This window comes from Trachurus trachurus (genome assembly GCF_905171665.1).
Source record: "Trachurus trachurus genome assembly, chromosome: 8".
NCBI classification, from domain to species: Eukaryota; Metazoa; Chordata; class Actinopteri; order Carangiformes; family Carangidae; genus Trachurus; species Trachurus trachurus.
Window position 1 is genome coordinate 4190009 of NC_139905.1, and position 137492 is coordinate 4327500.

At 41.4% G+C, this 137492-nt stretch overlaps 5 protein-coding genes across 6 annotated transcripts in view; all 5 read left to right on the forward strand.

The window, feature by feature from the left end:
- Positions 1–5036: 5036 nt before the first annotated feature.
- On the forward strand, positions 5037–50258 carry plcd3a (phospholipase C, delta 3a). 2 transcript variants are annotated; one of them, XM_083976497.1, is made up of 15 exons: positions 5037–5484; positions 19804–19971; positions 26666–26894; positions 30511–30640; positions 31723–31948; positions 34169–34370; positions 35502–35646; positions 37522–37674; positions 38649–38801; positions 38903–39053; positions 41999–42115; positions 43738–43916; positions 46452–46587; positions 48189–48338; positions 49923–50258. In XM_083976497.1, the coding sequence occupies exons 1-15, from the start codon at positions 5370–5372 to the stop codon at positions 50063–50065; spliced, it is 2397 nt and encodes a 798-aa protein (XP_083832623.1). In that variant the 5' UTR covers positions 5037–5369; the 3' UTR covers positions 50066–50258. The 2 variants fall into 2 exon arrangements, with proteins under 2 accessions (XP_083832623.1, XP_083832624.1); XM_083976498.1 differs by lacking the exon at positions 5037–5484 and adding an exon at positions 10099–10444 and having other exon boundaries at positions 49923–50257.
- Positions 50259–54805: 4547 nt separating this feature from the next.
- Positions 54806–74541, forward strand: nmt1a (N-myristoyltransferase 1a). The gene is made up of 12 exons (XM_083976517.1): positions 54806–54955; positions 58811–58916; positions 59791–59935; positions 60693–60811; positions 62364–62455; positions 64438–64554; positions 65232–65402; positions 66187–66295; positions 66683–66853; positions 67548–67712; positions 68942–69079; positions 72705–74541. The coding sequence occupies exons 1-12, from the start codon at positions 54852–54854 to the stop codon at positions 72723–72725; spliced, it is 1458 nt and encodes a 485-aa protein (XP_083832643.1). The 5' UTR covers positions 54806–54851; the 3' UTR covers positions 72726–74541.
- A 1294-nt stretch (positions 74542–75835) lies between these two features.
- On the forward strand, positions 75836–94194 carry retsat.2 (retinol saturase, tandem duplicate 2). The gene is made up of 11 exons (XM_083976505.1): positions 75836–76070; positions 76862–77044; positions 78276–78517; positions 85585–85786; positions 87117–87314; positions 88171–88290; positions 88815–88953; positions 90379–90488; positions 90588–90757; positions 92469–92628; positions 93541–94194. The coding sequence occupies exons 1-11, from the start codon at positions 75911–75913 to the stop codon at positions 93687–93689; spliced, it is 1833 nt and encodes a 610-aa protein (XP_083832631.1). The 5' UTR covers positions 75836–75910; the 3' UTR covers positions 93690–94194.
- Positions 94195–96269: 2075 nt separating this feature from the next.
- Positions 96270–103543, forward strand: cdk21 (cyclin-dependent kinase 21; the record flags this gene model as incomplete). The annotated part of the gene is made up of 7 exons (XM_083976955.1): positions 96270–96529; positions 97325–97457; positions 98324–98491; positions 98587–98696; positions 98792–98842; positions 99823–99955; positions 103135–103543. The coding sequence occupies 7 exons, from the start codon at positions 96270–96272 to the stop codon at positions 103210–103212; spliced, it is 933 nt and encodes a 310-aa protein (XP_083833081.1). The 3' UTR covers positions 103213–103543.
- A 7529-nt stretch (positions 103544–111072) lies between these two features.
- The window catches only part of svilc (supervillin c), a gene marked incomplete at its 5' end in the record, with an annotated part of 39761 nt that continues 13341 nt past the window's right edge, over positions 111073–137492 (forward strand). The window contains 21 exons of the mRNA XM_083976956.1: positions 111073–111359; positions 113012–113149; positions 113954–114145; positions 115508–115542; positions 116908–116969; positions 119965–120110; positions 121545–121773; positions 122570–123114; positions 123204–123300; positions 126166–126198; positions 126362–126424; positions 127264–127338; positions 127466–127529; positions 128473–128532; positions 128665–128914; positions 129881–130028; positions 131338–131434; positions 132261–132397; positions 133266–133413; positions 134563–134708; positions 136617–136792. Of these exons, the coding sequence (XP_083833082.1) occupies positions 111073–111359; positions 113012–113149; positions 113954–114145; positions 115508–115542; positions 116908–116969; positions 119965–120110; positions 121545–121773; positions 122570–123114; positions 123204–123300; positions 126166–126198; positions 126362–126424; positions 127264–127338; positions 127466–127529; positions 128473–128532; positions 128665–128914; positions 129881–130028; positions 131338–131434; positions 132261–132397; positions 133266–133413; positions 134563–134708; positions 136617–136792 (3128 nt within the window). The remainder of the gene's footprint in view (positions 111360–113011; positions 113150–113953; positions 114146–115507; positions 115543–116907; positions 116970–119964; positions 120111–121544; positions 121774–122569; positions 123115–123203; positions 123301–126165; positions 126199–126361; positions 126425–127263; positions 127339–127465; positions 127530–128472; positions 128533–128664; positions 128915–129880; positions 130029–131337; positions 131435–132260; positions 132398–133265; positions 133414–134562; positions 134709–136616; positions 136793–137492) is intronic.

The following is a 137492-nucleotide window of genomic DNA, read 5'->3' on the forward strand; positions in this document are numbered from 1 at the left end:
CGTATGAATATTCTGTGTGTTGCGCGGAGTGATACTTCATGTCGTCGGGGGGGTGTGTGAGGGGGGTGAGGAGAACTCTGGTGGAATCAGCGTAAACAACAAACTGTTAGTTTATTGTGAAGCTGCCGCCGCTGCCTCGCAGCACAGACACACTCAGCTCCGAGCCCCTTTGTTGTAAAAGGAGGGTGGGTCAGGCGAAGATCTCACATTTGAGCTTAAATCCTGATTCTGCAGTGGACGGAGTGTTGTAGTTCAAGTTTTTATTAAGTTTTTTTTTCTCGATATGCAGTGTTAACGTTTTTAAATACACTGTCGTATCGCGTGTGTGTGTGTGGAGAGGAAGCTAAGGATACGCTTACGTTGTTAGCCCAAAGTGTGAACGTTGGCTAGCAAGCAACATGAGCACGACGATGTTGATAACTGAACAATTTGTCATAAAAAAAAACACCCCAAAAGTGCGGATTACGCACAAATAATAATATTCAAAATAAACGTGAGCATGGTAATATGTATTTCAATGCAAATAGATGGAAAAAAAGACGAACGCCATTTAGCAAGACCAAGCTAAGCTATGCTAAGCTAGTTGCTAACTAGCCTACGCCACGGTGTTGTGTGGGGGAAAAAAGTTAATAAACATTTAACGATTACTCCAATATAATATAGTTTAAAACAAAAATGTTCCTTCATCTATTTCTCAATATAGTTACAATTGAAGCGAACTATAAACGTTGTGAAAAGAAAGCAACTGAAATTGCTATCGTTAGCCTCTAGCTAACTAGGCCAACTGTGGGGGCGGCGTAATTGCTGGAGAGAAGTAAACGTTTCCCTGGAGAGTTTTTGTATTATTATTATTACATAATTGCGATTAATTTCATCATTTGTATTACGGATTTTATTAATTTCAGGACAACAGCGACAACACAGTGTAACAAACATAATAATGAGATTGGTAAAAATGCGATTTCTGTTTCCAGGAAGTAGACGGTCCCTCATCTTGCAAGGCAGCACTGAGGCTCAGCACTTTAGTTTACTGCTAGTTAAACTAACTATCCACTCAAACACTTATCTACTGGCATTTTCACCATAACTGCTCTCGATTTGTGTAAAATAATAACATTTATTATGATTATCATAACAATAAACGACTGGATTCAATTATTGTTTGAAATATGACAACCTTGTTATGGATTATAAATATTGCTTTTGTATTGCTCTGTTCAATTGCACTTTTTTTGTAACATACCCTACATACATGCACAGTGAATGTGTCTTTGCAGTCAGTGTGTACTGTGCTCACTATTAAGGAGTTAATCAATACACTGACTTCATCTTCAACTTTATATTCTGTAGCCTCTCATGTAAACACCACACACTTCCCTCACTGCTGTGTTTTCACTGAGCTCTGTGGATCAGTTAATGGAGGAAATGTGTTATTCATGTGTGTGTGTGTGTGTGTATGTGTGTGACCTAGTGTCTCTTCCTAACGCAGCTTGTAAAGACTGAATCCAGAGGCTTCAAACAACACAGGCCTACTGTTTCTACTAATAGAAGCAGACAGAGTTTCTGTGCTCTGGCAAATAAGAAAGCTGAGCCGGGATGGGAAGTCCTTTGAGGAAGAGAGAGGTGCTACGTTCCAGTTAATATGAAACCTAATGACCGTGGAGGTTGAGAAATCATAGCGAGGGGTTCCCATATTCTCTCACATGAAGGAAGGAAACGGTGCTGCAGCTACAGAACCAGAGCTGCTCCTGCATAGATCACAGCTTGTGAGGATTAGCAGGCATGACTTAATCTCTCACCCTGTCTAACATGGTTGTTGCTGCAACTGAGAGGAGGAGGAGATGAAAGATATAGTAATTGTTTACAGGCCTAAAACACCAGCATGGGCCTTAAAGTGTAAATTCATTCAAACACCGGCTGATTTCAATTTAAATGTTTAAAAAAATGAGCTGAGCTGTTCACATTTTTCATGAAGACATCATCATCATCATCATTAATCATCATGGTCCGGACCAGAGAGAAAGAGACGCTGCATTCAATGACTGAGTGAAAGAAACATATGACTTTAAGCACACTCCACCCACCCCACCAAACCTGTTTATTTAACTGTGTGAATGTGTGTGTGTGTGTGTGTGGATCAGTCATGATCACATTTTTATTCTCTCCCTGACAGGAGCAGAGCCCAGCTGAGCTCTGTCCCTCTCTCTGCTCTCTGTTATAACTCCATTACAAAGACTTAATTGAGTTTCCAGCCGGAGCTGTGGAGCTGCTCTACATCCACTCAATAGGCTGCATAATATTAAACTAATAATAATGATAATAATAATAATAATAAAACACACACAGAGATCTGAGTTCAGCTTCTGTCATCATCCTCCAGGTGCATGTGGACATGATGGTGCAGCAGAGCAGACAGCAGCAGCACACAGCCAGATGCATTTGACGTTAGGACAGAATTGATTGTTGTTGTTGAGGTTCCTGCAGTAGCTTCAAGCAGCCGACAGGCGGCGCTGCTCCACAACTCATACAACAACACAAACACAACACTAACACATGTTGATTTATTAGTTCTTCTTCTGCCTTTAGTCTGTGACCAGTTTTTTTTTTTTTTTTTAATCTTAATCTTTTGGTTTGTCCCTCAGGTGTCCATGTGTCACCTGGATGAGAGGACTCCAGGTGTTAGACCCCCCCCCCCCCCCCCCCTCCACCATGAAGCTCTGGGAAACTGTGACCCCCCAGCTGTGGACACAGATACACAGAGGACCATCCACACACCTGTAAGGTTCTATCTATCTATCTATCTATCTATCGTTCTATCTATCGTTCTATCTATCGTTCTATCTATCTATCTATCTATCTATCTATCTATCTATCTATCTATCTATCTATCTATCTATCTATCTATCTATCGTTCTATCTATCGTTCTATCTATCGTTCTATCGTTCTATCTATCTATCTATCTATCTATCTATCTATCTATCTATCTATCTATCTATCTATCTATCTATCGTTCTATCTATCTATCGTTCTATCTATCGTTCTATCTATCGTTCTATCTATCTATCTATCTATCTATCGTTCTATCTATCTATCGTTCTATCTATCTATCTATCGTTCTATCTATCTATCTATCTATCTATCTATCTATCTATCGTTCTATCTATCTATCTATCTATCTATCTATCAAAGCCCTGGACCCGATAAAATCAGTGGTATTTTACTGAAGTCATGTGCAAAACAATTGAGTCCTATTGTTCATCACATTTTCAATGTGTCATTGAGTCAGCAAAAGGTGCCCAGGTTATGGAAACAAGCAGAGATTATTCCTGTCCCTAAAGTCAGCAGACCTAAAACTCTGAATGATTTTAGACCGATCGCCCTCACCTCTCTTTTAATGAAAGTATTCGAAAAACTTGTCAAATCAGAACTGCTAGGGAGAACAGCATATGCACTTGACCCTATGCAGTTTGCTTACAGGGCCCATAGAGGTGTTGATGACGCCATACTTACCCTGCTGAATCTTTTATTTAAACATCTGGAGGGAAACAAAACCCATGTTAAACTGACTTTTATTGATTTTTCGTCAGCTTTTAACACCATCCAACCTCACATTTTAGCCACAAGGCTTATCGAGCACTTTCAGCTGAGCCAGAATTTGGTGGGTTGGATTTTAGATTTCTTAACAGATAGAACACAAAGAGTCAAAGTGAATGGTATCTTATCTGAGTCACTATGTTCCTCTACTGGCTCACCTCAGGGATGTGTTCTCTCCCCTTTACTTTTTATTCTCTACACAAACATGTGCAGGAGTGTCTATGAAAACAGGCACATTTTAAAATTTGCAGACGACACAGTCATTGTGAGTTTGTTGCATAACAATGAATCCAGCCATGGCCCAGTCTTGCAGGATTTTATTAGTTGGTGTGATCTTTCTTTTTTGGTGCTCAACACATCCAAGACAAAGGACATGACTATTGATTTTAGGGCACAGACTCCAAATTGTGATCCCACAGTCATTAAGGGCCAATCTGTGGAATGTGTGGAAAGCTATAAATATCTGGGGACTGTAATCGATTCTAAACTGTCTTTCAACAAGAATTGTGAAGCAGTGTGTAAGAGGGGACACCAGCGTCTGTTTTATCTTCGGAAATTGTCCAGTTTTTACATTGACAAAACTTTGCTCAGGCTATTTTATCGAGCTTTTATCGAGTCTGTGTTATCTTTTGCCCTGGTGTCCTGGTTTGGTAATCTGTCATTGCAGGACAAAAATTCCCTGAACCAGATTATCAAATGGGCTGGTAGGATAATTGGTGAGCCTCAACCTACCATGGCAGCCCTCTATGACACACAGCTGCAGCGTAAAGCCAGCGCTATTCGTAATGACTGCTCACATCCCTTGCATGGCGAGTTCCAGCTCCTTCGCTCTGGCTGTCGTTTTGTGGCCCCTAAGGGCAGGACAAAACGGTACAGAAGTAGCTTCATACCCACAGCAATTGTAATGCTGAATAGTAAAGCCACAAGGTGATCTTGTTCATATTGAACTTAGTTGACCCTAGGGACATGTAGAAGCACTTTTCTATGTAGAAGCACTTTTCTATTTCTACTCCTATGACTTTGACCATGTATTTTGATTATGTTGTCTTTATATTTGTGATTTGTGTGTGTGCGGCTGTTTTTTGTACTGGGACTGCTGAGTGCCTGTCTGCACAACAAATTTACCAGCTGGTATTAATAAAGAAACCTTGACCTTGACCTTGAACCTATCTATCTATCTATCGTTCTATCTATCTATCGTTCTATCTATCTATCGTTCTATCTATCGTTCTATCTATCTATCTATCTATCTATCTATCTATCTATCTATCTATCTATCTATCTATCTATCTATCTATCTATCTATCTATCTATCCATCTATCTATCGTTCTATCTATCGTTCTATCTATCGTTCTATCTATCGTTTTACCTCGTCGCTGATTACTGATCAATATTCGATCTACGTGTTATAATCCAGCACGGTCGTGTTGCAGTGGGAGGTGGGCTGGGCCGTTCCGTGCCGTGCCGGGCTGGGCCGTGCGTAAAGTGTGCGCCTCGTTCTGGAGTCAGATTACGCGCGAGCATGGAGCGCATGCAGCAGCGGCGGGGAGGAGGGACTTCACATGTGGAAAAGAAATAAGTGTCGGGGTCTCTCGGTCTCTCGGTCTCTGGGGAGGGGGAAAGGGAAAGCGCAAAATCCGAGTGTGCGTGAAGACACCTGCTGCTGCGGCTCCGTCTCTCAGCGCTACTAGACCTCCTCCTCTACTCCCAGACCCCAGACCTCCTCCTCCTCCTCCTCCACTCTCCGCTGGAGCTTCCACCGAGTTGGAGACGATGTTGGGCAGCGGGAAGTCACCGGCGGCGGCCACCGGGCCCCGCGAGCACCGGGAGCACCGGGAGCACCGGGGCAAGGCGGCCGACAGGACCACGGACCCCGTCAGGAAGCTCGGTGAGGAGACCCGTGAACGTCTCATGAGAAAAAAAGAAAGAAAAGTTAACCAACCTGCACCGGCGTCATTCATATCAACACGGAGAAAGTTGGTGTGTGTGTGTGTGTGTGTGTGTGTGTGTGTGTGTGTGTGTGTGTGTGTGTGTGTGTGTGTGGTCTTTACCGCCGTGTTTAGAGTTTCTAATCTGATTTAATGAGCTTTTACATTCCTAAAGTGTTTTTAGTTGCATTTAAACTTGTATTGAGCTGCAGACTGTTAAGTTTTTTCTCTCTCTCGCGCGCGCCTGTGTGTGTGTGTGTGTGTAGCTCCAGTTTCTGTGTGGCTCCACTTCGTCTCATAATAGTTGAAAAGCTGGAAACACATTTGTCTGATTTGTTAGGGTTAGGCTTCCTCTGTGTGTGTGTGTGTGTGTGTGTGTGTGTGTGTGTGTGTGTGTGTGTGTGTGTGTGTGTGTGTGTGTGTGTGTGTGTGTGTGTGTGTGTGTGTGTGTGTGTGTGTGTGTGTGTGTGTGTGTGTGCTTGTGACCAAGTTGCCTCATTTGCCCCCCCCCCCCCCCCACCTCCACCAACTTCAAAGATGAAGTCATGGGATGTATTTCTAGAGGAGTCAAACACTTTGCTGAACTCAATATGAGAAAAATGACAGTTCACACACTCACACACTAATCACAGCTCAGTGTGTGTGTGTGTGTGTGTGTGTGTGTGTGTGTGTGTGTGTGTATGAAGTGGTCATGTGATGTGTGTGTGTGTGTAGCTGCTCTCTGCTCCACCGCTGTGATTCAGGCTCGTCCCCGTCCCTGTCCCGTCCAGCCTCTACAGCCTCTCAGTTAGACGCTGGCCGACTCCCTCCCCCCCCTAACTCCCCCCTGACCCCCCCCCCCCCCTCCTCTCCTCCCCCCCTCCTCTCCCCCCCCGTGAAGCAGTGGTCACACCTCACCCTAAAATAGCCACCTGCTGAGCAGAGCCACAGCAGCACCTGTCAGACTGAGGAGAAGACGCCTGGACCTGGTGTGTTGATGATGATCCTGGTTCTGACCCACATGTTTAAAAAAAACACATTCAGTCGTTTCATTTAGTGTGAAATTCACTGATGCGCACAGTTGAAAAGCTTCTTAAAGGACAATTCCACGTAAATTCAACCTGTGGCTCGAGTTTATAATATTTCAGCTCCAACAGAACGAATGTCTAGATTTTCTTTTTACTGTCTCCAGCAATGTTCCCTCTGATTTTCAAAACTCCTGAGCAGAAATTCAACTCCTCTGATGAGCTGCTTGAGCGACTGTGAGCATACACGTCCACATGCTGGTGCTATGGCCTCTCCTCTCCAACTCCAAATATCAATACAATTGGCTATTACTATAATGATTAATAACAGATTATTTTGACAACATTACCTAGGCTGCTCCAGTTACAGTTAATGATAACAAAATACAATATTGTTTTGGCAAAATAGATTTAGCATTTATTGCCATATGAACAATATGAAAAAAAAAAAACTAACATAAAGTTGGTGTCATCAACTCTTGGCACAGAAGCGTTCTTGATATGAACAGTAATAATAATTCTCAAGCAAAAACTTAAATCGTAGTTGCACAACAGACCACGGTTAAGGTCATAAATTTCACGATTCAAAGCCACATTAGGGAGAAATAAACAGTAAACTAGTCGGGGATATTTGAGTGTGCAACAGTGGTCTCCAGTAGTTCTGCCTGTCCCTGCATCGCCACGGCAGCGTAGCATGGAAGCAGACGGATCTAAGGCTGTTCAGGCTGTTTACATCCCATAAAACATCCCATAAAACCATGATTTATCCAAGAAAGACGACATGTTTGTAAACTGAGCTGTGACACAAAGTCAACGACCCGGCGTTACGTCTTTATCGTCTGAATGAACAACAACCAGATTTAAGGCCTTTTTCACACTGAGTCCGTTTTGTCGACCTCACGTTGTGTTGATCATCGACTCCGAAACTTTCGTCCGTCATTTAAGTTTTCAGAACAGGTTTGATTTTCCGTGAAAATGTTTTTGGACCAATCACATCAGTGTTTCTGGATTGGACGGACACAATATTTTCTTTTTTTCTCTTTTTATTTCTCGATAAGTGAGAGAATCACAAAATCATCCAATGCGTGGCGACTTTTGTTTCCCTGTCTTTTTTTGGAGTTTGGAACAGAAAATAAAAACACGGGAATAAAACGCATTGGACTCAGTGTGCAGAGACCTTTACTCTCACTGCTACTAAGACGTTGTGGCTCTGAGTTGATATTCCTTTGTTGATAAAACAAACAGGAGCTTCAGACTTGTGAACACACTGAGCCGTCAACTTGACTCTTGCGTGAGACTTGAAGAAAATCTTCAGATTTGTTCTTTTGGAACTAAAATATTAGGAAACTACAGCCCCAGGTTGAATTTGCCTGGAATTGTCCCTTCAAAGGGATAGTTCAGCAAGTTTTGGCAAATTGGCCCATTGCCATAATCCCTATAGTCATAGCAGTAGGTTCGTTACCTTTAATTGTCGTTGCAAGCTATTTTTAGAACGGTGGAGCAGAGCCGTGAGCTGCTCAGAGCTACGCTACGGAGGCTCATGGGATTTCTTGGTTTCCCTCATCAAACTCATCAAACACACAATCCAACAACTCCACAACGCTCTGGTGGACAAGTTGTGACCTGCACATTCACCACGCTATGAGATAATAACACAACGTTACCACACAGAGTTGTTTTAGAGGGAAATTCAGAGACTGTTGATGAAAAACTGTCCCTGAAGGCAACGCGTATCAGCTGTTTTGCATGAATTTACCTCTAAAACAGGCTTTAAGAAGACTTTTTATTCTATAAAGTGCAGTGTTTTCACCACAAAGGGTTAAAATTAGTCCAGTAAATCATGACTTGACTGAATCAGACAGATGAAGACGTCTGTTGTCGCCTGTGGAGCAGATTCCCAGCTCTTAGTCTGGTATCGAGGTGACACCAGAAATCCTGCTGCACAACCAGAGCTGGACCCCCCCTCTAATGCTTTTACAGCAGTGTGTGTGTGTGTGTGTGTGTGTGTGTGTGTGTCTGACACTCTGACACCATGCAGACACTAGTTGAGGCTCTTACTGTTGCTGTGGTTATGAAACCGTATCTCTCTGCCTGAAAATGTAATGTGCAACTGTCAACGCTATATCTGAACATCCTGCTAATGCTGAATAATGAAGCCAGTGAGGTCACCGACCCCCGCGACGCCCCCGTAACCTCCCACCCCCACCCCCCCCTCACCCCACCCCGCTGCCCAGCCCACACCCCCCCCGACCCGCTGCTGCCATGTGTCGTTATAAATCAGCGGCGCGGCCTTCAGCCCGGCCTTGTGTCGTCGTAGCAGCTTTTTATAAACAGCCACTTTTCCACAGTTGTGCTGTAATGAGACTGAGAGGTTCAGGTCATGTGATGTCACAGTATACCGGCCCCTCTCTGCTGGTCCGCAGAGTTAAAACTCACTTTAAAGGGATAGTTCAACAGTTTGGCGAATTGGCCCATTGCCATAATCCCTATAGTCATAGCAGTAGGTTCGTTACCTTTAATTGTCGGTGCAAGCTGTTTATAGAACGGCGGAGCAGAGCCGTGAGCTGCTCAGAGCTACGCTACGGAGGCTCATGGGATTTCTTGGTTTCCCTCTGTTCCTCTTTGGCACCGTGAAACTAAAAACACATGAAAAGATTTAATTACATGATTGCCAATATTAAAAACATAATACACAATAAATTTAATACACACTCCCACTCCTCATCCTTATTCATACGGTTTAACAACACTTCATTCATAAAAACAATTCATTGTAGCCGTCAACCCATATAAACAAAATAAACAAACAAACCTTTACCTCATTTCGCCTACCAAGGGCGTAAACTCTTTGCTTCAAAACGTATCCGCTCCACACACATCTCTTCTGGCAGTGGCTAAACAAACACCACAGTCAAAGTTGTATCTACGCACACAATCGCATGAAAACAATGTCGCATCAACATACTATATTTAAATTCCATACCATGTCCTTTATTTCTTTGATTTCCCCAACCCCGGCGGCTACTCGGGTAAAGCTTGGCGTGCGTGTGTAACACAGAAAGTGGCGTGTGACGACACTCATAACCCCTATACCGTTTCCGGAGCACCAAGACAACAGCATAGAATCCCACCAGCAGCGAGAACCCCCCTGGTGGTCGCTTACACCCTCATCAAACTCATCAAATTCACAATCCAACAACTCCACAACGCTCTGGTGGACAAGTTGTGACCTGCACATTCACCACGCTATGAGATAATAACACAACGTTACCAGACAGAGTTGTTTTAGAGGGAAATTCATGCAAAACCGCTGATGCACGTTCCTGTTGGGAGCAGTCTTTCAGCAAGCTCCGTTGAGTAACATGGTGAATGTGCAGGTCACAACTTGTCCACCAGAGCGTTTTGGAGTTGTTGGATTGTGTCACGGCTCTGCTCCGCCGTTCTAAAAACAGCTTGCACCAACAATTAAAGGTAACGAACCTACTGCTATGACTATAGGGATTATGGCAATGGGCCAATTTGCCAAAATGTTGAACTATCCCTTTAAGCCTGTTTTTTCTTGTACATATAAATGTGGCGTGAGAGACTGAGATGTGTTCGTTTGCAGATAATCCATGTTGGAGTCAGACAAGTGCAACACTGATAATTATATTCGTCGCCACAGAACTCCCCAGGGAGGAGGAGGAGGAGGGTTGGAGTGGATTTGATTTCAGGGAGAGTCTGAAGAGTGTGTGTGTGTGTTGTGTGTTGTGTGTTGTGTGTGAGCGCTGCAGCTCTGTCACAGCGGTCGGTTGTGAATACACACTTGAGCAAACACGACTTGTTGCTGTGCGGTTTTGCGCGTGGTCACAGATCTGACCTGCAGGTTGGAGTGTCGACATCAGCTGCTGCTGTTGTGTTTCAAATGTACCAGAGGGTGAGATAATACCTGTGGTCTGTGTGTGTGTGTGTGTGTGTGTGTGCGCAACGACTCCACATCCTGCATGTGCACATTCAGGAACACAAAGAGCACAACACAACCAACACATTAACATTGTCTCATTAACATATAATGGGTCCTAAACGCTCCGAGCCTGTGGTCGGGAGCAGATCCCTTCATGCAGCTCTAACCCCCTTAAATCCCAAATGAATGCAACTAAGTGACTTGTTGGAGTTGTGTTACCATGTGTTCATCAGCTCTCTGGAGCCTCATTTAGACTTTGTAACATCACTACATAGTGTGCATTTTATTCCTCTGGTGAATATTTCACTTTTATTTGACTTTTAATCATAAATAATGATGTTTCTTCCTGCGTTTGCCCCCCAGTTTGTTTCCCAGCACTTCTGCGTTTGTTAGGAAAAACTATTAAAAAGGAAAATTAGATTTGTCATTCCAGTTCTGCAGAAAGCTGCTCGTGCCCTACTTTTTCTCTCCACTTTCTACTATACAGCGATGCTGAAAAGTGTAAAAAAAAAAATCAAACAGCCATTCAAGTTCTTGCACATCTGTACAGCAGAATATTTAAATCTCTGTTTGCACTTTCTACCAAACCAAACAACAGCTCATGCAGTCTGGCTTCCCTCGCTGAATATTTGTGAACCTGGCAACCAGAGGAGCTGCAGGAGGAATCTGAGCAGCAGCAGCAGCAGCAGCTCAGTGTTCAGCCTTCAAAACAAGATAAATCAGCCACAACTTAAAGTGATAGTTCACCCAAAATTCAAATTTCACTCATTATCTACTCACCCTCATGTCGACTAAGAGCTGTGAGAAGTTCCAGAGTCCTCCGTTCCTTATCTGAGTTACAGCAGGGGGTCCGCGCAGCAGTATTTGTCCATATAATGGTTGTCAATGGACACCAACTTTCTTCGTCCAAAAAGACACACCAAAAAACATCCAAATACCTCCAGAAATTGTTCTGAAAAAAATGTAATAAGTCTATATTTTAAGCTTGTTTGTAGAGGAAGCTCCCAGTGTCTCGGTTCACTGCTCTTCGACCGGCGGAACAATTTCTCATGTTGGGGCTTCAATACAAGAGGGACATTACAGACGAGCAGCATGGAGGTATTTGGATGTTTTTTGGTGTGTCTTTTTGGACGAAGAAAGTTGGTATCCATTGACAACCATTATATGGACAAATACTGCTGCGCGGACCCCCTGCTGTAACTCAGAGAAGGAACGGAGGACTCTGGAACTTCTCCCAGCCCTTAGTCGACATGAGGGGGAGTAGATAATGAGTGAAATTTGAATTTTGGGTGAACTATCCCTTTAAAATTCATGGTCTATTTGTTTAATCTGTGATTTATTAAGAAGTTAAATGTTTAAATGTCTGAACTATTGCGTTTATTACAGCGATTAATACCACAAACAAGATGATAAAGTGGTAATTAATGATGCGTCGTCGTCGTTTGTTATGAAGGAGGAGGAGAAGGAGTGTGACTGGCTGCAGGGCCTTCATGTTCTGGCTGTAATTCTGCATTTCAAATAAGAGCCTGCTGCTAAATCTGGAGGAGAATCTGCTCTGAGGTCAGCTGATGTCGCCACATCAGAGTCACAACTTTTTTTTATATTTATATATATATTTTTAAAAGCTTTCCTCAAATCACCTTTGAACAACAACACAGGGCATTGTTCTGTGTGAGGAGATGCACTGCACTGGAGGACCGGGTGGACCGTCCTACTTCGGGGACAGGACAGCTGTGGGACAGAATTTAACAAAACTTTAATTGGCTCGTCTCCCGTTTCAAATCAGCGACACCCTCGCTCCTCGCCTCGCTCGTCTATCTTTATGCAAGTGTAGCTATAATCTGGCTCTCGTGACAGTTGTTATGTTGATAGAAACGTGAACCGTGGCCCCGGGAGGAGCTGGTATGTGTGAGGCTGAGTGAAGTGGACTCATGCAGAGACACAATCTGTTAACTGACCAGCTGATTATTATGGTTTGGTTTCATCTCGGAGGCTCCTAGCTGCTGCACCGCTGCTCACATGTGTTGATAATAGGCTACCCGGCCGCTGCAGAGAAATCTGCCGTATGGAGTTCATTTCACTGTTTATTGGTTTCTCAGCACCGATCCAGCACCGGCCCCCTTTTTTTCTTTTTCTTTTATCTTTTTTAGTCGGTTGTTCACACACATGGAGCCGTTTGGTGCTCAACAGTTTACAGTTCCTCAGCAGTGATCCAAGCATCGTTGCTTTGGGAACAAGCGAACGACAGTATTATCAGCATGTTGGTCAGACCACAACTACTAGGCTATAGTCCAGACTACTAAACTTTTTGTTCTCACGGGCCACAATGAGTTTTAAAATTTGATGGCCAGGCCGGGCCAGTATCAGCTGGATGGAGACAGTATTTGTGTGAACTAATATAAAAAGGCCAAATAAAAGGAAACATAGGCATCAAATTACATTCAGTTTCGGTGGGAGCACAGTTGTTGGTCACCCTTTCTTGCCAGTGCATCAAAGTTTGCAGTCTTTGCTTTAATTTGGACAATTTTGTACCAATATTTTATGGGCCAGATTAAAAACATTCCTAGTCCAGACTGATATATATAGCCTATCACTAGTAATATGGTCCCTATAAATCCTACTTTTGTATAGCGCCATCACCAGGTTTTAAAACGTTTCATTCAATCTGTGAAACATCATTTTAGCTGCAGAACATTCCCATAAACATCAAAGCCACTTGGCAGCAGCACTGTAGCATGTTAGCATTTAGCTAAAACACAGCTGTGCTCTGTGATTTACTTTTCATTTAGCAGCAACATTAGATCACATTTTGAATTTACTGACTGTGTTGGTTTGTGTTCAAAAAATCCATGGAAATAAATAACATTTCTGTTTGTCCGAGCTTTGCTAACTTAACTTAGTAAGTTAGCATGCTAAAAATAATGGTAGGCTACATTTGTTTCACCTGCCAAACATCAACATGTGAGCATTGTTTGATTAGAAATGTTAGCAGGTTAACTTTCTAAGCTTAAATAGTAAACATACTAATAACATTTTTTTTTTAAATGCTAAACAACATTGGTATTTGAGCATTGTTAGTGTCAGCATGTTAACATTAGCATTTAGCTAGCCTTCATCATTAGATTATGTTTGATTTGTTGATTGGAGTTTTTTAACCAAACATTTTGAAAACTAACTGTTCTTGGTGTTTAGTTCCACTCATGTATTTGCTAAGCTTAGATCAAAGTACGGTTAACATTACAAACAATTTATCTTTAATTCTTGTGAGCATTGTTAGCATGTTAGCATGCTGACTATAGCATTTTATTCAAAACACATTTAGTTTTTTTGACCAGATATCATGAAAACTAATTGTTAGCTAAGCTTAGATGGTAAAAACTGCAATAATATGAACATTTTAGCTGCTAAACAATAACATGTGATGTAAGCTAGTTATAGTTAACAAACAAAAGGTGTTTTGAACTAACTGCTAACATCAAATATAGCCTATTTGATGTTAGCATTTAGTTAAAAACACCTTTTTGACCAGATATCATGAAAACTGCTCACTAAGATTAGATGAATAACCCTAAATGTAAATGGTATAAACACTTTAGCTGCAAAACGTCAACATCATGTGAGCATTTTCTGCCTTAGCATGTTGACGTTAGCATCTACAAGCACTTTTACAGACTCCTCATCAAACTTTCTCATCTCACGCTGCTACCTCTGCTGCTTTCTTTTCTTCCCCTGTCTCTCTGCTCTAGACTGTGACTCTGTTTTTGCATTAGCATGAATACAGCGTCCCGGTTGCTAGCTGGTTGGCATGCAGGCCTGAGCGACCACGTGACCAAGTGGATGTCAACCAGATTTTCTGCCAAGACAATGAAAAGAAAACAGGGTGCAGCTCTGGAGCTTGAAGAATCATGCCCAATGCCCATCCTTTATATTTACAGCCTCTTGAGGAGGAGAGGCTCTTTCTCACACACTCACAGGCTGAATGTGCCTCGATCTGTTTACATGAACTCTGGTAAACTGGATCTGTCCATGCATGCAGGCCTGCTCTGCTCCTGGGTAGATTACACTCTGTACGTTTACATGCAGCACAGTTAAGTGGAGCTCTGCTCAGCTCGATCTGAGCGTCTTGTCAGACTTCTGTCCTTGTCTCAGTTACATGCAACAGGGAAAATCAAATACCGTAACTGATGGTGTCCTCCTCCTCAACATGAAATATGTTTTTTCAGCAGGTTATTAATACAGACCCCTGTCCAGTTGACTTTTCTGTCACAGACTAAAAAAGCGGAAATAACTTGGAGTTCTCAACTTCAGATCCCTACCAGACATGCCGTGATTGGGCCGCTGGTTCAGGTTGAAAATAGGCTAAATAAATGACCCAACTGCTCTGTGTGAAATACTGTAGGCTACACTATCGGTGCTGACCCCCCTTTTTTTTACATTTCTTTGCCGGGTTCGGGCCGGGTTCTATGCTACACTTTGTGTCATCTCTACTGTTGTGAAGCATGTGCACAGCACATGCATTGTCCAGTTTCAGTCAGACTAAGAAGAAAATTGAATTTCAATGGGTGTCTAAGTCGGATTTGTAGAAGTCCGGTATCGGACTAACACGTTACATGCACTTCAGTTGTCCAGTTATAGTCGGATTAAGGCCATGATTCGTTTTTTTTCAACTGTCATGTAGGCTACCCAGGTAGGTAGGCAAGGGGGGCAGGAATGTGTTTAAAGGGAAAGTTCAACATTTAGTCAGATCCTCCTCTCACCATAACCCCTATAGTCATAGCAGTAGGTTCATCACCTTTAAAAGTGTACAGAAATGGCCGTTTGTCCTGTTTGTTGCGCCGAGTTGTCACGAGCTGCAACACGAGTTTACCCGAGTAAGGAAAACGAATTTGATTGGTCGTTATCGAGCGGGCGGGATATTCAAAGCTTGGGGCGAGACCGAGCTCCGTGTGTGTGTGCGTGTCTCAGACGTTTGAATGATGGATGACGGATCCAATATCAGTGGCTGATGAATCGTGTACAAGCTGACGTATAATCCGTGCGCCTGCGTTATCCAATGCGAAAAAAAAATACACACTTTCATCCCGGATTTACTCAAAAATAGAATTTTGCACAAAGTTTGGGCTACATCGTCTGATAGATGAGTTATTACACTAATTTTAGTGGGCTCAAATTCAATTTTCTTTTCTGTACACCTTTAATTATCGGTGCATGTTGTTTTGAGATCGGCGGGGCAGAGACGTGAGCTGCTCAGTGAACACAATGGAGGTGAACGGTACAGGTCCCCTGTCCCTCATCAAACTCATCAAATACACAATCCAACAACTCCACAACACAACGCTCTGGTGGACAAGTTGTGACCTGCACATTCACCACGCTATGAGATAATCATGTATAATTATGTAACATTATGACACATGAAGCAAATAGTCAGAACTACTTTCTCTTCTGAAATCCCTCCGCCCAGCAGCCGTGTCTGGAATGTAGTTCCGGCTGCATTTGCCTCTAAAACAACTCTGTCTCGTAATGAGTTGTTGGATTGTGTATTTGATGAGTTTGATGCGGGACAGTGGAGCGTCAGAGAGAGTCAACAACAAAGTGCAGCAGTGGGGGGAGTCGGGGCAGTTGAGGCGGTTATCATGGCCGCTGACCTGCAGTTAATCAGGTCCTTGTGCTCTGCATGTGGGAATGCCTCGTATGTGGTAACAGCTCGGGAAAACATGGTTGTTATGGATGGAGGGCTGGGAGGGGGATTTCTTTGTGTGTGTGTATGTATGTGTGACCCCAATGGGGATGGGAACAGCGAGGTGGGGGTGTTACTGTAGCTATGGGGCCCCCCTTAAGGAACTGTCACCCACTTGGCTCTGATCATTTGAGCTGTTGTCATCATTTCTTCAGCTGCTGCGTGTTTGATTCCTGCAGAGGAAACCGTCTCTTTCCTGTTTCCAGCTCCATCAGCTGATTTCACAAACACCTGTTACTGCACAGAACCTATATATAATTACATTATTTTAGATTTAGATTTACAGAACGTTACCACACAGAGTTGTTTTAGAGGTAAATACAGAGACTGCTTGCTGAAAAACTGTCCCTGAAGGCAACGTGCATCAGTGGTTTTGCATGAATTTCCCTCTAAAACAACTCTGTGTGGTAACGTTGTGTTATTATCTCATAGCGTGGTGAATGTGCAGCTCACAACTTGTCCACCAGAGCGTTGTGGAGTTGTTGGATTGTGTATTTGATGATGAGTTTGATGAGGGAAACCAAGAAATCCCATAATGAGCCTCCGTAGCGTAGCTCTGAGCAGCTCACGGCTCTGCTCCGCCGTTCTAAAAATAGCTTGCACCGACAATTAAAGGTAACGAACCTACTGCTATGACTATAGGGATTATGGCAATGGGCCAATTTGCCAAAATGTTGAACTATCCCTTTAAACTGTCACAGCAGTTGTTGCTTCAGTAGAAATGGTTCTTAGTTTAAAACCAGTAATTGTAAATGTAGTTTAGCATCGTGCAGAATGAGGATGGAAAGATTCAAAGCAGCTTTGAGTCTGAATGTTTTGGATGTTTTTTTTTTTGCAATAGTGTGTCTTCACCTGCAGGAACACACACACACACACACACACACACACACACACTGACTCCACAGTATTGGATTGTACCACTGTGTTTGTGTAGTTCACCGCTCGCTGTCCGTTCAGTATCTGTCGATGACTTTCACCCCATAATGGATGAACTCTGGTCAATAAGAAGAGTAGTGTTGATATAAACGGACCTTTAGACTCTCTCAGTCAACGCTCTGATCAGCTTCATGTGTTCGTGGCTTCGTGTTGTGAAACCAGAAGAATTTCTTGTGCAAACGTGGCAGCGTGATAAATCATTAAACCTTTTATTTATTTATTTATTTATTTCACAGAATATAATTCATCATGCACCGAACACTTTTCATCTGCACAACTCAACTCGTGTCCACTCGTCCTTCACCTCTCCTTCCCTCCATCCTTTCATCCCTCTGTCCTCTCACCACGGTAACACTCATCAGGCCTCCACTTCGCTCTGCTGCGTTTTTTTTTTCTCCCTGAGAAACTTGTGGTTGTGTCAAAGCCGTTCTTCTGGACTCGGTTTCCACAGATGAGAGCAGCCTGGGAGAACTGGTATGAGCGATGGAGCCAGAAAAGAAACCAAAAAAAACAAAACAAAAAACCCAACTGTTTCCATCCGCCGCCTGCAGCTCCGTCCCGTTGGCCCGCCGCCGCCCCGGGAGGTGCGTAAATCCACAAATGATCATTACTGAGTTACGTTTCAGCCGTGATAAACACACGTCGGTCCAGACTGGACGGACATGAAGGAATGAAAGACGGACATTTTTGACTTTGAGCCCCCGGCTGAGGCGTTCAGGACGCTCGGTTGTTTATCAAACTCTGCAGCAGAAAAGTTTCCTCATGATCGGATTCGATTATCAGGATTGTTGCGGCTTTTTCATGTGCTCATAGCTGAGCTCTTTTTTAGGACTTTAAACTTTATCTATTTTCTTTTATTCTACTTTTTTATTCTTCTTTGCTCCTGCTTTTAACTCTATGTTTACATTTTTTTTAATGCTGTTTTATGCTGTTCTTTTTTAAAATGTTTTGTCTTTATGTAAAGCACATTGAGTTGCCTTGGTATGAAATGTCTTGCCATGCCTGTCTTTGAAAAAACATGAGTCCAAAGATACAAAGCGTCCATGATCGGTTTAAAGTGTTTATTGTAACAAAAATCCAAAAAGAGCCAACAAGCAGTTATAACAAAAGAGAAAAATAATACTCTGTGACTTTTAACAGATAATAATGACGATGATAACAGTGAGATGATGATGGTCAACAAAATATATTAGAGCTTCTACTTCTCTTTGTGTTCAAACCTCCTGCCACAACACACAACAAGTAAAAGAAAATAACCACACCCCCTCAATGTATCAACACAATGACATAAAACCTATGTAAAGAAAGAGGCAGAATATATTTTGGCTGCTACAACGATATAAACGATGCATCTTCTCTGTCTGGTTTAAAGGAAGAAGAAAAAGAAGGAAAACTGTTAAAATCAATCTAACCAACCTGTTTTAGCTGATTAGATTCAGCTCAGGTTATTGTTTTTTAATGATATTATCTTGTCAAAGTTGAATGATAATAGTCATAAAAAAAGACCGTTATGTTCTCTAGTTAACGTTAAAGTTACATTTCACAGTTTAACTGATGTTAACTGACCTGGTCGTGCTCCTCTGTTTCGCTGACTCAGGAGGTGAAGCTTCTCCTTCTCTTCCAGGAAAAGATACACGATGATGATGACAAGGAAAATCATTATTGTTTCTCTCTCCATCGTCTCTCTTGTTGTCATTTAGTTATTGTGAATTTATTAATCTTTTGAATCGTCACGTGTTGCATCATCAGTGATCAATGTCAGGCATGTTACTTTTAAAAAGTAATTAGTGACAGTTATGAGTTACTTTTCCCAAAGGTAACTGAGTTGGTAGCTTTATTACTGCATTATAAAAGTAACAAATTACCAGGACAAGTAACTATTGCGTTAAATATGTCAAATTACTTGGACTCACCCCCCTAATCCCCCGTTTATCTGTGCAGAGGGATACTGAGTGAGTTTGTTAGTTCCAGAAAACAACTTTTTCCCAACTAGTTGATGGACTGAAAAAAGTGTATGACAGTTTTTTTTATTTTTAACTCATTTTGTATTTAATTTTAAGGAAAAATAACACCAAAAAAACCACCAGTGTCAGTGGGATACATGTCTTTTGTTGTGGTAATACAATGCATTTAACTTCATTCAGAGTCTCTGCAGTAAGATTTGTACATTGTCCATATAACGTAACTTTAACAGGTGTATTATTATATTATTTTGTGACGGGACTTCTTCAGTCAAGTTACAACATTAGTAACAGTGTTATTTAGTTATACAGTTATTTTACATAAGGCCGTTGTTCTTCCCGTCACTGGAGCTGGTTTCACAGAATGAGAGTTAGTCACCGTTGAAGCTCTCGCCCACGGAGCTGAACAATCAGCATCAGGTTTAGTGAAGTGTTGAAATGAAGCAGCAAGGGGCCGAGGTCAGAGGAGGGAGTTTGAACCTGCGATCAACCTCGTTACACGCTGACTCACAACAACTTCTCCTTTTTGTTAATGTGTGTTTTGTTTGTTTTTATTCTGTTTTATGCTTCTTTTTTTAATGTTTTGTCTTTATGTAAAGCACATTGAGTTGCCTTGGTATGAAATGCGCTACATGAATAAAGATGCCTTGCCTAATGTCAGTGTGTGTGTGTGTGTGTGTGTGCGTGCCGAGCAGGGCTGCAGGACAACGAGGACATCCGTGTGATGATGCAGGGCTGCAGCATGGTGAAGGTTCGATCCCCGCGCTGGCAGAAGAGCAGGAGCCTGCGGCTGCTGGAGGACGGACTCACCGTGTGGTGCGAGTCCACCAAGAGCTCCCGCAAGGCCAAGGCCCAGCAGACCTGTGAGTGTGTGTGTGTGTGTGTGTGTGTGTGTGTGTGTGTGTGTGTGTGTGTGTGTGTGTGTGTGTGTGTGTGTGTGTGTGTGTGTGTAAGTGTGTGTGTGTGGGCTGGGTTCAGTTGACTCAGGAGGGAGGATTTAAAAAACACAGCAGCAGGAGGAGAAAGGAGGAGCTGCTTCTGTAAATATGATGAAAAGAGGGAAAGTTAAAGGACAATTCCCGGTCAAATTCAACTCAGGGCTGTATTTTCCTAAAAGGATAGTTCACCCAAAATTTTAATTGCACTCATTATCTCCTCCCCCTCATGTGGACTAAGGGCTGGGAGAAGTTTCAGAGTCCTCCGTGGCTTCTCTGAGTTACAGGGGGTCTCGGCGTAGCAGTGCATGTCCATATGACGGTTGCAAATGGATACCAACTGTCTTTGTAACAAAAAGACACACCAAAAAACATCCAAATACCTCCATGCTGCTCGTATGTAATGTCCGTCTTGTATTGAAGCCCCGAAATGCAAAATTGTTCCGAAAAAAATTAAATAAGTCTATAAGGCACGGAGGACTCTGAAACTTCTCCCAGCCCTTAGTCGACATGAGGGTGAGTAGATAATGAGTGAAATTTAAATTTTGAGTGAACTATCCCTTTTCCTAACATTTTAGGTCTAAAAGAAGGAATCTGAAGGTTTTCAGTTTAATGTCTCCTGTTTTGCGGTAGTTGTGTCTGTCCCCGCATCGCCACGGCAACGATGAATGGGAGCGGATTGAAGTTCTGCTGTTTAGACTGTTTCCATCCCTCAAAGCCACAGACAGCGTCAGATGGAGACTCAAACACGCACCAAGAAGGGTCCCCAATTTTTTCTTGAAATTTTACAATTTTTCTAGAATTGTTAAACTTTTTTTTGTGGGGGGGGTTCTTTTTTTTTTTTTAATTTGACCACTTTTTCTAGATTTTGTTTTTTTATTTTTTATTTTTTCGAGAAGATTTTACCACTTTTTTTTTTTAGAAAATGTTTTACTTTTTTTTTTTTGTAACTTTTTTTTTTGAGAATTTTACCACTTCTTTCTAGAAATGTTTTTGGAGAAATTGTACCACTTTTTTTACTTCAAGCAAGCCGACATGTTTGTAAAACTAGATCTAATTCAAAGTCTGGCGGAGTCGAGACCCAAGTTGAAGCTCGGTGTGTTCAGGTGCAGTGGGAAGCTCCCGTTTGTGTCATAAACACAGGAATATCAACTCTTGACTTGCTTCAAGTAAATAAACTTCTGGCTGCATGTTTGAGTCTCCATCTGACGCTGTCTGTGGCTTTGAGGGATGGAAAGAGACATTAAACTGAAAATCTTCAGATTCCTTCTTTTAGACCTAAAATGTTAGAAAAATACAGCCCAGAGTTGAATTTGGACGGAATTGTCCTTTAAAACGTCAGACACTTTTCTACAGAGCAGCAGGACTCAGGCTCCGGTCCGGTCCGGTCTGGTAGATCTGAGTCAGGCCTTATTGTTCAGAGCTGTTGATCTGCTCCATCTTGGCTCCAACTCACACACACACACACACACACACACACACACACACACACACACACACACACACACACACACACACACACACACACACACACACACACACACACACACACACTTTCATCTCCTTTACTTTGTTTGTTTCTGTGCTGAGCGCTGCAGCCTGAACACTCACTGTGATGCATTCAAATCCCAGTTCACAACAAAGTGATGGTAATAAAACAATATTCTGGCTCAGGTGACGTTCAGGTGCAGTACGACACCACGACACCCGTGACCAGGAAGTGAACGATTGGTCTCTAAAGCAAGACCCTTGTTATATGTAGATATAAAAGAATACCGTACTTTCCAGACTATAAGCCACTACTTTTTTCCTGCCCCGGTCTCCCAGCTCTCATCTCTGCACCGCGACACAAACGCGCTCCGTAACCTGTAATCTTTTGTTTATGACAATTAAGACTACACAAACACACACATGCTGTAACATCGTATATGTTATGTAACATTTTCCACAGCTCCATTTATTGATTTTTCACCGGCTTCGTTGTAAACAAATGCACATGGAGGAGAGGAGCGTAACTAAAACAGACTGTCATAGTTCCCTACTGTCTTTCTGTGTAAATATCTCATGTTACAACATGAAAACCTGCGGCTTATATTCAAATATGGCCTATATATGTGTTTTCTTTCAAATTTTGGCTCGTGCGGCTGATACTTAGGTGTGCTCTAGTCCAGAAAGTAGGGTAATTATAAGGCTACGAAAACCAAACAAATTTTATTTTATAGCGATTATACACTTATACTAATATATTCATGGGGAGTATATTATTCAGATAAACCATGTTAATTATTACACACTGGACCTTTAAACCATAAATGCACATTTTGTTCCAGTGGTGACGGAGGAGCTTGATTCACATTTCACTTAGTTTCAGGTCTGATTCATCTTCAGCTGCTGCAGACGACGGTAACGTGGTAACGTTTTTATATGCAAACATTGAATGTAGCACTCTAGTTTATTTATGTATTGTTGGTTTTATTCTATTGGTTTAGTTTTTCTCTGTATCGAACCACTGCGCACACAGCACTTTACAGTTTTTTTCAATTGCTAACAAGCAGTGGTCGAAACTGAAGTCACATTTTCAAAACTCTTAACACAGTTTGCAAAACACAAGTCCATGTGGACCAAACTGAGAATCACTTTTCATTGCTTTCACACTAAATGCATTCAGTGACCACTGTCACCAAAATTCATGGACTCTTTTCTCAGTTACTAGTTCACCACCTGCAAAACACTAGACTTTTACAGCACATGTTTCAAATGCTAACACACTTTGTTCAAAACAGTTAAAAACACAATCAAAACAGAATGATGGGAGGGAGGGAGGGAGGGAGGGAGGGAGGGGATGGGGGGCGTGGGGAATTTCTGTTGCAGGAACATTGAAATATATAAAATGTCAAATCAAAAATATTTTATTGAATAACATAAATAAAAATATTATGCAACTCCAAACACAGGTGAGGTTGGTTTCCAGCTCAAAACTGATCCAGGTGATCTGTGTCTGGCCTCATTAGAAACCATATAAAAAGTGTGTGTGAGGGGGGGGGCTTCTGGTTGTTTTTTCTTTGGAAATATGGATCACATGGTTTACAGTAAACTTTTTATTTTTTGTAAGGTCCCTTAGTACCTATGCAAGGGCACAGAGAAAATACATTTTCTTGATGTAAATTGCTGCATTCCTGATTCATTCTTGTTGCAATATATTATCTAGAACACTCAAAGTGCAAAGATATTGCAGTATTTATTTTTATAATAAAACTGATTTACTGATTTTGAAAAAAAAATCATTCAAACTTCAAAGATCAAATTTATTTTATAAGTAATGTTCTTTGTTGTTAGTGTTTTGTAGTTCAGTGTGCTATGAGTGACAGTGTTTGTTTCCACAGTGATACTATGTGCTAGTGTTGTGGTTGAATGAGCTTATTTTGAGACATGTATGAAGTGTTTTGTTGGTGAGGCACTGTTTTGGGGAAGAGATGAACTGTTTAGCTGAGATGCCTGATGGAAACGCTGGCTGTGTTAAGAGTTTTGAACATGTGACTTCAGTTTCGACCACTGCTTGTTAGCAATCGAAAAAAACTGTAACTTAAGAGCAGCTGGTTTGATCAGTTCTACAGATTTATGATTTATGATTTTATTGATCTATTTGTATAGAGTGGAAGCACCCTTCACTCTTTTGAATGTGTGTGCAAAAGTACTCTGTATGAATGTCTCGTATGTATTGTTTTGTGTATGCAGTGGCTCAGAGCCCAAAACAAATTTCCCTTTGGGACAATAAAGTACAATCCAATCCAAAAGGCCGAGGAAACAAACGAAGGTTCTCTCTCCCTCTGAAGTTTCTAGAGATTTACTGAAGGAGGTTAAAGGTTAAAGACGAGTCAGCTGCTCCACCTCTGCTCTGTTTGCTCTCTACGACTGTGACCTGCTGCTGGTCTGTGGGTCAGAGGAGGAGGAGGAGGAGGAGGAGGAGGAGGAGGAGGAGGAGGAGGAGGAGGAGGAGGAAGAGGAAGAGGAGGAGGACGAAGAGGAGGAGGAAGAGAAGGTCGTCATGATGACTCCAGAAATAGAGCGAGTGTTCGAGTTGCAGCGCGTCACTACGTTACAACGACGACGAGGAGCAGAGACTGATAACGCCACATGGCCTGAGCGTGTGTGTGTGTGTGTGTGTGTGTGTGTGTGTGTGTGTGTGTGCATGTGATTCCCCCTGATGGAGTCTTGGCTGCTTCCTCCTGTTTCCAGCGCTCCTCTCCAGGTCCGGTGTGATCTGACACCTGCACGTCAGCGCCTCACACACACACACACACACACACACACACACACACACACACACACACACACACACACACACACACACACACACACACACACACACACACACAATCACACACACTTCTCCTTCTCTGAGTCGACCCGTGCACTCGCATACCTGTTAGTTCTGCAGTGGTGGACAGTAACGGAGTAAATTTACTTGAGTACTGTACTTAAGTAGCTACATATCCAGAGGATTGGTACTTTACTTGAGTATTAGATTTCTTTGGTACTTATTACTCTTACTTGAATACATTTCCAAGACAAATATTTTTACTTTTACTGGAGTTAATGTCTAGGAAAAGGCTGAAAAGTACTCGTTACTTTCAGGTCTGCTCTTTTTTTTCTTTCTTTTTTCTAAAATCCTATTGGACACAAGCTGTGTTTGTCAGAGAAGGAAACCCTGACCCCTAAAAGCAGCACATCAGTGCAGCTGCTTTCAAAGAGTTCATTCTCACTAACAAGAGTTAAAAGCTCCTTACATTCATTTAGAAAAAATGATTAGAGACAAAACGAGACAAGAAGCAGGAATGTGGAGTGAGTGTGAGGAGGCGTTTGGTTTTACGACGCGCTGCCACAGAAAGACGCTGCTTGTTGCCCCACGGAGCGACGGCCACAACAACAAGGCCGTTGTGTCACAGCCAGGGTTGCAAAGGGGCGGAAAATTTCCAGTAAATTTCCGGTAAATTTCCAGAAACTTTCCATGGGAAGTTAAGATGGGGAATATTGAAATATTCCAAAGCCCAGCATATGAGTGCAATGAAATTTCGTTGTATCAACCATACAATGACAATAAATCTATCTTAAATCTTAAATTGGAAACTTTCCATGGGAATTATGGGAATTTATAGGAATTATTGGGAATTCACTGGAAATTGTGGGTAATTTAAACAAACTGTATCATATCCAAACATAAATGTAAATTTTGTTTTGTCATAAGCATTGTGACATCCATGCAAAAATAATACAATTAAAAAACACGACATTTCAACAGATTTATTTGTGAGTAGAACTTTATCAAGTTTTAATTCTTGTATGAACAATCAATTCTTTTACTGAACAACAAAAACATGAATGTTGAGTAAAATATTACTAATTACTTATTCAGGGCCACCCTTCAATTTTGTAAATTTTGGATTTATTCCCGTTTATTCCCCTTAATTCCCATTGAAAATTTCCAACTTTGAAAATTCCTGGAGTTTTGCAACCCTAGTCATAGCCAGTTAGGAGCCTGTGTGTGTGTGTGTGTGTGTGTGTGTGTGTGTGTGTGTGTGTGTGTGTGTGTGTGTGTTGCCCAGACTCACAGCTCTGCAAATATGAGATAAACAGACCTCACACACTCTCAGACTGAATCAAACCTCTGGTGTTTGCAGAGCGAGGTCACGACCGTCCGTGCTCTGATTAGCAGCGTTGGCCGACGGACGGACGAAGGTTGAAAACTGTTCAAAGTGTAAAACTTCATCTGGTTAATAATGTTATGAAAACTTTATTTTAATTATTTTATTAAAAAATTAGATAAGAGAAGAAAGTGAAATCTTTAAAGGAGACATATTTTTGGGAAATTGGCCCATTGCCATAATCCCTATAGTCATAGCAGTAGGTTTGTTACCTTTAATTGTCGGTGCAAGCTATTTTTAGAACGGCGGAGCAGAGCCGTGAGCTGCTCAGAGCTACGCTACGGAGGCTCATGGGATTTCTTGGTTTCCCTCATCAAACTCATCAAATACACAATCCAACAACTCCACAACGCTCTGGTGGACAAGTTGTGACCTGCACATTCACCACACTATGAGATAATAACACAACGTTACCACACAGAGTTGTTTTAGAGGGAAATTCATGCAAAACCACTGATGCGCGTTGCCTTCAGGGGCAGTTTTTCATCATCAGTCTCTGCATTTCCCTCTAAAACAACTCTGTCTGGTAACGTTGTGTTATTATCTCATAGCGTGGTGAATGTGCAGCTCACAACTTGTCCACCAGAGCGTTGTGGAGTTGTTGGATTGTTTTATAGCGAACAATGGAACTGTGTATTTTTTTTTCAGGTAAAACCTCTTTTAGGCCGTGAAAATAGGCCGTTTCTTTGGGTCTGTTCACAACTATGTATGTTGTAAATCTCTGGGCAGGGCTATTATGGGCTGGCGTTGCTAACGGGAGGAGTGCAGAGAGTCTTCTACTGCAATTAAAGTACTTAGGGGCTATTTGTAGATCATACAACCCCACTTTAAAAAAATGCTACTATCCCTTTAAAAGGCCGAGGCAGCTCTACTGTTCTAACACTAAAGTCTTCACTCTTTCTCCTCCTTCTTCCCTCCAGTCGCGGTGACCGAGGTGGAGTGCGTGCGTGAGGGCTGCCAGTCCGAGGCGCTGCGGCGGCTCTCCGGCTCGGTGCCCGACAGCCGCTGCTTCACGGTGGTGTTCAGAGGAGCCAGGAAGAGTCTGGACCTGCTGTGTCCCTGCGAGGTGGAGGCCCAGCGCTGGGTCCGAGGCCTCCGCATGCTGAAGGAGCGCGTGGCCAACATGACCCAGAAGGAGAAACTCGACCAATATCCTTTTAACCTTCTGGTGTTTTCATCCAGAAGTTCTTTGTCTGTGTCACAAATCAGGTCAGAGATTGATTTAAAGCAGAAGTAAGCAGAATGTTTGTGTTAATATAAGTCTTAAATAGTTGTATCTTCCGACAGCAATCACTTCTATAGAGTGTTTGGTCTGAAACACGGGTCTGTCAGTCACTCTGCTCTGCTCTGAGCCGAGGAGAAAACTTTCCTTGTATCCTACAACCTTTATCCAATGAGGAGAGAGAACGGCATAAAGGGGCAGTCCTCTCTGTGTGTGCAGCCAAGGGATGCGCGTGAATGTGGTGACGTAGGGACGAGGGCGGGGACTGCTAACTCCATCGGCTGACAGGAAGTTAGACAAAACCACCGGATCGCTTACTTCTGCTTTAAATAATGATAATACAAGTTTCTTTCTTCACAAAGTTTCAAAATAAAAAGTGAATTACTGACAACAAAACCTAAGAAAAAGTGAAACTCTTTTAAAAACAGTGAGTTTCAGCCTGAAGACGACCGACACAGACCAATATAAAAAAAGTAAAATATCTGGTTTTCTTTAGGTTTTTCCATCCAGAAGTTCTTTGTCTGTGTCACAAATCAGGTCAAAAATTGATTTAAAGGGGCGGTGCGTGGCGCAGTGGTTAGAGCGGCCGCCCCATGTAGAGGCTACAGTCCTCAACGCAGGCGTCCGCGGTTCGAGTGCCGCATCGGGCAGACCTTTCCTGCATGTCATTCGCCCTCTCTGCCTCTCCCTTTCCTGTCTATCTCACTGTGCTGTCAAATAAAGGCAAAAAGGCCAAAAAATATACTTAAAAAAAAAATAATTTTGATTTAAATAACGATAATACAAGTTTCTCTCTTCACAAAGTTTCAAAATGAAAAGTAAAATAACAACAAAACCGAAGAAAAAGTGAAACTCTTTTAAAAAACGGTGAGTTTCAGCCTGAAGACGACCGACACAGACCAATATAAAAATCAATCAATCAATTAATCAATGAGGTTTTATTTGTACAGCACTTTTCATGCCCACAGCAGCTCAAAGTGCTTCACGTGATAAAAACAATTAAGGAACATAGGGGACACATATTGGGAGACACATACATTCACATACACATACACATTCACACAATAATTTTAGATTTAGAACATTGGATGTTAGAGACATCGAGGTAACGCTGTCTTACACTCAATCATTTGCAATGAGGAAAACACTAGATAAAATGAAGTAAAATAGATAGGTGTAGGATAAAATGGATGAATTAAAATAGAATAAAAAGCAAATCAGATAGGTAACTAGGACCGAGACCATTAAGAGCTTTAAAAACCATTAAACGGATCTTAAAATCAATCTTAAAATCAATCCTGAAGCAGACAGGTAGCCAGTGCAGAGACCTTAAAATTGTTGTAATGTGTGCTCTCTCTCTCTGGTCCTCGTTTAGACTTGTGCAGCTGAGTTCTGCAGTAGCTGGAGTGGAGCCATGTAAAAAAAAAAAGAGTAAAATATCTGGTTTTCTTTAGGGTTTTTCACCCAAATGTTTTTTGTCTGTGTTCATCTCACAAATCCGGTCAAAGATTGATTTAAATAACGATAATATAAGTTTATTTATAAAGTTTCTTTCTTCACAAAGTTTCAAAACAAAAACTAAATTACAACTAAACCAAAGAAAAAGTGAAACTCTTTTAAAAACGGTGAGTTTCAGTTTTCAAGTAAAATATCTGCAACAGCTTGATCAGTTTCTACTTTACGACTCATTAAAGCACAAAGTTACGCTGGTAAACTCGAACCTGAACGCACCACCACATACATACACATAAAAACACACAAGCTGTTTAATAAAAGTAACTGTCGATTCATGATAATTAAACCATAAATGCACATTTTGTTCCCGTGGGGACGGAGGAACTTGATTTATATTTCACTTCTGGACTGAAGCAGCGAGTGGTCGACGTGACCCAGAAGGAGAAACTGGACCGATATCCCACCGCCGCCGTTTCCAATCAGTCAGAATAAAAGTGGGTAACATATAAATAGCGTAGCAGAGGCAGCGCTGCTATGTGGAGCCACTGTCACATGTCGGACCCACGGCCACGGCATAGCGGAGGTGAGCGGAGAGGCAGCTAAATATAGAAGGACTATCACTGTTATTAACAATCCTTCATAGGCAGAGGAGATGAAGATGATCCTCCTCCTCCTCCTCCTCCTGCTGTAGCCGTGGTGACGTGTATTTACCTGTAGAAGTGTGAAGTGCAGGTGACAGCAAAGTAAAATTAGTCTCTTGTTGCTATCGACCTGTTTTCCTTAGTAACAACATCACATCACATGGACCTATGTTGCATAGAAACAGAAAGAAAGAGGTGGATGTCACTGGATGTCGTCTGCAGAATCAGAAACTTTATTGATAATACAAGTTTCTTTCTTCACAAAGTTTCAAAATAAAAAGTAAATTACTGACAACAAAACCTAAGAAAAAGTGAAACTCTTTTAAAAAACAGTGAGTTGCAGCCTGAAACAGAAAGAAAGAGGTGGATGTCACTCACAGGTGAACCTCTGCAGAATTAGAACCAGAAACTTTATTGATCCTGAACTTTATTCACACAAGATTTATATGAAACAGAACAGGTTTTTTTTTTTTTTTTTTTTAAAGAAGACAAAATGAACATAATTAATCTAAAACAGAACAAAAAAAACACGATCGCATAAAACTAAACGATTTTGAAGGAGATTCCTCGGTGGTTCAGTTCTCACAGTTTCTCCTCTTTAGATTTTAAATCCATTTACGTGTCGCCCGTTTCCTTTTTTCTCCAGTTTTTCTTCTTTTAATCTCAATTTATATGTCACTTTTTACATTTTGTAAATTTCTCCGGTAGATATTTGTTGTTTTTTGGTGCTGTGTGGTCGTTTTCTTTTACTTTCTACCAGAGATACTGTATAGAGATAGATAAGGATTGTATATCCTAGTTCTTAGTATTTAGTTTTTATATGACTGTTTGAGTAGTTTCTGTATTTAGTAGCCTTTCCTGTTTCTCTGTCATTTATCTACTTTAATGATCCCTGTTGTTTTCCTTATAATCTTTGATTCTGGTTTGATTCTGATCCCTGAGTTGAGTTACAGCTGCTCCCCCAGCAACAGATAGAAAATATAAAGTCTATAAATATGTCATATAAATATAAATCTATATAAAAAAGAGTATGCAAGATAAATATAAGCATATGATACTAGAAAATACATGTCCTCAGGAGAAAAACAGATCTATGTCAGTGCTTTTTAAACTGAGGAAACAGAATCAGAGATAATGCCTACATTACCCACAATGCAACTTAAAAAAAAAAAAAAAATCAAATCTCAGACACACAATAACAACCTTTAACTGTCTCTCCTCTTTGTACTGACTCTTAGACATTATGGTCTGTAAAAGTTTATTGCTGCGTCCGACTGTTCAAAGTCACGAGTTCAAAGGTTTTACAGCCTCACGGCGAAACAACAGCAGGGAGTGGGAGAGGCGTCGCCGTGACGACAACGCCCACAGAAAGATGCATGAGGCCAAAAAAAGAAAGAAAAAGTCTCCAGTGTGAGTTTGTTTGTTTTGTTCCTTAACTGTGCTGCACCTGGATCCGAGGCTACCTGCGGCGAGCGGACCAGAACCAGGACGGGAAGATGAGCTACGACGAAGTGAAGCGGCTGCTGCAGATGATCAACATCGACCTGAGCGAGCAGTACGCACGCTGTCTGTTCAAGGTCAGGGCCGGCAATCCATCAATCAATCTAACTATCAATCAATCAATTGAATTTTATGTATAAACTTGACTTTACTAGAATTTAAAACCAGGTTTAAACTTACAGTAAAGGGATAGTTCAACATTTTGGCAAATTGGCCCATTGCCATAATCCCTATAGTCATAGCAGTAGGTTTGTTACCTTAAATTGTCGGTGCAAGCTGTTTTTAGAACGGTGGAGCAGAGCCGCGAGCTGCTCAGAGCTATGCTACGGAGGCTCATTATGGGATTTCTTGGTTTCCCTCATCAAACTCATCAAATACACAATCCAACAACTCCACAACGCTCTGGTGGACAAGTTGTGAGCTGCACATTCACCACGCTATGAGATAATAACACAACGTTACCACACAGAGTTGTTTTAGAGGGAAATTCATGCAAAACCGCTGATGTGTGTTGCCCTTTTTCATCAAGCAGTCTCTGTAGCGTAGCTCTGAGCAGCTCACGGCTCTGCTCCGCTGTTCTAAAAACAGCTTGCACCGACAATTAAAGGTAACGAACCTACTGCTATGACTATAGGGATTATGGCAATGGGCCAATTTGACAAAATGTTGAACTATCCCTTTAAGACGAGCTCAGTTTAGTTTAGTTTAGTAGCTTAGTAAAGTCAGGTTTATTTATTTAAAAGCCAGGTTTAAGCTTAGTTTCATCAACTGGGTTCATGTCAAAGGGTTAAACTGGATTTCTGGTCAAACCCATCTCCAGTTTAAAAGTCAAGTTTAAAGTTAACCAGAGATCAGAATTTAAGATTTTGGTGCATAACGAGAATATTATTGGTGTAATGTAAAACAAAAACTAAACTCAGTTTGAATAGAAAAAAACGAGTTCAGTGCAACAGAATTTCAACTTAAACCAGGATTAAATCTGGTTTAAAAGTTAAATCATGTGGGTACGATCCAGACTTAGAAAATAATACACACCAATAACATGTAATATGATCTATAAATAGCTGAAATAATAAAAATAGATTACAAAAACAAGTATGAACCATAAAATCTTAATATTACAGACCATAACATACAGTTTGTGTGTGTGTTTCTCCAGAGGTGCGACCGGTCCGGTGACGGGCGTCTGGATCACATCGAGATCGAGGAGTTCTGCCGCGAGCTGCTGCGGCGGCCGGAGCTGGACGCCGTCTTCAGACACTACTCCAGTAACGGCTGCGTCCTGTCCACGGCCGAGCTGCGGGACTTCCTGGGAGACCAGGGAGAGGACGCCTCGCTGCAGCACGCACAGAGCCTCATACACACCTACGAGCTCAATGACTGGGGTCGGTCCACACACACACACACACACACACACACACACACACACACAAAAACATAAATATGATTAATATTATACGCAAAGCAAGGCAAGGCATCTTTACTTATATAGCGCATTTCATACCAAGGCAACTCAATGTGCTTTACATAAAGACAAAACATTAAAAAAAGAAGCATAAAACAGAATAAAAACAAACAAAACACTAAAAACAGAGTTAAAAGCAAGAGCAAATAAAAGTAAAAGAAAAGAAAATAGAAAAAGAAAATAGATAAAGTTTTATATTATACTTTATAGGCAAATTTACACAACAAAACAAAACAAAAAACAATCAGTAGTCAGAAATTCAATTATAAAGATGATAAATAAAAAATATCTATATACTATACACACAATGTTAAAATAGGATGATATGGGACTAAGTTATGATAATGAGATACAGCTAAATGCTAATGCTACTTTTCCCCCATTGAAATGAATGGAGACGCTTCATCTCTTTGACCTTCAGCTACTTCAGCATGCTTTCAGCTACAGACTTCATTCAACCTTTAAACTGTTCACAAGACTCTCGTCTATTCATCTTACATTCAGCTTATTGATATGTCTAACAGTTATTGATTTATGACAGTTTAAACGGCGGTCACATTTCTGCTAGATTATAATGGGTGTGTATTGGGCGGAATGTTCAGGGCTAGAGTGGATGACATCATCAGCTAGAGTGGGAGAGGGTCTAAAAATCGTCTGAAACTTTTTCTCTTTGACTCGTCCTCCTGGCCACATGTTACACTCCACACACAAGATTTTTTACACAGTTGTAGACAAACCTGTCACCTTTCATACATAGTGCTCAAAAAGGTGGAGAGACTTACAGAATTTGAACTGCGAGCCTCTGAGTGATGTTAGAACCCTCAAGCAGCCCATTGACTCCAATATAAAATCAAAGGCTGATCTATCTATCTATCTATCTATCTATCTATCTATCTATCTATCTATCTATCTATCTATCTATCTATCTATCTATCTATCTATCTATCTATCTATCTATCTATCTATCTATCTATCTATCTATCTATCTATCTATCTATCTATCTATCTATCTATCTATCTATCGCCGACATCCGACTTCCAGGCTTCCTGTTCGACCTCGAGGTCGGATGTCGGCGCTCCGACGGAGCCACACCCGGTCCAGCCTGTTATTGTTGTCGCTTCCTTTCTCTTTTTGTTCTGGCAACACACACACACACACACACACACACACACACACACACACACACACACACACACACACACACACACACACACACACACACACACACACACACACACACACACACACACACACACACACACACACACACAACCTGTGACCCTCAGATATATTTATATATACATAAACACAGTTGTGTGTACAAGAGCTAACGATCTGTATCTGTATCTTTTCAGAAGGAACAATTTATCGATTTATTTTGTTTTATTCATTATAGTGTCTCTTATCACCCTATATGTTTGTGTATTTACTTTGTATATTAATCTTTTCTTTATGTATAACAAGCAATATTATTTCCCCCTTCTTTTACTGTTTTTTTATTTTTAGATACCCCGTTAGGTGTGGAGGAAATGTTTATGTTTGTAAATTGAAAAAAAAGAAAATTAAATCATAAAAAAATGAAAGAAAAGATGGGAACAATTTACATATAAACCAACTGTCTATGAACTCAACAAAGAAGTCATTTATATGAACAAATATACAGTTTAACAAGCAAGAAAAATAAATAAAAAAGAAAAAAAGTAAATAAAAAAGAAAATTACAGGTTTATGCTCAACACAAATATCACAAATCTAAACAAACATTATGAGTCCTAACAACCTTTCTGTTTGTAACTTGTAGATTGAATTATTGAATTATTTCGGGGGAGTTACTTTCATGAATGAGAAAATTTGATTTATCTGATAAAATTTCTTTGATTTGAAAAATAGAAACCAAACAATTTCCTCCTCCTCCTCCTCCTCCTCCTCCTCCTCCTCCTCCTCCTCCTCCTCCTCCTCCTCCTCCTCCTCCTCCTCCTCCTCCTCTCTCCTCCTCCTCATCCTCCTCCTCCTCCTCTCTCCTCCTCCTCCTCCTCCTCCTCCTCCTCATCCTCCTCCTCCTCCTCCTCCTCTCTCCTCCTCCTCCTCCTCCTCCTCCTCCTCCTCTCTCCTCCTCCTCCTCCTCCTCCTCCTCCTGCAGCTCAGAGGAACCTCTTCATGACCCAGAACGGTTTCACCATGTACATGTTGTCTCTGGAGAACGACGTCTTCAACCCGGACCACTCCCGCGTCCACCAGGACATGAGTCGTCCTCTGTCCCACTACTTCATCTCCTCCTCACACAACACCTACCTGACCCGGGACCAGGTGACCGGCGCCAGCAGCACCGAGCCATACATCCGGTACTATTTATACTACTACTACTACTCACACATTTATACAACTTCATAAAACAGAAAGGTGAAATCCGGCGATCTGATTGGTTGTTAACCGTGGTATAGAGAGCCTAAGCGGAAGCAGGAAGTAACGGTCACCATGGGACCTCAACTCTGAAAAACTCGCCATACAAATGAACGGGACTGAAAATTTTATTTCGTGATCCGTTTGAATTGTGCCATGAGAAAAAAATATGTCCTCTACCTGTTTAAAACATCACGTTTCATCCCGAGAAATCAGCCGTTTGTTGTAAAACTATTGTAAAATAAAATTCAGAAGAATCCGTAACCAGAAAGACTACAAGTCGTGTAGGTGACGTCACCATGGCGACCACATGCCGCCCTTTCCCGTGTCAGTTGGTGACGTATTTTTTGTGGGACACAGATCTGTAGTCCGTAGAGCGGTCTTTACACAAAATACATTCTTCTGTTGCCGTTTTACGATAAACTGCTGATTTCTCGGGATGAAACGTGACGTTTTAAACAGGTAGAGGACATAGTTTTTTCTCATGGCGCAATTCAAACGGATCACGGAATAAAATTTTCAGTCTCATTCATTTCTATGGCGAGTTTTTCAGAGTTGAGGTCCCATGGCGCCGTTACTTCCTGCTTCCGCTTAGGCTCTCTATAATGAGCATATACCACGGCTACTATTCGTAGTAGTAAAAGACAGTCGGTGTTTTTACAATGTTAAAAAATGGACTAAAGTAGTTGAATTGACATGTTTAAGGTGAACTTTCACCTCCGGGTTAGGGTTAACAATGGTAGAGGGGACTGAGCAGTGACTTTCACCTGAAAAAAAAGCAGAGGAAAAGATGAGATGCAGCTAACTAACGTCTGGTTTTTTCACAGTGAGGCTATTTTATTGGATAATATGTATTTCTGGTTGAATAAAACTACATGAAATTGATTGCGTATCCCTCTTTCATATTGTCATTATTGGTAACTGTTTCATAAAAGCAATATATCACTCCAGTCCGTGTTCTATGCTCATTATACCACTCTAAGGGTCGTTCTTCAGTCTGTCGTGATATATTGCTTACACACACACTCTCCTGTCCTGGTTCTCATGTCTTCATGTGGTTGTGTGTCTCTCAGGGCTCTGAACCAGGGCTGCCGCTGCGTGGAGCTGGACTGTTGGGACGGAGACAAAGGAGAACCGGTCATCTACCACGGACACACGCTCACCTCCAAGGTTCCCTTCAAGGAGGTGATCGAGACCATCGCCCAGTACGCCTTCAAGGTGACGGCAGCTGCTGCTCTCTCACCTCTGACCTCTCACCTCTCACCTCCACTCATCACACCCCTCCAACCTTCATCCACCAACCTGGTTCCAGTTCAGAGTCTGACTGAAACTGCCGGGGAAACACTGCATGATTTTCACAGCCGTCGCCGATTTAGAAAAGACCGATGTCGTGTCTCAATTCGAATTCTTACACTCTTATTAGGGATGCACATTTTGAATTTTTTTTCTGACCGATAACCGACGCTCGCTAACCAATTATTAACCGTTAACTGTTAATATTACAACGCTTGTCAGTCCTCCTGTGTAACTTTGTGCTGCGAAATATGACTGAAGGCACGTGAACTCTGCACGCGTCGACACGCCCCCATGAGTTGACGACATAAGGAGCTAATTAAAAAAATAAATAACCGATAGTATTAATCGGTCAAAGTTCTTGTTATCGGTTAACGGTTAAACGGTTAATCATGTGCATCCCTAACTCTTATACTGACTTATTTTGAGTGTGTAAGTGCGTTCACACCCTAACCCAAATATGATACAATGCAGTGTAGGCTACTGTAAGAACCTGGATGGTTTCACTCATATCAGTCAGAGTTGAGTGTGGTACGATGGACACTTCACACCCTCAGTGATCGCAGCAGAATATAATCTATGGCTGTGTTTGAAACCACTTACTACATACTATATATACTTCCATACTACATACTTTCCATACTCCATACTCATCGATTAGACAGTATGCAGAGCGTTTACACTGCAGCATACTACAATACATGATGACCTACAATGCATTGCGCTCCTACCTGAGCCGAAATCAGCAGGCTGAAGCTGATTTCATTTTAGCTCTAAACTCTGTAAATATATCACTTATTGACATTTCAAACATTTTTAGGCGAGAAAGTAGCTGCAGAAAGATCAAGTTTATTATGCCTCACAAAATTAAGTGAATACAACTAGATTTAAAGTAAACTTAAAGCAGAAGTAAGCGATCCGGTCGTTTTCGCTAATGCTGCGTTCCAGGCAGGCTTTTGAAACCGTAAATTACAGCTTCAAGTCACAACTTACGACTTTGTAGCGTTCCAGGCAACCCACTCGTGTTTTTCCGACCTGTTTTACCTGTGAAAGTCACTATAACGGCCACTCGTAACTTCCGACCCGTGAACTCGTACCAGATTGAACTGGTACGACTTCACGGGTCAGAAAAACACGAGTTACGAGTTTCCTTGAACGCACCATAACAGTCCTCGTCGCTACGTCACCACATTCACGGCGTCCCTTGGCTGCACACACAGCCCTGCATGCCGTTCTCTCTCCTCATTGGATAAAAACTGTAGGATACGATAAATGTTTTCTCCTCGGCTCAGAGCAGAGCAGAGTGACTGACAGACCCGTGTTTCAGTCCAAACACTCTATGTAAGTGATTGCTGTCGGAAGATATAACTATTTAAGACTTATATTAACACAAATATATCACTTACTTCTGCTTTAACAAGTGGATATGAAGTAAGCTTAATTTAAGACTATTAGTTACAGTTACTTACCCTTTTTAGTGCAATTGGTTTCCTAGATTATTTTAAGTAACCTGAACTTGTCACATGTTTAGATCCTCAATGTGTCGTTAATTTGTCTAAATACCAGCTGTTTACAATTTTGTTCGGACGAATTCGGCGCTACTCAAGCTAGCTGTTGTGACCAACGCACTTCCGGTTACTTTCACAAAATAAAACACCCGTTGCCCTTTACATACAGAAAACCATGATGATAGAATTTGTGCTTTTACTTTGAAATAGGAAGCTAAGCTACCCTCGTATTTGACCGTTCAAGCCGTCAAGTTGCTAAAATTCTTCACAATTTACTGCCCCCCACCTTTAGGCCTCCCCCTACCCCCTGATCCTGTCCCTGGAGAACCACTGCTCTGTGGAGCAGCAGGCCGTCATGGCCCGACACCTGCGCTGCATCCTGGGCAGCAGACTGCTCACCAAGCCGCTCAGAGACGACCGGCTGAAGGAGCTGCCGAGTCCGGAGGTAACACACACACTCAGAGCTGGATGCTGGTTTTCTTTTTTGTCATTTACTTTTTATTGGTTTTTGATTTTGCATGTAAACGAACAAACAATCAACATGAAGACCTATAGACGACGAGTACAAAAAGTATCAAGGGGAAAGTAAAAGCGTACATACAGGGACTGGTAAAAAAAAGGTAAAGAGAAAAGTAAATACATAAAAGTATTCTGATAGTCCAATCTGAGATTACCTGAAGTCCGGTCTAATGATAGAGACATATCTAATCCATTTTTGCCAATTATCAATAAATACCTCTTTTTGTGTTCTTAGATTAAAATAAAAGTAATCCATTACAAGGATGCTGTGCACAATATCAATCCATTCATCTACTGTACACTACTGTAGGTGGCTCCCTCTTCAGCCATTTCTTCATTACTGATTTCTTACAAGCCACCAGTAATATTCTCAGCAAATATGTATCTTTGTTCCTCCATTCCAGTTCCTCTAGATCCACCAAATATAACAAATTGAAACAAAAAGTTATTTTTGTTGAAAACACAGTCTCTAGAATTTGATGTACTCGCAACCAAAATGGGGTCACAACAGGGCAACACCAGAATATATGATAGTGATTCGCCTCTTTGCTTCCACAACATCTCCAACATTCTGTCTGTTTGGAATATGATCTCTTTTGATATGGAGTGCAGAAGTAGCGGATGACATTTTTCCATGTATATTCTCTCCAAAGTGGAGAATTTGTTGTTTTCCATTGTTGTTTAAAAATTTCCTTCCAGTTCTCCTGTGAGATTATGATGTTGCCTTCAGTTTCCCATCTTGATTTTACATTAGATATATTTTCTTTGTTAAGAGATTGAAGACTTGTGTATAATTTTGAAATTATCTTCTTATAAGGTTCATATTTATAAGCTTTTACAAATACCTGTAGAATATCGGATGCTGGTGGTTTTGTGATGGTTTTGTGCGTTTTGCTGCAGGACCTGAGAGGAAGGATCCTGGTGAAGGGGAAGAAGCAGCTTCCTCATGTGGCCCAGCTGGGGAAGACGAGCAGCAGCGCCAGCTTCTCCTCCAGCTCCGAGGACGAGCTCGCCGGCAGCAACAAGAACACGCCCAGGAAGGACCCGGACAAGGTCGGCTCAGGCTCAGGCTCAGGCTGCAGAGGATGTTACCGGGGTAACGGACCGGGTTCAGTGATGCTCATCTCCTCTCCTCTGTCTCTCTGTCTCCTCAGGTGTCGTCCAAGCTGAGTCCGGAGCTGTCGGCGCTGGTCGTGTACTGCCGCAGCGTCCCGTTCCGCGGCTTTGAGAACCTGTCAGAGAAACCGCCCAACGAGATGTCGTCTTTCTCCGAGAACGAAGCGCTGAAGCTCATCAAAGACTCTGGTACGGACACTCGCCACTCGCCACAGGCCTGTAGAAATATGTTTTAGCCAGTAAAATAGCGATGGAATAAACCAACTTCACTATATAACTGTCATCATGAAGGCCAAACAGTGAAACGAACACAGTTTACAGATCTACTGGTTGATTGTGTTTCTAATGTCAGAGTTGTTCCTCGTTATCCGCCTTCATTCAACTTTCGCTGCCGTCGGTGTTTTGATCACAGCCGCAGGGCCGGCCCCTGGCATAAACACTCTATGCGGTTGTTTAGGGCCACAGCCGTTAGGTGGGGGGCCACATGATCAGAAAGGTACCGGGGTTCATCAAGTCATTTAAACATCCTGAGGTCTCTGCACGCACGCTATGAGCTTTATATGGGATTTGAAGTCAATATTCAGCTTCTTTTATCTCACATTTGAGACATTTGGTGAAAATAGAACGGCAGAATGACAACATTTGTGCTCAAAAGTAATCTTACAAAATTTCATTTTAGACTTGTTTTCTACACTTATACAGTACAGGCCAAAAGTTTGGACACACTCAATGCATTTCCTTTATTTTCATGACTATTTACATTGTAGATTCTCACTGAAATTCCACTAATGAACCCTGACAAGGCTTCACACCACCTGTGAAGTGAAAACCATGTTCAGGTCAGGTTTACCTCTTGAAGCTCATCAAGAGAATGCCAAGAGTGTGCAAAGCAGTAATCAGAGCAAAGGGTGGCTACTTTGAAGAAACTAGAATTGGTGGGGGCAGAGATAGAGGAGGAGGAGGAGGAAGGAGAGGAAGAAGAAAAGTAGAAAGAGAAGACAAAGAAGAAAATACATGTTTTCAGTTATTTCACACTTTTTTGTTAATTCCACATGTGTTAATTCATAGTTTTGGTGCCTTCAGTGAGAATAAAGGAAACACATTGAATGTGTGTCCAAACTTTTGGCCTGTACTGTGTATTACTGTATTCATATCCTATTTCAAGCACCAAAAACAGTTCATTCTCATGATTGAAGGAGTGTTTTCACAAGGGATTTGAATTTTTTTCAAAAAGCAGACCTCAAATTTCCTGCATTTGGCCTAAATTATTTCTTTCTACAGTGTTCTAGGACAAATTGGCCTCAGTGTGCTTACAGCGGAGGTTCTAATATTTAGACATGAAACACTTGAGTATTGTTACATCTGCAAGTATCTTAAAAAGATAAATTTAAGAAAATATGTAAAAGTCGAGAAAATGGCCTCAAACCTCAGAGGGCAGAAACACATATGTATTCAGTTTTTTTTAAGGTTGAGCTGTAGCCTACAGTCGGATACATGGGCATTTATTTAATTCATGAATCTGTTAAATATAGTGCTGTGAAAACAACAACTATGGGTTGTTATCACTGTTCCCTGTAAGGTGTTTTACTGTGCAATTGCACACTGCTCCCCACCTCTTTGCTCAGAAGACAAAAAAGTTGCACACTCAAATGTACCCGACTAGTTTACTGTTTATTTCAGAGGGGAAAGTGTGGAGTGGACAATGTTTCCATCCCTTTCTTTAATTGTTTGGAGCCCATTGGCAAAAAACATAACAGTTACAATTTTGCAAGCTCTCTCTCACACTCACAGACACACACACGCACTGTGGTCTGTAGTGCAACTACGATTTAAGTTTTTGCTTGACAATTATTATTACTGTTCATATCAAGAATGTTTCAGTGCCAAGAGTTGATGACATCAACTTGATGTTATTTTTTGACATAATTGTTCATATGGCAATAAATGCTAAATCTATTTTGCCAAAACAATATTGTATTTCGTTATCATTAAAGCAGAAGTAAGCGATCCGGTCGTTTTGGCTAATGCTGCGTTCCAGGCAGGCTTTTGAAACCGTAAATTACAGCTTCAAGTCACGACTTACGACTTTGTAGCGTTCCAGGCAACCCACTCGTGTTTTTCCGACCTGTTTTACCTGTGAAAGTCACTATAACGGCCACTCGTAACTTCCGACCCGTGAACTCGTACCAGATCGAACTGGTACGACTTCACAGGTCGGAAAAACACGAGTTACGGGCTGCCTTGAACGCACCATAACGTCTTGTCAGCCGATGGAGTTAGCAGCCCCCGCCCTCGTCATGGATCTATTGGTCCTCGTCCCTACGTCGCCACATTCAGGCGCATCCCTTGGCTGCACACACAGAGAGGACTGCCCCTTTATGCCGTTCTCTCTCCTCATTGGATAAAACTGTAGGATACGATAAATGTTTTCTCCTCGACTCAGAGCAGAGCAGAGTGACTGACAGACCCGTGTTTCGGTCCAAACACTCTATATAAGTGATTGCTTTCGGAAGATATAACTATTTAAGACTTATATTAACACAAAAATATCGCTTACTTCTGCTTTAACTGTAACTGACCTAGATATGGAGCAGCCTAGGTAATGTTGTCAAAATAATCTGTTATTAATCATTATAGTAATAGCCAATTGTATATTTGGAGTTGGAGAGGTGAGGCCATAGAAACCAGCATGTGGATGTACTGTGTATGCTTAAACTGTCGCTCAAGCAGCTCATCAGGGGAGTTGAATTTCTGCTCAGGAGTTTTGAAAATTAGAGGGAACGTTGGTTGTTATTACTTTTGATCTGCAAAATTGCATCTTTCTTTACTGAAGATGAACAGGAGGTAATCTATCGAAAGTTTGCAAAAAAAACTTGCAATGGTAGCAGCACATCTTAATTAGTGAATTTATGGATTTGTTCTGACTCAAATCATGCAAAAACACACAGGATGTTTTTTTTTTATGTTACATCCTGCTCTGGTAGCGTGATGAAGAGGAGGAGGAGGAAGATCTGATGACTTTGCTTTGCTGCAGCTGATGTTACAGAAAATATAATCACACTCCTGTGTATCATGGTATGTCTGTGTGTTTTTCTTTCTTTTTAAACTTTCTTCCTCCGTTTCCATGTGTGCAGGGAAGTTGTTCGTCCGACACAACAGCCGGCAGCTGAGCCGGATCTACCCGTCTGGTCAGCGCCTCCAGTCCTCCAACTACGACCCCCAGGAGATGTGGAACGGCGGCTGCCAGATGGGTCAGTGCTCCCACTAGGGACGGGCCGATATGGACAAAAAAAAAAATCACGATAATTTCTGGCATTTATCCCAGTAACGATAAAAGTAACGATAAAAAAATACCAATTCACCTGCACTGCAAAACCTAAGTTTGAAATGTGAGAACAGATTCAACATTTATTCAAACTCTAAGGCACAAACAGTGGGATAATAGTGCAAACAGCAAAACTAACATTGTCCTTCAGGTTTTCTTAGCTTATAAAATCAAAAAGTAGTGTAACTTCAAATACAACCTGATAAATTAAGAAACAGAGTAAAAAAATTAAGGCAAGACAAGGCAATTTTATTTGTATAGCCCGTTTTTACAAACAGTTTGTCTCAAAGGGCTTTTACATGGCATCATAACAACATCCTCTGTCCTTAGACCCTCACATCCACTGAGGAGAAACTCCATAGAAAACCCTTTTAACAGGGAAAATCTGAGAAACCTCAGGGGGAAATAATAATGTGCTCTAGTCTCTACAATGTCTTTTTATAATGTAATCTGTAAAAAGCCTTTATGTATGTATGTAACCCCCTGGCGGTAATCTTTATTGCTGTGTTGAATTGTATTGTTTCGCACAATTCTTAATAAAGTTTTGTTAAAGGGACAACGAGGAGTTTTGGAAAAGCGAAGCGTTTTCACACTACATTTATGAGCCTCCGCACCGTGAAATTCTTTGACCGGCGCAAGACAGACTCATGTTTTCATTCATCAAGAATTAAAGTCAGAGGTTGGAAGACGATCACATACCGTCGTAGTTCCGACCATAAACGGAGATTCAGCTGCGTTATTCTCATGACTCGCCACGAAACCGAAAGTAAAGAAACGCTGGTCGGCTCGCCCAGCATTTCCACCACCACTAATAATAACAAAATAATGATAGATACAAAACGATATATTTATCTAAAATGGACCCATTAACAAGTGGTAGCGTAGATTCATCCACATTAATATGAGACTTTTTTATAGCCAAATAGAAACTCCTCGTTGTCCCTTTAAAAACTGACTTACATGTGATGTGTATTTTGGGGGGAAATATGGTTCCTGGAATAGTCTGTAGACAATCATAATCATTCAACTGTTTCACTGGTGTTAAAAATGCAGATTAAAAATTGAGAAAATCGGCAATATCGTAGAATCGCAATTTAAATCGAATTGAGAGAAAAGCATATCGTCCCAGCCCTAGTAATGTTGGGTAACACTTTACTTGAATAAGTGTTCATAAGATTGACATAACACTGTCATAAACATCACTGAATACTTATGACAGCTGTCGTTAAGTGTCATTCAGTTATGTCACTTTTGATGCAAAGTTGACATTGTTTGAGATGTCCTTGTTATGAGAACTTGGCATCATTTTTAAAGTTTGTCCATTAGGTCTGCTATGACAGTTTAAATTGTCTTTATGTCAAGTTGTCAGAACAAAAACATCTCAAATAATGTCAACTTCGCATTAAAAGTGACATAACTTACTGAATGACACTTAACGACAGCTGTCATAAGTATTCATTGATGGTTATGACAGTGTTATGTCAATCTTATGAATACCTATTCAAGTAAAGTGTTACCTAATGTTGCCCCCCCCCCATCTCCCCCCAGTGGCTCTGAACTTCCAGACTCCCGGGGAGCAGATGGACCTGAACCAGGGTCGCTTCCTGCCCAACGGTCGCTGTGGTTACGTCCTCAAGCCGGACTTCCTGTGCAGCGCCGGCAGCAACTTCAACCCGGAGAACACGGGCGGCGGTCCGGGACACGTCCCCACGCAGCTCACCGTCAGGGTGAGTTTACACATCTATACATACAGAGCAAAAACCCTGCAAAACATTAAAGGAATAGTTCACCAAGAAATGAAATCCAGTCATTATTGACTCCTCCTCATGCTGATGAATACTCTGGAGTAGTTTTTTATTCCTCAAAGTGCATCTGGAGACCCGGGAGGCCGGTTTGTAGTCCAACCAAAACTTTATATGAGAGTAATAGGGCCCGACACAAAAACGTCAATAAAACTACACAAAACCCATTTAAAGGGATAGTTCACCCAAAATTCAAATTTCACTCATTATCTACTCACCCTCATGTCAACTAAGAGCTGTGAGAATTTTCAGAGTCCTCCGTTCCTTCTCTGAGTTACGGGGGGGTCCGCGCAGCAGTATTTGTCCATATAATGGTTGTCAATGGACACCACGTTTCTTCGTCCAAAAAGACACACCAAAAAACATCCAAATACCTCCATACTGCTCGTCTGTAATGTCCCTCTTGTATTGAAGCCCCGACATGAGAAATTGTTCCACCGGTCAGTGCAAATCACGTGAGATTTGCACTTACACAGGCAGAGCAGTGAACCGAGACACTGGGAGCTTCCGCTACAAACAAGCTTAAAACATAGACTTATTTAATTTTTTTCGGAACAATTTCTCATCTCGGGGCTTCAATACAAGAGGGACATTACAGACGAGCAGCATGGAGGTATTTGGATGTTTTTTGGTGTGTCTTTTTGGACGAAGAAACGTGGTGTCCATTGACAACCATTATATGGACAAATACTGCTGCGCGGACCCCCCCGTAACTCAGAGAAGGAACGGAGGACTCTGAAAATTCTCACAGCTCTTAGTTGACATGAGGGTGAGTAGATAATGAGTGAAATTTGAATTTTGGGTGAACTATCCCTTTAATATTCCTCCACACTGCTCGTCCACTGCAATCCAAGTGTCCTGAAGGGAGATAGTTCAGAGTTTACTGGAGACAACCTCATATAGGACATTTTTACAGCCTCAACAGTCCTGTGTTGCGCTTGTGAACGTGAGAGTGCACCCCATGCAGGCAAATTCAATCCAGGACTGTTTAGGCTGTAAAAATGTCCTAAATGACGTAGTTTCTGGTAAACTCTGGACTATACGATACGATACGATAAACTTTATTGTCCCGTTCAGGGAAATTTGTCTTGGACACTGTAGCTGCTCCATAAATGCCTTGATGGCCACAATGACAAAAACAAAACAAAAAAAACAGTACACCTCAGCCATATCAATCCAGCACACAAGACATAACAGCATTGCACTTATCCCATAACATAGCACATACTGTACATACACCTCATAAATTCACCATAGTAAGAGCACTAAGAAGTGACTAAGAATTATTGCACAGACTCATTAAGAAATTTGATGGAAGTTGGGATAAAATAATTCTTAAAACGGGTTGAGTTTACAGCGAGGGACTCTGTATCGTCTACCTGAGGTATCTCCCTCCAGGACACTTGGATTGCAGTGGACGAGCAGTGTGGAGGAATATTAAATGGTTGTTGTGTAGTTTTATGGACGTTTTTGCGTCGGGCACGGTGCACGACGCATTTTTCGATGAACTACTCCTTTAATGTCTCCTCCCCCACCCAGCTATAAACAAGTCACCATAAAAAATAAGAGAATAAATAAAGGCTGAATTAAAGATTTTAATTTAACGAGCGTTTCAGTTCAGTCAGATCCATTTTATTGGTGCTTTTATTTTGATAAAACAACAACAGAGTTTTTTTTTTTCTTTAACTTTTTCATTCTGTTGATCCAAATCTTCACAGACACTTTATTTGTTCACCTGTTTAAATATTTAAATCACAAGAATGATGAAACATGTCACAACAAGAGACCATAAATAAGGTTGTAAACTTATCTATTTGGAATAAGACTCAACAAAAGTCGGTTCATTCTCATTTTTAGACGTGTTTTTTTCCAGTGAAAGTTGCACAATAATAATCACAACATCTCCCCCATCGCCTTCGTCTCTTCTCTCATTGAAGCTTCGCAGATGAAACAGAGAACCACAGAACTGACTGTGTGTTTGTTCACCCCACCAATGGGACATTTGGTTGTTACAGCAGCATTGTAGCATAAACGGTAAAAAAATAAAAAAAAGTAGAAAAATATGCAAATATAGAAATATAACATGATATAAAAGGAACATATAACAACAAAAGACTGCTGTGTAACCGATGTAAGTAGAGTCGAAGCTAAGTAGCCGAGCTCCAGGCTGTGGCTAACAACATCAGCTAACGTTCATGCATATGATGAACCAATCTCTCAACCAATCTGTCAATTAAAAAGTCAAAAAGGTCCAAAATGCTTTGATATCGACCTCTTTCCTCAAACGTAGCAGAAATCCGTTCTTTGTCGTTTCAAGACGTGTTTTTTTCTTTTTCCAGTGAAAGTTGCACAATAATAATCCCAGTATCTCTCACATCCACCTGGTCTGTGGACGTGTCGGGACTCGACTGTGAGTTTGAAACCGACTCAGCGTGTTTCTCTTCTCTTCTCCTCTGACAGATCATCTCGGCGCAGCAGCTTCCCAAGATCAACACGGACAAGGCCAGCTCCATCGTGGATCCACAGGTGTGGGTGGAGATCCACGGCGTCGCCATCGACAACGCACGAGACAAGACGCAGCGCATCGACAACAACGGTGACGTCTACATCTTAGTTTAGTTTAGTTCAGTCTTTGGTTTGACGCAGCAGCTCATTGTGCAACTCAACATAAAAACAGTAACTAAACAAGACTTAATAGTTTTAATTATCGGTTCATCCTACTTTTTAGTGTTTTTTTATGTAGTTATTGTGCATTCTGCATTTTTTATTTCATTTTCCAGATTGTTCCATTATATGACGTTACAGTTGTGCATCTTTGTTTAATGTTAGTTCTGAGTTTTGTCTGTTTTGTGAATTATTCAGTGTCTTGCAAAAGTCTTCATCCCCCTGAACTCTCCCACATCCTGTCACGTTACAACCACAAACCTAAAGGTGTTTTATTGGGATTTTATGTGACAGATCAACACAAGTGGAGCATCACTGTGAAATGGAAGGAATATGATAAATGATGTTTTGATTTTTTTTTTTTTTTTACAAATCAAAGACCAAAATGTAACTTTTTGTCCTACATGCAAAGCTGGAAGTGCAGAGGAAGGTTCAACACAGTGTTGACTAATTTACAAGCTGCCACATTGTTCAGATTTTTATTTGTAAAACATCTTGAACACCATGAATCATTTTCCTTCCACTTCACAATGATGCTCCACTTTGTGTTGGTCTGTCACATAAAATCACAATAAAATACATTTAAAGGGATAGTCATACTCATCAAATACACAACCCAACAACTCCACAACGCTCTGGTGGACAAGTTGTGAGCTGCACATTCACCACGCTATGAGATAATAACACAACGTTACCAGACAGAGTTGTTTTAGAGGGAAATACAGAGACTGTTGATGAAAAACTGTCCCTGAAGGCAACGTGCATCAGCGGTTTTGCATGAATTTCCCTCTAAAACAACTCTGTGTGGTAACGTTGTGTTATTATCTCATAGCGTGGTGAATGTACAGGTCACAACTTGTCCACCAGAGCGTTGTGGAGTTGTTGGATTGTGTATTTGATGAGTTTGATGAGGGAAACCAAAGAAATCCCATAATGAGCCTCCGTAGCGTAGCTCTGAGCAGCTCGCGGCTCTGCTCCGCCGTTCTAAAAACAGCTTGCACCGACAATTAAAGTCAAAGTGTCTTTATTTGTCCCAAACAGGGAAAATTGATTTGCAGCCAGGAAGATCCGCACATTCAAACACATACACAAATAGACAACACCAAATAACATGTAACATATAACGTATCATCATGGGCAGATTAAAAGGACCTACTGCAAGATTAAATATGATTAAAAAGTGCCAATTAAAGGTAACGAACCTACTGCTATGACTATAGGGATTATGGCAATGGGCAAATTCGCCAAAAATGTTGAACTAACCCTTTAAGTTGTGGTTGTAACGTGACAGAATGTGGAAAAGTTCAAGGGGGATGAATAGGAGAGACGCTGTAAAACCTTTATTCTAATAGATTTGTCTATAATTTTTGATCCTGTGTCGCCTTTTCTTTGTGAACACTTGAAAACAGCAGGTGACAAAACATCCTGCACTTTGATTCTGTGCAGCTCAGATCTTTTTTCCAGCTCTGTTTGTAAATCCTAGTGCATCATCATCATCCTCATGCTCTGACAGCTCTTGTGCGCCCCCTGCAGGCTTCAACCCGCGCTGGGACAGCACGCTGAGCTTCCAGCTGCAGGTTCCTGACCTGGCCCTGGTCCGCTTCGTGGTGGAGGACCACGACCACACGGCCAAGAACGACTTCGTGGGACAGTTCACGCTGCCGTTCAGCAGCCTGCGCACAGGTGCTGCTGCTGCTCACACACACACTGTCACACACACCTTCACACACCTCCACTACTACTACTGCTGGTAGTTAGTTAGTTAGGTTTTATTTTGAACATGTCAAAGAAAGAGATGAAATGAGGAGAAAAACGTGATCAAACATTTCTACAAGGAAACAAGTCCAAAGAAAAACACTACAGGTGAATAGGGTAAAATATTAAAATAACAGATATCACCATGAAACTTCACAAGTTTATCACTTACATTAAGACAATTATTTTTTGTATTACACGTTTTTATCAAATTGTATATTTTAATATGTAAATGAGGCAGTATATAATTAAATCTGCGCTAATTTGCGTAATTTTCCAGGACAGAAATCTGAACAATGGATAAAGCTGCTTTCAAAATTCTTGTTTTATTTTGTTGACACATTAGAGTCAGAAGTTTTTACAGAGGAGGATTTTGGATATCTCTTTTTATCACTCTGTAAATGAGAAAATACTGTCACAAGCCCTAAAAAAAAATCTAATATCTCCATGTTTTTAGGAATAAAATGTTGTATAAATGAGGCTGTGAATGATATATCAACAATCTCCTCTGTAAAACCCTTCAGAATATAGAAAGGGATCAAACTGGAAGGTTTGGTGTCTGTAGGTGCTGCTGAGGTGGAGATTTCTAGCTCAGAGTCTGAAAAACTAATTTTGAGGAAACGGCCTTTAAAGACTTGGACTGTAAAATTACATAGATTGTTCATGTAAATCGTACTTTTATAATTTGTTGCTGACACAGAGGAAATTATCACTTTTTGGAGCCAATAACATTGTGCAGGAGAGAGAGAGCTTTACAACGACACCTGACATGACACAAATTGGACTAACTTTTGGTGAATTTAGGAGAAATCTACAGACGAATGAGACAAAATTAAAAACCATAATGTGTTATTTCCACCATTTCTTTCTACTAGTCTGAAAAAAAAACATGTTATGGTCAGTCCAAAATCTCAAAATTGATAAATGCACGAAAAAACGATGTATTTTTTTCCTGCAATAAAGAGTAAAAAAAAAAAACAGAATCCCTCTGTTTTAATTCTTGGAATCCTAATACTGAAAATAATCATGATAATTGAAGTGTAAAACTTAAAGTCTATTTCCACTAGTTCAAGTCAAACAGCCCCAACCAAGTATTGCATGCATATAGATGGACAAACTTCTCAGAAGGACATTACAATATTAAAAATGCTTCTTTTTAATTGGTCTTTTGTAATATTCAAGGTTTTTGAGATAGTGAATTTGAGGTCTTAATTAAATGCGAAGCCATAATCATCATTACAATTAAAATATACTAAATAAATAAAGGCATTAAATGTTTCATTCTGTGTGTGATGGAACTATATAATGTGTTAGTTTCACTTTTTGAATTAAATTACTGACATAAATAAACTTTTCCATGATATTCTAATCTATTGAGATGCACCTGTAGTCACACCGACATTAACCACGGTGTGTGTGTGTGTGTGTGTGTGTGTGTGTGTGTGTGTGTGTGTGTGTGTGTGTGTGTGTGTGTGTGTGTGTGTGTGTGTGTGTGTGTGTGTGTCCTCTCAGGTTATCGCCACGTCCACCTGCTGAAGGCCGACGGCTCCAGCCTGTCGCCCGCCACGCTCTTCGTCCACGTCAAAGTCACTCGCCGAGGAGTTCCCATCAAGACGGTGTCGGAGCGCATGGCCGTCGCCAAGGGAACGGCGTGACGCTGAGAGGAGGAGGAGGAGGAGGAGGAAGAGGAAGCTGCAGATTCCACCAACAAAGAGGAAGAAGGAGAAGGAGCTGTGACTGTGAGGACTCTTCCGGTCCAATTTACACTGAGCCACAACACGGGAAGAACCGGGAATTAGAATATCATTAACTCTTAAAGGGATAGTAGCATTTTTTTTAAAGTGGGGTTGTATAATCTACAAATAGCCCCTAAGGTCTTTAATTGCAGTAGAAGACTCTCTGCACTCCTCCCGTTAGCAACGCCAGCCCATAATAGCCCTGCCCAGAGATTTACAACATACAGTGTTGTGAACAGACCCAAAGAAACGGCCTATTTTCACGGCCTAAAAGAGGTTTTACCTGAAAAAAAATACACAGTTCCATTGTTCGCTATAATATAATGTTTTCCAGCCCTTCAAAGTTCAGGAAAAACACTGTTTTTATTTGGACCGAACCAACTCACGTATCCCTCCGCCCAGGGTTAGCGCCCGCCGATCAGCAGTTGGTTCGGTCCAAATAAAAACTGTGTTTTTCCTGCACTTTGAAGGGCTGGAAAAAATTATATTATAGTGAACAATTAAACTGTGTATTTTTTTTCAGGTAAAACCTCTTTTAGGCCGTGAAAATAGGCCGTTTCTTTGGGTCTGTTCACAACACTGTATGTTGTAAATCTCTGGGCAGGGCTATTATGGGCTGGCGTTGCTAACGGGAGGAGTGCAGAGAGTCTTCTACTGCAATTAAAGTACTTAGGGGCTATTTGTAGATCATACAACCCCACTTTAAAAAAATGCTACTATCCCTTTAATTAGCAGGACAGTGTGTCATAAACACACGTTAGACAGTAAGAGTAATAATAATATTTGCATTTCATCATTATCAAGTATTTTTACTTATTAGAGAATCATTCTAACATTTTATTTTGGCTTCACCAGTTGTTGGACACGTCACTTTTAAAACTAATTAGTTATAGTTACTCGTTAGTTCCTTGTCCCCAAAATTAACTGAGTTACTACAGTATAAAAGTAACTAATTAGCAGGGAAAGTAACTACTTTTTTTTTTATAAAATGCTCAAATATGTCAAATTACTTGGACTTATCTCCCCTCCATTTTTTCCAACCAGTTGATGGACTGAAAAAAACAATGTGTATATAACAAACACTTACACTTAATTGTTTTATTATTTTGTGATGGGATGTCTTGAGTCAAGTAACGGTGCATTTTATTGTCAGTAAAAGTAACGGTAACAGCGTTGTAACGGGGGAAATAGTAACTTTTTGGATTACTGTTACTGAAATAAGTAGTGTCGATCATTTCTAACGCTGTTATTCCATCACCGGGCTTCAGTAGCTTCACTCAGAAAGAATGGTAACAAGATGAGTTTAGTTTTTATCATGTTAAACAAATGATAAGTATTGTTTTATAATGAATGAACGTATTTCAGCTCTAACTGTGATGCCGGTGGATGTGATGATCACTGGTCGTGTCGTGATAGTTAGTCTTACTTGATGCTAGAGATACTCTGCACTTTTAAACTTCTCTCTCTGGAGAAACACACACAGTATTTCCACAACTTAAAGGGATAGTTCAACATTTTGGCAAATTGTTCCCAATGCCATAATCCCTATAGTCATAGCAGTAGGTTCGTTACCTTTAATTGTCGGTGCAAGCTGTTTTTAGAACGGCGGAGCAGAGCCGTGAGCTGCTCAGAGCTACGCTACGGAGGCTCATGGGATTTCTTGGTTTCCCTCATCAAACTCATCAAATACACAATCCAACAACTCCACAACGCTCTGGTGGACAAGTTGTGAGCTGCACATTCACCACGCTATGAGATAATAACACAACGTTACCACACAGAGTTGTTTTAGAGGGAAATACATGCAAAACCACTGATGCACGTTGCCTTCAGGGGCAGTTTTTCATCAACAGTCTCTGCATTTACCTCTAAAACAACTCTGTGTGGTAACGTTGTGTTATTATCTCATAGCATGGTGAATGTGCAGCTCACAACTTGTCCACCAGAGCGTTGTGGAGTTGTTGGATTGTGTATTTGATGAGTTTGATGAGAGAAACCAAGAAATCCCATAATGAGCCTCCGTAGCGTAGCTCTGAGCAGCTCACCGCTCTGCTCCGCCGTTCTAAAAATCGCTTGCACCGACAATTAAAGGTAACGAACCTACTGCTATGACTGTAGGGATTATGGCAATGGGCCAATTTGCCAAAAATGTTGAACTATCCCTTTAACGAATGAACTTGAAACATAAAAAAAAGTATTATTAACTTACAGATTTTACTTAACGTTTACTTTTACGCTCTTAAAACTTTTAACTGTTGTTATTTGCTCACATTGTGTTAACATACGGTGTTAAATCAGACTCTTGAAGATATTTGCATGTTAGTTATGTGAATCTTTTTTTATTGAGAACATGCATTTGCATTTTTTTCGTTGTTGTAGTTGCCAATTCTGGTTTTTATTGGTATTTAACGGTGGTTAAACACTAACTCCAACCAGCACAGGAACCACTGAAGACAAGGACAGTGACGTGGTGCAGTAGTGGACAGTGCTGCACATGGGTTATTGTAATAACACTATAGAGAGTATGTATAAATATATATAAATGCACTAACTGTAGTGTGAAGTATCTCTTTGCAGTGTTAAAGCTTCTGGTCGATCTCATGTCAAACGCTGTTGGTGATATGTAAACAAGACAAAGTGCTGTTTTCATAAAAACACTAATTACATGATATGAGTGTGTGTTGTTTTTGCAGGTGCCATGAAGAACGAGACAGTGTGTGTGTGTGTGTGTGTGTGTGTCATAATAATGCAGGTATACCCGTATTTATAATTATACAGTGGCCTAAAAGCTTTAACAGATGCTTTTAACAATAGTTTATAAGTTATTTTGTATTATTATAAGAACCTATTTGGGTTTCCAGGTGGTTAAAAATCCAATAATCTGGTCTTTATCCTTTTTATTTAACAACAATGTTGGTATAATAAACATTGTTTCATGTTCCTGTGTTTCTCACACTGTTCTCTGCAGGTGTAGATGTCAGAAACCATCATTAAATACTGGTAATACTCAAAAAAACAACTATGAAATGTATTTTACATTTTTTTATTGTCATTTTTTGTAAACTTTACATTAGTACGTGTGTATTTGTGGGTAATGAGCGTTTAGCAGCAGAACAGTGTGTATAGGCTCGACTTAAAATAAACCACCGGTGATTTTAGTTTCCTGGACAACAGGGCTGTGACAGGTAGGAGATGAAATAACAAAAGGTCTCACTAATGCACCAGTTTCCTCCATTAGACTCTGAGTTAAAGTTCATTTTTTCTGTCCCCAGTGTTAACGGTTGGTGTAACGTCCTGGTTTATGTCATTTGGAAACTTAGAGTAGGTTATAATAAATTCATAGAGGAGGTGAATTGCTCCATTGTGTAAAAAATTAATCATTAACATTGATCTGTCCCGCTATCAATATAACCTTTGGTATTAACCCAGTTTTGTTTCATTCTTATTCATGCTCCATGACTGATTATATATAGAAAACTGAACTAATCTGTTCACTTTGAACTTAAAGATGATTTATTTCAGCTGCATTAATACTAGATATGGTGTAATGAAGTCGTTCTCCATGCATATAATCCACCCATCATGTGCTTCCTGTCAAGCAGTTTAATTTACCTTCAGGCCAAATGCAGATCACATGACTCAAGTCGTGTGTGTAAGAGAGGGAGGGGGAGGGGGCTGAGATTACTGTAGTTCTTATAGTCTGAAGAAGGAGCTCAAAAATAGAACAAACATAAAACTTAAAAAAAAATAGTATGAGAGTATTATTAGGTGATTATAAAACTGCTTTGTGTTGTGCATGTTTATTGATATGAATATTGGTCTTGTTTTGGGGACACTATAGTAAGTAAGTAAAACTTTATTTATATAGCACCCTTCATAGTACGTGTACACAGAGTGCTTCACATTAAAAAATACATTTAATCACAGAAGCAGTAGGCTATAAAACACAATTGGAACTTAAACAATATAGATATGTACAATGACAGTGGTAAATCGGCAGTAGCTCAACACTTCTTATTTATATATATTTTCTCTTTTGTTATATGTTCGAAATAAAGAATAATCAATCAATCAATTATAAATAGTTTTTTTCATTTCTCCATTATTTATTCAGGGAAGGTCAATTGAGAGCGAGCTCTCTTTTTCAATGACGAAAACTTGATTATACAATGAATTATACAATATACAAGGTCATGATTCACAATTACATACAGGTTGTAAAACATTCGATAATAAGTTTTTTAAACTATCTAAGGAAATAAGATGATCCAGTTTCAGACAGTTTTGTAGGTTATTCCACTTTTGGGGGGCATAAAACTGAAAGGCAGTCTTCCCCAATTCTGTCCTGATACTGGGGATTTGTAAAACCAAGGTGTCCTGTGAACGAGTGTGTAAGTTACAGATTCTAAGTGAGATTAAGCTAGTAAGATAAACAGGTAAAATTTCAAGTAAAGCTTTGTAAATAAAAAATAAATAAATAAAATGTATGGCTGAGAGTGACACTTTAATCCCCGTTGCTTCGTCGTGAGCATGTGTTAATACTGTCGGAGGAGTTCGGGAACAGTCGGCAACAGTCGGAGACAGTCGGGGAGCCAATCACAGAGAGGCGGGTTTAAAGGCGTCGGCAGCACGCGGCGCTGGTGGCTTCTCCTCCTCCTCCTCCTCCTCCTCCTCCTCCTTCTCTCATCTCACTTCCGTGATAAAGATGGCGGATGAGAATGAGACAGCACCGATGCCGGAGAAAGAAGATGTAGAGGACCACGGACACTGCAGCGACTGTGAAAATGAAGAGCACCACTTCGACGACGGGTAAGAAGAAGCCGCTCCACATAACATTAACAAGCAGCGAGGCAAAGGAGGGGGGGGGCAGAGAAAGTAAAGCCCTCGGCGGCCGGGGCAGTAGGGCAGCAGCAGCGATAGGGGAACAGATAGACAGCCAGCCGTAGCGGTGGAAGGGGAGATGTCCCGCCCACTTGCTTTCACGCGATTGGCTAAGAGCGGCGGTCAGTCACTCGTTCTGTGTCCTGATTGGCTGAGAGTGCCGTTCTGGCGTTCTGTTTCCTCCCCGAGTGGGCGGGCTTTAGCGGCGCTATGCTTCTTTAGCTCTGATAGATAGCAGCAGCAGCAGTAGCAAGCAGCAAGGCGGCGTAAGAAAAACCAAACAAACAGCCGCTGAAAAAGCTAAATGACGTCCTCAAAACACACACTTCCTCTCGTTTTTACAAAGTACAATCGATTTATGAAGTTGACAGTTTGTGATATTGATATTACCGCCCGCTACACGTCGTCGTCGTGATCCCATGGCTGACATTTGGCTACCAGGGAGTTAGCTCGCATGCTAACAGCTAACATAGCTGTCAAACCTCCTATTGTCTGCACCGTGCAGCCGCGAGACGAGTCAAAAGTGAAACATGTATAAAAATAAATAAAATAGAATAAAATAAAAATCTGCACGTTGTTGCCTGTGCACCTGGGTGGAGCTCACTCACGAGTCTGGTTTACTTTTATTTAAATCCCCCTCTATTTAGGATAATCTCTGAGATATGACAGAGACCCTGCCTGCAGCATATTATTACTATTATCAATAATAATAATTAATTTTTGGTCCTGAGAAAAACGGAGCTTTAATCGTGGAAATCCTGTTTCTCTTTCTGTTTACTGACCGATGACACATGATGAAACAGGACCGAGTCTGCTAATATCAATCAAGGCGTGTCCTGTCCTCGTTGTGCTGCTTTTTTTTTTTTTTTTTTTTATTGGGAGAAAATGTGTGAAGGGAAAAGTGCTGATGATTAGCGTCGTATGCACAGGCCAGGATCATATCAATATATCGACATCTATACCTATCAATGATGATCGATGTTCTTATTAGTTGCAGCTACGTGCATATATACATTAATTCATTTAATGATCCATACAGTGTCATGCAAACGTTTGTGCACCCCTGGTCCAAATGTCTGTTAATGTGAACAGTTAAGCAAGTGGAAGATGAAATAATCTCTAAAAGGCATAAAGTTACAGATGACACATTCACTTTCCATTTTAAACTATATGCATTTTTTTTTATTTTAATCTTTTCAATGTTCAAACTGTCAGAAAAGGAAAAGGTCCCTCAGCAAAGGTCTGGGCCCTCTGCATAGTTAGTTTCCAAAGGGGGGGCTACTAGCTACTATCACAGTGTGTAAATGGTAAATATCTTGATATCTTCTTGATATCTGATATCTTGGTCAAAGTTATCTGAGAGCTCAAGTCTCCTGGGTTTCCCATTCTTTTGCAGGCTGCTGCTTTGTTTCCCTTTTTCACTCTGAAACTGTAGAAGACTAAAATAATAATACACTGATATTGATAAAAAATATTGAAGGGAAAAAAAAGAGTGATTCATGTTTTACTTTATGCCTTTTGGAGATCATTTAATCTTCTACTTGATGAACTGTTTAACATGAACAGACATTTAGACCAATGGGGATGCACCAACCTTTGCATGACACATATAGACATGTAAAGTTTAAACCATACAATGTACATACCATTCATATCTGTTTAGCTTTTATCATTTATTTTCATGGCACAACCTCATTGTCTGTTTGCACTACATCTGACTGCACAGTTCAATCTGGCCACTTTACTTCATCTTATTTTGTTTGACTTAACTAGAGTACATTTCCTTGTATGTATGCAGAAAACACAATAAATCTGATTCTGATATTGTGTTGTAGGCTTGGTGATAATTGAGATAACGGTTTACTAGTCTGTTAATTATATATGCACCGTTAAAGCACCACACAATCACAATCTACTTTACTTTATTGATCACGCACCTGCATAAATACAACGAACTGGACTCTGCACTTGTATATAAATAGACACATAGAGCCCAGAGCAAAGAAACCAAACAGGTGAACAGATGAAAATAGTTTTTAAAAGAGAAACGATAATAAAACATGAGCGGTGGATGTTCCAGACAAAAGAGGCAGATGTTGCAGCATTCATGTGTCAATACTGTGACTGATCTTATTATTTTTACATCTTTATATTATATTGATAATCAAAAAACTAAACCTGGTATCAGTTGTGTCAATATTTTAAAGTATCAGAGGAAACGAAGAGCTGAAACTGTTCATTCATCATTAGAAAGAATATGCTCCTGCATGATTCACATGCACCGCTGCTGTACAGGGAGACAAATTACCTCTTTTTTTTTTCTTTTTAATTATGATTATTATTAATAGAAGTGTAGTAAATGTTGCGTTTGACCGCGGCTGCTGCTGTTTTGCAGTCAGGCGTGTTGTTGTCGTGTTGTCGTCGTCCTGCACACACACAGAGACAAAGCTGCTCCTCTCCGTCCACATGGAAGCCTGTGGAACAAACTATTGAATGTTTTGTTGTCCATTGTCCCGGTCCCTCACTGACCTCTTGTACATACATGCGTTATGTATACACACACACACAGACACACGCTTAGATGCCCCCCCCCCCCACACACACACAGACACACACACACATGCTCTTCTTCCTCCAGAGGTCATGTGATTGACCATCTGTGCGGTGGAGTTGCAGCTACACGGCCACTCTGCTTCTCTTCTCTCTCCTCTGTGGGACTCTAATGAGATTATCCTCTGTAAGTATGTAGTCGTCTTTCTCAGGGAGGAGATGGAGGAGCTGTGGGGGGGGTGGGGGGGCTGTGGCCAGGTCATGAGGCGACGGGGTGGGGGGTTGTAGTGCAGGTCGAGCTGTGTGTGTGTGGTGACTTGTGTCCATGTGCAGCAGCTCGTACAGGTGACACACACAGAGACACATTTCATTTAAATTCATATCTGACTCATCGTTGTTGCACGTTTTTATTTATTTTTTTGTCGACAAATGTGTGCGTTGAGAAACGTTTCTCAAACTTGAACTTTCGTTTCACCGCTGATTGAAACATGCCATCGCAAATATGTGTTATTGTCTTACAAATGTATATTTATAAATGTGTACCGAATGTGTCTTTGGTATTTTACCTCATTGTTGCTCTTTTTTTAACGTTGCCCTTTAATTTACATTTACAATGTTTTATTAATGTACATTGTCCCTTGTCAAATAAGTTAAACTGAAACTAAACTGAAAACATGAACTGAACATGAGAATAACTGAGATTCCAACGCAGCGTGTTTGTTTGTTCGCAGGCTCCAGTCACAGCTTTTATTATTAATATCTGAAAGTCTTTAGGGAGGAAACGGGTGATTAAATTGAAAGATAATTGGCAAATTAACTGGAAACAAACTGATCTGAGGTCGTATCTCTTCAATTTATGCTGCTTTGCTTGCTTTATTGTACTTTTAGTGTTAATTTTCACAGGAACGACTAGTGCACATTATTTGACGTTTCTGTAAATTCGCCAGTATTGACTAAGAAGCTGTTTTTCAACTGCAGTCCATGGGCGAGGCGTTAATGTAAAATATTACATACTTTATTAACATATTACATCATACATCCCTGAAATAATACTACATAAACACATATAGGAATAGAAACAGCAAATAGAAACAGAAATACATGAGCGTCTTTTGCCATATTTAATATTTCATCCTTGTTTTAATATTCAGAATAAGGCTGACAAGATAAGTGTATGTATATTATTGTATAGGTTTGTAATAACCTGGTTGGTTGTGTGTTTGTGTGTTTCAGTGACCGGGGTCTGGCCGACGACACCGGGGCCAAGAAGAAGAAAAAGAAGCAGAAGAAGAAGAAGAAATCTGGTGCACCAGAACCAGCTCAGGACACGCTCGCCAAGGTCTCGACCAATCAGCTGCTCTTCTCCCATATAGCTGTTCAGCTCATCCAAACAGCTTGTACAGAACATCAGGATTGATTTGCTGAATTGACCTCTGGCTAAGCCCCGCCCCCTCCACTCACTCGGACAAACAGTCAACATTCGGTGACAGTTGCTATGGCAACAGCTGTCACAGTAGAGACATGTCACAGGAGGCAGTTGATGATTTTTGGAGACAGAAAGATTAAATATCATCTGGAAGTCACCAAAACTTCACTTAGCTTTACTGCTATGGCTGTCGGTTGCCGCGAAACGCCGATAGCGACGGGCTAATTTCTGTTAGCCTGTCTATGGAGTTTTACATTATACGTTAGCATTAAGCTAGCGGACTTTATGCTTAGTTGTGATGCTGGCTAACATCTAAACATCTCTGACAATATGTTGCCTCAAATACGTTGTTGACTTAACTTAGAACAGATGTAGACATCCTTGTTAAGTTTATCCACGTTTAGTTGGTGTTGTGGTCTACTGCATAACTTTATCCAGAGCAGACACTTCTCTCGGTTGAGATGTGGCTTGGGAAAAGGTAAAAAAATCCTCCCCGTCGCCCAGCCTCTCGGGATACCTAGTGTCAGAGTTGCATGTGCCCCATGCACACCGTTTGACCATTTTAAACTTAAAATGTCAAGAAAAAACATATAAAAACGGATGAAAACTGACTAACTGCAATGCATTTCAATGGACGTGGAGGCAGAGAATGTCCGAGTGTATGGGCTAGCTATGCACACTGTGATTGGCTCATCGTGTTTGGGGGCGTGGCTTAGCCATAGGTCAATTGACTGTTTGCTTCTCTTCTCTTTTGTTGTGTTGGTTTAACCCTTCGCTCTCCAAACAGGTGAATTCGTTGCCAGCTGATAAGCTACAGGAGATCCAGAAGGCCATCGAGCTGTTCTCTGTGGGTCAAGGCCCGGCCAAGACCATGGAGGAGGCCACTCGGAGGAGCTACCAGTTCTGGGACACGCAGCCCGTCCCCAAGCTCGGTATGAATGTGTATATAAATATAAATATAAATATAAATATGCTGCCCGTCCAGAAAAACAAAGTTACACACCTTTAGCTTTGACTACGACACACATTCTCTGTGGCATCGTTTCAAGAAGCTTCTGCAATGTCACAACATTTATTTCCGTCCAGAGTTGCATTCGTTTTTCGCCAAGATCTTGTATTGATGATGATGACAGAGTCGGACCTAAAGTCTCCTCCAGCACAATTCTTTCTTGAAGATGATGGTTCCCAACTCTCTTTCCAGTTTTAAATACTGCGTTGGACAGTCCCAATTCTAGTAGTTTCAGCAATCTGCTTAGATGTTTTATTTGCTTTAATTTGACCTTTCTGAAACAGATTAACATCTTTTCCACGACCACAGGATGTATCTTCTGACACAAGTTAGGGTTAAAGGTCCAGTGTGTAATATTTGTACAAGTGTTTAATCGCTATAAAATGAAAATTGTTTGGTTTTTGTAACCTTATAATTCTTCTTTTATATAAACATATAGCAGGGGTCTTGCTATATGTTTATATAAATCTAGAATCTGAATGTTAGATGTTACGGTTTTACTTCGATTTTACACACTGGACCTTTTTTAAATCAGTTGTTGCCAGCTGAAACCTAATCATCCATGCAGTAATCATCCAATGGGAGGCTCAGGCTCTGACCTATTAGATTTTTGGATGGACAGTGTATTTTATTTATTTATTTTCTTATTATTAATGTGTGTCTGTGTGTTTTTCCTTCAGGGGAGACGGTGACGTCACACGGCTCCATCGAACCCGACAAAGACCAGATCAGAGAGGAGCCGTACAGCCTCCCCCAGGGCTTCAGCTGGGACACGCTGGACCTGGGCGACCCCGGCGTGGTACGACAGGCTGCACACACACACACACATGAACACACACACACACACATGAACACACACACTTGGCAGGAATTAACCTATAGGATGTAGATATTTCCTGGACGTTTCTCTCTCTGTGGCGTCCAGAGCTGCACGGTTCATCACAGTGTAATGAAAATCTAAATATGGTCGAGTGCTGCAGCTGCAAAGAAAGAAATAAATTAAAAAAGGGTTGTGTTGCTATGGAGACCCCTGGACAACGAATCACATTCTCGACGTCGGTTTTATTTTCTTTAAAATGAAAAATGAAAATGTAAAGGATTATAAAACATGGCCACACACAGTCATTAAATGCCTGTATTATCACATGATGATGCAGCTCTGGTCACAGTGATGTCATAGTGTGATGTCATTGATCGATCAGAGACTTCAACATTTATACGTTTAAGCCTGCCACACACATAAAGATAATCGGGCTGATTTTGCCCCGATTTTCCCCCTTCCGACCACGGACAGACACCGCCCGATTATCTTAAGGTCTTAAGATTATTTTATAAGATTCTCTTGTAGTGTGTGGTGTGTTAAGAGTCAAAATTCCCCCGACAATCGGCTTGGAAAACGTTCGGCGCCGATAATCGTAAGTATTAAACATGTTCAATATTTACGATTATCGGGGCCGACTTCGGTGGCCGTTTCAATCAAAAGTCATCTTGTGTGTGGAGAGCCGGTGTTTTGCGGAGAAGCGCCTGCTTGCCGAGCTCTGCATGCTGCTCGCGGCAACAAGCCACTTCTCCACACAGCACCGGCAACCTCACAGAGGGCCACAGTGCAGCCCTGGCATTACATGAGCTTCACACAGACATTCACGCATACACGGGAGGTTTCCTGATAGCCGATAGCAAAGACGGTAGCGATCATAGCCAGCAATACAGCAGCCATGTTTAAATGATCATGTGACGCCGCTCACAGCCCGTCATGTGACAGCGTCCGGAGCCACAGACACACACAGATGGGATCGTTGTAAAGGCTGAAGTGTCCCGCTTTCATTTAAAAAAAAAAAATTACGTCGCTCTCATTGTCCATTCCGGAAATAGACCCGAAAGAGTAGCTACAACGACACCCTTGGTATCACTGCTGATGCCGCGGATCTCTTTCTGAGTTTTCTGACCGGAGGGTCAAGATTCTGAAAAATCTTAATGTGTGTGGTGTGCTGTGTTTGGAATATCGCAGGACACCACACACAATACGATCAAAACTGTTCAATCACAGATTTTTTATCTTCATGTGTGGGGTCTCTCACAAATGAAAAATCGGTTGAGATTTATAAAATCTTTATGTGTGTGGCAGGCTTGAGTTTTAAAGTTTGAATTCCTGTAACTTTGGAATAAATGTCTTTCAGAACTGATGCAGGAAAGTTTGAATCAAGTCAGTTTCTTCCTTCACTTCTGGTCTCATTTTAAAGAACTGAACCTTCACATTCTTTCTGTTTATGGTCATTAATAAATTAAATAATAATAATAATATAATATATGTGTATTATATATGTATAATAATGTTTCATCTCTGTCTCCAGCTGAAGGAGCTCTACACTCTGCTCAACGAGAACTACGTGGAAGACGACGACAACATGTTCAGATTCGACTACTCCCCCGAGTTCCTGCTCTGGTAACGTTCACACCCGACACTGACCCTTTTTTATTTATTTACATTTTCTGTACATATCACACTACCAGTCAAAAGTTTGGAGTAGGGATGTCTCGATTACTTGTTTTCACAATCAATCACGGTATTAAACGCCACAATTAATTAATCGTAAAGATTCCTAAATACCATCACTTTCCAAAAAAGATGATATGTCAGAACCATGTCGGCAAAGTAAAGGTAAATGCACAGATACTGGTAAATTTACATGTGTGTACGTAACACTGAATTGGTAGGAATTTAAATGTAAGTATGTCATTTGTAATAAAAAAAAAGACATAAGACAATACATATTTAAAATATTTTGTGTAAACAATCATTTATGCAAGTATATTTTGGCTATATTTGATTTTACACATTCATAGTGTTTAAAATAAATTGATTATTGCATAATAATCGTAATACCATGATTATTTCTCTGACAATAATTGTACCAAGAAAATGTATAATCGTGACATTCCTAGTTTGGAGAGACACCTTCCCACTCAGTTCCCACTTTCTTTGCTTTTAACACTTTCTACATTGTAGATTCATACTGAAAACATTGAAACTATGAAAGAACACACATGGAGTTAAGTGTTAAATAAAACCAAAGTGTTCTCTGTCCTCCGACCTAAAACCCAGTTTAGATGAGCAGAGTGAAGGTAAAACAGCAACAAGGTCTCAGCTCCTCTGGGAAACTCCTTCCACACTGTCGGAAAACTAAAACTGTTCCAGGTGACGACTTCAAGAAGATGATGACAGAATCTAAAGTGTGTGAAAAGCTGCCGTCAAAGGAAAAGGTGGAAAAACCTAAAATATGAAACATTTTCTGTAACTCCAGATGAGTTCCTTCATAGTTTTTCAGTCTCCAGTTTCAACGGTCCAAAATAACAGCAAATGAGCCCATCAGTGTGAAGATACGCTAAAGTCCCGACTTCTTTCCAACGTTTCCAAAACAAATCTACACGCGCCGGCCAGACAAACGTCTTCATGACAGTGGGAAATGCAGTCTTCATTCCGCCGCTTTCGTCCACAGGGGTCCGCCAAAATCAACACTACATGAAAAGTCTGTACAGGGGCTTTAAAGCAGAAGTAAGCGATCCGGTCGTTTTGGCTAATGCTGCGTTCCAGGCAGGCTTTTGAAACCGTAAATTACAGCTTCAAGTCACGACTTACGACTTTGTAGCGTTCCAGGCAACCCACTCGTGTTTTTCCGACCTGTTCTACCTGTGAAAGTCACTATAACGGCCACTCGTAACTTCCGACCCGTGAAATCGTACCAGATCGAACTGGTACCACTTCACGGTCGGAAAAACACGAGTTACGGGTTTCCTTGAACGCACCATAACAGTCCTCGTCCCTACGTCACCACATTTAGGCGCATCCCTTGGCTGCACACACAGCCCTGCATGCCGTTCTCTCTCCTCATTGGATAAAGGTTGTAGGATACAAGGAAAGTTTTCTCCTGGGCTCAGAGCAGAGCAGAGTGACTGACAGACCCGTGTTTCGGTCCAAACACTCTATGTAAGTGATTGCTGTCGGAAGATAATACAACTATTTAAGACTTATATTAACACAAAAATATCACTTACTTCTGCTTTAAGACCCGTTGCCCGTGAGATCGCTGCCATCGCCTGCGATACCAGCGTATAGCCGTACTCTTTCGCGTCTATTTCCGCAATGGAAAATGAGAGCAACGTAATTATTTTTTTAATGAAAGCAGGACACTTCAGCCTTTACATTGATCCCATCGGTGTGTTTGTAGCTGAACCGGACGCTGAGCAGTGAAGCCATCGTTTAGTTACATCAAGACGTTGCTCTGTTGTTGCCGTGTATGAAACTATCAGGAAATCTCCCGAAACCACTGAATGAGAAGGTGTGAGTCCAAACGTCTGATTGGTAGTGTATAGTGTGTGTATATACAGTATTTGAGGTGTTGAGTGTGACTGTGTGTGTGTGTCCAGGGCCCTGCGTCCCCCCGGCTGGCTCCCCCAGTGGCACTGTGGCGTCCGGGTGAACTCCAACCAGAAGCTGGTCGGCTTCATCAGCGCCATTCCTGCTACGATCCGCATCTACGAAGTGTGAGTGACACCGAATGAAACCAACTTAGTCTCATGCAGCGACACCAGTTCATAGTTTTCTACATGATTTCTGTCTCTTTTTATTTTATTTCACTCACTGAAAATACAGAATCTTAATAACTATAATGAAAATTCCAGCTCTGGTAGTTGTTGCAATTAATTAATGATTGTTTATTTTGTTTATGCAACTTGCCACCGAGTGCCGTGGTTCTTGTTTGAATCATGAATGATGACAATTATTCTAAATGAAATAGGCTTAAAGACATAATCCATGAGGTAAATCAAACCAAATGTTCCTCATTAAACGTAGGCATGTTAATATACTAAACATCAAAACCTGAACACTGTGATGAACACCATGATGCATATGAATAAGTTAAGATCAAAGACACATCATCATGCTGCACTTTTCACACTTTGAAGCATTTTCTGTATAAAAACTTTTATTCTTTTTATTCTACTGTAGTGTTTTTATTTATCTTTTAATATTCTATATGTGAGTCTATATCTTAGTATTTTTATTAAGGAGAGAAGCCAAAAATGTGGAGTTAATTATAAAGTGTGATCATTAATAAATCAGATGAATTCAGTGTTTTATTATCCTGTGACGTCGCTCTGACTCTGTTGTAGATTTAAACGGCTGATTGTTCATCTTCCATGTTTGTTTTGTGTTGTAGAGAAAAGAAGATGGTGGAGATCAACTTCCTGTGCGTCCACAAGAAGCTGCGGGCGAAGCGCGTGGCACCGGTGCTGATCAGAGAGATCACCAGACGGGTCAACCTGCAGGGCATCTTCCAGGCCGTGTACACAGCCGGCGTGGTGCTGCCCAAACCCGTCGGCACCTGCAGGTGGGTCACCGCCTCGGTCACGGTCACGGCCCTCAGGGCGCCAACTTTTTCTTGAAATTTTACCACTTTTTTTTCTAGAATTTTTTTTACTTTTTTGAAATTTTACCACTTTTTTTGTAGAAAAAAAAAAAAAGAGGAAATTTTACCACTTTTTTTCTAGAATTAAAAAAATATATATATATAAAGAATTTGTACCTTTTTTTTCTAGAATTAAAATAATATATATATATAAAGAATTTTTCCCTTTTTTTTTCTAGAAATGAAAAAAATTCTAGAATTTTTTTTTTTTTAAGAGAAATTTTACCATTTTGTAGAAAAAAAATTACTTTTTTTTTTTTAAAGAAATGTTGCCTTTTTTTTCTAGAATTTTTTTTTGAGAAATTTTACCACTTTTTTTTTGTAGAAAAATTGTAACTTTTTTTTTAAAGAAATCTTACCACTTTTTTTTTCTAGAATTTTTGCCACTTTTTTCTAGAAATGTTTAGAAGTTTTTGGAGAAATTGTACCATGTTTTCCCAGAAATTTCCCTACAATATTTCACACCATTGACCCTGATTTGAATGTACATTCACGAAAAAAAATAACGTTCTTCAGTCTCAGAACAAATATTTGTGTATTTCTGGTGTTTGCTTCAAAATTTTGTCCAATGGGCGTCCGTAATGTAGAGTAACGACCTCCCACTTTGGTTCCACTTAAAGAGGAACTACCGTATGATTGATGGATGGATGGATGGATTGAGTGATTGATTGATTGATCGATCGATGGTCTGTTTGTGTGTGTGCAGGTACTGGCATCGCTCCCTGAACCCTCGCAAACTGATCGAGGTGAAGTTTTCTCACCTGAGCAGGAACATGACGATGCAGCGAACCATGAAGCTGTACCGCCTGCCCGAGGTCAGAGCACGCACATGCACACGCACGCACTCACTCAACCAGTCGTTCTTCCTCCTTTTTCTTCCTCCTCCTCCTCCTCTTTCTTCCTCCAGAGTTTCTTTCTCCTCCTCCTCTTTCTTCCTCCTCTTCCCTCAGAGTTTCCTCCTCCTCCTCCTCCTCCTCCTCCTCCTCTTTCTTCCTCCTCCTCTTCCTCCAGAGTTTCATCCTCCTCCTCCTCCCCCTCCTCCTCCTCTTTCTTCCTCCTCCTCCTCCTCTTCCTCCAGAGTTTCATCCTCATCCTCCTCCCCCTCCTCCTCCTCCTCCCTCAGAGTTTCATCCTCCTCTTCCTCCAGAGTTTCATCCTCCTTCTTCACCTCCTCCTCTCCTCCTCCTCCTCCTCTCCCTCAGGCTCCGAAGACGTCCGGTCTGCGGCCGATGACGAAGAAGGACATCCCGGTCGTTCACCGTCTGCTGCGCGAGTACCTGAGCCAGTTCAACCTGGTTCCGGCCATGAACCAGGAGGAGGTTTCTCATTGGCTGCTGCCGCGGGAGAACATCATCGACACCTTCCTGGTGGAGGTAGGAGGAGCCCACCATCACCGTCACCACGGCAACCAGACCAACCCGTGTTCTTTCTGTTGTTTCATTTATCGTTTATTTATACTCATAAAAATATTTCAAGGTTGGCAGGTCTGCAGATAACAGTAATAACAGGGTATCCGCGGGGTCTTGAAAAGTATTAAAAGGTGATAAATCAATTTTGGGAAAATTAAGACCCTTAAAAAGTATTAAAAAGTCTTTTCACGACTTTATAAAGTCTTAAATTTTGAAGGTATTTTTTCAGAATTAGCTGTCCAAGAGTTTGAGTCCTGTAAAAGTGTGTGTGAATTTATTCATTTTTAAAAAACAAAGATGAACCGGTACATAAGAAAAGAAGAGAAGATTGTTTTTTTGTTTTTTGAGAGTGGAGCAATGTTTTTTTATTTTTTTTGATGAACTTTGCCTTATCCCAGCCTATTTTGAATTCTGTTGTATCATAGTGGTCTATATAGTCTTTATCACAAACTAAAACTGTTGAGTTAAAAGTGTCACTGATGTAAATGGTTACAGCTTGAAGTGGCGGTGAGGTATTAAAAAATATTGAGAAGGTCTTGAAAAAGTCTTAAAAAGGTTTTAGAATTAACTTCAAGATTCCTGTGTAAACCCTGAATAAGCAGCATTGAGACGTGTGTGTGTGTGTGTCTGTGTTTCTGTGTGTGTGTGTGTCTGACAGAACGACGGCAAAGTGACGGACTTCCTGAGCTTCTACACGCTGCCGTCCACCATCATGAACCACCCGGTGCACCGCAGCCTGAAGGCGGCGTACTCCTTCTACAACGTGCACACCACCACCCCGCTGCTCGACCTCATGTCCGACGCCCTCATCCTGGCCAAATCGGTGCGTCGCCCCCCTTCAATCTGCACACACACACACACACACACACACACACACACTCTCACACACTCGTCTTTAAATCAAATCAAGCTTTTATTTTTATTGCAGTTTTTATACAAAAACCTGTTGCAGAAAAAGTGCTTTACAATCAAAAACTGCTCCTAAGAGCCTCGGTGTCATGTTTGACAGTGAGTTTAAATTTGACAAGCAAATTGGCTCTGTAGTCAAAGGCGCCTTTTTCCAGCTGCGACTTCTGGCCAAGGTAAAACCATCCCTCTCTCCTAGTGACCTGGAGGAGGTTATTCATGCCTTTATTTCTTCGAGGCTGGATTATTGTAATTCATTGTATGTAGGTTTAGACCAGCGCTCTTTGCGACGCCTGCAGCTTGTGCAGAACGCTGCTGCTCGTCTTTTGACAGGCACAAAGAAACGGGAGCACATAACCCCAGTTCTGGCCTCTCTGCACTGGCTTCCCGTCCGTTTCATTAGTGATTTTAAGATCCTGATGTTTGTTTTTCAAAATCTTGAACGGTATGGCCCCTCCTGTGAACTCATACATGTTCACAGACCAATCAGAGCTCTGAGGTCTGCAAATGAAATAAATCTGGATGTGTCTAAAAGCTAGAAACTAAGAGGCGATGGAGCGTTCGCAGTGGTTGCCCCTAAGCTGTGGAACAGTTTACCACAGCATATCCGGTAGTCAGAGACTCTGGAGATTTTGAAATGCTCTCTCAAAACCCATTTTTTCTCCCAGGCTTTCGGACCTGTGTGAGACGAAGTTGTTTGGTTTGCTGACTGTATGTGTCATTGCCGAAATTGTCTTTTGAAATGTACTGTTGTATTTTATTGTTATTTATTTTATGTAAAGCACCTTGGTCAACCTCGGTTGTTTATAAGATGCTCTATAAATAAACGTTCCTTGACCATGAAAGATGAAAATAAAAAAAATAAGAAGGAAACACACAGACAAACTAAGTACTGAGGAAACATCTTGAATTTAAAGATGAGGAAACGCAGGAGATGGATTTAAAATAGTAAAACAGTACAAGCAAATACGTCAATAACATAGAATAAATAGAATAAGACTCAATAAATAGGTAATTCAACACCAAACAATAAAGATAAAAGCTTGGACCAAATAATCTAAAGTGCATAAAACCTGAAATAATTCAATAGGATTCTGTCGATTGTTCGTCCACAGGGAACTAATAAAGTTTTGTCTCTCCGTGCAGAAAGGGTTCGACGTCTTCAATGCACTGGATCTAATGGAAAACAAGAATTTCCTGGAGAAGCTCAAGTTCGGCATCGGCGACGGGAATCTACAGTATTACCTGTACAATTGGAAGTGTCCCAGCATGGGGTCGGAAAAGGTGAGTTCTCCTTCTGACGGGGGAATTAATACCCTCTGTTCATCTGCAGCAGGATTTAATTACAGGATTAAACAGAAGATTGATGTAAATGCAATATATTTATTTAAAAAAAAAGGACATGCATATTATTAAACATGGTTAATGGAGGAAAAGCAACAATAAGATAAATGTTATGAAAGAGGAACTAAGCAGGATTTTTTTTCTGTGGCTATGCTACATTTTTACGTTAATTAAGAAGCTCTGGAGTAATTGTATAACATGTGAACATCGTATATTATATAACGTTATCCATTGCTCCAGGGTAGGGTTGGGCGGTATGAGCAAAATCTTATATCACGGTATGAGTAATTTCATATCACGGTAACGGTATATATCACGGTATGTTTTTTTCCCCCTGTAAATTCAAGTGCTTAAAATAACCATACTGTTGCATTTGATCATTTTCCTCTTTTATTTTTTAACTTGGATTTCTATTAAAAAATTAAAAAAACAAACAGGAAAAATGCCAGAGCAGTCTTGCTCCAGTTAGTGCAATTATATAAAAAGAAATCACAACATCACAAATTTGCATTTTACAAAAATGCCTACGGTCTGTGCTGTCTACGGCTGTTCAAACAGGTCAAACCGGGAAAATCTAAAAAGTTACTTTAGAGTTCCTAAGGTAGTAAGTAACCTTTACAGTCTATGGTAGTATGGGCTCAAATGTCAACAACTGACGGAAAAACGGTGGGTGGGAAGGACGGAAGTGACCATAATAAACAGTGTCCTAGGCTAGCCTGTCCTACAGTAAAAATGGCACATAGAAAGAGGAGTAAAGCAATATGTTAAGCGGCAATATATATTTAAGCATCAAAGATGTTCAATCAAATCTACATAGTTTGAAATAACGTTTAAAACACACACAGCCAGTGTCACAACTAAGCATAAAAAGCCCGCTAGCTTAATGCTAACGTATAATGTAAAACACCATAGACGGGCTAACAGAAATTAGCATTGCTTATAACCTGACTTACTCCTCTTCTGAAAAACTCTGACAAGTCAAACTTTAGGATGTGTTATGCCCTCTACACACTGTGCGATTTTAGCAGTCTTATAAGACTGTTGCATGACACACTATGCGACGTGGAATTTACAATCTTTGCTACGACGTCAAGTTTGACGTGTGCAGACTGTACGATGGTCGTTCTACTGAATCGCAGGTCGCCCGCTCCCCCTCCTCCCCCCCTCCCTCCCTCTCTCCCTCTTCACACACAGACACAAGTCACCGGCACCAGTGGAGCAGTACCGCCAGTTGTCCGTTATTTAAAAATGAAATCACGGCCTGTATTGGTACTAGAGAACATCACAGCAGTACCGTCACGTAATGAGAGCACATCAAACGAGGACGAAGTCACCTCTCCCGGCGTAAACACGTCAATATTCTCCGGTAGGCGACCACTTCTCATCATAGTCCGCACATGGGTTTTTTTTTTTTTTTTTTGGACAGAGTTTCACCATGAGTTTCACACACAACTTTTCTGATGGCTGTATGAGTCTGTCCATGTTCCTCCTCTTTCTGCGACAGTAAAAAGGAATATACACCTCTCCAGACATGATCAGGATAGATTTTTTTAATTTAATGACTATTTACTCGAAAATCAGTGCTCGTCCCTGTCACCTGCGCCGCTGATAGACGTCCATCAGCTGATTAGTAGACGTAGGTCGTAGCAGTTTTCTGACACTGTCAGAATTTAATCGCAGGTCGTCTTTGGTCGCAAGACGCTGACAACGGCCGTCGTAGAGCCTGTCTCACTGTGCGACGTAAGACGGCCGATTTAGAGCTACGACCAAAGATTTCGCCACGATTCTCCTACGATCCGCCGTCTTTCGTCTGCGACGGCCAAAATCGCACAGTGTGTACAGGGCATTATTAGAGGTCTGATTCATCTGTCTAAACATCAGAACTATGACACATGAAACGGTAAACACAGCTGATCGATCGAAAAAAATTACGGCTGGAGTGAATTACTTTCACTTTTTCGTCTTGTTGGGCGGGTCAGGCTGCCTCCGTTTCCTCGTGACTCCCACTCATGATGTATTATATTATGCTCCCACTTCTGCTTTCACTCTCCGCCTCCGCCATGATTGTTATCACTCCGGTAAGCCTCCGGTACGCTCCGGTAACGGTAAAGCTGTTTCTTCTTCGTCGTGCCAATGCAACCACGCCAAGCAGTCTGCTGCAGTGCCGGCTCCCCCGTGTGTCTAGGCGGTGTAACTACAGTGACTCAGAGAGATGCCGCAGACATCTGCTCTTTCTCCGGTATAAACGGTATTGCAAAATCTCTACCGGTAGACATTTTATACCGTCACACGGTATAATACCGTCATACCGCCCAACCCTACTCCAGGGATTGATTTTTTTTGCCAGATCGTTGTAAACAAATGCACATGGCCATGAGGAGGGTTAGCAACACAGAGGAAACGCAACCAGACTTGCATAGTTTGCAGAGATAAAAAACACACACAAACAGGCAATAAAATTATTGAAAACGGGCCAGATGTCTTCCATGTGGTTGAGTTTGAAATAACACCAAGCACTGAGCACTTCAACTAGCACTAGTAGCACTTTAACATTTTACAAACGGCCCGATTTTCATTCGGTTTTAAAGTGCTTTGAAAGCGAGCAACCTACAATAACAAGTGTGCAATTAACTAAGTGCTAGTACTACAGTAGTTAAGTTGCACAAGCATACAGATCATAGGTCTGGCCTGTAAGTTAAATGTTGATTTTAACTTGAGACAAGTCAAAAGATAAATTAATTTATCGATTTTTGTTCTGATGCTTCTTCAGCTCCAAATTGCATATAAAATATCTATAAATTAAGAAAAAAAAGACTCCTAGCTTTTGGTTTAACAGTGATTTTATGCTATGACCAGTAATCTGGCAGTCACATGGGAGGGATTATTTTGTACATTGTTTGATTTATTTTCTTTCTTTTTTTCTTCTTTCTGTATTTTTGTCTCATTTGTGCATGGTGTGATGATATATACCCATACTCTTCTCACGTCTCTGTAATGGCTATCCCGCAGCGCACATTTGTTATAATGAGAATAATGAGTTATAATGATAATCTTGAATGTAAAGGGACAGTTCAGGGGCAGTTTTTCATCAAGCAGTCCCTGTATTTCCCCTTAAAACAACTCTGTGTGGTAATGTTGTGTTATTATCTCATAACGTGGTGAATGTGCAGGTCACAACTTGTCCACCAGAGCGTTGTGGAGTTGTTGGATTGTGTATTTGATGAGTTTGATGAGGGAAACCAAGAAATCCCATAATGAGCCTCCGTAGCGTAGCTCTGAGCAGCTCACGGCTCTGCTCCGCCGTTCTAAAAATAGCTTGCACCGACAATTAAAGGTAACGAACCTACTGCTACGACTATAGGGGTTATGGCAATGGGACAATTTGACAAAATGTTTAACTATCCCTTTTTAAAAAAAGAAAAAGAAGCTATATAATGGTTAATATTTCACGGCCACTTTGTCTTCATTCCACTTTTCCCATGAAATAAATGTAAAATCTCAGTAATAAATCTCCAGTTTGACCCTGAGCTCTTCCTCACGTCTCCTCTTCCTCCTCCTCCCTCAGGTCGGGCTGGTGCTGCAGTGATGTCACTTTACGCCACAGGGAGTCGCCTACAGGCCGGGGGAACGCCGCCGCCGCCGCCGCAGCACGGCAGCGACCGACCGACCGACCGACCGACCAGCTGACGGACGGACTGATGTGACTTCCTGCTTCAGGAAAGGAGAAAAAACAAAAAACAAAAACAACAACAACAACAACCCACCGCCCATTTTTACTTTTTTGAACTTTGACCTGCACTACCGCTGCCAGGCAGGGAGGCAGCGGGGCGAAGGGGGGGGTCTCCAGCTTTCCCTCCTCCTCCTCCTCCTCCCTCGATCACATGGACCTTAAGCCATTGTAGTTACCATCGCGAAACAACTGTATTCCATCTGAGCTGTCTTGATTGTACCAAAACACGCAGCATACACACAAGAACAGTTTGCACAGATTACTTTATACCAAACACTCACTGTTGTCATACCAACCAACCAACCAACCAACCGTACGATACCTGTAAATAATATCAAACATAACTGCAGATGATGATGATGATGATGATGATGATGATGCCCTAACACTCACACTCACAACCAGACACACTCAGACTAGAACCTACGGTTTTGTTTTATTTTATTCCTAAATGTTGAGGAAATGCTTTTTGCAAATTCAAATAAATCTGTCATCCTTAAGTTTTAGAGATAAAAGGAAAATGATCAAAAATATTTTAAAGAGGAAAAAGGCTCAAAAAAGATGAGGTAATAAATACCAAAAGTGGACACCAGAAAAGGGCTTCTGTTAACGTCTCTCTTGCTCGACCCTGTGTCTCTTCTCTTTTTTCTTTTTTTTTCTGTCGATGCATCGTCTCCTCGTCTGTTTTAACGCTCGTCGTCCACCTCCTCCTTCCCCCTCAGTTCACGCCACTGGCAGAAGCCGCAGCAGGAGGAAACAAACGGACTGACGTTAATAAAACGGAGGAGAAATAAATAAACGAGCGGTTTCTGACGAGGTTGAACCGCTGCAGAGACGATGACGATGATGATGAAGGTTGTTGATCAGCAGCTCAAGACGACCGCCTCAGATTCCTGAAAAACCAAGTGAAAAATCAGAAGCTGTTGTGAATATTTTTAGCGACTTGTGTCGGAGGGAATCTCACAGGAAGTCTTAACAATAATAATAATATTAATAATAATTATAATAATAAAGAGGAAAAAAATCAGTAGATGCACTCACAGGAATAACAGATGGATGAGTTTACATGCACACAGCAGCAGCAGCAGCAGCAGCAGCAGCAGCAGCACTACTGTGTCCCGCTCCTCGCTGTGTAAAGTCTGTTCCATGTAATGACATAACTTCTCTAATTTCAGGCTGTTTAAAGGGATAGATCACCCAAAAATTCAAATTTCAACTCATTATCTACTCACCCTCATGTCGACTAAGGGCTGGGAGAAGTTTCAGAGTCCTCCAACATGAGGGTGAGTAGATAATGAGTTTGAAATTTGAATTTTGGGTGAACTATCCCTTTAACGACAAACCTGCAGTTTTATTAACAAAACAAACATGAAATCTGAGCCTCATTCACACGTCTCAGTGCTGATCCCAGGTCAGTGACGGAGCAGGGCCCGGTGACGTCAGGTGGTTCTTCTTATGTGAGTCTTTGGTTCTGGTTCTATTTGCAAAACAGATGTTAGAAATAGATGAATGAATAATAAATAAATGAATAACGGGTCTCATGGTGTTTGCAGGAAACGAATGTGAAGGTGATTGCAGGTGATTTATTTTTCTTTTTTTGTTTTGTTTTGGTTTTGTTTTGTTTTTTCTTTTCTTTTTTTCTTTTTTTTTGAGCAAAAAAATAAAATCTAGAAGTTGCTGTGACGTTTTTGCTCGTTTGCTTTTCCCATCCCAACGACCAACATTTCTAACATGTTTCTGTGGCAGCAGCAGGTGACACCAGATGCATCACATTCCTTGGTTTTATCAGATAAAAACACACACACATCGGCCACACAGTGTTATCAGTTTGTACTTCTACTATCACCAGTTACGTATAAACACATGTATGTAGTAATTATATAAACTGAATCTGCCCAGCACTTCTAAAACCAACACGAGGCTTTTTTTTTACTCATAATAGATATTTAAAATGAAAAAAACTTGAGTAGAATAAACATGAAAACAGAGAAGATGTAATAACTGGATTATTCATAAGGCCCCAGTTAGAAATCATGTTAATAATTATTAGTTTTATTGTTTAAATATAATATTTTTCCAGTTTATTGGCGACTATCATCAATTGTGTTTCCGACCATACGCTTGTATACACAAAAAGAGAAATCAAACATAAAGAAGAAAGTAGGAAGTGATTTTTTCTCCAAAACATAAATTATTTAAAAAGAATAATTAAGTCGAGACACTACAGCAAAAACATTATTTTTCATGCACTGATCAATTTCGATTTTGCTTTCTTAACACGTCTTCTTTCAGAATAGTGGAAAGAAATGGTAGAAAATCCACATTAAGGTTTTATATTCTGAAGGTTTTTACAGAGGGGATTGTTGATATATCATTCACAGCCTGATTTATATGACATTTTATTCCTAAAAACATGGAGATATTTGATTTTTTTTTTTAGGGCTGGTGACAGTATGTTCTCATTTACAGAGTGATAAAAAGAGATATCCAAAATCCCTAATGTAAGAACGTCTGACTCTAATATGTCAACAAAATAAAACAAGAATTTTAAAGGGGCTTTATCCATTGTTCAGATTTCTGTTCTGGAAATGTGTGCAAATTAGCGCATGTTTCATTAGAAAATGCCTAATTTACATATTCAAACATAAAATTTGACAAAACTTGTAATACAAAAAATATATGTCTTAATGTAAATTATAAACTCGGGAAGTTTCATGGTGATATCTGTTAGTTTAATTTTTTACCCTATTCACCTTTTAGTGTCTCTCTTGTTACATAATAAGTAAATTTTTCTCTCGTTTCAACACATCTCCGCTCGAGGGCGTGTTTTTTAAATCGCTCTTCCTTATTTTTCTTCGATCTAGCCGTTGATTGGTCGAGATTTACACTGCCGTAGCGTACGTGCTCTCTGATTGGTCGCCGCCGTCCTAGTGCTCTACGTCACCAGCAGCGCCGCCGTGTCTTAACGCGGAAGTGCAGCGACGCAGCGTCCCATCTGAGTCCCAGACGCTGCTGCTGCTTGTTGGTGAAACTCCGCCACGATGTGGATCAGCGTAGCGGTGATTTGTGTCGCTCTGCTCGGCCTCATATGGAAGTATGTGTGGGGAAGCTCCGGACCGAACCCGTTCGACACCGACACCCGGGAACCGCTGAAGAAGATGGTTCACGACCGGAAGGAGAAGAATAAAGTCCTGAAGCAAGGTCACAGTCCACCGTGTTCACTTCATTTAGTTGTCAAGTTTATTATATGCATAAAAACTAAAGGGAAAAAGATTAAATTTGGGGAAAAAAGTGAATCTGAAGTTAAGTTTTATTGTAATAATTATTATTATTAATACAGTCGTTTATTCTAAAGCAGTCAGAGGAACATGGCTGCAGGCGCGGTCACAGTACAACACTGAACTGGTTTCTTGCATAAGAGTGAAAACAAAGACGAGTTTGTCAGGAACTGATTCTGTTTCTTACGTCTTTATTTAAAAAAAAAATTCTACATTTTTTTCAGGCCAAAAAGTTGCAAATTATTGATTTTTTTTGCACTTTTTCTATTTTCTAGAATATTAAAAATTATTTTATAATAACTTCTTCATCAGAAATAAATATTTAAAACACTTTTAATGAAATTTTATAGGTTGAAACTCTCTTGAATGCAATAATATCCTACAATATTATGTCCTAATTGTGTTAATGTAGAAAGCAGCTCAGGGCTATGAATAAATATGCTTGATGTATGGTTATTTTTAGTTTTAAATTCCACATAAAAGTGCAGTTTCACGTCACAAACAGAACATTAAATATTATTATGTCCAAATTTCCATTTATGCACATTTTGTACGTACATACATTTTCTATTGTAGCTCCGTTAGTTACTACTGTATTTGTTGTTTTGCATCTCGTTCCTCGTGTTTCATGGTGTGAATGACAGTTAAAAATCTAATCTAATCTAGTTTTAGCTAACCTTGACCTGTGGATGTTCTGGTGTCTCTGTCCTTCAGGTTTCCTGGCCAGTAAAGTCCCTGAGAACTTGGACGCCATCATCATCGGCAGCGGGATCGGCGGGCTCGGGCTGGCGGTGCTGTTGGCCAAAGTCGGAAAGAAGGTTCTGGTTCTGGAGCAGCACGACCGGGCCGGAGGATGCTGCCACACGTTCACCGAGAAGGGCTTCGAGTTCGATGTCGGTGAGGAAGAAGAGGAAGTAGTAATTTTAGGCCAAAAAAGGGGATTTTGTATCCTCAACATGTCCTGAGTGAGGGAAAAAAAGCCCCAAAGAATCCCATTAGGGGAAGGTTTCGAAAAACACCCAAATATAGGCTATCCCATTCATACGCCTATTAATTATTTTTCTCACGTGAATAGGGTAACATTTTTAACCTTTAGATATCTCCATGAAAATAACTGAGTTGATTACTTACATTAAGACAAACAAAAAATGTATTACAAGTTTTTTTTTATTCTTTGTTAACATGAGCAAATTTGCATAAATTTACATAAATTCCACAGTTTTGACGGCACATGTACGTATATATAAAGGTGCTGAGGTGGTACCAGCGTGAAAACTGGAATGAGTTGACTCCATCGGTCAAGCGACAAGAAATCACTTTAAATTTCAAGAAGACTGCAATTTTTCAAGACAGCCACATCCTTAGTAGAGCAGGTATGAGCCAACAGTGCATAATCCAATTACGTATGGCTAATTTGCATACATACAACACCTGATAGCCTAAATGGGTTCCATTCAGACCTTAATATTCGTTTTTTTTAACTGTAATATGTTAACAAGACTGAACAAGACATTTTCACCTGCTATACCCACCAATGTTTAGATCAGGTGTTGTATGAATGCAAATTAGCCATACGTAATGTCATACCTGCTCTACTAAGGATGTGGCTGTCGGTTGACCGGTGGAGTCAACTCATTCCAGTTTTCAAGCTGGTACCACCACAGCACCTTTATATACACATGTGCTGCCAAAACGGTGGAATTTATGCAAATATATGCAAATTTGCTCATGTTAACAAAGAATTTCAAAAAACTTGTAATACATTTTTTGTTTGTCTTAATGTAAGTAATCAACTCAGTAATTTTCATGGAGATATCTAAAGGTTAAAATTGTACCCTATTCATGTGAGAAAAATAATTAATAGGCGTATAAATGGGATATGTTTGGGTCTTTTTCGAAACTTTCCCCTAATGGGATTCTTCGGGGCTTTTTTTTCCCTCACTCAGGACATGTTGAGGATACAAAATCAGTTTTGAGTTTGCTTCTGTTGCAATTTGTTCAACCTTTTATCATAAAATGACTGGACTAAAGAGGAAGAGGAGGAGTGTTTTATGTTTATGTTTTTTAACGTGTCTCTCCTCTCCTCTCCTCTCCTCTCCTCTCCTCTCCTCTCCTCTCCTCTCCTCAGGGATCCACTACATCGGGGATCTGCTGGACCACAAGCCGTTCCGCTGCATGCTGGACCAGATGACCAACGGCCAGCTGCAGTGGGAGCCTCTGGAGAACCCGTTCGACCACGTGGTCCTGGGGCCGCCGGAGAACCGCCGCCGCTACCCCATCTACAGCGGCCGCACGCGCTTCCCCGACGAGCTGAAGAAGTGTTTCCCCGGCGAGGAGAAGGCCATCGACGAGTACCTGAGGCTGGCCAAGGTGAGATGTCTTATCTGGTCCTGACCTACTACATACTATGGCAAGCGGATTTAAAGGGATAGTAGCATTTTTTTTAAAGTGGGGTTGTATGATCTACAAATAGCCCCTAAGTACTTTAATTGAAGTAGAAGACTCTCTGCACTCCTCCCGTTAGCAACGCCAGCCCATAATAGCCCTGCCCAGAGATTTACAACATACAGTGTTGTGAACAGACCCAAAGAAACGGCCTATTTTCACGGCCTAAAAGAGGTTTTACCTGAAAAAAAATACACAGTTGTTCGCTATAATATAATTTTTTCCAGCCCATCAAAGTGCAGGAAAAACACTGTTTTTATTTGGACCGAACCAACTCACGTATCCCTCCGCCCAGGGTTAGCGCCCGCCGCTCAGCAGTTGGTTAGGTCCAAATAAAAACAGTGGTTTTCCTGCACTTTGAGGGGCTGGAAAAAATTATATTATAGTGAACAATTAAACTGTGTATTTTTTTTTTCAGGTAAAACCTCTTTTAGGCCGTGAAAAAAGGCCGTTTCTTTGGGTCTGTTCACAACACTGTATGTTGTAAATCTCTGGACAGGGCTATTATGGGCTGGCGTTGCTAACGGGAGGAGTGTAGAGAGTCTTCTACTGCAATCAAAGTACTTAGGGGCTATTTGTAGATTATACAACCCCACTTTAAAAAAAATGATACTATCCCTTTACCATTTAAAAGCTAAGTTTGACTATCCGGAATTAACATTGTAGATATCAACAACGTCTTTCTGACTTGTCGTAATTACATTTTGAATAGTTGGACTTTTCATTCAAGATATCTGTAATTCAGTTTTGCCTCGTCAAGAAGAACATTTCAGATCCACAACTACATTCTTCCTATGACAAATGACGTCACTTTTGCCATTCATGTGTATGGGGTTTGTCATTACAGATATCTACAATTCAGTTGCAGATATCCGCTATGTGAATTACAGATCTGTAACTGAATTACGACTATTCCTAATTCCAGTTACAGATATCTACAACTTCTTTTCGCCTAGTCAAAACTTAATTTCAGATATCTGCAAAGGGACATGTAGATATCTTTAATTGAGGTGAATTAAAGATATCTTGAACTGGAAATATGACTAGTCAGAATCAAATTGTAGATATCTAGATATTCAGTTACAGATATCTGTAATTCACATAGCGGATGTCTGCAACTGAATTATAGATATCTGTAATGACAAACTCCATACGCATGAACGGTTAAAGTAATGTCATTTGTCCTAGGAAGAACGTAGTTGTGGATATCTGAAATAACAATTGTGGATAGGAAGAATGTAGTTGCAGATATCAGAAATATTCTTTTTGACTAGAGGCAAAACTGAATTACAGATATCTGCAACACATATCCAGTCTGGCTTTTAAATGTTAAAATAGCTTGACATAGACCTTCACCTTGAGGAGTTGCCTGTTGTTGTTGGGGGATAAAAACTTGCACTTTAGCACAGAAAAGCTTCTTTATCCAGATTTGTGTTGGTGTTGTCGCTGATATTCCTCCAAGGATCAAAGGTCAGTGAGTTAAAGGTGTTGGAGCTTCTATCAGCTGATGGGCAGGAGGAGGATTACATAACCACAGCCACATGGTGTTGCTTCATTTTTTATGTCTTCATGTGTCTGCAGCTGCAGCCAGATCAGTTTAACAACTCTCTCTGTGTCATAAAAAAGAAACTAAACTGAAAAAAAAGAAAAGTGCAAAAGTTGATGAAGAGTTCACAGGTAGTGATGTCACAATTATAGATTTTCTTGGTACGATTATTGTCAGAGAAATAATCACGGTATTACGATTATCATGATTATTATGCATTAATTAATTTCACAACATGTATGTATGTGTAAAATCAAATTTAGTCTTACAATGCTAATTATTTACACAAAATATTTTAAGTATCTATTAAAAAAGGACCAATTATATTCCCCAGGGGAAGTCTATGGATATTCTCATTCATCCAGGTCATTGTTCTTTTCTGGGCAAATTGAATCGTAGGCAACTGGACTTGTATTTGTCTGGGACAAATACAAAAATCCCCAGGGGAAGTGTTTGAATTATTCAAGCCATTAATTGTCATCTATACCAAATGTTTAAGTTTATTTTAATCGTTTTTTTAAACAAATTTTTTTATTTTATTACAAATGACGTGAACTTTTAAATTCCTACCAATTCAATGCTACGTTAGGTAAATGGAACAGTATCTGTGCATTTACCTTTACTTTGGCACCACATCTGCCCACACGGTTCATACATAATCTTTTTTTGGAAAGTGATGGTATTTAACAATTTATAATTAATTGTGGCGTTTAATAACACGATTAATTGTGACATCCCTATTTTATAATAATACAAACAGAAACACAAAACCACTGACAAAGGGGGGTGGTAATAGCTAATAGCTATGAAAGTGAGAGAATGGTAATAGTAGGGAGTTTAACCGACTTTTGACTTCAAGTCATGATGCAAAGGTCCCCTTTGGCATGGAAGTACTTTAGGGTCATACAAATAATCTATCCTAAGACAGAAGTGAGATCACACTTTGTATCCGAAATAAACACGTTTTTAAAATGCCTTTTTTTAAATGAGAAACGCATGTTAAAAGCACATTCCATTTAGAATGTCCATATAAACTACAATGTTTTCAGCTCCTGGATGTGATCTACAGCTTATTTGTAACATGATTGCAATATTTCAGGATTGTTTCTCAGTTTGAATGATGAACAAGGATCTAATGTTTTTTTAATCTGTAGTGCGGACTGACATAGGAAGCATAAAGTCCAGTCACAACATTCCATTATGGCTAATTTGAAATAAGAAATAAAGATAATGTAACATCATGAGATTGATAAGATGAGCATTAACATGTCCGTTGCTGTGTCAGGCAGGTGTCTCCCACGGAGCTCTGCCCCGTTTCAGAGGTGAAGGAGAGACGTCGCCTCCGCGGTGTAGAATGTGTTCAATTAAAGTGAAACTAACACATTATATAGGCCTATATGTCCATTACACACTTTTAGGCCTTAAAATGTCTTAAATTTGTTGAATTATTGTGTTCAAGACTTAAAGCAGATATCAGCTTCACGGCCGTTTCGGCTAATGCTGCGTTCAAGGCAGGCTTTTGAAACCGTAAGTTACAGCTTCAAGTCACAACTACGACTTGGTAGCGTTCCAGGTAACCCGTAGCTCGTGTTTTTACCATCCTGTTGTCTGTGAAAGTTCCCTATAACGGCCACTCGTAACTTCCGACCCGTGAACTCGTACCAGATCGAACTGGTATGACTTCACAGGAAGGAAAAACACAAAGTACGAGTTTCTTTGAACGCACCATGAGTTAGCAGCCCCCGCCCTTGTCAGGCATCAATTGGTCCTCGTGCTACGTCACCACATTCACGCGCATCCCTTGGCTGCACACACAGCCCTTCATGCCGTTCTCTCTCCTCATTGGATAACACTTGTATCCCACAAGGAAAATTTTCTCCTCGGGTTACAGCAGAGCAGAGTGACGGAGAGACTCGTGTTTAGGCTGAAATACTTCATGTAAGTGATTGCTGACGGAAAATAGGACTATTTAGGACTTATATTAACAAAAACATTCCACTGATATCTGCTTTAAATAAGACAGGTCTTACATTTTCTTATGCCCACCATGGGCGAGCATTTCACTCGCATTTGCCCCTAAAAAAAAATACATGTGTGAACCAGGAAAATCACAAAAAAGAAAGAGCACAACCTGCGATTGGTCAAAAACTACAAATCCCACAATTCTCTGCTCTCAACAATAACAGTAGTTGTGTAAGTAAGGGAGAGTGGAGCTGTCGGTGAAAAGAGGAAACAACGCCACGTCTGGTCCTGTTCTATGTTGTTGGTTCACACCGTCACCGTTTATTCGTTACGTCCGCGGTGTAAAAGGCCGTAACGCAAAAACGCGATTAGGCGCGAGACGCGGTATACGCGACTTTTTTTTTTTTTGCGACAATACACCCGATTCTTTTATGGCGACGGGACCTTCGCGTCTTCGTCTGTTTCATCGTGTTTGGTGGGAAGACCCACGAGGGGCTTCCCACCAAACACGAGGAACGCTTTTTTTTCGCTCGAGTTGTGACGCGCGACCAAACGCGAGATACGCGAGATACGCGATTTATCGCTCCTTCTGACTCGTGTCAAAAAAAAATTCACGAGCCCGCCAACAACTTTTTTTTTTTTTTCAAAGGAGGTTCAACTGGACTTAGTTATTTGTCTAGGAAGACGTTTCACCTCTCATCCATGAGGCTTCATCAGTTCATGTAGCATCTGACCAGGCTGGAACTGGTCCAACTATCTGGTGTGGAGACTCAGTATAAGTCCAGTTGCTTTCGATTTAACCTCCTTTGAAATACTATGACCTGGACAAATGAGAATATGCACAGGCCTACAACAACATTTCTGCTCTCACCAACCATGGTTGAGGTCACAACGCTGCTGTAGCTGCTCTGGAAGTCCGAGACACTGAGGCCAAACGCCGCCGTCGCTTCTGGTCCATGAGGCGAGTTCCGGGCTGATGAGCTACAGAGACTTTAGAGTCTAAAGGAGCAGTGCGTCGCTGTGTCGGACTGTTTGGATTTAATGAAGAAGCTGCACAGAGTCAGGTGAGCAGAAGCTGCCCCCCCCCCCCCCTCTCACCGTGGAGCTGCTGCTATCTCACAGCCGCCACCGACCCCTAGAATAAAACACCACCGACCCCTAGAATAAAACACCACTAAGCCGTGGACGGTCGCTGTGTGGATAAAATGCTGACGACCAAAACAGCCGCCACCAGGTCACTGACTGGAGAGTTTTAAAGTCGGCACATGAACGCAGCTCAGACCGGCCGGTGCCTCAGCGCGGTGATCAGCAGGACGCTATAGCCTACCCAGTACCGGCCAGCTCAGTACAGAGGGGGGGGCGATAACGTGACGCACAGTAGGCTATACTGTTATGAGACACATTATGCATCCCAACAACTTTTTTTTTTTTACCAAGAATGCGCCCAAAAAAATCATGATCCAGGGGCCAAAATTCGAAACAAATATATATATTTTTTAATCATAATTCTCATTATTCTCCTGATGTCGGTTTAATGTAAACCGATTGCGCTGATATGCGTCATGTGACAGCGGGGCAGAGCTGCAGCTGCTGTGCTGTGATGGACCTGATCAGACTGGTGGTGGTCCACAGTGAATCAGTCCCAGATCCTCCACCGTCAGCAGATCCCCCGAAAGCCCCCGCAAATAATACATCGACAAGAAGTTAAGTGGCAAGTTGCACCTTTTCGTCGGCTTATTATTTGCGGATTATTTTTTTTTATAGCCTATATAATGTCACTGCAACACGCGGCTCTCAGTGCTTGTCGGTGTTGTGTCTATAAATTGTGAAATAACTTTTCCTCGATAGAAATATGAGACGTGGTCGACAGGTTTCATTCATCCATGTTTTGGCAGACAATACAAATAACCAATGATAATGAGATTTCCACCGCGCCGAACCAATCATGTGGCTGGAATAGAGCCAGTCAACAGTAACATGTGCGTTTGTTTGGGTTGCTGCAGATGTGCACATCAGCTGACACCGCCGGTAAAAGAGAGAGAGAGAGAGAATGAGTGTTGTCTCGAAAAAAAACAGTAAAGGAGAAGTTGGACAAGTGACTGAAAAGACGCGTGGTGCGTAATGGGGACACCAGGCAGCTGGAGCGGACCGTGGTCACGGTGTGGCCGCTCTGCTGCTGCTCACCTCAGTGTGTGCGACAACTCATTCATGGTTGTCTCTGATTATACTGGTAACAGCCTTCCTATTCACCTCCAATGTAGACGCGACGTGCGCGCTCGTTACCCAAAGCGGCGCGTATCCGCGTGCATTCGGTGCGACGGCGCCGCCGTTTCCCCCCCGTGCATGTCCGTTGCTGTGTCAGGCAGGTGTCTCCCACGGAGCTCTGCCCCGTTTCAGAGGTGAAGGAGAGACGTCGCCTCCGCGATGTAGAATGTGTTCAATTAAAGTGAAACTAACACATTATATAGGCCTATATGTCCATTACACACTGAATGGGATGTTAAATCCCATGTCTTTATTTCTTCAGTTTATTTTAATAGTAATAATTATTACTAAGACCTAAAAATCAGTATCTCCAAAATTGAAATATTGCAATGGTTTTTATTTTTTTTTAAAGCATTTTTAATATAGAAATGTTGGCCTTCTGAAAACTGTCCATCTATATGCACTCAATACTTGGTTGGGGTTGAACTACTGGAAATATACTTTTCTGTGATATTGTTAATGGTGAGATTTCAGTAACAGGTTACATAAGCCTTAAATAATGTAGAGGGTCCAATGTTACCCATTGTTACATTTGAGAACAGTAAAAACATTTTTCCTTTGACTTTAAGATGACCCAGAATGGGTCATACATGTAAATTCAACTTTTTAAAATCAACATACACAAGGAGTAACTAGTTATAGGTAGGCCAATATTTGGCTAATTGGTCTTTCCTGACACCACTGTGATATGAATTACACCTTATTATTGAACTACTTGTAGGCTATATTTGTTGCACTCCGTCTGATGTTCAACAAACCAGTATCAGTATAGTTTTATTAATATTTTTACATTAATAAAACACAATATTCTGTCACACAAGCAGCTCCATGTTGTCTCAGAAGCTGTAGATCTCATCCAGGAGCTGAAGGCATCAGGGGATCTGCCTGAGTTTATATGGACATTCTAAATGGAATGTGCTTTTAACATGCGTTTTCTCAATTTAAAAAAGGCATTTTAAAAACGTGTGAAAGTGTGATCTCACTTGTGTCTTAGGATAGATTTATTTGTATGACCCTAAAGTACTTCAAAGTCAATGGCCTATTTTTTGGGCTTAACCTCCCTACTATAAGTTTAGGAGATGATGGTGAAGAAGATGAAAGAAGAAAAGAAAAGATAAAGTAATAAATATAAAGAAATAAAAAGAGATAAGAGGAAACAAAACAAGAAAAGAGAAAGGCAACTTGTGTCTCATTCTTTGTTTGTGTGTTTTCTCTCCAGAAATGTGGGCGTGGCATCTGGATGCTGGCGGTGCTGAAGCTTTGCCCCGCCCCCCTGGCTAAGTTCCTGGTGTACAGCGGCCTCGCCACACGCCTCTCCTTCTTCTTCCAGATGGCGTCACGCAGCCTGACCGAGGTCGTCAACGGGCTGACGGACAACAAAGACCTGCGCGCAGTCTTCACATACATCTTCGGCACCTACGGTACGATGACGGTGACCATGACGACGATGATGATGATGATGTCGTGTCATAGATCTCCTCCTCTCTCAGATACTGTGTCACAAACAAGATAAAGGAAGTTTCTTTTAAAATCATGCATTCAGTTTATCCTGTCAATCAGACCGTCTCCAGATTTGAAGATATAAATGTCAACTGTACTTTCTGTGAACAGGAGGAGGAAACTATTTGTCATCTTTTTTTTAATGACATTATACCTATTTGTTTTGGGTAGAACTAGAAGACATGTTTACATTTTTGACGGGCATCAAGATTAAACTTAAAAAAAAAAAAGATATAATTCTCACTTATGATGAAAAAAAACTTAAGGGAAAGGAATTGTTTTTGTTGAATCTTTTTTGTTTTACAAGGAAAATATTACATCCATAAATGCAAATGGTCATCCAAAAAACCACATTTTTATGAGTTTAAAATAGAAATCAGATATTATATGCAGCTACTACGAAATATGAAAGACAGAAAAGCTATAAAAACCTTGGAATATTATAAATTATTACAAACAACTATATGATTTAATAATACCTATAATATACTGTATACCTATAATATATAATATTAAAGGGACAACGAGGAGTTTTGGAAAAGTGAAGTGTTTCCACACTACATTTATGAGCCTCCGCACCGTGAAATTCTTTGACCGGCGCAAGACAGACTCATGTTTTCATTCATCAAGAATTAAAGTCAGAGGTTGGAAGACGATCACATACCGTCGTAGTTCCGACCATAAACGGAGATTCGGCGGCGTTATTCTCATGACTCGCCACGAAACCGAAAGTAAAGAAACGCTGGTCGGCTCGACCAGCGTTTCCACCACCACTAATAATAACAAAATAACCATAGAGACAAAACCATATATTTATCGAAAATAACAACAACATTTACAAGTGGTAACGTAGATTCATCCACATTAATATGAGACTTTTTTATAACCAAATAGAAACTCCTCGTTGTCCCTTTAAGGGAAAGGAATTGTTTTTGTTGAATCTTTTTATTTTACAAGGAAAATATTACATCCATAAATGCAAATGGTCGTCCAAAAAACACATTTTTATGAGTTTAAAATAGAAAGATAGAAGATATTATATGCAGCTACTACAAAATATGAAAGACAGAAAAGCTATAAAAACCTTTGAATATTATAAATTATTACAAACAACTATATGATTTAATAATACCTATAACATATACCTATAATATAGAATATTAATGCCCCTTTCTATGAATATATGTATATATTTTTTGTTTATTTGTTTATTGTCTATTTGTTGTATGTACATATGTCTTAATAATGCAGGCAACATGCCGAAGGACGCCAGCTTCTCCATGCACAGCCTGCTGGTCACCCACTACCTGAACGGCGCCTGGTACCCGAAGGGCGGAGCCACGGAGATCGCCTACCACATGATCCCCATCGTGGAGAAGGCCGGCGGCGCCGTGCTGGTCCGCGCGCCCGTCAACAGGGTCCTGTTCAACGACGCCAAGGAAGCTTATGGTCGGTCTGGTTCCTCTGGTTCCTCTGGTTCTTCTAGTTTCATTTCATTTCATTTCATTTAGATTTATTCTATTCATGGTTTACATTCTTCACAAGGCTGCACAAAATTACATAATGTAGGCTACACATAGTCACCATGAATGAAAAGGAGCAGGATGAAGAAAACTTACAGTACCTGCCCCTCTCTGTTGTTATAGTTACATTGGCTTACTTCAACACCAATATTATACTCTATTTCAAAATATTAAAGATGATGAAACATAGTAATGACAAGAAAACAAACAAAACACCACTCGTCTATCTATCTTTTCTTTTTTTCCCCTTCTTTTTCTCTTTCTCCTTCTTCTTTTTTGTAGATACTTATCTTTTCTTTTTTAAACATTTTCTTAAACTGAGACATACTTTTACAACTTTTCAATTCCTTGCTTTGTGAATGCCATAGTTTTACACCTGCAACAGAAATACACATTTGTTTTAAGCTTAACCTTGCAAATGTATGTTTAAAGTCAAGCTTCAGTCTGTTTCAGTCCTCTTCCTCCAGTTTGAACAAATTTTGTAAATGTTCTGGTAATAATCTGTTCTTTGCTTTAAACATTATTTTTAAGGTCTGAAGTTCTATTATATTGGCCACTTTCAACAAACCTGCAGAAATAAATAATCTATTTGAGGGTTCTCTGTTGCCTGCCTTGTGAATAACTCTCACTGCTCTTTTCTGTAGTTCTTCTGTTTCCTCTGGTTCCTCTGGTTCTTCTGGTTCCTCTTCGTACACGTCAATCCCAGCACACGGCTCCTACCTCACCACCTCCTCCTCTGTCTGTTTGTCTGTTTGTCTGTGTGTCTGTTTCCATGGTAACAGGTGTGAGCGTCATGAAGGGTCAGGAGGAGGTCCACATCCGCGCCCCCATGATCATCTCCAACGCCGGCATCTTCAACACCTACCAGAAGCTGCTGCCCAAGGAGCTGCAGGCGCTGCCAGGTCAGCAGCTTTCACACTTCAGTTTATGACTTTTATCTCATGACATATTTTATTACACTGCAGACAAATGGTTTACTGAACTGTATTATAATAATGATGATGATAATAATAACAAACATTATTTATTTAGAGATTTTCATACAATGGATGCAGCTCAAATTGCTTTTAGAAAAAAAAAACTGGTGAAACATTTTTTAAACTATATTTTTATTGGTATTTTACATAACTCACAGACAAAAAGATGCTAAATTTAATTGAAATAGACAACAAAATGATATCTAGACACGATTTAACAATAAGAGAAAAATAAACAATGGACAAATGAGATAATTAGAAATAAGTGAATATAAATCTGATCGATTAGATGATTGACCTTCTCAGCTCCAGTGGGGATCATTATCATTATCATTACATAATGTGGTTCTATACACACACTGAGGAGTAGTTTGTAGTTAGTTTTTTCTGTGTGTGTGTCTGCTGGTTGTAACGCTGTGTTGTTGTGTTGTTGTGTTGTTGTGCGGCAGCGATCCAGAAGCAGCTCAGCCTGATGAAGAACGGCGAGGGCGGCCTCAGCGTGTTCCTGGGTCTGACGGGGACCAAGGAGGAGCTGGGCCTGAAGGCCGACAACTACTGGATCTTCACCGAGAACAACTTCGACGAGCTGTGGGTTCATACATGTCCATTTAAAGGAGAATTACTGTTTTTTTTAACATGCTGGACCTTATTTCTAGCATAAAATACGATCATTTCCTCACCCAGATAACTTTGGTGTCATTACAAGTGGTTGTGATGAAATGAGCTCCAGCCGAGAGCCGCGTATATCCGTATAATGTGAGTCTACAGGGCAGCAGAATGCAGCCTCTAAATAACACATTATCTGCAGAGAAACTCCTTCATTTCACCAATATTTAGTTCTGATAGGCTAGTGCTATTCCCCTCTGAGTCCGGGGTTAGCTGTTATCAACATCCGGGGTCTGTAGGTTGACCTAAGCTAACCCCGGACTCAGAGGGGAATAGCACTAGCCTATCAGAACTAAATATTGGTGAAATTAAGGAGTTTCTCTGCAGATAATGTGTTATTTAGAGGCTGCATTCTGCTGCCCTGTAGACTCCATTATGTAAGGGATAATGTATAGTTCGGAGGTTGTTATGGAGAAATAAACCCCAACAGGTTGTATGGAACATGGTTTCATACAACATGAAGGGGTTTATTTCTCCATAACAACCGACCAACTATACATTATCCCGCTTAGAACACGGCCTACAACTACATCATTCAATAATGTAACACAAAATAATTATAAAAAGAGATTTTATTCATGTAAAATTAGACCGTTGCTCGGGACGCCGCTCTGATCAGCGCAGCACAGAAAAGAGAAAGTATGCAGGAATTACTTAGTTTCATTTTTACCGTCATTAAACAGCTTCGGACTAATAGTGATGTTGATAAACGACTTGTAACCTGTTACAGGGAGAGTGGAGGCTCCTTATTTCCACATCGTGGCTGAAAAGTAAACTTGCATCAGAACCTCTGACCGTGTCAAAGCTCCTCTCCTCTCTGTAGCTCCGCGACACAAACGCACCCCATAATCTCTTGTTTATGACAGATACGACTACACAAAATACATCGTAACGTGTATGGTAATCCATCGATCCACTGATTGATTATCAAAGGCTTCAAATGCACGAACGGGAGGAGGCTCAGCAAAACAGCGGCCGTGACCGGACATGCAGAGTTGGCCGTTGCTATGGAGTCCCTAGCAACGGTCCGCTCAGCGGTGGTCTATCGAGAAATAAACACAGCAGAATATCGGTGATTGACCAATCAGAATCGAGTATTCAAGAGAGCCGTGTTCTAAACGGATATACGCGCCTCTCGGCTGGAGCTCATTTCATCACAACCACTTGTAATGACACCAAAGTTATCTGGGGGAGGAAATGATCATATTTTATGCTAGAAATAAGGTCCAGGTTGTAAAAAAAAAACGGTAATTATCCTTTAATTATATCACATGCACAAGATGTTTGTGATGATGATGATGATGATGATGTTGTGAGGTCACCACTTGCTGTTTTGTTTTGTTTCAGGGTGGTGGAGTATCTGAATGGGAAGAGGGAGGAGTCAGCGAAGCGAGTCCCTCTGCTGTTTGTGGCGTCTCCGTCGGCTAAAGACCCGACCTGGGAGGAACGGTCACCAGGTGGGAGGAAGAGCACTGAGCCTGAGGTCATCAGGTCACAGCAACAGTTTCTATGTGTGTGTGTGTGTGTGTGTGTGTAAAGACATTTGTCCTCTGCAGGGAAGTCCACCCTGAGTCTGGTCAGCTTTGCCAACTACGAGTGGTTCGAGGAGTGGAAGGACGGGAAGGTGACCAACAGAGGGCCGGACTACAAGGAGCTGAAGCAGATCTTCATCGACTCGGTGGTGGAGGTGGTGATGGACGTGTTCCCCAAGATCACCAGAGACAAGGTACACACCAGTGTTTTTTTTGTTTACCCGTGAGAGTGCACTGGAACAGCAGTCAAACCCGTGACTTCCTACCTGAAAAACACGAGTTACGGGTTGCCTAGGCTAGGACGCACCATTAGTCGACGAGAGAAAGCCGGTAAAACGTGGGTCAGGTAAACAATACGACATCACCATGACAACATATTATCACGTGTATTGTTTTGTCTCGTGCTGACGGACCACTTGTTTACATAGAGGCTTGTTTATGCCGTTACGTGCAGCGGCTGTCGTCCGTCTGCCGTCTGCCCGATTCCACGTGAATGCAACATCAAGAATACGATTGAGTTGCTTGCGATATCCCTACATATACAACTGCAACGCTAGATGGGAGTAATGCTGCATTCACATGGAGTCCGGCAGACGGCAGAGGGCAAACTGGATGTCATTTTAGTGGACGAGAGAACTTTAATTTAATACGTTTATTTGTATCAGGGACAATGTACAAAATAACATTAGTCTCAAGATGAGAGAAGATGCTTTGTACCGGATTTATCTCACTAGCTACTTTCCATCCGTAGTCCCTGGGCAGGTGGGTAAGAACAATAAAAAGATGAAAATCGTCAACTTACATAACAAACCAAACATCCATACACACGTGTGTATATACACCCGCTCACACGTCACAAACACTCAGGTACAAAACATATTACATAACAGAAGGAAATAGAAACATACAGTTATTAAAATACTTCATACTTTGACAAAGTTAAACATAATTTAGGTTTAAGATTAATGCTGACATGACTGGTTTCTTAAGATCCATTTTTTGACTTCCCGGGAAAAAACACTGAACTCTGTACGACGGTAAAACTTGGGGGAGGCCGGAAAATAATAATAATTTGTATATCACTCCGTCCAGTGGCATTGGCCGTCTGCCATACTCCATGTGAACGCAGCATAATTCCTACACAATGTCCCTTTAATGCAATGTTTATACCAGAAAACTCAAGGAGATATATAAAACCTTCTTCTTCCAAATACAAACAAGTAAACTGTTACAGAACAAGCTGATCTACTGACAGCTTATGTACAGGAGGCTTTATAATGTGCAAATAAACTAAACTGATCTAAACAGCTGAATTTAGTTGGTATCAATGTGAAATATTTGACAACATATGCATCATTCTGCTGCTAATGGGAGAAATGAACATTGGTGTTTGCAGCTCTGTGCATATGGCCCCATGGCAGCCATCTCCAGCTCAGGGCCCTGGGCAGTTACCGGGGTTACCTGGGTTACCCCTGACTACAGCTGCACAAACACACAGACTGAACACACACATGTTATTAATAAACAGTTGACAGGATACAGGATAAGGATAAAGAATATAAACATGAAAGTCGCTTGTCTTATTCGGAGTTTGATCATATACATGTTGATATCCGAGTATTGATGTGTTGATGTAAACATGTTTTTCTTGTCTTCATGTTATTTATTTGTATTCAAAGGTTTTGTTCATATTAATTTAGTATTTTCTATATTTTCAGAGCCTCAGCTTCAGTTTCTTCATCTTCCTGACTCTTTCACATTGTGTGTGTGTGTGTGTGTGTGTGTGTGTGTGTGTGTGTGTGTGTGTGTGTGTGTGTGTGTGTGTGTGTGTGTGTGTGTGTGTGTGTGTGTGTGTGTGTGTGTGTGTGTGTGTGTGTGTGTGTGTGTGTGTGTGTGTGTGTGTAGATTGAGTTCGTGGACGCCGGGACCCCCATCACCAACACACACTACATCGGAGCGCCTAAAGGAGAGATCTACGGCGCCGACCACGGCTTCGGACGCTTCAGCCCCGAGCTCAACGCCACCGTGAGGCCGCAGACGCCGCTGAAGAACCTCTACCTGACAGGTCACACACACACACACACACACACACACACACACACACACACACACACACACAGACCCAGTTCCAATCCGACCCAGTGAGTCAGTGAATGAGCCCTTACTGCCCCCTAACCATAAGTCACCACCGATGCTTACCGGAAATTTCTAGTAAACTTCCGGTAAATTTCCAGAAACTTTCCATGGATATTGACATATTCCAAATTGGAAACTTTCCATGGGAATTATGGGAATTTATAGGAATTATTGGGAATTAACTGGAAATTGGGGGTAATTTAAACAAACTGTATCATATCTAAACATAAATGTAAATTTAGTTTTGTCATAAGCATTGTGACATCCATGCAAAATAATACAATTAAAAACACGACATTTCAACAGATTTATTTGTGAGTAGAACTTTATCAAGTTTTAATTATTGTATGAACAATCAATTATTTTACTGAACAACAAAAACATGAATGCTGAGTAAAATATTACTAATTACTTATTCAGGGCCGCCCTTTCATTTTTGTAAATTTCGGATTTATTCCCAGTTTATTCCCATATATTCCTGTTAATTCCCATATATTCCCGTTAATTACCCATTAATTCCCATGGGAAGTTTCCAACTTTGAAAATTCCTGGAATTTTGCAACCCTACTTACTCGGGTAAACTCGTGTTGCAGCTTGTGAAAACTCGGCGCGACAAACAGGACAAACGGCCATTTCTGTAGCTACACCTTTAAGTCAGTGAGGGTTCAGGGCCTGAGTCTTTAGGGGGCGGATTGGAACTGGGACACACACACACACACTGACACACACACACAGACACACACACACACACACACACACAGACACACACACACACACACACACACACACACACACAGACACACACACGCTGAGTGAGTGTGGTGTTGCTCCTCTGTTGCAGGTCAGGACGTGTTCCTGTGCGGTTTTGCCGGTGCTCTGGCCGGAGCGTTGACCTGCGGCTCGGTCATCCTGAACCGCAACCTCCACCTGGACGCCATCGGCCTCGCCAAGAAGAACAAGTACATGAACGACAAGCTGAAGGCCGAGTGACCAGCTACACAACAACGCTACACAACGCTATGCAACAACGCTACACGACGCTACGCTGGGATGAACCGGCGGCGTGGAGCGGATCAGAGCCGGGAACCATGAAACCAAAACAGGAAGTTGAGGGAGATCCGCTCGACTCTGTAATACGACTAATGAACGTTTAACCAGCAGCTTTCAGGAAAAACCTACGGCGGCCCCGAAGGCTCAACTCACCGACAAGATGCAAATACACAAACACCACAAATACGACAAATTTAAAAACTACTCCATCAGTTTGGAATCGTTTCTGTTTCTGGGGACGCAAAAAAGTGACGGACCAGTTTGTTTTGATTGATCTATTATTAGATATTACTGCAGATATCGGCCGTACTGTAACTGTCATCGCCTCGGTCCGTCACGTCTTTGTGTCCCCTGAGTTGATTCCTCCGGGCCACCGTACAAACTGCACTTATCAAACCTCATGTAAACCATCCACTGTTTTGAATTTTATAATATATATATATATATATATATATATATATATATATATATATATATATATATATATATATATATATATATATAAATAAATATAAATACACACAGTTTGTTGTGTAATAACAACAATAATAATAATGTTTTTATTTTGGTTTATTTCTGTAAACTGCCTTTTTACCGAACTACTGTGCCTGATAACGACAACGATGATGATGTTTGGTTTGCAGCTGTAACGGGTTTACACAGGTTCTTCCTGTTGGATATTAAAGGGTTAACACACTGATGTGTTGTGATGTGACATCTGGAGGCTGTTTGGTGTCTTTATTGTCGCCGCCGCCTTTCGCTGAGGAACTTTAAAGCTCGTCTTCTGTGATGCATCAAAAAAGTCAAAGGGTCCATGATCAGTTTAACCTGTTTATTGTAACAAAATCCAAAAAATCCAAAAAGAGCTAATAAGCAGTTTATAACAAAAGTAGTCTCAGTAAACTCTGTAAATAATAATGATGATAATAACGGTGACGGTACAAAAAAATATTAGAGATACTAGTTCCTACCACCACACACAATAAGGAAAAGAAGATAACCACATCCACTCAATGTGTCAACACAATGATGTAAGCTCTTATGAAAATTAACAAGCAAAATATATTTTGGCTCCTACATTTAGAGTTAGAACAGAATAAAACCCCTTTATTGTCAGTGTGTATGTGTGTTAAAATACAAGACAACTCCTTCAGAGCATTTAATCAGCACAAAACCAGTCACACAGTTGAGAGCAGCAGTCGTAGTTTATTCGATCTTGTGCACAAATTGTTACAGCCAGGCATCAGTCAACTATCAATCAATATTCAATAATGTGTTCCTGAATTCAAACTTAATTTTTGTTATTAATTGTTGTTAGATGGGTCAAAAAGGTGTAGTTACACACATGTACACACTATAAATTAGAGATGCACCGATCCAATCCGATACCGATACCTGGGCTGAGCGTATCGGCCGATACCCGATACCGATCCGATACTACTGTTGAATGAATGAACCGTATAGCCTGCCTTGCCATGTGAGTGAAGGTATCAGGCTTGACATAAACATTTAGCCTTGTTAAAAAAAAAAGGTAACAAATTAACACAGATATAAATGTACTTAATATTATTTATTAACAAATAACAAAGTGTACATTAGCAGCAAAAAGAAAGAAATAACACTAGATCGCTGTAACTGTACTGCTGTGTATGATAATAAAAAAGAAACGACTGGATCGGCCTCATTCATCCGATGGATCGGTGCATCTCTACTATAAATAAAACAAAATGTTAAGAAAAATATCTGTGCTGTGTTGATTTATTTCTCCACAGGTAAAAAAGAAAAGAAAAAAAGAAACGTTTTAAATTGTTTATTTTCCCTTTTTTTTATGTTATTACACTCACTTTATTAAACTGTGATGTTAATATAATGATAATAATAAGATGATAATGACAAGCTGACTGGTTCTAAGCTGCTGTGAGTTCCTAGAAGCTGCTTCTCTGGTGAGTTTATAAACATTCACTTGGTTTTGTTTTGTTTTTTGTTTTATTTTGTTTTGGGGCCTCAGACTCAGTGACTGCTGCTCTCTGGCTGCACCTGAACGCACCACGAGCCCCAGTGTGGCAGCACGTGCAGGCCTTGTGGCCGCTCGAGGCCTCTGATTAGTCCTGAGAGGAGGAGGGGGAGTGATCGGACTGATCGGTGATTGATGGATGAGTGAGTGAGTGACAGACATTACCATCTCATTACCCAGCAGGCTGCGCGGCGCGGTGCCATGGAGGCAGCAGCGGTCTGAGGGGGGAAGCCACGACCAGACTCGAACCCGGTCCGTGCTGCAGGTTGGTTGGTGTGTTCAGTTGCAGCTGGTTTGTGTGTGTCTGTGCAGAGTCTGACAGCTGAGTTTCTGCTAAGCTACAAGCTGCTCAGGCTCAGCTCTGCTCGGCTGCAGCTAGCTGCGGCTGCAGGGAAACACACTGCACTTTATTTATTTATGCATTTTATTTTATTTTATTTTATTTCATCTTTGTTTTTTGTTTAGTTTTTCTCTGCTTTCTGTGCAGAGAGTTTCAGAGGAGGAGGATGGAGGTCTCCAGCTCTGGTTCCAGCTCTGGTTCCGGCTCTGCGGAGCGGCTGAGCTTCGAGCTGCTGGCCGAGGTGGGGGAAGGCTCCTACGGGAAGGTGTTCAAGGCCAGAGAGGTGGGCGGGAACCAGCGGCTCCTGGCGGTGAAGAAATTCAACATTCACGGAGACACGTGGGACTGCGGCATCCCCCCCTTCATGATCCGGGAGGTGGCGCTGCTGCGCAAGATGAACCACTTCAACCACCCCAACATAGTCCAGTGAGTCCAGCTGCACGCTGTCTATTGTTATTCATGACAACAGCAGCAAATAAACAATAATATTCAATAATATTGATATTATTAACATGGCTACAGATCAGTAAAACAGTTACTGTGATTTCAAAACACAAAACTTTATTCATCCTGAGAGATGGTCCTCTAAATTAGGTGATACATGATAATAATTTACTATATAGATATAAATACTAGGGGTGAGAATCTTTTACTATCTCACGATTAGATTAGATTCTGATTTTTGGGGCTACGATTCGATTCAAAATCGATTTTTGATTCAAAACGATTTGATTCCTAATGATTTCTGCTTCAGTCGATCGTTGTGCAAAGGATCCTCAGGAGTTTTAAACATTTATCCATGCTTAGATGGAATTGTTGAAACTGTTGCATAAAAGAAATATCACATATTGCTTAAGTAACAAAATTAAAAGTGCCTCTTTATAAAAAAATTGTGCAGTTAAACATGCTGCCTTTTAAATTCTAAGGAAATGGAGGCCGACAGCCAGCAGATTTGTTTCATTTTTATATTTTTTAAAATCGATTTTGGGACATTTTATATCGATTCTGAATAAGGAACAAATTCATCCCATGAATACATGAACACCCTGAAGAGTTAATTCTTGTAAAGTCGTCATTTAGCACCAATGTCACATTTTATCATAAAAAACAAAAGTTCAGAATTAATCTATTATAATTAGATGATAATTTTCTCCAGACACACACACACACACTGGTTAGTATGAAGTGTGTGTGTGGTTAACCCTGAGCCGATGCCTCCAGGCTGCTGGATGCGTCCGTGGTTCCTCGGGGGCGGAGCTTGGACCTGACGCTGGTCCTCGAGTACATCGACCAGGACCTGAGCAGCTTCCTGTCCAAAGCTCCAGCGGCCGGACTGAGCCGCGACACCGTCAAGGTCTGGACTCAGCAACACTCTTTGTTTTTTTTCTAGAAAATTATAACTTTTATTTTATTTTTTAGAAATTTTTATAGAATTCTTTTTTTTTTTTTTTAGAAATTGTACCACTTTTTTTTTTTTTTTTTTTTTTTTAATTTTACCACTTTTTTCTAGAAAATGATAACTCTTTATTTTTTTGAAATATTTATAGAAATTTTTTTTTTTTTAGAAATTGTACCACTTTATTTATTTTTTTAAATTTTACCACTTTTTTCTAGAAAATTATAACTTTTTTTTTTAAATTTTTTAGAAATTTTTATAGAATTTTTTTTTTTTTTTTACCACTTTTTGGGGGAAATTTTACCACTTTTTTCTAGAAAATTATAACTTTTATTTTATTTTTTTGAAATTTTTATAGAATTTTTTTCTTTTTTTTTTAGAAATTGTACCACTTCTTTAAATTTCTTTCTTTTTCTTTTTTTTTTTAAAGAAATTTTACCACTTTTTATTATTAAATTTTTTTAAAAGAAATTTTACCACTTTTTTCTAGAAAATTATAAATTTTATTTCATTTTTTAGAAATCTTACCACTTTTTTCGCGAATTGTTTTTTTAAACACTTTTTTTTATAGAAATGTTTAAACGTTTTTGGAGAAATTGTACCATTTTTTTCCAGAAATGTCTCTACCGTGGTCTAATTTGTGTCAGTTTAGGGGTCCTTGATATAAAGAAGTTTGAGAACCAAGACTTTAACTCCGTCCACCTTTATTAGGACGTTTTTTTTGCAACTGATCACCTGCAGTTAAAGAGAATCTGCTTCCTGTTTACATCATGTGCTCAGTGCATTGTTCAGGTGTGTGTGTGTGTGTGTGTGTGTGAGAGCAGGACGTGATGCAGCAGCTGCTGCAGGGTCTGGACTTCCTCCACTCCAACATGGTTCTGCACCGAGACCTGAAGCCGGAGAATGTCCTGGTGAGCAGCCGAGGGGAGGTGAAGATCGCCGACTTCGGTCTGGCTCGGATCTACACCTTCAACATCGCTCTGACTCCGGGTGTAAGTCAAGCAGCTGTCACCTGTTACCTGTCGGCCAGGTGTGTGTGTAGTTGTTGTGTCACTTCCTGTGTGTGTGTGTGTGTGTGTGTGTGCAGGTGGTGACTCTGTGGTACCGAGCTCCGGAGGTGCTGCTCCACTCCGTCTACATGTCCTCGGTGGACATGTGGAGCGCCGGCTGCATCTTGGCCGAGCTCTTCCTCCTCAGGTGAGCTGCTCTTTCTCAGGTGGAGTAAACGCTCTGCACCGGTCAGATTAACATGGTGTTGTTGTGTTGTTGTGTTGTGTTGTTGTGTCCTGCAGGCCTCTGTTCAGGGCGTACACAGAGGTGCAGCAGCTGCAGAAAATCTTTGAGTGAGTGTTTTTCTTCCTGATGCAGACGAGTGTCACTGTAGCTTCAGTTGTTCAATTCATCATTTTAAACCATTAAATTAATCAATAAATCAATCATTAAACATGTAAGATACATCTATATATATTGATCAAGAGGGATGTCGCCATACCTGTAACATATACGACATTGTTGATACACATCTGTGGATATATGAAGATATGAATAACATTTCTACATGTGCATGTATCATACATTAATATGTATGTATGTATCTATAAATAAAAAATAATTCACTTTAAGCTGATCTAATATGTTGCATGTCTGCTAACAATATATTTAGTTTATGAAAACATACATGTATGTTCTGTTAATTTCTCATTAATATAAATCAGTAACATGCACTAACAGGCTTTGCATTTATTTAGTGTATTTGTGTAACATGATTGTAGTCACACAAACACAAACATATACAGCTCTGAGTAAAATTAACGTTTTTGTTTTATTCTGTCAACTACCGACAACATTTCTCCCTAAATTGAAATAAAAATACGGTCATTTAGAGCTTTTATTGGCTGAAAATGACTAAACTAGTCTAAATAAGAAAAGATATTGAGTCTTTTCAGACCTTGAATAATAATAATGCAAAGAAAACATGTTCATATTTATTCCTAAACAACACAGCAATAATATTTTAACTCAGGAAGAGTTTATAAATCAGTTTTTGTGGGATAATGTCAATGTTTAATCCCAGCAGTGGTTTTTATAATCTTCCTATAAAACCAGATGTGGTTCAGGTGATGACCTCATCAGTGTCTCATTAAGTAGAAGGAGTTGTGTTTGAATGAGTGTACATGTAGAGATGCTTTTAAGAAACATTTGTGAAAGTGGTCTGTTTAATATTTTTTATTTATATGCACATATATGGACAGATGTTGACATTGTCCTCCCCCTCCTCCCCCTCCCCCTCTCTCCTCCTCCTCCTCCTCCTCCTCCTCCTCAGGGTGCTGGGTCTCCCCGGTGAGGAGGACTGGCCTGAGGACAGTCCCATCTCCTACTCCGTGTCCTGGGGGCCGAAGGTGTCGAGCACCAAGCTGCTGCAGAACCTCGGCCCCGAGGAGAACGACCTGCTGTCTGTGAGTCCCAGAGAAACACTGCTCACACTGGTTAAAGGAATAGTTCACCAGAAAATGAGATTCAGTCATTAGTGACTCCCCCTCATGCTGATGAATACTCCAGAGTAGTTTTTTATTCCTCAAAGTGCATCTGGAGACCCGGGAGGCCGGTTCCTAGTCCAACCAAACCTTTATATGAGAGTAATAGGGCCCGACACAAAAACGATACAATAAAACTACACAAAAACCATTTAATATTCCTCCACAGTGTCCTGAAGGGAGATAGTCCAGAGTTTACTGAAAACAACGTCATTTAGGACATTTTTACAGCCTAAACAGTCCTGTATTGGATTTGCAATCTAGGACTGTTTAGGCTGTAAAAATGTCCTAAATGACGTTGTTTTCAGTAAACTCTGGGGCGCATTCTCGCGTTCAGGCGATGCACGCGTGAATGTGAGAGCGCATGCATCATGCCAGACACAAAAACGTCCATAAAACTACACAAAAATCATTTAATATTCCTCCACACTGCTCGTCTGCTGCAATCCAAGTGTCCTGAAGGGAGATAGTCCAGAGTTTACTCTCAGGCAAATTCAATCCAGGACTGCTGAGGCTGTAAAAATGTCCTAAATGACGTAGTTTCCAGTAAACTCTGGACTATCTCCCTTCAGGACACTTGGATTGCAGTGGACGAGCAGTGTGGAGGAATATTCAATGGTTTTTGTGTAGTTTTATGGACGTTTTTGTGTCTGGCCCTATTAGGGGCCGTGTCCACCAGACGCGTTTTCAGCGCTCTGGGCGTCTATTTTACATTCAAACCCTATTGAGTTGGGCGCTCACAGTGCTCAGCGCCCTCGGCGGTAAAACGCCCTCGGCGCTTGCTTCTTTTTGTCGCGGCGCTCAGAGCGCTTCGAGTTGAAATCTGTTCAACTTTTAGAACAGCGCCGCGCTCGTCAATGTCACTTTTCCCCGCACTGACCAATCAGAATCAAGAAGGGGCGGGACATACGTTACCGACAGCAACACAACCGGAGACGTGGCTCGGTTTATATCATGACCCACACTTGTGTTGAAGGTAGGCCGACCTCAGGGTCCATGTCAAAAGCTGCCGCTAATGCTGTTGTGTATTTCTGACACTCGTTGTAGTGTTTACATTAAACAAGGCCGGAACACGGAAGTGTCAGAGGACTCGTTTTGTAACCTAGCAACAGCGGCATTCTGACGAGGGAGAGAGAGAGCGCTAAGCGCTGGGAAAGCAGCGCTGAGAGCGCTGTCAGAGCTGAAAACGCGTCTGGTGGACACAGCCCCTAACTCTCATATAAAGTTTTGGTTGGACTACGAACCGGCCTCCCGGGTCTCCAGATGCACTTTGAGGAATGAAAAACTACTGAATTTCCATTTTTCGGTGAACTATTCCTTTAAACCAGGGGTCTTCAACGTTTTCCAGGCCAAGGACCCCCAAACTGATGGAGAGATGGAGCGGGGACCCCCTACTTTATATATATTGTATAAAATTGTGTTTTATATTTATCTGGTCCTGTAGTGCCATACAGGGCCGTTGTATTGACCCCTTGCACGTGACGTCACGTTCCACTCGCGGTAGCTACGGACGCCATGATGGACGGCAAAAGAACAGTGAACGTCAATTTAATTCAATGGGCGCGTTATAGTTTTGTGACATACCGTGGTTGTAGGGTTTCCCCTCCTTTTCCACTGAGCTGGTTCCAGTGCTGGTTCGGAGCCAGAGCCTGACTAGCACCGGTTCTTTGCTTTTCCACCGCTTAAGAACCGGTTATTGGTTCTTAAAACTGGTCTGAAGCACCAACTCCTTGCTGGTCTAGAGCTAAGAACCGGGGACTGGCCACTGGCAGCGGGGTTACATGAACAACAGGACCAGTGCGAAGATATACAGACACGTTATCGATGCCATTATAAGTTAGTTTATCTACAGTGTATAGTCGATGTAAACACAGTTGAAGCTAACTAGCTGAGCTACATGCTGTGGCTAACAACAGCTAACGCTCGTATTAAACATAGCACCGCCGTCGGATCGCGGCGATTACAACGAAGACGGCTTCCTGTTTTCTTTTATTTTTCAGCCGGCTTTAATCAGAGAATGATCACTAATTAGACAGACGTCGGGTCAGGTCTTCAACACCCACGGGTCGGACCAGGTTTTACTTTCCAGGTCTGTTAACTGTAGTTAGCAGCAGCAAAGACAGCAGCAGCTGCTGTATGGGGAGTGTGGCACTGACTGACGTTAGCTCCTTATCAGTGTAAAAAGCACAGAAAACTGAGATATTCTACGGCGAATAACAAAAAAACAAACAGAATATTGCAACGGATGAGTAGATATTCTATTTAAAATAAGTGATAATGCTGTGAGGTTGTAGTGTGAAGTGATCGAGCCACATTGTTGGACGGCACCCATACAAAGTACAGTATCACTGAGCACTTTCTGCCGTCCGTCATGGCGTCACCTCTCGCGTCACGTGATAATTGTGACGTAGCTGCAAGGGGTCAATAGGGGAGAAAGGTGATGATAATTCTAGGGGCCCAGTATAAGACCCTGACTGATATTCACAGTAATGCTGCATTAGCATCAAAACAAAGTAGGCTAAATAAGAAATGATAATACATACGTAGTCTATGAAAAAAAGTGGAAAAGTCAGGGGGCAGGGGCCCACTTTAGTATTCTTTCAGGGGTCCAAGATTCCTAGCAACGGCCCTGGTGCCATATGCCAAAAGTACCATATTCTGGACTATAAATCATGCTTTTTTAGGAGTTTAGCTGGTCATGGGACTCCTATATTTCAAAAGGGACTTGCATAAAAAATATATGCCATGTCATCTATGATCACAACGCTCGTCGTGGTAACTGAACGCTGCTACTGCACCAATAAAATAATTACTAAACCATAAAAAGACAGAGAAAACAAAGCGTTTCCCCTACTTTGTTTTATTTCTCTGGCTTTTTATGCATTTATTTTGAAAGGGCAGCTGGAGAGGGAACACCCCTATATTCACAATGGATCTTTTTTTCATAACTTCCATATCTTTTTTCATATTTTTTTTCCCTCAACCAAAACTTTCGCGACCCCCCCTGCAGTACCTCCGCGGACCCCCTAGGGGTCGCGGACCCCCTGTTGAAGACCTCTGCTTTAAACTATTAACTCCATCTTCTCCTCCTGAACCTGCAGAAGTGTCTGACCTTCAGGCCCAGCGGTCGCATCTCTGCTGCCAAAGCTCTGACTCATCCGTTCTTCACCAAGCACTGAGGATGAAGACGTCGATGATGATGATGATGAGAGGAAGAGGAGTGATGAGGCTCTGACGATAACTAGTCCCCAGACTGTTCACCGTCACCATGACGACCTGCAGCGTCTGTCGGGGTCGGAGGAGGGACGCTCAGAGGAGTTGAAGTTTGCTGCTTATCGACACGCTGCTGCTTTTATTTTATTTTATTTTCATTTTATTTTATCTATACGTGAGGAACTCTGTCGTTTGCTTCCCACTCTGTTCATGTTGTTGAAACCGCCGGCAGCACGAGGACCAATAAGCACCTTCACCTTCATGTTGACGTTGAGTTGTAGTTTGTCGTTCGTTCTGCAGGAAAATGGAAAAAAAGTCCTTTAATTTGTTTTAAATGTTTTTTTTAATCTGTTTTTGATATTTATGGTGTAAGAGGACGAGACGTTTGTACGATGAGTTTGTCTGTTGACTGAAGAGTTTCTATAAATAACTGATCTGTCACATCGATCGACTCTGCTCCTCCGTGCAGCTGGGTGTGATGACGCAGGGAGGACACAAGGGGGCGCCGCCGCAGCAGCAGCAGGGGAGGAGGGGGGTTAGATTAATTAATGAAAATGATCTAATGAGTTTCAATTAAAGGGTTAGTTCAAACAAATATTAATAACATAGGCTACAGCTCTGGAAAAAATGAAGAGATCACTTTCACAAAGCTTAAAAGCATCTCTACATGTATGACAGTCATTCAAACACAACTCATTCTACTTAATGAGACACTGAACCACATCTAGTTTTATAGAAAGATTATAAAAACCACTGACATTATCTGACAAAAACTGGTTTATAAACTCTTCCTGAGTTAAAATATTCTTGCTGTGTTGTTTAGGAATAAATATGAACATGTTTTCTTTGTATTATTATTATTCAAGGTCTGAAAAGACTTTTTGTTTTGTTATTTAGACTAGTTTAGTCATTTTCAGCCAATAAAAGCTCTAAATGACAATATTTTTATTTAAATTTAGGGAGAAATGTTGTCGGTGGTTGATAGAATAAAACAAAAATGTTAATTTTACTCAAACACATACATATAGTAAATAGTAAAACCAGAGAAACTGATCATTTTGGGAGTGGTCTCTTCATTTTTTCCCAGAGCTGTACTTGTAGTTTTAACTTTAAGTGACTTATTTAGTTTATAGATTTTACAACAACTTAATTTATTATTGATGATTGGTAACATAAAGTAGTTATTATGTTTTTTTTCCCACCATTAGCCTAATTAGTTTCAATTAAAGGGTTAGTTCAAACATATTAATAACACTTGTAGCTTTAACTTTAAGTGACTTATTTAGGCTAGTTTATATATTTTACAACCACTTAATTAAGATTAATCAATTAAAATGATCTAATTTGTTTCAATTAAAGGGTTAGTTCAAACAAATATTAATAACATACTGGTAGTTTTAACTTTGAGTAGGCTAGGTATCTCATTTAGTAATAGATTTTACAACAACTTAATTTATTAGATGATTGGTGACATTATTTGCTTGATTAGGCAACGCTTGTTTTTTTAAATTTTATTTCAACATTAAATTAAAAATAAATATTATAGAGAATCGTGTTTAATCCTACATGAATGAAAAGCCAACAGCTCCAGGTGGCTACGTCAGCTCCAGCGGCCTCTGAGCTGCAGCTCCGCGGGGGAACTGACCTGAGCTCCCGCAGGACGCGACGCTCAGCAGCGACTCACGGACACAAGTGGACACAGACACAGACAGAGACCGGCTATTTATACACACACACACACACACACACACACACACACACACACACACACACACACACACACACACACACACACACACACACACACACACACACACACACACACACACACACCCTGATACGGACACTCTCCGCAGCAGCTGTGGCTCTGACTACATTTGGAGCGACAGCCTGAGGGAGTGGGTGACTGGGTGAGTGAGAGAGTGAGTGAGGGGGGCCAGAGTGGGGAGGGACCGACCCACCGACCGACAACCGACCGGCGGACAACCGGACTGAGACACCGGCGGCAGAGAGAGAGAGAGAGAGAGAGAGAGAGAGGGTGAGTACAGCAGGAGTTTTTATTTATTAGCCTGTTACTCCACTTTCTTTGTTTGATAGAGAAAAACTGATGCAAACTGATCCAGGAGCGAGACACGAGTTTGCGTGTGTGTGTGTGTGTGTGTGTGTGTGTGTGTGTGTGTGTGTGTGCTGGTCGGTGACTGTGTGTCTGTAGCTCTGAGCTGTGTGAAGTGAAGTGGAGTTACAGTAACTGTTGTTTAGGCTACTAAGTGCAGGAGGAGGATGACGTCATCATTCAAACTGGATCAATTTATCAACTTTATGAACTTCATTTGGATTTTATTTTTTATTTTTTAAACCTGTTGAGTGAAACTTTGACTTACTAGTTCAATATTGGTGTTGAATTAGTGCAAAGTGTGTGTGTGTGTTGAGTCTACACTGTGTAGATGTGTGTGTGTGTAGGTGTGTGTGTGTGTGTGTGTGTGTGTGTGTGTGTGTGTGTGTGTGTGTGTGTGTGTGTGTGTGTGTGTGTGTGTGTGTGTTGGACAGGTGAGTCTCACCTGAGTTGACCTGCTGCAGTGTCTGATGTGTTGTGTTGTTCATATTGTTAGTTATTACTACTGTAAATCAGCTGTTAATATGCACCCCCCCTCCTTTTCCTTCCTCTCCGCCCTCCTTAATAATAATATTATTAATGATAATAATCAATTTTACTTTACACTTTTAAAAAAATCATAAAATAGAGCAAAATTAGAATAAAATAAAACACAAACAGCAACAAAACAGAATAAAACACACAAACGCATGCATTTAAAGCTCATTTAAAAACGATGAGCGTGTTACGCTGCCTGTTATGACACAGAGATCATCACTGGGACGTCTCCGTCTAACACCTGGACCATCGTCAATAATCACATTCCTAATGCTGCATGCCTAATGTGTTTGTGTGTGTGTCTAGAAAAGGATTGTGGGAAGTTGTGCGTCCTTGCGTGGTGGTTCCTGTGGTGCAGGTCGGAGGTTTTACTCTTAATCTTAAGTCGTCGTGTTACGTAACATCTGAGTGAAGCAGCAGAACCAGAACCAGAACCAGAACCAGAACCAGAGGAGGTTCAGGTGGAGTAGGGCTGCAACTAATGATTAATTTCATTCTCGATTAATTTGTTGATTATTTAAACGATTAATCGATTAGTTGTTTGGTCAATTAAATGTTAAAAAATGTTGAAAAATGTCAATCAGTGTTTCCCAAACCAAAGAGAGACTCAGTTTATTGTCATAAAGGAACAAAGAAACCAGAAATATTCATATTTAAGAAGCTGGAATCAGATAATTTGGACTTTTTTTCCTTTAAAAAAGCTACTCTAAAATAGTTTCAGATTCATTTAATAATCGATTATTGTTTGATTAATCGATTAATTGTTGCGGCTCTGTGGTGGATCTCAGTTTGTTGTCGTGGTGACGGGTGACAGAGCCGCTCCTCATCCTCAGGTCATTTAGTGTCTGTGGATTAGAGGTTCATGATCTCTGCTGCTGCTGCTGCTGCTGCTGCTGCTGAGCGTCCAATCACAGCTCCTCCAGCCGTCACATGACTTCTGCTCTTTTGCTTTTGCTGCCGGGTGGAGCTCCACTTCCTGTTAGGAGGAGGAGGAGGAGGAGGAGGAGGTGCAGGCTGGTTGTTGGCATGTAGAGGAAGCTCCTGAGGATCAGAGCTTCTTACTGCTCAGCTCATTAAAACTCTCTGGGCCGCCGGGATTTACACCGTCCTGCTGACAAGTGGCCTTCAGTCAGTCACAGTGGTGTAGTCTAATGTTTTGTAGTGGGTAAACTGATCTACTACTACTACTAAACTGGTCATACTTCTTGTATCACTGGTCAAGGACTCCAAAATTTGACACAAATTAGACCACGGACCCCCATTGGAGCAAGCAATCAACAACAATCAATGTACGTTTAAACTAGGCGTACCTTTTTTGAAAGATTGTAGAGAAATTTCTAGAAAAAAGTGGTACAATTTATCCAAAAAAGTTGTAACATTTCTAGAAAAAAGTGGTAATATTTCAAAGAGTTTATAAAATTGAGAAAAAAATTGTAAAATTTCTCAAAAGAATTCTAGAAAAAGTGGTAGATTTCGCAAAAAAAAAAGTGTAGAAAAAGTGTGGTAAAATTTTGCAAAAAAAAAAGTGGTAAAACTTCTCCAAAAATTATAGAAAAATGTGGCAAAATTTCTCTCTCTCAAAAAAAGGGGCAAACAATAATACAAAAAGGGGTAAAATTTCTTGAAAGAAAAAAGTAAAAAAAGAAAAATTGAGAAGAAACCGGTAAAATCTCTCAAAAAAATTAGAGGAAAAATGGTAAAAAAAAAAAAAAGTATATAATAATTAGTGATAATAATTAGTGGTAAAACTTCTGAAAAAAAGAAGTTAAAAAATTCTCAGAAAAAGTGGTAAAATTTCTCAAAAAATTATAGAAAAATGTGGCAAAATTTCTCTCCAAAAAAGGGACAAACAATAATACAAAAAGGGGTAAAAATTTCTTGAAAAAAATAATTAAAAAGTTTAAAAAAAGAAAAATTGAGAAGAAATTGGTAAAATTTCTAAAACAAATTTGAGGAAAAGTGGTAAAAAAAAGAAAAAAAAAGAAAAGTCAAACAATAATTAAAAAGTGATAAAATTTCTGAAAAAAAAGTTAAAAAAAATTCTGAGAAAAAGTGGTAAAATCTCTCAAAAAATTTAAGAAAAATTTGGCAAAATTTCTCTCAAAAAAAAGGGGGAAAAATAATACAAAAAGGGGTAAAATTTCTTGAAATAAAAAAGTAAAAAAAAAAGAAAAATTGAGAAGAAACTGGTAAAATTTCCCCCCCAAAAAATCGAGGAAAAGTGGTAAAAATTTCAAAAAAAAAAAGTCAAACAATAATTAAAAAAGTGATAGAATTTCTTAAAAAAAAAGTTAAAAAAATTCTCAGAAAAAGTGGTAAAATATCTAAAAAATTATAGAAAAATGTGGCAAAATTTCTGAAAAAAAAGGGGGAAAAATAATACAAAAAGGTGTAAAATTTCTTGAAATAAAAAGAAAGATTGAGAAGAAACTGGTAAAATTTCTCAAAAAAATTTGAGGCAAAGTGGTAAAAAAAAAAAGTCAAACAATAATTTATTAAGTGATAAAATTTCTGAAAAAAAAGTTAAAACAATTCTCAGAAACAGTGGTATAATTTCTCAAAAAATTTAAGAAAGATGTGGCAAAATTTCTCTCTCTCAAAAAAAGTCAAACAATTATTAAAAAAGTGATAACATTTCTGAAAAAAAAAGAAAAAGTTAAAAAATTCTCAGAAAAAGTTGTGGACCCCCTTGAACCCTGTCAACCCTCCCACTTTGAGAACCATTGACATTTACTTTAGTTAGTTAGTTTTGTTGTACTGGGTGTACTGAAGTATTTATGCATTTTCAGTGGGTATTCTGAGTACACCTGAGTATCTCACAGACTACACCACTGGCCAGTCATATATGTGTGTGTTAGATCTGATCCCAGGTCTGCCTGAGGCTCCTGCTCCCGGTTTCTGTGGCGACAGTCGCAGCAGGAACCCCCCCCCCCCCCCCCCCCCCCCCCTGATAAAATAAACATTGAAGTTGCATCTTTCACACAACCATTCACATCCATCTGCTGCACTAAGTCCCGGCTCACGCCTCTTTGTTCCGCCTCCATTGTGCCTCCTGCTGCAGGAATGCTGACCTCCACTGGATTTTTTTTTTTTTTTTTTTGGGAAGCACAACACATAGACACGACGTACACGGGCGCACATTTATGTTTGTAGCTACACATTATTTTGTGAGTCCATCTCAAGCCGTGTCACATCATCATCAGAGCTATTTATACAGTACGAGGTCCGGGGCCTCGGCCTTTTGTTTGTGCTGTTTATTCATTTCCAGGCAACAAGAGGAGTCGACAGGGAGTCGGTTTAGACGCTTCCTCACATCATGTTGTGTTTAAAGGGATAGTTCACCCAAAATTCAAATTTCACTCATTATCTACGCTGTGAGAAGTTTCAGAGTCCTCCGTGGCTTCTCTGAGTTACAGCGGGGCTCCGTGAAGCACTGCATGTCCATATGACGGTTGTCAATGGATACCAACTGTCTTCGTAACAAAAAGACACACCAAAAAACATCCAGATACCTCCATGCTGCTCGTATGTAATGTTCTGCCGGTCAGTGCAAATCACGCGAGATTTGCACTGACACAGGAAGAGCAGTGAACCGAGACACTGGGAGCTTCCGCTACAAACAAGCTTAAAATATAGACTTATTTAATTTTTTTCAGAACAATTTCTCATGTCGGGGCTTCAATACAAGAGGGACATTACATACGAGCAGCATGGAGGTATTTGGATGTTTTGGTGTGTCTTTTTGTTACGAAGACAGTTGGTATCCATTTGCAACCATCATATGGACATGCACTGCTACGCGGAGACCCCCCGTAACTCAGAGAAGCCACGGAGGACTCTGAAACTTCTCCCAGCCCTTAGTCCACATGAGGGTGAGTAGATAATGAAATTTGAAATTTGAATTTTGGGTGAACTATCCCTTTAAGCAAATGCGAGCAGATAACAGACAGGCAGCAGAGACCTGGACCTGGACCTGGACCTGAGCCGAGCTGAGCGGTGTTGAGTTTCAGTGCAAGGGGAGATTCCTGCACGGAGCGGCAGCCCGGTGCAGGTCGTCTTACATGGAGGGAGGAGGCCGGGTCAGGATGCAGCTTTAAAGGAGTAGTTCACCAAAAAATGAAATTCAAGTCATTATTGACTCCCCCTCATGCTGATGAATACTCCAGAGTAGTTTTTTATTCCTCAAAGTGCATCTGGAGACCCGGGAGGTCGGTTCCTAGTCCAACCAAAACTTTATATGAGAGTAATAGGGCCCAACACAAAAACATCCATAAAACTACACAAAAACCATTTAATATTCCTCCACACTGCTCGTCCACTGCAATCCAAGTGTCCTGAAGGGAGATAGTCCAGAGTTTACTGGAAACAACCTCATTTAGGACATTTTTACAGCCTAAACAGTCCTGGATTGAACTTGTGAACGCGAGAGTGCACACCAGGCAAATTCAATACAGGACTGTTTAGGCTGTAAAAATGTCCTAAATGATGCCATTTCATTTGAATTTTTCTTAAAAAAAAAAAAAAAAAGAGCTTATGGACTGGTTAAAGTGTATGTGTGCAGTTCAACTATACGTTGTACACATTTACTTTAACCAGTTAAAGGTCCATTGTGTAAAATGGGGGTAAAACCGTGACGTCCAGCGGTCAGATTCTAGATTGCAGCGCTCACTCGCTTGCACTCACACTACATGCTCTCTGATTGGCTGGATTTACCGTTCTGGCTGCCGTACAAACATGGCGAGCAAGACCCTATATATAAAAGAATAATTATAAGGCTACGAAAACCAAACAAATTTTGTTTTATAGCGATTATACACTTATACAAATATATTCATGGATAGAATATTCAGATTTTACCGATTAACCTTGTTAATTATTACACACTGGACCTTTAACCAGGTAAAACTGTCCAATCAATGATTGTTTATCTTCATGTGTGGGGATTTAGAAAATCTTTCTGTGAGAACCACTGCTCTAGAGATCCTGACCTCTGACCTCTGGTTTCTCCTCTGTGTTTCAGGAGGAACTCACCGGTTCTGATGGAATCTGACTTTGCAGAAGAGAAACAGTCGACGGCCAATCAGCTTCCACTTCCTGCTGCGTCCGTCTGAGAGAGAGAGAACAGAGAGAGCGAGGGAGCGAGGGAGGAGAGGGGGGAGAGGGGGAGAGGGAGAACATGGACGCCGTGGAGAACCCGGCGCTGGAGCCGCGGTCGGAGCGCATCGCCCGCTACAAGGCCGAGAGGCGGCGGGAGCTGGCCGAGCGCTACGGCAACACGGAGGAGCTGCCGCCGTCCAAGTGGGGGAGGAGGGACGGGAGGGAGGCGCTCGACCCCACGGTCACCATGACGACGGCCCACAGGGGGACCTCTGACGACCCCGGAGAGAGAGTGAACGGCCGGACGGGAGGAGGAGTCAGCAACGGACTTGAGGGAGAGACGGCCGAGTCCGGCTACCTGGGCAGGTGAGAGATGACGTCACTGAGAGAACAGGAAGTGACTGAGTCGACTTTAAACTGTGTTTTTTTTCTTTTTTCCCTTTAACTTCATAAACATTTACAGTCAAGTTGTGACGCTGCGTTCGAGACAACTCGGAACTCAGAATCTCACAGTTGAAAACTGGACCGGGACAAACTTTGCATTCAAAGTGCTTCACGTAGCAAAGGCTTTAAAGGAGCATTATCGCAAATACAGCAGTGTTTTCTGAGTGTTTGTTGTGGTTGAAAGAATTGCCCCCATGGGTTAGCGTTGTTGCTATCCCTAGCGCTGGGTAGCCATGGTGTAACTCTGGTTTGCCTGCAGCAATTTTAGTCGTGTTTTTTGCTCCAACCAACACTGGGTGACCATCAGGACGACGATTTAGGGGTCAAAAATGACCGGAATTCCCCTTTAAGTAAATATTGTATATTTCACAATGTTTGACAACAATGTATTTTTTGTATTTTTTTTATCGATTTTTACTTAAAGTTTAGAAAAACTTGATTCTAAATGTACTTTAGCCGTGTTTTGTTTTACTTAGCGGCTATCAGGACTTTTGGAAAGTGAAGTGTTTTCACACTACATTTCCCATGAGCCTCAGCGTGCACGGTGAAATTCTTGGACCGGTGCAAGACAAACGAAAGTGAAAACATTTGCCAAGAATGTTTTCATTGATCAAGAATGAAAGTCGGAGGTTGGAAGATGATCAGATACCGTCGTAGTTCCCACCATAAACAATGCCAACTAGCGATCTGGTGGCGTTATTCCCGAAACTAGGAAATGCTGGGCGAGTCAACCACTAAATAATAATAACAAAACAATATATTTATCTAAAATGGACCCATTAACAAGTGAGTAACACACTGTGATGTTCATCTGGAGTTAAACACCTCGACATGTTTCCACATGTTTGAGGGCAAATTTCTGTAGAAAACAGTGAAAACTAAACAAAAGGAGTTGTTATGTAAGTTAAACCATAAGTAAATATTGTATGTTTCATAACGTTTTAATGTATTTTGGCTTTAAAAAATGCATTTAAATCGATGTTTTACTATTGGTGGTTCTGTGCGGGCGCAGATTGTTTTGTAACGTCAGATAAACTGATTCTCGGACTTTCTCAAACTTTCCCAAGTGGGAGGAGTTCAACTCAACATGAGGCGGCGTTGGATTGCACTTTTTTCAAGTTCAGAAAAACCGAAGTTTCGAGTTGTCTAAAACGCAGCATCAGCATGCAGACTAGAGTGGATGGATGTCACCATGGAAACAATGGCTCCCCCAGTCTGTAGTCACTGACCTGACTCCAGATCTGAGTCAAATTGGAGGTAAATTTCAAAATAAAAGCGCAAGAAGAAGTTTAAATAACCTGATGAAACTCATTAATTTGAGTTTTTATTTTATTTTATTTTATTTTATCTGACTGTAGAAACTTTGAGACTTTACACAGTGAATCAGCAGCGTTTGTTTTCAACAGCAGCATCTGGACTTCACCAGCTGCTCCAGTTAAAGTTCGCTCTGACTTCACGCTGCCGTCGCAGAGTAGAACCGTCCACTTTTTATAAGTTGGTTCAAGGTTTATTTTATTTTTCCTCTGTGAGCGCGTCCCCCTCCCTCACCTCCCCCCTCCCCCCTCCCCCTCCAGGCCGGGAGCGGCCCCCGGTGGGCTGGACGCGGCCCCCGGTGGGCTGGAGGCCCCGCAGCTCCACACTCGGGTGTCGGTGGGTCAGCTGAGAAACGTCCTGCTGCAGCAGACGGGGAGCGGAGCTCAGCCACACTCAGTGTAGGACACAGCTGCATGAGAGTGATCAAAGTCCTAATAGGACATATAGCTACTATATACTATATATATAATATGCATTATAGAATATACAATAATACAAAATACAGTATAGAATATACTATATACAATATACAGTATAGAATATACTATATACAATATACAGTATAGAATATACTATATACAATAATACAAAATACAGTATAGAATATACAATAATACAATATACAATATAGAATATACTATATACAGTATAGAATATACCAACAACAATATACAATATGCATTCTAGAATATACAATACTCTATATACAATAATACAAAATATACTATAGAATATACAATATACTGTATACAGTATAGAATATATTATATACAATATACATTATAGATTATACAATATACTATACAATATACAATATGCATTATCTAATATACAATATACAATATACAATATGCATTATAGAATATATACAATAATACAAAATACACTATGGAATATACAATATACTGTATACAGTATGCAGTATAGAATATAGAATATACTACAATATACATTATAGAATATACTATATACAATATACAGCATAGTATATACAATATACGATATACAATATACATGATAGAATATAACGTCTAACTATAACTAACGTCTCTGGAGTGATCAGAGAGATTGTTACTGAGAGTCAGAGAAGGCCTTCATCTCAACCTCTCCTCCTCCTCCTCCTCCTCTTCCTCCTCCTCCTCCTCCTCCTCCTCCTCCTCTTCCTCTCTCCTCCTCCTCTCTCCTCTCTCTCTGGACACCAGCGGTCCAGACCCGGCTCGGACCACCTGCTCTCTGGACTTGGCGGTGAAGCCGGGCTCTGAGGGCGGGCGGCGACGCACCCGTCGTTACCTCCCCAGCGGCGGCGGCGGCGGCGGCTCTGGTGGCGGCCGCAAGACGAGCGAGCGCTTCAGGACGCAGCCGATCACAGCCAATGAGATGGAGGAGAGCAGCGGGTAGGGGCGTGGCCTAACCTCACACGCTGTGTGCCGTGAAGTTTACTGTTGTTGTTGTGTTTGTGACAAAATAACGCACAAGATTTTTACGTTAAAGTTCAGAAATACTTGATTCTAAAAGTGTTTTGGTCGCGTTTTGCTTTATTCCACAACATTAACTGAAGAGATTCTGTCCCTGAACGCACCGCGATGTTATGGAGTTAAACACTTTTAAACACAGTTTCTGTAGAAAACAGTTAAAATGAAACGAGTCATAAGTAAATATCATAACCTTTTATGTATTTTGGCTTTTAAATGCATTCAAATCGATGTTTTACTATCTCTCGACACGCCGCCACAAGTTTGACGGCAAATTTCTGTAGAAAACAGTTGAAACAAAATGACAAAACACAGTATAGAATATACAATATACTATGTACAGTATAGAATATACTATATGCAATATACTGTATACAATATATGCATTATAGAATATACAATAATACAATATACAGTATAGAATATACAATAATACAAAATATAGTATAGAATATAGGGCAAATTTCTGTAGAAAACAGTTAAAACGAAACGAGTCATAAGTAAATATCATAACGTTTTATGTATTTTGGCTTTTAAATGCATTGAAATCGATGTTTTACTATCTCTCGACACGCCGCCACAAGTTCGACGGCAAATTTCTGTAGAAAACAGTTAAAACAAAATGAGTCGTTATGTAATTAAACATTAGAAACATGAAACTGAAGCTTCTAAGACACGGACAGGAGACACGATAAAGTGAGGGACCGGTCTTTTGACTTTAGAAGTTGTGCAGACAGCTTTAGTGGGTTTGACAAGAAGCTGAGTTTGTTTGGTTTATTACAACGTCAATATCACATGATATCACACTCTAGCCTGGTCCCTCACTTTATTGTGTCCCCCAGAAACAGAAACACTTCCTGTTGTGTTCGGAGTTGTTTTTTGCACAAGATTTCTTACTTTCAGTTCAGAATTACTTGATTTTAAAAGTGTTGTAGTGGAATTTGTAGCACCTCAGTGTCTCTGTGTGATGAACCTTCAGGGCCACCGTAATCACACCTTCAAAATAAAAGTAGAAAAAGTTACATTTGTCTTTTAGATGTCGGTCTCCCCTCCAGTCTTGTGTCTTGTAGTCTGTGCTGTAACTTTGCATGAAGCCGGAGAGGGAGGTGCAGCTGCAGCAGGTTTTGCATGAGCTGCGTTCAAAACATGCAAATGTTCACAGTACGCGGTGTGTCGACTGTGCAGCCGCTCGTCGAGAGCTCGGTGCACGATCGGAGGATTAAAGTCCACGTCAACTGTCTCACCTGGTGACCTCATCTCTGCTTCTCTCTCCTCCTCCTTTAGGCTGCTGGACGCTGAGGAAGAGGAGAACTGTAAAGGTAACTACTGCTACTGTCATTATTATGCTTAGAGACAACTCTGCTCTGCTGCTGTGTCATACAGGATGTAATGACGTAACCAGGACGACAACGATGACAGGAGGAAAACTTGTGTCTCTGTCTCACATGATTCAGTGAATTGAGTGGAAACACAAACGTCAGGTCTGATATTGGTCGTGTGACACCAGTTGTTCGTCCATAAACTGGTTTTAATGGCCGAGCAGATAAATCAGATTGTATTTTTAGGCTCCACGCTGCTGAATCTCCGCGGCGATGACAGATCGTGACAGATCGACCACGTGAGCGGAGTCGCGGCTCGAGCTGCCAGGAAAAGACTCAACACGGGAGAATTTAAAAAGCTCTGAAACGACGTCTAAACTCAGATGACAGAGACGTTTACTGTGGTTTAGAGTTTCCTCTCACACAGTCGATGGTTTTATAGAAACACACAGTGATGAGTTTTGTTTTCTAGTGAGTTAGTTTAGTGTGTGTGTGTGTGTGTGTGTGTGTGTGTGTGTTTATTATAGATTATCGACCAAAGCATTCACAGCATTCAGGTATCAATAAACAAGTCAATATCAGCAGCTTCAGCAGGAAGCAGCACCTCTTAGGTGGTTAAAAATGAATGTTCACAATTATCACAGTGGGAAAAAAATAGATTATTATTGAAATACAGAAGTAAATAATAAACATGCAAGTAAAGTAAAAATGCTACATATACTAATAATAATAATTAGCATTTAGCCGCTGACTCATCAAATGCACAATCCAACAACTCCACAACGCTCTGGTGGACGAGTTGTGACCTGCACATTCACCACGCCGAGCGTTGTGGAGTTGTTGGATTGTGTATTTGATGAGTTTGATGAGGGAAACCAAGAAATCCCATAATGAGCCGCCGTAGCGTAGCTCTGAGCAGCTCACGGCTCTGCTCCGCCGTTCTAAAAATAGCTTGCACCGACAATTAAAGGTAACAAACCTACTGCTATGACTATAGCTATTATGGCAATGGGCCAATATGCCAAAATGTTGAGCTATCCCTTTAAGATTTTTTTTTTTACAGTGCACAAAAAGCAAACAGATTATTGTGTTGAGTTTAATTCCATCTTATTCTACATTTTTACTGCAAATCAATATCAGCAGTTAGCTTGATGACTAATAATCGGTATCGATCGATCCCAGGTTATCAGAGGTCAGAGGTCAGGTGTGTTTATTATAACAATTTATTCTATTAATATGAGACAGAGAAGTTTAAACTACAGTAGAAGTGTGAAGTGGATTCAAACTGCTGCAGTTTTATTTGTGCTCATTTATTTTTAAATGTGTGTGACAGGATGATGATTGATGTGTGTCTCTCTCCTGCAGCCGACGTGAAAACGGACGACAGAGCCAAGATGAGCGTCGCAGCCAAGATGTCTTTGTTCAAAGTGAGTGTGTGTGTGTGTGTGTGTGTGTGTGTGCTGAAACAGGATCTCACCTGTTCACCCTCCTCACTGAGCCTCAGCACCTGCTGCTCACACACTGACAGCAGGATGAGTAAAGGTGGACCGGTCCTGGTCCTGGTCCTGGTCCTGGTCTAACCAGGTCCAGATCAGTGCGTCAGTGCGACCTCAGACTCATCATGAACTCAGATGTACAACTGGTTCTGAACGCATCATGGCAGCAGCAGCTGGATGTAGTCGTGGAGATGATCTGCTGAGGTTCCAGTTTACATGACTTTGAACGCAGCACAGTTGTTGGTCTGAGTGTTGATCACTCACAACCATATCGTGAAATGAGAAAATAAGAGAAAAAAAGCAAAACAGAAGAAGAAATTCTGGACTGTCGACTCGAATGTCCTCGCCACAGTGTGTGCACGTGTGTGCAGCCGACACATCTGCAGCAGCTGAAGCAGATGAATGTCGATCCGAAACCTCAATTTTTTTTTTCAAGTTTCAATAAGACTCAAAGTTTCTAAGATGTGCTTTTATTTTCAAATTCTCCCGGCTCACCTGAGTGATGAGAACCTGCTGCAGCTTTAGATTCATCAGCAAACACACAGGAACTTCCTGTCGAGGATCATAGTTTAAATGATGTTTGTGATTGGATCCCTGAGTCGCTCTGTGACATCATCAAACATCCCATCATAGATCATTGGATCAACTCTACAGCTGCTCCCGGAGCAGGGAGCTGTTCCTGATAGAGCGAGTAGCGTATTGAACAGAGACTCAGCTGATCAGTTAAAGAGACTCTGACTCAGTGACACCATGTTGATCTGAGGAGGTGGAGGAGGAGGAGGAGTCACTGGAGGTTTCTTCACCTCCTCCTTTTCTTCCTCTCCCTCGACCTCCTTCCCCCTTCTTCCTTCCTCCACCTCCTCTCTCCTTCTTCTTCCTCCTCCTCTCTTCTCCTCCCCCTCCTTCTCCTCTCCTCCTCCCCTCTCCTCTCTCCTCCACCTCCTCTCTCTTGTCCTCCTCCTCTCTCTCTCCTCCTCTTCCTCTTCTTCCTCCTCCACCTCTCTCTTCCTCCCCCTCCACCTCCTTCTTTCTTCCTCCTCATCTCTCTCTCCTCCTCCTCTTCTTTCTTCTTCCTTCCCCTCTCCCTCTCTCTCCTCCTCCTTCTCCTCTCCTCCTCCTCCTCCTCTCTCTCCTCCTCCTCTTCTTTCTTCTTCCTTCCCCTCTTCCTCTCTCTCCTCCTCCTTCTCCTCTCCTCCTCCTCCTCCTCTCTCTCCTCCTCCTCTTCTTTCTTCTTCCTTCCCCTCTTCCTCTCTCTCTCTCCTCCTCCTCTCTCCTCCTCCTCCTCCTCCTCCTCCTCCTCCTCCTCCTCCTCTCTGTTATAATTAGCTGCTGCTCTGTGGAGGAAACTGAATCTGTCTCTGCAGCTCTGGTTTCACTGTGACCTGTCGGGGCCAACACACACACACACACACACACACACACACACACACACACACACACACACACACACACACACACACACACACACACACACACACACACACACACACACACACACACACACACTGCACCTTACAGAGAGCTGCTTTATTCAGTCCTCCCCACCTCCTCCATACAAATAGAACAGGAGAGTTTTCGCTGCCATGTTTGTGGCTCCTCTGACTTATTTAGCAGCAGCAGGAGGAGGAGGAGGAGGAGGAGGAGGAGGAGGAGGAGGTGATGGAGGCGACCATGTGACCTGTTGGGCTCCATTTGTGTGTTAGGTTTAGGTTTATTTATTTGAGCTAATTACAACAAAACAGATTTATATGGCTAACAAAATAAACATAGAGAAAAAAAGGAGATAAAGTGCGTACAGTAGGCTACATAATCAACGTTATATGAGCAAAATGAGCAAAAATGAGCAGATAGAGAACAAATAGAGACAATGGAAATAAGGTACAAAAAATTCATAGATTGAAATCATAAAAAAGACAGAGTAAGGACGTGGGATATGGAGAGAAGGGGAAATTCAAGAAAAGTTAAAGGGATACGGCAAAAAAAATGTTTTTTCGTGTCTTGCCTCACTCCCGAGTCCATGACAAGCAGATAGACACCATCCTTTCGACTGTGCGTGCAGTAACAAGGGAGATAGGCTACGGGCAGAGCTGGCGCACCGCTAATTAGCTTAGCTCAAACACTGGAAGTGTATGGGTAGTGTTAGCCTGCCTCCACCTAAAGTCATCAGAGAAACTCTTCGGAGGGGGTTGGGTGAGGGTTCAAGCAAAGACGGTTTATTTTGGTTCAAGCTAGCTACAACGAGGGTAGGTTAGCTTCCTATTTCAAAGTAAAAGCACTTCTGTATGTAAAGGGTAACGGGTGTTTTATTTTGTGAAAGTAACCGGAAGTGCGTTGGTCACAACGGCTAGCTTGAGTAGTCCGAACAAAATTGTAAACAGCTGGTATTTAGACAAATTAACAACACACTGCTGATCTAAACGGCTACTTTCTCGCCTAAAAATGTTTGAAATGTCGATACAGAGTTTAGAGCTAAAATGAAATCAGCTTCTGACTGCTGATTTCGGCTCAGGTAGGAGGCAGGCTAACACTACCCATACACTTCCAGTGTTTGAGCTAAGCTAATTAGCGACTTTAGGTGGAGGCAGGCTAACACTACCTATACACTTCCAGTGTTTGAGCTATGCTAATTACGTTTAGCTAATATGGCTCTATCTCCCTTGTTACTGCACACACAGACGAAAGGATGGTGTCTATCTGCTGGTCATGGACTCGGGAGTGGGGCAAGACACGAAAAATAAAATGTCGGCGTATCCCTTTAAGATGTATTTTTAGCTGCTTTTTAAAGAGTGAATAGGAAGATATGGATCTTAGCGAAGGAGGAAGTCAATTCCACAACATAGGACCTCTATATAAAACATGTTAAACTGATGGTGTGATGTGCGGGTAAAGGGTAAATGTACTAACACTAACCCCCCCCCCCCGACAGGAGCTGGAGAAGTCGGCCACCCCCGAGGCCTCGTCCTTCCTGAAGCCGCGGTCGGGCAGCGTGTGTCATGAGCGCAGGGCTCGCCGTGGCAACGACCACCGCTTCCTCACCCAGCCAATCACCTGCGAGGAAATGGTGGCTATCAGGTGCACACACACACACACACACACACACACACACACACATGAACAGCCCTACAAGCTAAACTTAGCTCACATCTTATTTAGACATCCCATAGTTTTTTTCTTCTTGTCACTGAACACTATGAAGCCTTAGTTGATCATTATTAAATAGTTAATTAATCATTCTTCCTACATTGATACCAGTTATTCTGTAGTTTATAAACATATTTATAAATATTTAACTCTGGATTAGTAAACTAATCAATAATGTGTTTAATGGTTTTGCGTTTTCACATTTAATAATTTATAAATCAAGTATTATATCAATAACAAACCAGTTAATTAGGAGACATCAGTGTTTCATTAGATCATTTATAAAGTGTCAGTAAATTATTAATAAACTGCACTGATACAGGCAAATGAGTGAGTTCATAATGTTTTATTATAGATGAGCTTATTAAACATTTATAACTGTGTTTATATATTACATACTAATTAGTATCAGTGTAGGAAGAATGCTTTATAAATTAGCATTTATTAATCCTTAACTAATGTTTCATAATGTGTCATGTGTCACTCATATATTTTCATAATGTCATGTATTTATTTTTATGTAGTTCACTGTTGATAGTGTAGCCAGTATTATGTCATATTATATTATATTATTATCCTATCTTATCTTATATTACATTACGGTATATAAATTTGGGGCAGACAGGTCAGAAAAAAATCTTCTTTTATCTTCACTGAGCTTCATGTTGTTGCGTTTGTTGACAGTAAGTAAAACAGAGTACTTCCTGCCTTGCCTTTTCTAAACGTTGACATGTCATGTGACTAGGGATGTCATGATTATAGATTTTCTTGGTACAATGATTATTGTCAGAGAAATCAAGAAATTCCAGTATTAATGATTATCACGATTATTATGCATTAATTCATTTCAAATATAGTCAAAATATAATTACATTACTAATTATGCACACAAAATATTTAAAGAATCTATTAATATAGGACCAATTGTTAATCCCCCAGGGGAAACGTTAAAGTCATTCATGTCATCTATACCAAATGTTTAAGTTTAATTTAATCATTCTTTTTTATTACAAATGACACACTAACATTTAAATTCCTACAAATTCATTGTTACATTAGGTACATTGACATTAACGTAATTTAACCCAGTATCTGTGCATTTACCTTTACTTTTTGCATTTCCTCCTTTAGCTGCTACTTTTTTGCAATGTTTTACAAGCTGACGAGCCGTCATTTATTTAATACGTTGTTTGGAGGGAATAAATCTTCCTTTTACAAAACTTTATCACTCGGACATGTCGGACATATCTGCCGATATGGTTCCAGCATAATCTTTTTTTTGTAAAGTGACGGTATTGAAGTATTATTATATTGTGAAAACAAGTAGTCGTGACCTCCCTACATGTGACCTCTGTCCTCCCTCAGCGCCCCGAAACCGGCTCTCCCAGTGGAGTCCCAGTGCGGCCAGGCGGAGTCGGAGGAAGACGCCGACGAGAGCAGCAAACTAAGCATGAGCGAGAAACTGGCGATGTTCAACAACCTGTCTCTGCCGGGGAGGCCGGGGGCCGCGCAGCCCGACGGACCCCCGGAGAGGAGGAGGCAGAAGGGGGGCCGGTACCGCACACAGCCCATCACCGTGGAGGAGGTCAACCTGGTGAGTCTAAAACAACTCTGTCTGGTAACGTTGTGTTATTATCTCATATCGTGGTGAATGTGCAGGTCACAACTTGTCCACCAGAGCGTTGTGGAGTTGTTGGATTGTGTATTTGATGAGTTTGATGAGGGAAACCAAGAAATCCCATAATGAGCCTCCGTAGCGTAGCTCTGAGCAGCTCACGGCTCTGCTCCGCCGTTCTAAAAATAGCTTGCACCGACAATTAAAGGTAACGAACCTACTGCTATGACTATAGGGATTATGGCAATAGGCCAATTTGCCAAAATGTTGAATATCCCTTTAAAGCAGTGCTTAAGAACTTTCAATTTTGGTTGAGTTTGGCCCAAAGCGGTAGTGTTTTGCCTGAAGGAAGACTCCATTTCCCATGAGCACCAGCGCTGTAAACATCCTGATCTCCCGGTGCATGGAAATTAACAGAAGGCGTCCAAACTAAGTTTCTGTTACCAGCGGATCATTTCTCAGTAAACACACATACACAATCCGACAGAAAGGTGCCACATTGCCTGCTCCCTCCTCGTCGTGACTCGCGAAAGTGAAAGTGAAACTTAAGTGAGAGCCGGTGTCCTACCATGCTCCTCAAAGCTGCTTAGTGCCAGTGAAGGAGATACAGACAGACCATAATGATACAGACCCCCTCAGGCCATGACAGAGGTGTCATTCAACCTGTTGTAAGTCGATGTACCATCACAAAAGTTATGAAAATAGTATATGAAGGTTGAAAAGTTCCTTAGTGTTGGTTTGAGTTTCTAACATGTTGTTGTGTTTTTGGTCTCAGCTGCAGAAAGGGCCCGTTCAGCTTCCTGCCTTCTGTTTGTCCGCTCACCTGTCCGACAGACAGCAGGCCTCGTCTGTCAACCTCAAGCCCAGCGAGGTCCGGCTCTCTCAGCCAAGACCTGACGCCGACGCCGGGCCCGGTCCCGGTCCTGGTCCTGGTCCTGGTCCCGGTCCTGGTCCTGGTCCTGGTCCCGGTCCTGGTCCTGAGCCCGGCCTGAGGGGAATCCTGAAGAAGAGCCGGTCTGGAGGTCCAGAGTGGAGCCAGACGATGGACGACACTCAGACGGACGACGATGCGGCGCCGCACAGCCACGAACACAACGGGGGGGAGGCGGTGGCCCCGGGGGGGAGGGGGAGGGGGGAGGAGACAGAGAGGGAGGAGGAGGTGGTCGTCGTGGCGCCGCCGCGGAGAGAGAGGGGGTCGACCGGCGCCCCCTGGAGGCAGAGGCAGCGCGGCAGCAGGAGGGAAACCATCGCCTGTCCACCAATCAGAGGCTGGACGGAGCAGGAGGCCACGCCCCCTCAGGACCAGGAGGACGTGGCTCTGTAAGTGACGATCTACTCAGAGGAGATTCACACATCCATCTAACTAAGGTCTGTGGCTAATAAATACGTGTGTGTGTTGTGTCTAAAAGGCGTCAGCAGGACGAGGATGGGAGCGCGAGGACGAGCAGTGAAGACGCCACAGCCACAGGACGCGTTCAGGTGTCTCTGGGAAGAGAGCAGGAGAAGGTGAGACAAAGTCAGTGAAGGCAAGACGACCGAGGTGACTCCGCCCCCTTTAGGAGACCAGCAGACCGTGACTCCGCCCCCTTTAGGAGACCATGACTCCGCCCCCTTTAGGAGACCAGCAGACTATGACTCCGCCCCCTTTAGTTAGTTAGTTAGTTAGTTAGTCTTTATATTCTCCCTTGGGAGAAATTCGTCTTGGACAGACCAGAGACTCCAGGCGCCATAAACACATATACACAAACAATCATCATCTTTAGGAGACCATGACTCCGCCCCCTTTAGGAGGCCAGCAGACCATGACTCCGCCCCCTTTAGGAGACCAGCAGACTATGACTCCGCCCCCTTTAGGTGACTAGCAGGCTATGACCCCGCCCCCTTTAGGAGACCGGCGGACTGTGACTCCGCCCCCTTTAGGAGACCAGCAGACCATGACTCCGCCCTCTTTAGGAGACCACCGGACCATGACTCCGCCCCCTTTACTATGGACTATGGGTGAATTCCAATTCCCCCCTTGGCCCTACCCCTTCGTTTTGCGCGGTCACGTGAAGTGGTGGTGTCCAGATTCTGGTTCAGACGAGGGTTCGGGGGAAGTGGTCGGGCTATCTGGCCCTTCAAACGGAGATGTTTCAGAGGCACACTTCAAACCGAGGGGTATGACAAGTTTCCCAGAATGCATCTCACGGCAACCGGCAGCTGTTTTATTTCTCGCTGTAGCGCTGTTATTACGTCACTTTGTCAAGTTTTAATATTTTTTAATGCGAGAAATTAACTGTTTAGATCCCCAATGTGCGGTCGGTTTATCCAAATGACGGCTGTTTTAGACGTTTGCTCCGATGTTTTTCGGAGAAGTGAAGCTCCACCTGTGGAGCAGATCAACGGCTCGTCACAGAGACACCATCCGTCCGGAGAGCTCGTCAGCCGGCCAACCTCCGTCGTCATCCTGGGAGAAAAGATGATCGCTAATTAACTTACACGCAGGTTTTTAGAGGTTTACCGCCGGCTGGTTACATTCTTTTTAGGAGATAAATGCTGGTCTCATTGATGAAATGTAACAATTGTGCCAGTCGCATTAGTTTGTTTGAATTAAAAGTGAAGGTTCATGTGTGTAGCCTATTGGATAGAGGAGCAGCAGTTTGGACTCTTAAATGCAACGTCTCATGTTGAGGGACAGAGTTCAAACTCACAGGCTGATTAAGTCCACAAATAAAACTTTGAGGTCACAGAGTTCACCCCCCGCCCCTCCTCTTTAGTTAGATGTGGGTTCCTCTCATACCATTGAAACCAGAGACACTGAGGCCGGCTGTCGCTTAGCAACTGTGATGTGTTCAATGGTCCTGGGATCAGACAGACATGAGGTGACACCTGTGTTTATGAGTCTGACAGTCTCACAGAGAGATGAGGAATGAAAACACACACTGCTGACTCATAGTAACACCATGAGTGTGTGTATTTTAACTCATTGAGTGCCAAAACGTAATTTTTTTTTAAAACTACGAAAATAAACACTCTAACACGCCTTATGTGTGAATTTGGGAACTCTATGATGAACAGAACTGAAATAGATGACGATCAGAAACTCATGAAAACTCACGATCTGGACATTTTTTATCATATCTTGGCTTTTGATGGTTGCAGCATTGGGTTGAATCAGTGGAATAAAACAGCCCATATCTTTAAATCTACTGTTACGGCTTGGTACCACTAGTTAGCAAACACATTCAATAATAGATCAACAATATTTATCTTACACAAGTCCTTTGACCCAGAAATGTAAGTGTCAGAAGAGCGACAGGCACAAACAGCGCATATTTCATCATAAAAGACGCTAGCTATATCTCTAGAAAACAATCAGGGATTTTGATGAAAACTGGCCACTGTTTAGTTTGTCCCCATTTGAAGCAGAAAGTTTCATCTTTCAAACGAGCCATAGTATGTGTCCATAGCTATAATATAGAATACGCTATGACTCGACAAGAATCGTCTAATGGTCTAAATTGCTGGCACCAGGATTAAAGGTATACGCCAACATTTTTTTTTCGTTTCTTGCCTCACTCCCGAGTCCATGACCAGCAGATAGACACCATCCTTTCGACTGTGCGTGCAGTAACAAGGGAGATAGAGCCGTATAGGTAGTGTTAACCTGCCTCCTACCCGAGCCGAAATCAGCAGGCAGAAGCTGATTTCATTTTAGCTCTAAACTCTGTAAATATATCACTTTATCGACATTTCAAACATTTTTAGGCAAGAAAGTAGCCGTTTAGATCAGCAGTGTGTCGTTAATTTGTCTTAATACCAGCTGTTTACAATTTTGTTTGGACTACTCAAGCTAGCCGTTGTGACCGACGCACTTCCGGTTACTTTCACAAAATAAAACACCCGTTGCCCTTTACATACAGAAAACCATGACGATAGAATTTGTGCTTTTACTTTGAAATAGGAAGCTAACCTACCCTCGATGTAGCTAGCTTGAACCAAAATAAACCGTCTTTGCTTGAACCCTCCGTTTTGACCGATCTCGTCCCGTTACCGGCATTTGACGGCTCAAGATGCCTTACCGGAGAGTTTTGTCAGCTCTGAGACGAAGATCGGCCCGCCGGTTTCCGTTTAGAGTTGCTGAAGAGTTTCTCTGTTGACTTTAGGTGGAGGCAGGCTAACACTACCCATACACTTCCAGCGTTTGAGCTAAGCTAATTACGGGCGATACGGCTCTAACTCCCTTGTTACTGCACGCACAGTCGAAAGGATGGTGTCTATCTGCTGGTCATGGACTCGGGAGTTGGCGTGTCCCTTTAAAGCTAGTGGCACTCAATGAGTTAATTCATTTCTATTAACATTTTCTTTTTTTTCTTTTCTGTTTTCCTGCAGGAGGAGGCAGAGACGCTCCCCTCTCAGTGCTGGGTAAGTCATATTAATAATAATAATATTAATGAATAATAACTGATCCATCACACGGTCATTTAGACTAATAATTAAAAGGCTTCAGCTCCTTCAGTCTCCTAACTCCCCCATCCTCCCCCCTCCACTCCCGACCCCCGACCCCCCCACCACCTCTCTCTCCCAGGAACCCGTCTTTGCTTCTGTCTATTCTAGTTCTACGCCTCAATATGTCATGTGTTTCAACCAGGTAAACAGTGCGAGCCGTACACAACACGTCACACACACACTCACCGCTGCCTGCTGGTTTTGCTGTGTGTGTGTGTTTTGAATGCAGTGATTCAGGACGATGATGTGACTGACCCACATCTGCAGCTCCACATCTGGATCTTTTGAGTCTTTTAACAACCAGGAGATAAAGAATCAAAGACTAGAAGTTTCAACATGAACCTGAACATTTAGTTTTCTTTATTTATGAGGACGCAGCACTGAGCATTTTCAACATGATGCACAAATTTATTCAAAAAAAGAAGCATCTATTTTAATTTTGTTCATTTATATCCATGAGTAACCTGACAGATGCTTAGGTTGTAGGTTTCATAGATTCACAATATATGGATAATAATGATCAAAGTACAGTAATAATCTTTATTTGTATAACAACTGTTATAAATAAAGACCAGTGGTTTACATTCAAGAGCACTAATGTGAAGGTACAACAGTGTTAAAAGATATAAAAAAAAGAGGAGGAATAAGAGATAAAACATGAATATGAGGTATAATTAGTTAAACGCAAATAAATATAAATAAATAACTAAAATAAATAGAAAAATACAGTAATATATTGAATATTGCACATCGGCCTAAATTAAAATATCACAGTAGCAAGACGGATAAAGAATAAAAAACGTTCAGATTAACTCTTTGTGTTGATTTGGTGCCTGAATGAATCCTGAGTTTCACCGGTCTGTGCATCATGTGTGAAGAACTCACCTGTCTCCCCTGCCTCACCTGTCTCACCTCCTTCACCCCGTCTCACCCCGTCCCACCTGTCTCACCCCCGTCTCACCCGTTTCATCTCATCCTCAGACTAATCTGTCCTTCGAGGCTCAGGAGGTTTCGTCTCCCACCAAGAGCCCGACGCTGCCTCAGTGGAGACACAAGGTCTGAGTCCTCGTTAATGTGTTGGAATCCAGAGTGTGTGTGTGTGTGTGTGTGTGTGTGTGTGTGTGTGTGTGTGTGTGTGTGTGTGTGTGTGTGTTGACCGGTGTGTGTGTTTGTGGTCGTGCAGGTGAAGGACGGAGGAGCTGAAGAATTTGAGTCACAGCAGGAGAGCGGACACCTGGTGAAGAGAGGTGGGAAACATCATCATCATCATCATCATCATCATCATCATCATCATCATCACTCTGCTTTAGTGTCAGAATAATCTCTGAGTCAGATCATTAGAGACCAGTAAAGACCAGTAAAAACCAGTAAAGGCCAGTTAAAACCAGTTAAGACCAATAATAACCAGGAAAGACCAGTAGAAACCAGTAAAAACAAATACAAAATCAGGAAAGACCAGTAGAAACCAGTAAAAAAAACAACTAGTAAAGACCAGTAGAAACCAGTAAAAAACTAGTAAAGGCCAGTAGAAACCAGTAAAGACCAGTAGAAAACTAGTAAAGGCCAGTAGAAACCAGTAAAGACCATTAGAAACCAGAAAAGACCAGTAGAAACCTGTAAAAAACCAGTAAAGACCAGTAGTAACCAGTAAAAAACTAGTAAAGGCCAGTAGAAACCAGTAGAATACTAATAAAGGCCAGTAGAAACCAGTAAAGACCAGTAGAAACCAGTAAAGACCAGTAAAGACCATTAAAAACCAGAAAAGACCAGTAGAAACCCATAAAAAACTAGTAAAGGCCAGTAGAAACCAGTTTAAAAAAAACAGTAGAAACCAGTGGAAACCAGTAAAGACTCAAGACACCTGTTGTTAAACCCGTCTCAGGTGATTTGATCAGTGGTCAGTGAACGCAGCTGAGATGCATTCAGGGCCCGTCACAAATCTGATCACTGATGTTCAGATACAGAGGTGGAGCTGAACCGAGTTCCTTCAGCTGCTCAGTGGAGACACGTCTTAAACCTGATCACTGTGATCGATCACTGAACACACAGCTCTGATCAGGTCTGATCTGGGCCACTTTATTCTATTCTATTCTATTCTATTCTTTATTTATGAACGGTTTCTCTTTTGTTTTTATGTTTCTTTGTATTTATTTACATTTTATATAAACTGGTGTTGCGTTCACTTCCCAGAGAGCGACGGCACCGAGACGTCTGACACCAGGAGACTGACTGACGCTCCAGGAGACGAAGGTCAGAGCCTCATCATCATCATCATCATCATCATCACATCATCATTACATCATCACCACTGTGTTGACTTGAGGTCCTGACTGTGTGTCGTGTCGTGTCGTGTCGTGTCGTGTCGTGTTGTCGTGTCGACAGCGACCCCGCCCCTGCAGCCTCACCTGGAGCTTGAAGGAGAGACGCCACCTCCTCCCGAGGTGAAGGAGGAGGAGGTGAAGGAGGAGGAGGAGACGCCCACAGACGAGTCCAGGACGTTGGATGGAGGTGAAGGTTTCCACGGTGACCAGTCGTCCCCCTCCGCCTGCGCCGCGCCCCCACCCTGTGTAGACGCCGTCGCCACGGAGACCGAGCAGGACCTGGACGTCGTCTGTCAGACCAACGCCCCCATGTGAGCCGCCATTCACACACTCACTGGTTTAATCATCATCATAATAATAATAATATAATTTAAAAAAGTTTTTATTTTACTGTATATAATATAATCTTATCAGCTGTAGTGAATATAACTGATAACAGATCAATTATGCAAATAGATTTATGATAATTTGATTCTCACATCTTTATTTATAACGACAGGAAACACAAAAACGATTACAAAGATCCTGAAAGTAACTTTAACTTTAATTTAACTTCAGTTTCTGTCAGAAGAAGGAAGGAAATATTTATTTATTTAAAACAGTTTATTGAACAATGTCAGATGTTGAATATTAAAGATAATATTCATATGAGCCAAATACATGAACAAGGTGTAATAGGTATTTAGTACTTTTTATAGTTGCTGAAGCAGAAAAACAAATGAGTCGATCAATAAGATGATTAATTAACTTTATTTATTTATTAATTGATAAAGATGTGAACATGAACACTGATTCAAAACATGCAACTTTTATCCTCTCACTTTAAAACATCATCACAAATTATTTTAAAACAACATTTGTCCAGTGTGGAGCCCTCTGCTGGTGACTCCGCCCACTGCAGCTTCACTTTATTTTATTTAGGACAAGAGACTTTTATTTATCCCAGGAAACAACAGACAAGAGTAAATAATCAAATATGTTTTTTTAAAAAGAGACAGACTATACAGTTATGTACTATATATATATATATATATATATATATATGGAATAAAAACAGAATAAGAAAAAAGGAAACATTAGAGTGGAGATACAACTGTTTAAATCAGAGTTAAAAACTAATAATAATACTACAACATGTTCAGTGTTAGGAGCCAGATTTAAATATATAGCATAATGATAAAACACTTATTCATAACAACCAAGTGCATCGTCATGGAGATGGAGCTGGTACTGATGGATGTGTGTGTGTGTGTGTGTGTGTGTGTGTGTGTGTGCAGGCTGTCCTCGGCCGTAGCGGAGCACCGGCGCTCCGTGCGTCCGTCCCGTAGGACTCAGGGCTCCAGGAACCCTCTGAGAGCTCTGGCTGCTAGAGACGACGTGAGACAAGAGCTGATGGAGAGAGGGAGGGAGGAGGAGAGCAGCCACCACCACCACCACCACAGTGAGGAGGACCAGGCTTTCTTTCTTTCTTTCTTTCTTTCTTTCTTTCTTTCTTTCTTTCTTTCTTTCTTTCTTTCTTTCTTTCTTTTTCTTTCTTTCTTCCTCTTCTCCTTCCTCCTCCTCTTCTTCTTCTTTTTGATTGATTGTTTTTATTTCATATGAATGACAGACATACTGTAGCCTACATACTGTAGCTACATACGAAAAGGATAGGTAAGAAGCCAAGGCTTATGAGGAACCCCCCCCCTTGCAACTGTTACATTAACATCAACCATGGTGTAGAGACAAGATCACTAGGCTACTTGCATATAATATAAGACAAATTTGAAACATGGTTAAGTAAGCAAATCAGATGGTGAAAATGGGTTGCTCTTGCAGAATTCATACATCATTCATACCTCACAATTTATGAGAAATAAGGAATAGCTTACTATAACTTATTAAAGCAATTTCATAAACAAAGAAAAACAACAAATAGGAATTCATTTCAACAATGTCTATAATAACTTAGAATACAGTAAGTTTGACATGAAAACATTCGCCTTCACGCGATCATGTTCAAATCAAAACACACGAAGCCTCAAAGCCACGTGACTACATCAAAACCTTCATACTCAGAAATACAAAAAACCTTCAAAGACCCTTAGCCTGCCCCTTCTTCTTCCTTCTCTTCTTCTCTTTCTTCTTCTCCCTCCTCCTTTTCCTTCATCCTCTTCTACATCCTCCTTGTTCTCTGTCCACCTTGTTGTCCCTCCTTCTCTTCCTCTTCTTCTTATCATCCTCCTCCTCATCTTTCTTCTCCTTCTCCTCCATTCTTCTCCTCCTCCTCTTCCTTCTTATTTTTCTTTTCTTCTTCTCCTCCTCCTTTTTCCTCCTCTTCTTCTTCTTCTTCTCCTCCTCCTTTTTCCTCCTCTTCTTCTTCTTCTTCTCCATCCTCCTTTTCCTCCTTCCTTTTCTTCCTTCTCCTCTTCCTTATTCTTATTCCTTTGCTTCTTATTCTTCTTCCTCCTCCTTATTCTCCCTACCCCTTCCTTCTTCCTTTTATTTCTCCTCCTCCATCATCTTCTCCTCCTCCTCCTTCCTTCTCTTCTTCTTCTTCCCCTTCTTCTCCTCCTCCTCTTCCTTCTTCTCCCTCCTCCTTCTTTTTCCTCCTCTTCTTCCTCTTCTTCCTAGGAATTCCTTCTTCTTATACATGAAAAATCACAATTTGCTCCTAAATTCCTCCTAAATTTCTCTAAATTGTTGCTCAGCAGCTTTTTTTTAATTCTTATTTCTCACTTGTTTCTCTCCAGAGTCTCAGAACTCAGATTCTCATCCCGTCAGACCAGACGACGTCTCGGTGACCTCGTCCCGTCCGGCCTTCAGCAGCCTGATGCTCATCCAGGTCAAAGGTCAGAGGACGTTCCTGCTGTGTGTGTGTGTGTGTGTGTGTGTGTGTGTGTCTAAGGGGCTGTCCCATTCCTCGACCACTTGGCTCAGTGCGCTTGGTTACGCACACACTTTGGTGACGTTTTGCCGGCGGAACGTATATTTACATATAGTGTGCAAGCATGTATTAAGTGGCCAAGCGTGTGGGGGGAGATTTAAAAGCAATCGGGACAAACTTGACTAGTGCAGCCTGTGCCATTGCGCACAGTAACACAACTACGACACACACACACACATGCACTCACACACACACACACACACAGCACAGCAACAGTTTTAATAACCAGTGCTGCTGGATCACAGTCTCATCTACTCCTAACGTGTCTCTATGCGCAAGATTCAGATCATAAACATGTAAGCCCAACTCTGTAAGTAAATAAAACAAACAAGAAAAACGAAAAAATAAAAACATGAACAGAGCATGATGAATATAAAATATGACATTAAAAAGTCATAATTATGAGATAGAAAGTTAATTTCATTTTATTGAGATTAATTCAATCGCATTTCCTAAACGGACTTGTGGCTCTCGGTGACGGCGGACTTCACCGTGGTGCATTGTGGGATTTATACTTGGCCAAATACCGCTCGGATGCGGTCTTACCTTAAGTGTGGGTAAAGTGCAAATCAAGCGCGCTGCACTTTCAGTCGTTGGAGAAACGGGACACACTTGCGCACTGACACTAAGAACATGAACGCACACGCCAAGTGCCCCAAGTGTGTAAGTGTGATCGAGTGTGCATATTGGGACAGGCCCCAAGTGTCTAACCCGGCCCTGTGCTGTGACAGGTAGGCGTCATGTGCAGGTGCGCCTGGTGGAGCCGGCCGTGCGCTCGCTCAACAGCGGCGACTGCTTCCTGCTGGTGGCGCCGCAGCACTGCTTCCTGTGGAGCGGAGAGTTCGCCAGCGAGCCGGAGAGAGCCAAGGTACCGAGTCGACGTCCAATCACAGCGCAGAGAGTTTAAAAAAAAAAACACTTTACAGTAACACACACAGTAATCATCATACACAGAATGATCCTGTACTTTACTTTTAAACCTGCTACACGTTCATATTTTACAGTTCACAGGATAGTTCACCCAAAATTCAAATTTCACTCATTATCTACTCACCCTCATGTGGACTAAGGACTGGGAGAAGTTTCAGAGTCCTCCGTGGCTTCTCTGAGTTACAGGGGGTCTCGGCGTAGCAGTGCATGTCCATATGTCGGTTGCAAATGGATACCAACTGTCTTGGTAACAGAAAGACACACCAAAAAACATCCAGATACCTCCATTCTGCTCGTATGTAATGTCCCTCTTGTATTGAAGCCCCAACATGAGAAATTGTCCCGAAAAAAATTAAATAAGTCTATATTTCAAGCTTGTTTTGTAGCGGAAGCTTCTCAAAGCTTCAGCTACAAAAGTTAAAAAGTGAACTCTATCCACCGCCAAAAGCGTTTTGATGACTCTGAAAGTTCTCCAAAACCTTCCTTGGCATGACGGTGAGTAGAAAATTGGTGAATTATCGATTTTTGGGTGAAGTATCCATTTAATTGTATATTAATCCGCTGTTGGAAACTGTTATTTCTCATATTGAGTGAAACGCTGCAGGTTTTTACAGCTGCGTTAGAGAATAAACCACGACAGGTGGATTAGATGATGTCAGGTCAGGTGTTAGAGCATGTTACCATAGAAACCTGACCTACAGGTGTGTGTGTGTGTGTGTGTGTGTGTGTGTGTGTGTGTGTGTGTGTGTGTGTGTGTGTGTGTGTGTGTGTGTGTGTGTGTTGTGTTGTGTTGTGTTGTGTGTCAGGCCCTGGAGCTGGCCTCCTTCATCCAGAGCCGTGGGGACCTGGGCTGCGCGGCGACCCGGCTGCAGCAGCTGGACGAGGGGCTGAACTCTGACGGCAGCGAGGCCTCGGCCTTCTGGAGCCTCCTGGGAGGACGGGCGCTCTACAGAGGTCAGAGGTCGCCATGACAACAGCAGGATGATGTCACTCTCTGGGGTTATTTATCACTCTGTGTTTCCTCTTTCCTCCTCCTCATCCTCTCCTTCTTGTTCTCCTCTTCCTCCTCCTCCTCCTCTTCTTCCTCCACCTCCTCCTCCTCTTCTTCCTCCTCTTTCTTCTCTTCCTCTTCCTCCACCTCCCCTTTCTCCTCTTCTTCCTCCTCCTCCTCCTCCTCCCTCTCCACCATCTCTTGCTCCTCCTGATCCTCTTCCTCCTTCTCATCCTCTCTTCTCTTCCTTCTCCTTCCTCTCCTTCTCGTTCGCCTTCCTCCTCTTCCTCCTCCTGATCCTCTTCCTTCCTTCTCTTCCTCCTCCTCCTCTTTCTCTTCCTCCTCCGTCCTCCTCTCTACGTCCTCCCCATCCTCTCTTCTCTTCCTCCTCTCTCTTCTTCCTCCGTTTCCTCCTTCTCCTCTTCACTTCCTCCTCATCCTCTCCTTCTCGTTCTCTTCCTCCACCTCTTTCTCCTCTTCCTCCTCTTTCTCCTCCTTCTCTTCCTCCCCCTCCTCTTACTCCTCCTCCACCTCCCCTTTTTCTTCTCCTCTTCCTCCTCCTCTAACCTCCTCTTTCTCCTCCTCCTCTTCTTCTTCCTTTCCGTCATTCTCGTCTTTCTCTTCCTTCTCCTTCCTCTCCTCTTCTCTACATCCTCCCCATCCTCTCTCCTCTTCCTGATCCTCTTTCTCCTCTTCATCCTCTCTTCACCTCCTCCTCTCCCTCCTTTCTCATCTTCCCCCCCCCTCCTCTTCCTCCCTCCTCCCCCCCTCCTCCCCCTCCTCCTCCTCCTCTTCCTCCTCCCCCTCCTCTTTTTCCTCCTTCTCTTCCTCATCCTCTCCTCCTCCTCCTCCCCCTCCTCCCCCTCCTCCTCTTTCTCCCCTCCTCCTCCTCTTTTTCCTCCTTCTCTTCCTCATCCTCTCCTCCTCCTCCTCCCCCTCCTCTTCCTCCTCCCCCCCTCCTCCTCCTCCTCCTCCTCCTCCTCCTCCCCCCCCTCCCCCTCCTCCTCCTCTCTTCCTCCTCCTCCTCCTCCTCTTCCTCCTCCTCCTCTGCCTCCTCCTCCTCCTCCTCCTCCTCCTCCTCCTCCCCCCCCTCCCCCCCCCCCCCCCTCTAGGAGCGGGCGCCCCGGAGGAGGATGAGTTCTTTGAGCGCGGTGTGGTGGAGTCTAACTGTGTTTACCGGCTGGTGGAGAACAGGCTGGTTCCTGAGGAACGGGCCTGGGCCTCCATCCCCTCCACCGCCCTGCTCCAATCCACCGAGGTCAGAACACGTTTTTACTTTTTACTTTTTTACTTCTTTTTAATAATGGATCCTCATCAGCTCTTTCCTAACGACGTGGCTGCTCTTCTTCTTCCTGGGGTTCAACACAAATCATGAAACACACAACAATAGACACAAGTTCACCTGTTAAAGATGAAACTCAGATACATCATATACTGTAGATAAATAATAACTCAACAGTATTTTAAGGGATAGTTCAACATTTTGGCAAATTGGCCCATTGCCATAATCCCTATAGTCATAGCAGTAGGTTCGTTACCTTTAATTGTCGGTGCAAGCTATTTTTAGAACGGCGGAGCAGAGCCGTGAGCTGCTCAGAGCTACGCTACGGAGGCTCATTATGGGATTTCTTGGTTTCCCTCATCAAACTCATCAAATACACAATCCAACAACTCCAAAAACAGTTGTTTTAGAGGTAAATTCATGTAAAACCGCTGATGCATGTTGCCTTCAGGGCCAGTTTTTCATCAACAGTCTCTGCATTTCCCTCTAAAACAACTCTGTCTGGTAACGTTCTGTTATTATCTCATAGCGTGGTGAATGTGCAGGTCACAACTTGTCCACCGGCCTTTACGAAGAGTCCACTGGTGAGTCTGTAGCTCACTCAGAAGCGAGGAAGTCCTGCCTTAAAATCCAGTGTCCAACAGGAGACTCCTGCCCCATCACACGATGAGAGAGAGAGAGTATTCAAGGCGGTTGACGCTCTGTTGCCTTGTATGATCGTGATTATCTGAAAAAATCTGCCGTAAATGCAATAAATAATGCTGTATTATCATTTACTCATTTAAGACCGAGACATGAGCCTCATATGGAAGAAAGAGAAAGTTTGTTCACTGCAGGAAACAAGTAAAAAAAAGCCTGTGATGTGTCTTACAGACAGAAACTGTTTTCATGCCAGCCGAGCGAGGCAATTCTGTAAATAATGTAAATAATATATTGTATCATAGTTAGAGCTCTTATTCTTTTTCCACTGATCGACAAGACCTCAAAGAACAGTTATATAGTTCAAGTTCAAATTCAAGTTCACTTTTATTTATATAGCACAGTTAAAAAGACCTGTAACGGTCGTCCAAAGTGCTTCACAGAGCAGAGACAAAAACAAAAAGAATGCATGTACAAGAAACAAGAAAACATGCATATCATCACACATACTCACACACAAATGCATGTACTGTAGCACATGCACAATCATATACAAACATATGCGCATACATACACATACGCATACGTGCACGGCTACAGTAGTCATAAACAACAGTGCAAGATTATGTTAAAAATGCACATAGATATTTTGAACAAAACTAGGCAGGATTAGAAGTCCCTGTGGATCCGAAGGCCAAGGAGAAAAGATGTGTTTTTAAAGCACACTTAAACATATAACATATATATAAATATAGAGTCTAAAAAGAAGTTTATAATAATTTTCTGTGTGTTATCAACAAATGTGTGTTCAGTTTTTTGGTTTCCTTGTCTTTTCTGATCATATATCTTCTTCTGCATTCACATGACGCCACTACAGGATGAATATTCTTAAAGCCCAGGTTGTCCTGAAGAAAAGAAAGGATGTCAATTAACTTGACTGAGTTTTTACAAGGATTAATACACAAAGAGACCAGGAGAGAGAAATAAAATACAGAAGAAAAAGCCCCAGACTCTGAAGGGTTAACAGTGTTTTGTTCTGGTTCTGTTTGTTTCTGTTTTCTGTTTCATAGATGTTTTCACCTCGAGTCGTAGTACAAACCTTCCTGCTGCTGCTTTGTGTGTGGTTTCAAACAGACGTAGGATCAGACTGCACAGCTGCTGAATAATGCATGTGTCTCCATGTGTGTGTGTGTGTGTGTGTGTGTGTGTGTGTGTGTGTGTGTGTGTGTGTGTGTGTGTGTGCAGGCGTTGGTGTTTGATTTCGGCAGCGAGGTGTACCTGTGGCTGGGCCGGGACGTGGCCCCCGGCAGCACAAGCGTGGCGCTGCAGCTGACTCACCAGGTGTGGGCCGGCGCCTACGACTACAGCAACTGTCGGGTCAACCCGCTGGACCCCACGCAGAGCGACGGCAGCGTGCAGCTGTGAGTCAGACACACACACACAACACAACACACAACACACAACACACGACTTCCACATCAGGAGGCGCCGTTAAACTCCCAGCATGCCGTTCTGCAGAGTCCATTACACACGGACAGATGTTGTTGTTGTGGAGTTGGAACTTAATTTATCCACTTTTACTTCACTGCACTTTAAAAAACAAATCTGGTAACACTTTACAATACGGGTCCCTTAATTAACGCTGTTTAGTACATAATTAAGCATTAATTAACAGTTTAAAAATGCATTAACAATCATTATTATGTATTACTTTTTTTTTTCTTTTTTTTTTTAAGTATATTTTTTGGCTTTTCATGCCGTTATTCGATAGGACAGTTGAGAGTGTGACAGGAAATGGGAGGCAGAGATGGGGGGAATGACATGCAGGATAGGGCCGTCCGACGCGGGACTCGAACCGGGGCCGCCTGCAGCGAGGACTATAGCCTCAACACATGGGGCGGGTGCTCTACCAACTGAGCTAAACACCGCCCCTATTATGTATTACTTAGCATTAGGAAACACATTAATTAATGTAGCCTATTAGTAAGCAGTTAATTAATGTTTACTACTCAAAGTTAGTTCATAAATTATAAAGCATAATGATGTGATTAGTTATCATTATGTATGCATTACTCAGCATTAATTATACATATTAATGCTTAATAATGTGTTAACTAATGT

Coding starts and splice junctions, on each gene's coding strand:
- retsat.2 (XM_083976505.1), top strand. CDS start 75,911: ATGTGGATCAGCGTAGCGGTGATTTGTGTCGCTCTGCTCGGCCTCATA. Junction 78,518..85,584: donor AGTACCTGAGGCTGGCCAAG/GTGAGATGTCTT, acceptor TTTTCTCTCCAG/AAATGTGGGCGTGGCATCTG. Junction 88,291..88,814: donor GGAGCTGCAGGCGCTGCCAG/GTCAGCAGCTTT, acceptor GTTGTGCGGCAG/CGATCCAGAAGCAGCTCAGC.
- plcd3a (XM_083976497.1), top strand. CDS start 5,370: ATGTTGGGCAGCGGGAAGTCACCGGCGGCGGCCACCGGGCCCCGCGAG. Junction 34,371..35,501: donor AGCACCGAGCCATACATCCG/GTACTATTTATA, acceptor TGTGTCTCTCAG/GGCTCTGAACCAGGGCTGCC. Junction 46,588..48,188: donor GCAGCGCATCGACAACAACG/GTGACGTCTACA, acceptor CGCCCCCTGCAG/GCTTCAACCCGCGCTGGGAC.
- nmt1a (XM_083976517.1), top strand. CDS start 54,852: ATGGCGGATGAGAATGAGACAGCACCGATGCCGGAGAAAGAAGATGTA. Junction 62,456..64,437: donor TCCCCCGAGTTCCTGCTCTG/GTAACGTTCACA, acceptor GTGTGTGTCCAG/GGCCCTGCGTCCCCCCGGCT. Junction 66,296..66,682: donor AGCTGTACCGCCTGCCCGAG/GTCAGAGCACGC, acceptor CCTCTCCCTCAG/GCTCCGAAGACGTCCGGTCT.